Source organism: Erinaceus europaeus, chromosome 9 (assembly GCF_950295315.1).
Source record: "Erinaceus europaeus chromosome 9, mEriEur2.1, whole genome shotgun sequence".
NCBI classification, from domain to species: Eukaryota; Metazoa; Chordata; class Mammalia; order Eulipotyphla; family Erinaceidae; genus Erinaceus; species Erinaceus europaeus.
In genome coordinates, this window is record NC_080170.1 from 91,900,055 (window position 1) to 92,044,233 (window position 144,179).

The 144,179-nt window shown below is 37.7% G+C and overlaps 1 protein-coding gene across 1 annotated transcript; it reads left to right on the top strand.

Moving 5' to 3' along the window:
- Positions 1-12,714: 12,714 nt before the first annotated feature.
- LOC103107560 (uncharacterized) lies at positions 12,715-103,247 on the top strand. Its single transcript, XM_060197007.1, has 3 exons — positions 12,715-12,793; positions 100,955-101,638; positions 101,854-103,247. The coding sequence occupies exons 2-3, from the start codon at positions 101,306-101,308 to the stop codon at positions 102,154-102,156; spliced, it is 636 nt and encodes a 211-aa protein (XP_060052990.1). The 5' UTR covers positions 12,715-12,793; positions 100,955-101,305; the 3' UTR covers positions 102,157-103,247.
- The last annotated feature ends 40,932 nt before the right edge of the window (positions 103,248-144,179 follow it).

Here is a 144,179-nt window from a genome sequence, read left to right on the forward strand (position 1 = left end):
GGTGCAGTGGATAAAGTATTGGAGGATAAAGCACTGGACTCTCAAGCATGAGGTCCTGAGTTTGATCATCAGCAGCACATGTACCGGAGTGCTGTACATGTGCCCTTCCTACCTTTCTCATTAATGAATAAACAAAATCTTAAAAAAAAAAAAAAAGGAAGTCGGGTGGTAGCTCACATGGCTCGAAGCACAAGGATAGTAAGGATCCCTGTTCAACCCCCACCCCCATCTGCAGGGGAGTCACTTCACAAGTGGTGAAGCAGGTCTGCGGGTGTCTATCTCTCCCCCTCTCTGTCTTCCTCTCCTCTCTCCATTTCTCTCTGTCCTATGTAACAACGACGACATCAGTGACAACAACAATAACTACAACAACAATAAAAAACAACAAGGGCAACAAAAGGGAAAATAAATATTTTTAAAAAGTTTTTTTAAAAATATTTATTTTATTTTATTTATTCCCTTTTGTTGCCCTAGCTGTTTTTTTTTTATTGTTGTAGTTATTATTGTTGTTGTCATTATTGGATAGGACAGAGAGAAGTGGAGAGAGGAGGGGAAGACAGAGAGGAGGAAAGAAAGACACCTGCAGACCTGCTTCACAGCCTGTGAAGTGACTCCCCTGCAGGTGGGGAGCCGGGGCCCGAACCGGGATCCTTTTGCCGGTCCTTGTGCTTTGCGCCACCTGCGCTTAACCCGCTGCGCTACAGCCCGACTCCCTTAAAAAAAAGTTTTTTAAAAAAGGGAGTCAGGCGGTAGTGCAGTGGGTTAAGCACACATGGCGTGAAGCACAAGGACCAGTGTAAGGATACAGGTTCGAGGCCCCGGCTCCCCATCTGCAGGGGAGTTCTTCACAGGCGGTGACGCAGGCCTGCAGGTGTCTATCTTTCTCTCCCCCTTTCTGTCTTCCCCCCCTCTCTATTTCTCTCTGTCCTATCTAGCAACGACATCAATAACAACAACAATAATAACTACAACAACAATAAAAAACAACAAAGGCAATAAAAGGGAAAATAAATAAATATAAAAAATAAAATAAAATAAAAGAATTAAGATCCTATATTGTTTAACCTGTATTTACTTCTATATATTTTAGAGTTTCTGGTCTAATACCCAGGTCTTTGATCCATTTTTATTTGACTTTGTTGTATGATATAGTTTTATTTTTCTACATGTGGTTGTCTGGTTGTTCCAACACCATTTGCTGAAGAAACCTTTTTTTTCCCATTGAATGTTTTTGACTTTTTGTCATATATTAGGTGATTTTATATGTGTAGGCTGATTTCTAGGTCGTCAGTTCTTTTCCATTGATCCTGGTGTCCATTTTTATTCCAGTCTCATGCTATTTTAATTACTATCTCTTTGTAATATAAATTGAAATTGGGGAGTGTTTTTTTTTCTCAAAAGTGCTTCATGGTCTTTTGTGGTCCCACACAATTTTTTTTGACAAGTTCTTCAGTTTCATTGAAAAATGATCTTTATAGAAACTACATTAAAACTGTAGATTGCTTTTGGTAGGATCACCACATTAATAATGCTTATTCTGGGAGTCTGGCTGTAGCGCAGCGGGTTAAGCGCAGGTGGAACAAAGCGCAAGGACCTGTGTAAGGATCCCGGTTCAAGCCCCCAGCTCCCCACCTGTAGGGGAGTCGCTTCACAAGCGGTGAAGCAGGTCTGCAGGTGTCTGTCTTTCTCTCCCTCTCTCTGTCTTCCCCTCCCCTTTCCATTTCTCTCTGTCCTATCCAACAACAACGACATCAATGATGACTACAACAATAAAACAGCAAGGGCAACAAAAGGGAATAAATAAATAAATAATAAAAAAATAAAAAAATAAAAAATAATAATGCTTATTCTTCCAGTCCAACAACATGGAATACTCTTCAATTTCTTTGTGTCTTTTTAAGAATATTCTTATATTTATTGGATAGAGACACCCAGAAACTGAGAGGGGAGGGGGTGATAGGGACAGAGACAGAGAAATAACTTCAACACTGCTTTACGACCTACAAAGCTTCCCCCTGCAGGTGGCTTGAACCCAGGTCCTTGTACACTGTAACATGTGCACTCAACCAGGTGCATCACCACCCAGCCCCTCTTTGTGTCCTTTTCTATTTGTTTTAATAGTAGTCTATGATTTTAACAGGAAATATCTTTACCTCGTTTGTGAGGTTCACTTTGAGGTATTTTATTTTGTGGGGTTTTCTTGTAATTAGGATTAAGGTCTTCAATTCCCTTTCTTCTTACTCATCATTCATATATAGAAATGCCACAAAATTATGAGTGTTAATTTTGTATCTTGCTACTTTACTGAATTTATTATTTCCAGTATTTTTTTTTTTTACCATTTTTTTTGGGGGATTCTCTGGGTATATCATCATGTCAGTGAACAGCAATAACTTGATGTCTTCCTTTCTAATATATATATATTAGAAAAGAAGATATTAAAAGTAAAAGATATTGAAGATAAATAAAAGATATTAAAGTAAAAGATATTGAATATATACATATATATATATATATTCAGTATCTTTTACTTGGCTATGTGCAGTGGTGAGGACCTCTAGGACCATATTTTTAAAATTATTTTTATTTATTTATTGGATAAATAGGTCCATTTCTACCAAAAAGTCTCCAAATTGCTTTCTACAGTGGTTGGACCATTTTGCACTCCCACCAACAATGAAGTGTCCCTTTCTCTCCACATCTTCTCCAACATTTGTCATTTCTACCCTTTCTGATGTATGATACTCTTACAGGTATAAAGTGGTATCTCACTGTTGTCTTTATTTGCAGAAGCCCCCCAGTGAAACCTGGATGGGGTGTGTGGTGGCTCTAGTTGTGAGTGTGGACATGGGGTTCTTCCCTGGGTGTCCTGGCTTCCTGGCTGGCTGACTAGGGTGCATAAGAGTAGTGAGTGCAGTTATCTGGGTCCCTTTCTGTAGCTCAGGCCTTACGGTAGAAGCTAGTTACTGATAGTGGGTTCCTCTCCCAGTGTGGGCTGTGCAACATCTGGTGGGCTTTTGGAGGACAAAAGCCAAACAATGGACTGGGGGCCAGAGATACCAGACAGGGAATATTGTAAGTGTAAGACCACCTGGGTAGGTCTCTGGCAATGCTGTGTATCCTAGGTGGTGGTAAACCAGCATAACCTAGTAAGGTACTTTATTTGGGGGGTAGGCACAGGGGAGTAGGAAATAATCCTAGTGCAGCCTTGGTTGCATTAGTTATGTTTGGGTTTCAAATGGTTGTGGACACTATACCCTATACCTTTAGGTTATCTTCACCTCCACTCTGGTGTTCCTTGGGCTTCTCTTCCTCTGTTTTTGGGTTTTCTGTGATTTATGACTTATTCCAGCTACTGGTTCCTGTAGTTTCTATACATGCAGTTTATTTTTTAAATTAATGATTTCATACTGCTTGAAAAGATTGTGGTATAAGAAGGGTGCAATTGCCTCCAGGGTTGCTGCTGGGGCTCGGTGCCTGCACTACAAATCCACTGCTCCTGGAGGCTATTTTTTTCCCTTTGTTGCCCTTGTTGTTTATTGTTGTCATTATTGTTGTTGTTATTATTATTGTTGCTGTCATTGTTGTTGCAGCACTGCTTCACTGCTCATTGAAGCTTCCCCTATTGCAGGGGTGAACTTTATCATGGGTCCTAGGCATGATAACATGTATATTCTTCTGGGTCCTACAGATAACCTGATTGTATGTTATACAACTAAAATTATATATTGATGATATATTTTAATCATTTCTCTATTCAATAATACAAGAAACTATGTGATATGGTTCTAAATGCTTTGTCTAAAATACTTAACTATATATATATATATATATAGTTAAGGATATATATATATATATATATATATATATATATATATATATATATATCCTAAGAATGTAGGAACACTTATTCAAATAAAACAAGCTATTATAAAGGTTTGACATGCTTTGATGTCATATATATCTATGTCATATATATCTATGTATATAGATATATATGACTTTTTTTTTCACACAGAGGATAGGCATTTTTTCTCTTTTTGTTTTGTGTTTTAATGATGACTGACAAGGCCATAGGACAGAGGGGTACAATACCACACAATTCCCACCACCAGGCTTCCACATCCAATCCCCTCCATTAGAAGCTTCCCTACTCCTTATCCCTCTGGGAGTATGGACCCAGGATCATTATGGAGTGCAGAAGGTGGAAGGTCTGGCTTCTGTAATTGCTTCTCTGCTGGACATGGGCATTGGCAGGTCAATCCATACTCTCAGCCAGACACTTTCTAAATATAAAATAAAACAAGTGAAGCTTAGGTATTCAGGTAAAATATAAAGTACTATCTAAAATACAACATTGAAAGGAATATAGTAGGTTTTGCTCAAAGAAGTCCATCGAAATTTCTCTTCACCTAAATTCATCATGTTTAAGATAGCTCCTGTGTTTTATCCAGGAACCAGTAAGTCTTGACCCATTAAGTACTATTTCTGCTGTACAAGTTAACAATAGCCTCCATGTGTTATTTGCTTTTATTTATATGTATGGTGACTTTACTTGTAGTGACAAATTCAGAAGTGAAGCAATTTGCCTTGTCTTAAAGCCATTTGAAATAGTAGAGAAATTTTCATTTACATGTGTGTATGACTGAAGTCTGCAAGTGTCTCATTAAACACACTGGAGTGTCAGAACTCTGTGTTGTCATGTTGTTGACTGTTAATCTAGACACTTTCCTACTTTGGTTAAAAAGTATGAATCAGGGGGTCGGGCAGTAGTGCAGCAGGTTAAGCACACATGGCACAAAGCACAAGGACCAGCATAAGGATCCTGGTTTGAGCCCCAGGCTCCCCATATATAGGGGAACTGCTTCACAGGCGGTGAAGCAGGTCTGCAGGTGTCTATCTTTCTCTCCCCCTCTCTGTCTTCCCCTCCTCTCTCCATTTCTCTCTGTCCTATCCAACAACAACAACAACAACAATAATAATAACAACAAGGGCAACAAAAGGGGGGAAAGTATGAATCATAAACATTAGGACTTAAGTATTGTTACCACCTGTTTTAGAACAAAGTTATTTTATAAATCCTCCATCAACATTTCAATTTTCCTGTCTGTTAACATTTAATTGATAATCATTCCTTATGGGAAGGGATACAAATTTATTATAATAAAAGTAACATCTGGTATTGGTAAGATATTATACAACATTTATAATCAAGACAAATATCTTAAAATTCCTTTGATCTGGAAGCCGGGCAGTAGCACAGCGAGTTTAGCACACGTGGCGCAAAGCTCAAGAACTGGCATAAGGACCCGGGTTCGATTGCCCTCTCCCCACCTGCAGAGGAGTCACTTCACAGTGAGTGCAGGTGTCTTTCTCTCCCCCTGTCTGTCTTCCCCTCCTCTCTCCAGTTCTCTCTGTCCTATCCAACAACAACGACATCAACAATAACTACAACAACAATAAAAACGAGCAACAAAAAGAAAATAAATAAATATTAAAAAATAAAAGAGTTCCTTTGATCTGCTTGACGATATGTGTAATAATGAATCAAGAAATCAGGGTTTAAAATGCATTTTCCACAATTCCCAGTAAGTTGTTTTAAATGCTACCTAATTGTAACAGATTGTTCAGCCAAGATTAACATACGCCAATATACGCATTCATGAAAAATGCAGCCTGATTACTTTGAGAAACATTGACATATTTTAGATCAGAATGCCAGAAACCCTAATTTTCTTAATAATTAGTTTTTGAAATAACATCTTTTAGCTAAAAATTGTCCTTAAAGGTGACTCTATGCCCTAATGTTACATCTACTACATCAGCTATTAAGTTACACAAAGGAGCAAATATAAGAAAAGCAACTAATCTCAATAGTTACAGTTTATGATTTTTTTTTTATAGCTGACATATGAGACAAGTGACTTAAAGGCCATTAGGCACATGTTCTACTAACAGATCTCACAACTGTTATGATTTAACTTGGCAGGGTTGTAAAATATTAGAAAATTGTGATCAAAATTTTGAAAATTTCTGTAAAGTCCAAAATCTTTTAATTTTTTATTTTGATAGAACAGAGAGAAGTTGAGAGGGAGAAGGGGTTGTAGAGAAAGAGAGATACCTGTAACACTGATTTACTGCTCATGAAGCTTTCTCCCTTGCTTGTGGAGAGTTATGAACCTGGATCCTTAACATGTGTTTTCAGCCAGGTGCACCACTACCCGGTCCCCAAGTCTTAAATGTTTAAAACCTGAAGACATGACAGGATTTCTGTTCACATTTCTTTTTTGTAAAATCAAGCAACTGCAACTCCAAACACTTTTATATCCTTAAATGCAGATACCAGTATTTTTCTTTGGTCTAGAGAAACATCTCTAAATTTATATCAGATATAGGTTCTATGTATGTCATTTTTTTTTTAGACTTTTGAAGGATGGGAGGAAAAATTTTATAAATGCACCTATTGTCCTTAAATTTTTAATGTGGAAGGTAATGAAAAAAGAGATTTATTAGTCTGGATGAGTAAATTTTAATAAAATGGTTTTTTTTTTTTTAGTGATCATATTAGACAAGGATTAATTAAATTTACTATAATCATAAATGTCTGCATAGAATTTGAATTCCAATATTATAACAAATCAGTTAATGTATTTTTAGAAGTGCTGATAAGGAGATGGAATTTTAGGGATCAATGAAACAAACAGACTTCACCTCATCGGTGTCATCGGTATTTAGGAAGTGCTATTATATCAAAATTTGGTGTAATTTTTCAAACATTTAATAATTTAGTTTTCTGGGCCTGTTTTAGTCATCCCCTGCCATTCATTTTTCCCTCCTTCGGGCACATGCACACTTTTTAAAAGATAAGAGTGTGAAACAGAGAGAAAGGGAGAGACTGTGAAGTGCCACAGCATTGTTCTATTGTTTGAGAAACTTCCCCTTTGCATGGTGCTTTTGTGTGGTGACTGGTGATTCAAACCTGGGTCCTTGAAAGTAATGTAATGTGTGACCTACCTGGTGAGCTGTAATATATTCCATCCACCTCCACACCTCATTTTTAAAGAAATGCATTTATTAATTTATAGTAGAAAGAGTGAGAAAGAGAACCACAGTGTCACTCTAGCACATGGGATTTTGGAGATCAGACTCAAGATATCACACTGAGAGTTCAGCCAGTGTGCCACCCCCCAGGCCACACTCCTCCCAGACCCCCCCCCTTTAAACCTGATAATTGCTCAATTCTAGACATTTTTGGCACTAGGGATTAAACTTGGGACATTGCTCTGCAAATTCTGTATGCTGCATTTATGTTACCTCCCTGGCTCTCTAATCTCTTTTCTCTTTAAATACCCAGGGTCTGTTGATTTTATGATTTTATGATACTGAGGCCCCGAATCACTCAATCTTCATCTGAATAGCTATACTACTTCTTGTATGTACAAGTTACTTCTCCTGTTTCTGTAGCACAATGTAATTCTTAAGATTTTATGGCCAGGGGGCCAGGTGGTGGCACACTTTGTTGAGTGCACATATTACAGTGCACAAAGACCTGGGTTCAAGCCCCTGGTCCCCATCTTTTTTTTTCCTCACTTTCACTTCTATTTTATTTAATTTTTAATTTTTTAAATCTTTTTTTAAAAATTTCTTTATTGGGGAATTAGTGTTGTACATTCAACAGTAAGTACAATAGTTTGTGCATGCATAACATTTCCCAGTTTTCCATATAACAATACGACCCCCACTGGACCCTCTGTCATCCTTTTTGGACCTGTATTTCCCCCCCACCCCCACTCACCCCAGAGCTTTTTACTTTGGTGCAATACGCCAATTGCAGTTCAGTTTCTACTTGTGTTTTCTCTTCTGATCCTGTTTTTCAACTTCTGCCTGAGAGTGAGATCATCCCATATTCATCCTTCTGTTTCTGACTTATTTCACTTAACATGAATTTTCCTTTTTCTTTTTTTTAATATTTTTTAATATTTTTTAATATTTTTTAATATTTATTTTTTATTCCCTTTTGTTGCCCTTGTTTATTTGTTGTAGTTATGATTGATGTCATTGTTGTTGGATAGGACAGAGAGAAATGGAGAGAGAAGGAGAAGACAGGGAGGGGGAGAGAAAGATAGACACCTGCAGACCTGCTTCACTGCTTATGAAGCGACTTCCCTGCAGGTGGGGAGCTGGGGGCTCAAACCGGGATCCTTCCACTGGTCCTTGCATTTTGTACCACATGTGCTTAACCTGCTGCACTGCCGCCCGACTCCCAACATGAATTTTTCAAGGTCCATCCAAGATTGGCTGAAAACGGTAAAGTCACCTACCCTATGATCCTGCAATTCCTCTCCTGGGGATATATCCTAAGGAAACCAAGACACCCATCCAAAAAGATCTGTGTACACATATGTTCTTAGCAGCACAATTTGTAATAGCCAAAACCTGGAAGCAACCCAGGTGTCCAATAACAGATGAATGGCTGAGCAAGTTGTGGTATATATACACAATGGAATACTACTCAGCTATAAAAAATAGTGACCATTTTCAGCCGATCTTGGATGGACCTTGAAAAATTCATGTTAAGTGAAATAAGTCAGAAACAGAAGGATACAGGTTCAAGAAGGATGACAGAGGACCTAGTGGGGTTTGTATTATTATAGGGAAAACTAGGAAATGTTAAGCATGTACAAACTACTGTTTTTACTATCAAATGTAAAACATTAATTCATCAATAAAGAAATTTAAAAAAATTTTAAAATTCACTGAAGAAAACATAGGTTATAATGTAATTTTGGCTTCAGTGAATTTTTTATATATTTAAGTCTAGTGGCCAAGAAATGAAAAACAAAAAAGAAATGCTACTATAGCAAATTTAAAAGCATAGTAAAGAAAACTTATTAAAATGAAGACATTCCACTGAATGGAAGAAAAATACTAGCACATAGTGGATCTGGAAAGAGGGCTAATGTTCAGGATATATGAAGACTTCCCGAAACTGAATAACAACACCAACAAAAAAATAGGAATAGTTGAGTAGACATTGCACCAAAGAGGACATACAGGCATATGAAAAGATGGATACTCATTACTATTTATCTGAAAAAGGAAACTCAAAACCAAAATGAGATCTAATCCCACACTTGTGAACGTAGTTGAACTCAATACCCCCTCTCCTTACTCTCCACCCCTTGTAATAAATGTTGGCAAGGTTCTGAAGGAAAAAGAGCTGTGATATACTGTTGGCAGAAATATAAATTGATGCAGCCTCTATGGAAAATAGTATAGACATTTCACAAAATATATATAAAAAAGATTAATCATTTGAACCATCACTTTAATTCCTACCAATTTATTCAAAGAAGACAAAATACTCTTTGAATAGATATATTCATTCCTATGTTCATTAAAGTTTTCGATCCACAATAGCCAAGATATGTAAACAACTGAAGTGCTCAAGGACAGATGAAAGGAAGAAGGAGAGGTAGCTACACCATAGAATCCTACTCTACTGTAAGAGGAAAAGTTAAACTCTTGCTATTTGCAATGACATGAACAGATGCTAGAGGAGATCATGCTAAGTAAAATAAATGAGGAAAGAAATGAAAAATATTAGATGATTTTCCTTAAATGTGGGATATGAGAATCAGACTAAGGGAAGAGCCAAAATCAACTGAAAACAAACCTTGGATTCTAACTGAAGAATAGAAATTGCCAGAAGGTAAAGGAAAATGTGGTGGGAGTCATATAAATTGTGGCGGACATGTAGTGGTACCTTAGTGGTAGCGTGGTGACCTACATGGCAAAAGGTGCAAAGACTGTGCAGTTAAAACATAGTATTAGGGGGCCAGGTGATAGCACACCTGGTTAAGCACACATACTATAATGCTCAAGGACTGGGGTTCAAGCCTCTGGTCCCCACCTGAAGGGGGAAGCCATTATATGTGGCAAAACAGAGCTGCAGGTGCCTTTCTGTAGCTTTCTATCTCTTTATCTTCCTCTCCCCTCTCTCAATTTCTCTGTTTCTATTCAATAATAAATAAATAAAAATATTAAAAAACATATTGTATTGTAAAACAGTGTCATTTCATTAAAATTTATTTTTGAATATATATGGGGCCTGGGTCAAATCTGTGAGGCAAGCAGTATTTATATACTTTCTTCAACAATTTGGGAGCTACTCTGTCTTAATCCAGCCTTCTAGCCCTATTCTCAACTCTGACACCTTCTCCCCAGACGATATTTATAGTCCACCTACATGGTAGCTATCAAACTCAGGAAAATTAATAAAGCAATGGGCCCTGTGGGACTTAACTAAACTAGACTTCCTAGCTTCTTTCCACATGAAGACTCCTAATTTCATCTGCTCCATTCCTACTTTTTGGTTCCTGTTTACTAAACTATTTGTCCTGCTTTCTGTATTACTGCCTTTCAGCCACTATGTTGCAGACACTACTAAGATTCCAACCTTACTTCCTTGGACAGACGACCTTACCAATGTGTCTCAAAGTCTCACCTCTCTAGAGTCCTGCCCCTCTAAGGATAGATAGAAACAGTCTGGGGGTATGGACAACCCTTCCAATGCCTATGTCTAGAGGAGAAGCAATTACAGAAGTCAGAATTCCCACCTTTGGCACCCCATACTCCCAAGGGAGAAATAATAAATGAATAAATTTTAATGGAGGGGATAGGATATGGAACCCTGGTGGTGGGAACTGTATGGAATTATACCTCTGCTACCTTGCAATTTTGTAAATCATTATTAAATCACTAAAAAAAAATAAAGAAAATACATTTTAGAAGAATGAGAATATTTTCATCCCATTCTCTTTTTTAAAAAAATATTTATTTATTCCTTTTTTGTTGCCCTTGTTTTTATTGTTGTTGTTATTGATGTTGTCATTGTTGGATAGTACAGAGAGAAATGGAGAGAGTAGAGGAAGACAGAGGGGGAGAAGAAGATAGACACCTGCAGACCTGCTTCACCACTTGTGAAGAGACTCTCCTGCAGGTGGGGAGCCAGGGACTTGAACCGGGGTCCTTACTCTGGTCCTTGCGCTTTGCCACCTGTGCTTAACCTGCTACGCCACCACCCAACTCCCTTGTTCTCTTTCTACAGAGCTTTAAAAAATTTTGAGAACAGTACAATGTCACTTTCTAAGATGCGGGATCTGAAACTTTTACTTCAAACTCTCCTTTTTATGTAGTTACTGTAAGATGAAGGATTAATACAATTAAAGAATAAATGGCATCTGAAAACAGTTAATCAAACACCAGAGACAATTAAAAGCTACTTTTAGGATGATGGGAAAGACAAGTGCCAGGATGAGATGTAAGCAGCAAACACATTGCACTGGGATCCAGGTAGAAGCTGTGGCGAAAATTAGCAGTGGGAAGTAAGAAAACAATAGAAATTTTTAAAAAGTGAAAGTACTGGTAATGTCAGAGGAAAAGAGACTTTGTTAGGAACATATGATAGTTTGTGAACAGACAGAAATCATTAATGTAGGTACTAATTACTGATTTGATAAAATGTTTTATTTTTAATTCTGTAAAATGTAGTCATAAAGAAAGGCGAGTTGCTAATGTATTCAAATGTGAGGATGCTGAGAACTAAATTTTACCTCGACAAATCAAGATAAAACAAACTAAGTGTATTTTTCAGTATGATTTAAGAGCCAGAAAAGATGTCAGCGTGTTGAAATCAATGTCATTTAAAAACTTTTTTTTTCTTTTCCTTTTTATCTCTGTATTGGGGACTTAGTGGTTTACAGCACAGTTGTTGACGTATGGGTACAATTCTCATTTCTCTGTGAGAGGTAGCTGCAGAACACTCACACCCCCAACTTTTAGGTTCATTGAAATCAACGTCTTAGGTAGCAGGATAGGTTGAAATAGAGAGCTTGTGATCCCGGAGGTGACACAGTGGCTAAGGCACTGGACTCTTGAGCATGAGGTTCTGAGTTTAGTCCCCAGCAGCACATGTACCAGTGTGATGTCTGGTTCATTCTCTCTCTCTCTCTCATCTTTTTCATTAATAAATAAATATAGGGGCAGGGGTAGATTGCATAATAGTTATGCAAACAGACTGTCAAGCCTGAGGTCCCAGAGTCCCAGGTTCAATCCCCTGCACCACCATAAACTAGAGCTGATCTGTGCTCTGGTTTAAATAAATAAATAAATAAATAAAAATAAAAATAAATAAATACAGTCTTTATATAAAAAAATAAAATAGAGAGCTTGTTTGTTTATGTTATAAATCTTTAGGCTCTTCATACATCATTTTGATAAAGGAGGGAGAGGAAGAGAAGTAACTATTTGAATATTAGGATTTACTTTTCTTGCAGTGAGAAGGCACCATACTTTTGGCCTTAGTACAGAAATGCCTAACGGTCTCTGGTACCCTTTCACCTCAAAACTCCCCGCCCCATGTGCAGACTTTTGTAGTACTCGAATACTATAATCTCAAGTAGCAACTCACAGACCTCTATTTCCTACCAAATGTTCTTTAAAAGCAACATCCACACGATCACAGGGGGGCTGAGAACTGCGGTTGAGAGTACCGCTTATTTTCTGCTACTTTAGTTTGAGGCGGGTGGGGGAGGCTTTTATTCTGAACACTTCGGTTATTTTCTAAACCCCTCAATGGCTCCTCCCTCAGCACGAGGGAAAGACTACAGCTTATTGGTGGATTTGAGGCAGTGGAGGAAGTGGGTGCGCCTGGTTCTGCTCTTGCTCATTTAAGGAGTTCATCCCTCAGAAGGAACCCATTGAGGCCTGGTCCTTCTTGCTGTAGCAGCAGGTAGAGCTCACCCTACCCCAAAACTTTTTTTTAAATCTGCAATGGGAATATCCCCAGTGGGTAATATCCTGAATGAAGAAATCTGGCTGTTTACTCAGTGATGTAGCTAACTGTGTGAGGTCACTGCCTAGTGCTGCAGTTCACAGTTAGGAAGTCCACCGTTGCCCCAGACCGCTAACACACTTGGATAGTTTGGTCCCAACTTGCCTGTCGTCCTAGTAGTCATTTAGGTCGAGTTGAATCTATTTCAGCGTAAACACTGTGAGAGAGCCAGACGGTGACACTTTCAGTTTTCTAGTGAACTTGGTGGCGGTGTGCAAACATCTTTACAAATCCTAATTTAATGACCTTTTATGAAGTTCTCTGCTTGGGTAGCTTGCAACTAAAAGAAATATAATCAACTACTTAGTAAAAAGAAGAAAGATTAAATTAAATTTCTTTTAGTTGCATGCTACCCAAATCAAAAATGGAACTAAAAACTGTCAGTTGAGATTTATAGCACTTTAGGTTACCTCTTCTAGGAAGATTTGGAAGTTTGTAACATGAGAATTTAGGAGGATTTGATGAAAATCACACACATATACAAATTATATAAATTACATATATAAATTGTATTTCGAGAATTAGGAAAGGTCAACTCACATTAGGAAGCTGGTTTGTAAAAAAAAAAATGCCTTGTAACAAAATTACTGATTATCTCCTAAATGCTGGACAGTTTTAATGACACAAATATATTGGTGATCAAAAAAAAAAAAAAAGTAAAATCAACTATCTTTATGGACATTGATTTATTACTGCATTTCTTTTCCAGCTTTACTGAGGTATAATTGAGAAATGAGACTTATGGACAACAATTTATTTATAAATAAAATATCAGCTGTGTTAGAAGACTGAGTATTGTGGAGCAAAAATAATGTAGAGAGAGGTATTAGTATATAGTGTTAACTTTAGAGATGAGAGTTGCAGTTTTAAGATGGTGTATCGTTTGAGTTAAGTACCTGGAAGACACAAATATTATCATTATATTCCAAGTTGCTATTTATGTTACTTACTAAGGGAGTGGGTGAGCAAGGAAAAGGATCAAAGGACCACATACCACAACACTTATTGTTGTACATAAATTGAGGGAGATAAAGAAGAGTAGAATAATATGCTGAACATGTGGAAGGTCCATTGAGAGGTCCGTTGTTTGCTGGGTAGTGGGGAGTAGAGGTAGTTCAAGAACACTTAGAGAAGTGTTACCTAAACTTATCATTAAAGAATAAGCAATTTTCCTTCCTGCCCTCCTTTCCTTTCCTTTCCTTTCCTTTCCTTTCCTTTCCTTTCCTTTCCTTTCCTTTCCTTTCCTTTCCTTTCCTTTCCTTTCCTTTCCTTTCCTTTCCTTTCCTTTCCTTTCCTTCCTCCCTCCCTTTCTTCCTTTCTTCCTTTCTTCCTTCTTTCCTCTCTTGCTTATTTTTTAATAGGATATCCTTTCTTAAAAAAAAAAACTTTATTTATTTATTTTGGATAAAGACAGAGAGAAATTGAGTGGGGTGGCAGAGTTGCCGAGGGAGACAGAGAGATATTTGAAGCACTGTTTCACCACCTGTGACACTTCCCCCCCATAGGTAGGAACTGGGGGCTTGAACCCAGGTCCTTGCACATTTTAATGTGTGTACCCAACCAGGTACACCACCACTTGACTCCAGCAGCACTTATTTTTTAATGGATAATAAGTTGATGGGTATTAATGAGTATTATTTTAGGTGGGTAAAGTGAATGCAAAGATAGTAGCAGAGACAAGTGAAATTAAGTTAGATTTGGTGACTAGTAGGCATTTAATTATTCCAGAAAGGAAGTGTTGGTTGAGCAGGGGGTAGAAGAAAAGGTTGTTAGGGTGAGTTGGGAGAAGATGAAAATTGGCTTGAAAAGATGACTATCTCCCAAAAGTTGAGTGCATTAGAACTCTTACTAACCATTGTGTTAGCATTAGAAAGGAGGCAATAAAAAAACATCAAATCCAGAGTAGTAATAATTCCGTAAAACTGCATAGTTTTGAAGTGAGGTAGGAAAAACTAAGAGACTAATTCTTTTTTTATGTTTTATTTTTTATTAGTGATTTAAAAGATTGTAAGGGGTATAATTGTAATAGAGGTGTAGTTCCATACGGTTCTCACCACCAGAGTTCTGTGTCCACTCCCCTCCATTGGAAACTTCCTTATTATTTATCCCTCTGTGAGTATGGACCAAAATTCTTTTTGAGTTGCAGAAAGTGGGAGTTCTGATTTCTGTAATTGCTTCTCCTCTGGACATGGGCATTGGCAGGCAGATTCATACCCCCAGATGTTTTTTAATTTTTCCATGATGGGGTAGGGCTCTGGAGAGGTGAGGTTCCAGGAAGCATTAGTGATGTCATCTGCCCAGGGATGTCAGGTTGGAATCATAGTAGTATCTAGAACTTGATGGCTGAAATGCAGTAATATAGAAAACAGGACAAAATGTTTAATAAACAGGAACCATAAGATAGGACTAAAGCAGATGAAAGTAAGGGCCTTATGATAGAGGGGAGCTGGGAAGTCTATCTCAGGAATGTTCCTAGGAGCCTATGTCTTAATAATTTTAGCTTGAGCTTGATGGTTAACATGGGAGTAGACCAGAAATATTGTCTGGAAAATTGGTGTCAGTTGAGAGTAGAACTCAGAAGCAGGGTTAGGGCAGAGAGTTGATTGAAGAAGATATATAAATCCAATTAACTGTTTACCACAATTAACTGTTAGTGATCTAACCTGGGCCCATATTCATTCATATTTAGCACAGGAACCTGTACAACCTTTGAGTCCCTATCTAACTGAGCTCACAGTCCATAGTCACAGCTGGGAACATTTTAGGCTGCACTCATTTCAGAGTCTTCCTTGAGTAGCAGGTTAGGCTGACCCAGCCTCCCTTTGGAGAGTGGGGCAATCCCTACCATTGCTAATTAATAAGGCATGTCCTGAAGAAGCCTACAAAAGGACTTATAATGATGTTCCCAATGAGTGTGACCAATGATGGTAGAGAGACGGAATCTATCAGAGGTCTAGGCCCATATTATCTATAGAGAAATCCAAGGATTTTCTGTATAGGGTGATGGGGTAGCCTGGTAGTGCCCAAAAAAGGCCATCGTTAAGTGAGCCAGTCTTAAGAAATAGTTTCCATCTTTTTAATGGCTGTTAAGCCTGAGAATTGTGGTTGAGACTAACACTTGTTTCTGGCTCCTCTAACTTCCCTAGATTTTTAATGTCTTTTCTTTGATATTTAGAAGACTATTAAAGCCAGATAACTATTTTACTTATTTCATATCTCTTCCCCAAATGCTGTAGCTTGCTTGTGCTCAATTGTATTATTAATTTGTCATCAAAAGCAGAGACCTGATTACCAGAATGGTTTCATGGGCTGTACGTTCTATACCCAACAATGTTCAAAATCGTTTAAGTGTCCTCAGTCCACATTTATAGTTTCTCTACTATCATTCCCTGCCATTTTCATGTTCCAAAAGTTAGACCTTGACAAGCTAGGAAAGCATTCAGTCAGATGTGCCACTACACCACAGTCCAAACTGTTAATCTCTTTTCTTGACACCTGTATTACTCTGACTTTAGCTGTCTCAGATACTCAGAAATTCTTTTATTCTAGTAGTAATGTAGGTAAGCTATAACATCCATGTTATAAAATTAAACTTTCTATTTTTCCTCCAGAGAGCTGGCACTTTGTATATATATGATTTTACTGCTTTAAGGCCATTATATTTTTCATTTATTTGTATATGACATAGGTTATAAATATATATATATATATATGAAAAGAACTGTCTTACACAGTCCATTGGCCAGAAAAGTATTGCCTTAACAATAATGGTCTTCCAATTCATTACTGTGTGATTTAGTTTTCATTTAGGGTTCCTCTTATTTCTTCCAAAATTCAAGCAACATATATATATTTGGGGTACCAAACCCAGAGTATAGTACTTGTGAAGTGTATATTCTATTACCGAACCATACTCATGCACTTCTTTCAATATTCAATTATGGTTGTAAAGTACATGTATTTAATATATTTTATCAAATGTATTCCTAATTACTACTTTTTGTAATGCTATTGCCAATGAAAGTGTTTTCTGCTTTCATTTATGCTAGCATTTGTCTAATTTAATTTTAAGCTTGTGTTAAGTGTATAAACATTTTGGACTATTTTGTGTTTTTGAAGAATGAGTTATTTATACTTATTTAGTGTTTCTATTTTACTCTGATAATTTTTTTTTGGCATCATGTGTGCTGTTAATACAGGTACTGTATATCTTTTCTTTAGTGTTTGCTCAATATATGCTTATTGATCTTTTGTTATAATCTATGGTTTATATTCATATCTAAAATGAGTGTCTTGTAGATAGTATACAGTATGTTGAGCTTGCTTGTTCAGTATAAGAGAATTTTTTTTAATTTTTAATTTATAAAAAGGAAACGACAAAAACCATAGGATAAGAGGGGTACAACTTCGCACAATTCCCACAACCAGACCTCCTTATCCTATCCCCTCTCCTGATAGCTTTCCTATTTTTTAACCCTTTGAGAGTATGGACCCAAGGTCATTGTGGGATGCTGAAGGTTGAAGGTCTGGCTTCTGTAATTGCTTCCCCGCTGAATATGGTTGTTGACAGGTCAATCCATCCTCCCAGCCATAACAGATATTTTTAATTCATATATAAGATCTTACATTTTATGTAATCATTTAGGTGGCTGTCCTAAAATTTATCATTTTGTCTTTTGTTTTTATTAATTTATGCTTGTTTTTTTCACTTGGGGTCTTATTTTAAACTGAATGTTTTTATCACTTGCTTTTTAGCTAGTATTAGGCCATGACTTGTTCTATTTTCTTTAAAAAATTTACTGGTAGCCCAGCCATTTTTAGTGCTCATCTTTAAAGAGTTAGTCTGTGTTATAACACTTTGCATACAGTATCCGGACCATACAACATTATACTCACAACTTCTCACTCATACTATGGTGTTATTTTACTTTTGTTTTCTGCGTATTTTAAGATATATATATATATATATATATATATATATATATATATATATACTTTTTGTTTTATTTATCTATTTATTTTATTTTTTATTTAAAAAGGAAACAATAACAAAACCATAGGATAAGGGTACAACTTCACACAATCCCAACCATTGGAACTCCATATCTCATCCTCTCCCCCAATAGCTTTCCTATTCTTTATCCCTCTGGGAGTATGGACTCAGGGTCATTATGGGGTGCAGAAGGTGGAAGGTCTGGCTTCTGTAATTGCTTCCACATTGAACATGGGCATTGACAAGTCGATCCATACTCCCATCCTGTCTCTTTCTTTCCCTAGTGGGGCATTGGCATCTGGAACCTGGTGGCTGAAAAGAGAGTTAACATATAAAGCCAAACAAATTGTTGACTAATCATGAACCTAAAGGCTGGAGCAGTGCAGATGAAGAGTTGGAGCCGGGCTTTCTGTTTTGTTGCTAGCTAGTAGGCATATTTTAGTTATATTCCAAAGGGCCTGTGGCTATACTAGTGTTTTTTTTTTTTTTCTTTGTTTCCCTGAGCCTGAAATCTGATATGCAGGTGGATCCAAGTTATTGTCTGGAGAGATGATGTCATGCCTGCAAAAAAGACCAGAAAGCTGGATCAGGGAAGGCAGTAGCTCCCAAATATGGGAAAGGTATATAAATATTGTTGACTATAAACCCCATCGATTTGATGTGATCTGGGATCTATATTCAGTTTAGGAGCCTATGTGACCTCTGCATCCCTGTAGATCTGAGCTCACATTCTGTGACGATGAGTAGGAATGTTCCAAGCCCCAATTTAAAGAACTATCTTCCTCCTTGGGTGAAGCATAGAGTATGTTGTTCATCCTCCCTGCGGAGGATGGAACATTCTCTACTGTTGTTGATCCACGTTGAGGGCAAGGTCCTATGGGGGCTCACAAAGTGGTCTATTGTGTTGTTCCTAATAGAGATGACGGGTAATATTGGGGAGAAGGATTTATTCGAGGTCTAGGCCCATCTTGTCTGTTTGGGAATCTCAGGACTCCCTGACTAGGGCCCCAGCTGATGAGGTGGCCTGATAGTGACTAAAGAATCATCCTTTAAGTATGCCAGTCTCTTGTCCTTATTCAGCTTTTGCAGTCCTTGCTTTGATAAGGTTAGCTTTGGTGTGTGTGAGGGCAGTGTAATAAGTGAGGAGAGTATCTAAGTCTAAGAAGACACTATTTCATTATGAACATATACTGACTGCAGACTGTTGTGTACTTTTGCTTTCAGGTATATATTTTGCCCTAATTTATAGATACATGTGAACATATGTCCTATCTCATGGGACCTGATCTATATTTAGGTTTTGGGACTTTATTAGGAAGTGGACCACCTGGAATAGATTATAGAATACTATGAAAGGTAATGAGGGTGAAGGGTTGACAATTCATGCCTGATGGACACAGTTTGAAGTGAAGCATGCTGAGTACTCCTTGTGTTTGTACTCCTTGCGTTGGTTAGGTTGGGATTGATGGATGCAATATCATTTGGTATGAATTGAGAGAAGCATGCAGGAAAGTGAGCCCCACCCTAGAGATTCCAGGACCGGGGGAAATATAGGCTCTATAGAGGAAGCAGGAGGTTCCTGCTGTCTTAGGGTTTAAAAAGACAATAGATATTTTTTGCTATAATCACATTATTTGGCAATTGGGTTAGCTTTGAAAAATTCTTTTGTTAGGATTTGCTGTATCATACACAACATCACCATAATTTATGTCCTTTGACATTATTTTTATATAGCTGTGTCTTATAGAGTAACACCACTGTTTGTTTCTGTTATCTCTGGTCTAAGCCTTTAAGAGAATCAACATTTCAGTGACTTAGCCTATGGACTGTGCATTAAAAAGTTTGAGTCATTTAATCAATTTTTCCCCTCTCATATTAATTAAATAGTGATTTATATGACTAAAATTAATAGGGGTGTACATAAACACCATTCACACCACCAAAAGACTGTGTTTCATTCCATCTTCCCCACTCCCTCCCCCCTACCCCCAATGAAGCCAAACTTCTACCCTTGCCCTCAACCCAGAGATTTTTACTTCAGTGTCCTACTCCAAATTCAGTAAAATCCTGCTTTGAGTTTACCTTTCTGTTCTTCTTTGTCAACTTCTGTTTATGAGTGGGATCATCCCATGCTTGTCTTTGTCTTTCGTTTTTTTTTTTTTTTTCCTTCTCCAGGGTTATTGGCTCGGTGCCTGCACCATGAATCCACCGCTCCTGGAGGCCATTTTTTCCCCCCTTTTGTTGCCCTTGTTGTAGCTTCGTTGTGGTTATTATTATTGCCCTTGTTGACACAATTCGTTGTTGGATAGGACAGAGAGAAATGGAGAGAGGAGGGGAAGACAGAGAAGGGGGGAGAGAAAGATAGACACCTGCAGACCTGCTTCATCGCCTGTGAAGCGACTCCCCTGCAGGTGGGGAGCCGGGGGCTCGAACCGGGATCCTTACGCCGGTCCCTGTGCTTTGCGCCACATGCGCTTAACCCACTGCGCCACCGCCCGACCCCCGTCTTTGTCTTTCTGACTTAGATCACTTAACATAATTCCTTCTAGCTCCATCCAAGATGGGTCAGAGAATTAGGTTCATTTTTCTTCACAACTGCGTAGTATTCCATTGTTTATATATACCACAGCTTTCTCAGCCATTAATCAATCTGTTGTTGGGCACCTGGGTTGCTTCCATGCTTTAGCTATTACGAATTGTGTTGCTATGAATATAGGTGTACACATATCTTTTTGGTTAGGTGTTATGGAGTCTTTGGCGTCTATCTCTAGGAAAGGAATTATTGGGTATATGGAAGGTCCATGTCTAGCCTTGTGAGAATTCTCCAGACTGCTTTCCACAGAGGTTGGACCAATTTACATTCCCACCAGCAGTGTAAGAGTGTTCCTTTGTCCCTACAACCTCTCCAGCATTTGTTGCTGCTGTCTTTTTTGTTGTATGACATTCTCATAGGAGTGAGGTGATATCTCAATGCTGTCTTTATTTGCATTTCTCTGACATCAGTGACCTGGAACTATTTTTTCATTTGTTTGTTAGCCTTTTGGATCTCCTCTGTAGTGAATGTTCTGTTCATATCCTCTGCCCATTTTGGATGGGGTCATTTGCTTTTTTGTTGCTAAGTTTGCTGGGCTTTTTGTATATTTTGGTGATTAGTGTCTTGTCTGATGTATGGTATGTGAAGACCTCCCATTCTGTGAGGACTCTCTTTGTTTGTGTGATAGTTTTTGACTTCTTTGTATATTTTGGTGATTATTCTCTTGTCTGATGTATGGCATGTGAAGATCTTCTCCCATTCTGTGAGGGGTCTCTGTGTGATAGTTTCTTTGGCTGTGCAGAATCTTTTCAATTTGATGCAGTCCTATTGGTTTGTTTCTGTTTTAGTCTTCCTTGCAGTTAGGTTCGTATCATCAAAGATGTTTTTGACTTCTTTGTATATTTTGGTGATTATTCTCTTGTCTGATGTATGGCATGTGAAGATCTTCTCCCATTCTGTGAGGGGTCTCTGTGTGATAGTTTCTTTGGCTGTGCAGAATCTTTTCAATTTGATGCAGTCCTATTGGTTTGTTTCTGTTTTAGTCTTCCTTGCAGTTAGGTTCGTATCATCAAAGATGTCCTTGAGGTTTAGGTGGGAAAGTGTTCTACCAATGTTTACCTCTAAGTATTTGATAGTTTCTGTTCTAATATCCAGGTCCTTCATCCATTTGGAGTTAACTTTTGTTTCTGATGATATAAAGTAGTTTAGTTTCATTCTTCTGCATGTGTCAACTGAATTTTCCAAGCACCATTTGTTGAAGAGAGCCTCCTTTCTCCATTTAATACTTTGGGTCCCCTTAGAAAGATTAGATGTTCATAGGTGTGGGAGTTTAGTTCTGGGCTTTCAATTCTGTTCCACTGGTCTGTGTGTCTCTTTTTGTTCCATTACCAGGATGTTTTGATGATGATGGCCTTATTGAGATCTGGGAGTGTGATGCCTCGATTTCTGTATCTTTTCCTTAAGATTGTTTTAGCAAATCTGGGTGTCTTTTGGTTCCAGATAAATGATTGTAATTTTTGTTCTATTCTCTTAAAGAAGCTTGGTGGAACTTTGATGGGTATCACATTAAATTTGTATATGGCTCTGGGGAGGATATTCATTTTGATGATATTAATTCTTCCAATCCATGAGCATGGTATGTCTTTCCATTTCTTGGCATCAGTTTCTATTTACTTGAATAGTGACTCATAGTTTTCAGTATACAAGCCTTTCACTTCTTTGGTCAGCTTTATTCCTAGGTATTTTATTGATTTTACTGCATTAATGAATGGAGTGATTTCTGGATATCCTTCGGATTTAGTGTTTGCATAAAGAAATGCCTCTGACTTTTGTACATTGATTTCGTAGCCTGACACCTTGCTATATAGCCTAATAACTTCTAGTAGCTTTCTTCTGGATTCTTTAGGCTTTTCTATGTATACTATAATATCATCTGCAAATAGTGAGAGTTTGACTTCTTCCCTTCCAATCTGTAGTCCTTTGATTTCTTTTTCTTGTTCCTTATGCTAACTTTAATCCATTTTTCCTTGTGCTTCATTTCTTTTGATGTGTATTTATACTTACTCTATTCTCGTTAGATGAAGTGCATTACTGATTCCACCAAAGCTATTCACCTATGTTGTTATTAGTTTCATTTCCAGCTTTTTTATTTATTATTATTATTATTATTATTATTTTGCCTCCAGGGTTATAGCTGGGGCTCTGTGCCTCCACTAGGAATCCACTGCTCCTGGAGGCCATTTTTTCCCTTTTGTTGTCCTTATTGTTTATTATTGTTATTTTTATTTTTATTGTTATTGCTGTCATTGTTGCTGGATAGGACAGAGTGAAATGGAGAGAGGCAGGGAAGACAGAGGGGGAGAGAAAGATAGACACCTGTAGACCTGCCTCACTGCTTGCAAAGTGACCCCTCTGCAGGTGGGGAACCAAGATCCTTACACCAGTCCTTGTCCTGTATTACCACCTAGCCCCCATTTCCAGCTTTTCTCTTTGATTTCTTGGTGTGGTCTCTACTGAAGTTACCACCTGACTATTACTGTTGTTTACCTCTCCCCTTCCTTATACAGGTAGATCTCAATTAGTGACCAGGTTCCATTTCTGAAACTCATTTGATAATGAATTTGCCAGTAATTGAGGAGTGACCCCTTAACATTTCATGCTAAATGTTTGTGCGAGTAGTTTTTTTCAGTTATCTTTGGCTAGTTTAATATTTCCTCTGTATCATTTTTAACATTTAAAAATATGTGTTTATCAGTGTATTGTCTCTACTGTATTATAATAGAACTGGAGGAAATAAATTGCATCCTGGAGTGCACAACAATGTACAAAAATATAGGCAAAATACAGTAGGATAGTGTACTCTGACTCACAATGGGAATGGGACTGAGACTGTTAGAGGTGACTCGAGAGGAGATTCTTCTTATTATTATTATTTTAAAATTACTTTCTTTATTGGATAGAGACAGAGAGAAATACAGAGGGGAGGGGAGATAAGAGAGGGAGAGAGGAAGACAAGAAACACTTGTAACCCTGCTTCACCACTTGTAACACTTTCACCCTGCTAGTGGGGGCTGGGGGTTTGAACCTGGATTCTTGTGCATTGTAACGTGCACTTAGCCAGGTGCACCACTGCCTGGCCCCTTGAGATGAGATTCTTGAAGCCAAGCTGCTGTGCTGTCGTTTACCATTTATAGTGCTCTGGTACATCACCACAATAGTGACAATAGTGACTCAGAGAGTTGGTCATAACTTCAAGTATATAATAAACAAATAGGTCACTTAGTGAGGAGTAATTGTAGTTATTTTTAATTCCTAGTCTGTTACTTCCAACATCTGTTTTATATCTGAAACTGTGTATAGTTATTACTTTATTCCTTAATAATATATTGGTTTTTTATATAATTCATGAAATGCCTCTTATCTTTGGTTGGCATTTGGACATCTTGTATAGATAAATAGTTTTTATGCCCAAGGATGGCATAGAACCTTTTCTCTTCCTGATTATTATATGGGGATACTGGGTCATTGGGTGGCAAGTTTTATTAGCACTTTATTGTTGCTATGGTTACCTTCTGTTTAAAGTCATTTTCAAACCCTTCAGCATTGCCTTGTGATTTGGTTGGGGGTTGGTTTGCCAGAAGGTTTTTCTGATAACTGCTTCACCCTCTGCTCTAGATCTTCCTTTTAAAATGTGTCTCAGAGAGGGTCTGTCTCCATCATTTTGTTCTCTTCCACCGAGTAGACTGTTGTTCCTTGCTATTCAAATTTAGTTGATTGATGTGTTTGTATGTGGAGGGGACACATGCACGCGCGCGCGCACACACACACACACACACACACACACACACTCATGTGATAGTGGTATTGAGGTAGTTTTTGTTGTTATAATTAAATCTTAATTCTAGGCAGGCACATATATCCTTAGTCATGGTCGTGAGACCTTCTCATGCTGTTGTCATCACCCAACTGAATAAGTCTTTAATGGCCTGGGCCCAGCACTTGTTTTGTGCTTTCCTTGGAGTCCAGCCTTAATTCCTATTTAAGTCCTGTAGCTACACAAGGTTTCAATAATGTCTTAAGGAAACAGTATTTATTTTCTCTACTTCTACAATTCAAAATCTTTGATTTTAGGAGTGGAAGAAGAGTCCACAGGGGTTTTATTCTTCTATAGGAAAGGCTATTCCTTTCCCAGGACTATGTGCTTTTTTAAGAGCCAAGACCTAGCACACATATGATTTCACTGTCACTGAATTGCTTTTCATACAGAGAATCAGGAGAGATACCAGGACAGTGGAGTTTATTTCAATACCATAGTGTGTCTCATGAATTGGAACTTGGACCTGGACTTGAACCTGGGTCATTCATATGCCAAAGCCTGGTGAACCTCTGGCCTCCCTAGACTGCATATTATTATTATTATTATTGGTGGTAGTAGTAGTAGTAGTAGTAGTAGTAGTAGTAGTAGTAGTAGTAGTAATTTAATAATGGTTTACTCTTGCCACCCCAGTCACAGTAGTTCTCAGAAGTCTGGGAGACAGTTTGGTTACTTTATTTGTTTTTTGCAAGTTTGTATGCTTGAACTGGCTACCTTCCACACAGGAGTGAAACCATCTGGTAGTTTTCTTTAACCTCTTTGTTTCTTACTTGTTCCTCCAGTGTACTGTGAGTATTTGGTAAAGTCCAAGAAAAGTGGACCTTCAATTGGAAGCATTTCTGCAGCGCTCAGAAGGTTTATATTCTTTTAGGTAGCCCACACTGACATTTAGCAATTCTTTAAGTTTTTGACTTAATTATTAATGTATATGTTTAGCAGTGTCTAATATAGGTTAACAAGTTCTTGCTTTCTATCTGTCTTTGGGGTACATTTCCTTAAATGTCAGGTCTACTTCTTTTGCCCTCAGCCTTAATTGAATGATGAGTTGAAGTGTTACAGGTTTTCTATCATTTCATTGTTGTGTATTCAGCAGGAAGTAGCATGGAATTTAAATTTTAATGACTGCACATTAAGTAAAGGATTGAATTCATAAGGCCTCAGACAGACAGGATAGTCAGTCCATTCACTTGTTCATTTTATAACACTTCTCTATTGGATAAAGAGAAATAATACTTAACTTTTTTTTTTAGTAGGAAGATGCACCCATCTAAATTCTACAAATAAGAAGTTGCAGGAGCAATCATAATGTACTTAGCATTAATGATCATATAAAATAATTGGATTTTTGTAATAACCCTTGTTTTAAAGTATGCTTGATATATATATATATATATATATATATATATGTATATACATAGACATATCTATCTTCTATCCTTATCATCTATCTATCTATTATCTTAGTCATTAATGGTGTTTCACCTCTCCAGGATGAATTTATTAGATAAAGAGCAAGGGAGAGACAGAGAAAGAGACAGAGACTACAGCACAGAAGATTCCCCCAATGCTGTGTGTACAGGATCTAGAAGTGGGTTGTGCTCATGGCAAAGCAAGCATACTCCCAACTGAACTATCTTGCCAACTTGACATATTTTTAGCTTTTCTACTTATTATTATTGATATTAATTGCTTTAATAGTGATCAATAAGACCACAGGATAAGAGGGGTACAATTCCACACAATTCCCACCACCAGAGTTCCATATCCTAACTGCTCCATTGGAAGCTTTCCTGTGCTTTATCCCTCTGGGATATTTTTTAAGCAGAAGAAGAAAAAGAAAAGAAAAAAAAAAGTTGAGTTCAGAATAGTGCTGAAAAGTCCTGGGAAGGAGCCTGTTGGTCATTTCAACTATAATATCACAATATCCTTTTACTTAAGGACATTTGATCAATTCAATATTATTAAAAATGTAGTGAGATTAGTGATTTTTGGGGCTTGTACATGTATACCATCAGGTTACCCAAACTTGGAACTCTGTTACAGTCTGAGGATGGATGGTACAACGACTATTTATTGTAAAATTTAGCCAACTTATTATGAATGAATGAAACTCAAATTGTCAAAGTTTCTAGTACAATAAAAGCTTTATCTGCTTTCCTATCCTTCCAGCCAAATACACATAACACATTTCACTTTAAGGAAAGACTTAAAAACTCTCAAGTGAAAGCTATTCAAAGGTTTCTAGTTTCTATTGTAGGTAGGTGCAGATCACCCTGATCTTTAAGACACTAGGAAACAATTTAAATCTCTTGAACTATGTTTCTTTTGTACATTACCCCGGAATTACCAGGGAAGGGAAAGGAAAATCCCATAGTACATTGGAACCTTCAAGTTTAAATGTCTAATTCATTTTATATTCAGCTATTAAAAATAAAGGTCCTTAAATCCTAGTCTATAAAGTTTTCTTGATAGAATCATATTGCCTGTGAACACTGCCAATTACATGGCTTAAATTGTAGCCCTCTTTCTGTTTTACCAGCTCCCTCTTTTACTGTCATAGTCAGATCCTTCCTTTGTGCCTTTAAAATTCTATAAAATGCATCATTTTCATGCAGCTCTCACAGAGCGATGGCCTCAGGGCCTAGTCTCACAGCAACAGTACAACCCTCATGTCTGATTCTTTACACAGCTGAAACTAGCTGTGTGTTTTAGTATGTGTAATTATATATTTTATATTTATATTTATCCTGACAGTGATATACTTTTAGATAGAGAAAATACACCTACTCCCTTTACACCTCTCTGTACCATCTAGTATACTGCTCAGCTTTCAAGTGGTCCTTTGGTCTAAAACAGGAATTTGGAAGCACCTAGGTGACTTCAGAAATCCTGATGTCAGAGGCTAGAAGCCAGGTATAGGTAGTTTTTCAAGATCCTCAGATGATTTCAGATTGCAGCCAGTTTAGAAACCACGGATCTGAAATCTCGCTACTCAGTGTGGCACTAAGTGCTTATTAGAAATAGTCTTGAACTCTACCTCAGAGCCACTGAATTAAAAGCTGCATTAATAAGATCCCCAAATGATTTCTACTTGGTTAAGTAGCGCTGGACTAGAAAAGATTCCAACTCTAACTGTATATAGGAGCCCCCCCTGAGGAGCTTTTAAAATATCATCATATTCTGGCCTTACCCACTTTAATTCATTTGGTATAGGGTAAGACCTGGACAGTGGTATTTTATATGCTTCTCAGGTGATTCTCATGTGCAGTAATGATTGTGAAGTAGAGGTCAAAGCCATGTGCGAATGACTACATCAAAGAGAATTCTAGAGGCTATGTATGCTATAGCCCCATTTTGGTTGTTGCTAATTTTGTTAACTAGCAGGCAAGAGGTGATAATAAAAACGTTTTGACTTCAGTAAGTTTAAAAATTATTTTGAAATGTTTTAGAAATATTAATAAGTTTATAAAAGATGGACATTTGAGCTATTTAAAATGTAACTGCAGTGGCTTGGGAAGTGGCAGCATGGTAGAGCAGACTTGCAGACATAAGGCCCTGAGTTTGATCTCTGGCACTGCTTATATTAGAGTAATACTCTGGTGTTTTTACTCTCACAAATAAATAATTAATTAAAAAAAACTTTAAAACATAAACTACAGGAAACGTGACCCCAGAAAGCTGGGCAACTTAAAGCTAAAGCCTCTTGTTATCAATCACTCAGGTATAAAGCATATATGACAGGTCTTCCCTCCCCTCCCCTCCCCTCCCCTCCCCTCCCCTCCCCTTCCCTTCCCTTCCCTTCCCTTCCCTTCCCTTCCCTTCCCTTCCCTTCCCTTCCCTTCCCTTTTCATTTACCTCCAGGGTTATTTCTGGGGCTCAGTGCCAGCATTATGAATCCATGTCCCTGGCAGCCATTTCTCATTTTTTTGTTTGTTGTATAAGACAGAAAGAAATTAAGAGGGGAGGGGAGAGATAGAGGGAGAGAGACAGAGAGACACCTGCAGACCTGTTTCACCACTTGTGAAGCAATCTCCCTACAGGTGAGGAACCTGGGGCTGGAACCAAAATCCTTGAGTGGGTCCTTGAGCTTTGTACTGTGTGGACTTAACCCAGTGTACCACCACCTGGCCCCTGAAAGTTTTTTCTTTGACCAATAGTTGCTGCTTTAAGATGATTTAGTTTCCACTAGAGATCAGTATGTCATTCTTGTTTTTTTTTTTCTTTTTCTTTACTTCGTTTTTTTCTTTGTTCACTCATGTTATCTTCTTGAGTTTCATGCTGTCTTTCTAGCCTGGGGGTATATTCAAATTATTATTATTATTGGTCTGGTTAGTAAAGCATTAGAATTTGTCATCCTAACTTTCTGTCTTCAATTCTTTGTCACTGCCTCCAGACACTTGTAGGCAATGAACAAACTGCCAAGTGCATAGTTACTCACTTTAAAATAAAGAGACAGATAATGAAGACTATTGATTGTAGTTACAAGGGTGAAGGGAGGCAGAACTTTGATGGTGACTATGGGGTGCAAGTCACCCCTGTATCATTATAAAGCATTATTAAATAAGCAATACAAAATATATTAAATAAATCAATGAGACATAAACAAAAACAAAGCTAAGTGACAATCTCTCTGGAATAAAAAAGGTAGTTTGTCTATACCTACTACTTTTAAAGAGAACTAAACAAAGCTTTCCTTGAGGTATCCAGTTATTTTTGTTAAATTTGAGTCCACTTTCCCATTTATTGTGATTATATTTTGTGCCTAAGGCATTTAAAACAAACATATATCTATACACATACACACACACACACATATATACACACACAAATATGATAGTATATAAGAGTTTAGGTTACTCACAAGCTGATTTTCTAGGCAGGATATATTTTACTTTGTTTCATTTAACCATTTTTATCTTCCTAGAAGAAGGAACAAGAAGTAGGAGTTATAAAATACATTGTGTTTAATGTGTTGACATGTTTCACAATTTTTTGGGCTCCATCATAGAACAGGGCTTTTTTGGAGTTTTTGCTCTATCACAGAAATAGTTGTATAGGAAGCTGGAACATGATCAAGAACTAAAAAATGACCAAGTCTGAATAAAGATGAGTGTTCAGGAGTTCAGATATAAGAAGGCAAGTGTTAATATAACACCCTCTCCCCATTACGTAGTAGAATTTACCCTGTCCAAAATTAAGAAGAACATGGTTTTAAGTATGAATACAATCTTTCTGGGGGAGATAACAACGGTGGTATCATATCAGACTTGAAGTCCTGAGACTGGAGTTCCCAGATTTAATCCTTTACACCTCCTTATGCCAGTGGTGCTCTGTTCTCTATTTCTTTCATAAAGAGAAATTAATCTTATAAAAAAAAACACACACAGCTCATATGTGTTCCATATCTTTTCCAACTTAGCAGAGTAGATTTTTTTCTTTTTTAAATTAACATGATACAAAATAACTAAAATTAATTTTCCTTTTTAAAAAGAATGAGTAAAACATCTTGAGTGTTAGCTAGATCATTATATAACTGGAATAGTAGAGTCTAAGGTTTAGTACTGAGATTACCTCCCATAACATCTGAATTGCCACATAGAGAAGGGATACTAAAAACTAGAATCTTCAAAAGATTAACAGGAAGAAGAAATTCAGCATATCCAATATGATCTCAGAAGTCCAAAGCATAGGCATGATGCTTATGGTAAGGACTATGTTAACCAAAGGGTAAATCATATTCTGTTTGTTTTGTTTTGTTTTGTTTTGAAGAGGGAGGGAATATAATCTATCTCAGTGATTTTTTCAAGAAAATGACTACATTGTTTTGTAGTGGAATTTGAAGGGTTACGCTTTTGTGAGTTAATCACTTAGTTTAAAGACATCCTCCAATCGCCCTGGGACATCACTTTGTATAACTAAAGTGTCATGCTAGAAATATTTGTTCCTTTCTTAGTTGCCAAATAGTCTACTACTTCTTTATATATTCTGTAGCTTGTATCTGTCTTCTTAACTTCATGTTCATATCATCAATGCAGGTTAGTTAGTTTAGCATTATGTTTAATTTGGTTACTTATTAAAGTATGTTGGCATGAGCTACTATTCACGTGAGTTCACTTTCCTTTCCCCACACATTTTTCAATCCCTGACCAAAATAATTTGATCAGTACGTTTCCCTACCTTTTTCTGTAGTCTCTCTGCTCTGTTTCTCATCCTTTATATTGAAACTAACACCTAGGCAATTTGTTTCTTGGTTATTATCATTGCTCACCTCCAATTTTGGTTCTTCAAATTATACTACACTCTTCTCTCAACACATATGCAACTAATTCAACCTCTTGACATGTTTACTTCTCACACTTATACAAAACATTTTTAAACTTTCACTTTTCACTTGCATCTGTATTTTATCCTCTTTTTAAAAAAAATCACAGGAGGTTTTTTTTAAAAATCTGCCAGAGCTCCAGGCTGCTGCCGTCTCTTCCTCCTCCTTCTTTTTCCTCCATTTCAGTGTGATTCTTTCTTTTCTTTCTTTGTCTCTTAATAATGATATAAACTCTACCATAATTACTTATACCTGACTCTTATGATCTCAAACAAAGTAACAGTAGTAACAGTGTCTCCATAATAAATTTATGCCTATGAATATATTGGGATGTCATATTTCTATACATATGTGCATTTCACATGGATGGATGCACAGGGTCACATACCTATTTGTAACAGGGAGAGAAGATTGGCAGCTCAACTGTCAGTTTCCATCAGACAGGAAGCAAACCAGTCTTCTCTTTAGCATAAAACCACTAGAGATAGTGCTGTCTTGCAAGTGCTCTCAAATGACTGATCAATCGTCCCTTTATTTCCATTTGTACTGATGAAATTTCTACTATGGCCCAGAAATACTCCAGTCAGTTTCCCCCTTTCAGTTCTTTAAGATTCTTACCTAGATTGTAGTTTTTTTTTTTTAAGCACTGAAGATTTTTTTTTTTAACGTATTCACATAATTTCTCAGTCTCTACTTCAGGATTTGCTCAGACATATTTAAATAACTGCAAATGATGCTGCAAGCTGTATAAGGATAAGATGACAGACTGGTTTGGTAACTAAGCAACAGACCCAGAAGCAATGATTTCTAATTTTCATTGCTTTATGACCCTTAGACCCATTTTGCCTAGTTTCATTTTTAGTAGGATAGGGATAGTGGACTGGTTGTTGAGTATTAAAGTGACATATTAGATAATAGACAAAAATGCTTTGTACTCCTTAGATCATAGAATCCTACTTTACTCTTTGATGAAACTCTTTCTGATAGTCAGGATTTTATGTTCAAGGCTACTTTTGTATCTCAAGGTTATCTAAAAATGACTCTCCATGTCATTGTTTTTTCCCCCTCAGATGTAGGATTATTTATTGATTCCATCTGCTACTAACCTCATTGTATATGACCTTGGGGTATTAACCTGTCCCTCACTCCATTAGGCCACTACAGCTCCTGTATAATAAGACATTCTATTTAGTCTCTCTCTCAATCTCTCAATTTCCATTCATTTGTCTTTTAAAACACCCCATTTTCTCTTTTTCTAGCCCTATACTTAGAGCCCAGGTAACATGTTGATGAGAAGCTTTAAGTCCTACTCTTCATAAAATGAAAACTTTGGTAAATAGTTTGCATGTTCATTTCCACAGTACCATGTGTGAACAAGCAGTACTTTAGCCTGTCTGTCTGTCTGTCTATCTATCTATCTATCTATCTATCTATCTAATCTCTATCTCTCATAAAATAATTTTATAAAAAGAGAAAAAGATAAAAGCAAAGAGGGACTAGGGGAACATTGGAAGGCTATTTGAATCAGATCACAGAATTTCTATACAGTTTTCTACTAACTTTGTTAAGGGAATGATACATTTTGTTGTTGTTTCTTCTTTTTTTATATATCAGATGCTCAATATGAAAATAAAGAAGGATGTCATGCCAAAAAAAAAAAGAAAAATGAAAACTTTGTTTTACTTGCTCCATATAACCTATTAGTAGGAATCTGTATTGTAAGTACTTATAGACTGCGCTGTCTTAGCTTAGAAGAACAGTTTAGAGGTACAGGCAACTAGTAAACATTAATTTTAGTGAGGGATTTTTAAGCATATCACTACAATATCATTAATAGAGCTAAGCAACACCACCTTAACTAGAAGGGATTAACCTTTCTCCAGTAGTACTTGCTATACTTCTCTCCTCAGGAAGTTCTGGGACTGTAGCTCACAGTGTCTGTCAAACATGTTAACGTGTCTGTAAATTTCAGTTGACAGAAAACACATCAGTTAATCAGCAGCCTCAGAAAGTAAACATAGCAGAGCCACAGAGAGTGGTTGCTGGGTAGTTCTGAAAGGTGGTGTTAGGAAAAACATATCAAGACTGGAAAGAACACCAATTGTAATTCTTATCCAGGATGGAGGACTGTTCTCCAGTCTTTTCCAGAATGGTGTGACATCAAATATTTGTTTGGCTCTCTTGACGCGTACTTGGTAGAACATGTCTCTTGGTGCTTTAAGCTCTGTCAGGAAAAATTCTTTGTTTTCTTTTTCTTCGTTCTCTGTTTTGAAACTCTAAACACAAAAGAAACCTCTCATATACCAGAAAATTACAGAAAATGATATAACTAATACCTAGGTACCCAGCTGGAATTTTAAATTGAGGCCATTTCTGCATTTTGCTTTTAACTTAAAAAATAGATATTTGATTTTTCTTCACCTATCCAGTTCTATTCTTCCTACTTGCCTCACAGAGGGAGATGTTTTATGAACTTGACATGATCTTTCCAGCTTGCCTTAAGTTACTTTTAAATGTATCCCTGAAGTAATATGTAATTGTGTCTGTATGTGTAAAATTAGTTTCTTATCCTTTACGTTGAACAATTATTTTCTTACTCTCCACCTTTATTATGCTTTTGTTATCCTGTATTTTCTTTCAGTTTCTTTTTTACATAAAATTTTCGTTCTGTTCACTTATATCTGTCTCATTCCATACCCTTCACTTTGTATCTCATATTTTGACTTTTTTCTTCATCTTTTGACCTGTTTTCTTATTCCTAACTCTCTCTCTCTCTCTTAAAACCATACACAGGTAGAAACTCTATAGTAAGCCTTGCTGGTGGACCATCCAATAATACCTCATAGTGATGTGATTTTTCCCTAACACAAGAAGAACAGTAAATCCACACCAACAGAGGAGGAAAAATAGAGCAACATCAAGTCTCCCATCTCTTGACTGATTTGTGTGTCTAGTAATCCTCTCATGGATAATGATCTGCATATAAGCCTTGTGAGAATTGAATACTTAATTAAAATTAATGTGACTTCCTGGTTTTAATAGACCTTTTTCTTGTATGGCATCTGGTAAAAATTCTAACTACAACTTATATTTATGGGATTTGACATTTTAAACAAGCTTATGACCCACACTACCTTTCTTTATCCCACTCCCAGAATTTTATAACTGGGTTTTAGAATTTCCCTAGAGGATGATAAAATTATTGTCTTTGCTATATATACTTCCTATGTCAAATTTCTGGTCCACTTACTGAACTCCCACTCAGATCAGAGGGCTGAATATTGTGACTCACTAAATTCCTGACCAACTCTTGCCCTTTCCTAGGTTTACAGGATACTTTTGCAAGGTGACATCTTTACCAGCTACTCTTACCATCAGTCAAATGCTGACCTCCACTTGTGTTCCCTTGTGCACTTTTGATTTATATCCTCCTCTTGAAAGAGAACATTCATATGTCAAACACATCCTGAGGACCTTGAGTCATTATGGACATCCTGATTTTCATGCTCACAATACTTCACATAAGTGATACTAAAGAGAGGAGGCAGAGAATTGAGGTGCATTTCTCCCACTGATTTGGTGATTTTATTTATTATTATTTTTTACCAGAGCACTGCTCAGCTCTGGCTTCTGGTGGTGCAAGGGGTTCAACCTGGGATTCTGGAGACTCAGGCATGAGAATCTCTTTGCATAACCATTATACTATTTCCCCCTACCCTTGATTTGATTAAAAAAATTTTTTTATTTTCCCTTTTTGTTGCCCTTGTTGTTTTTCATTGTTGTTGTAGTTATTATTGTTGTTGTTGTTGATGTCGTCGTTGTTAGATAGAACAGAGAGAAATGGAGAGAGGAGGGGAAGACAGAGAGGGGGAGAGAAAGATAGACACCTGCAGACCTGCTTCACCACCTGTGAAGCGATTCCCCTACAGGTGGGGAGCCGGGGCTCGAACCGGGATCCTTACACGGGTCCTTGCGCTTTGTGCCACGTGCGCTTAACCCACTGCGCTACTGCCCAACTCCCTTAAAAAAATTTTTTTTATGTAGCTAAAATATGACTGCTTCATAAATTAGTTTTGTTTTCCTGAATGAATTCAGTCTCTTTGATGGTAAGACTCTCACCCTTAAATTATGTCCATCATTATGTACCTGGACCTGAGAACCATCCGCCTCTTCATTGGCCTCCTTCCCCAGAGTCCCTTGCTTTGGTGCAGTACACCAAACAAATTCAAGTATTACTTTATGTTTCCCCTTTTTGTTCTTGTTTCTTAAGTGTTATGCATGGATGAGACTGTCCCATATTTACTCTTCTCTTTATGGTTTATTTTAACATGATTCCTTTAAGCTCCACAAAAAATCAAATGAAAAAGGTGATTTCATCATTCTTAATAGTTGAGTAGTATTCCATTATGTATATATACCACAACTTTGTTGGACACTGGGGTTGCTTTCAAGTTTAGGCTATTACAAATTGTGCTGTTGTAAACACAGATCTCTTTGGATGAGCATGTTTGTTTCCTCAGGATAAATTCCCAGAAGAGGAATTGCCTAGTCGTAGAGTAGGTATATTTCTAGCATTCTGAGAGTTCTCCAGAGTGGACTGTTTTCCACAGAAGTTGGGTCAATTTACATTCCCACCAGCAATGTAATTTACCTCTACAACTTCTCCAACATTCTGATGCATGAAATTCTTATAGGAGTGAAGTGGTATCTCATTGTTGTCTTTATTTACATTTCTCTGATAATCAGTGGCTCTGAGCATTTTTCATGTTTGTTGGCCTGGTGGATCTCTCCTTTGGTGAATATTCAGCCCATATCCACTCCCTAGTTTTTGATTTTTGATTTTTTTCCCCTGAGTTTAGTGGGTTCTTTGTATATTTTGATTATTAACCTTTTGTCTGATGTATCTGATAGAAGGACCTTCTGTTTCATAAGGAGTCTCTATTTGGGTGGTGGTTTCGGTTTACTTTTATTTTCCCTGCAGATGGATTTGAGTTATTGAAGACACCTGTAAGATTTATTTAGAAAAGAGTTATGCCAATGTTTTCCTCTAAACCTTTGATGGTTTATGGCTTAACATTCAAATCTTTGATCCATTTTGAGTTCAGGTTTTTTTTTTTTTGTATTTTGAAGATTCAATTTTTAAAAAATTCTTTATTGGGGGATAAATGTTTTACAGTGGAGTTTAGTTTTTATGCAGTGAGATGAAATGGTTCAGTTTCATTATTCTGTATGTTTCAACTCAATTGTCACAAAATCATTTGTTGCAGAAACTCTTCTTTCTCCATTCAGTAGTTTGGGCCACATTGTCAAACATTCTATGTCCATAGATATGGAGGCTTATTTCTTGGTTCTCAGTTCCATTCCACTGGTTACTGTGTCTAATTTTGTTCCAGTACTAGGCAGTTTTGATTATAATAACTTTATAATAAACTTTGAGATTTGGGAGTTTGATGCTTTCAGTCTTATACTTTTCTCTCAAGATTGCTTTAGTAATTCTAAGTATTTATTTATTTTTATTCCAGATAAACATTTGTAGTTTTTGTTATATTCTCTCTAAAAGATTGGACCTGATGGGGATTATATTAAATTTGTATATGTCTCTAGGTAGAACATTCATTTTTAAAAAAAAATTTTAAAAATATTTATTTTCCCTTTTGTTGTCCTTGTTTTATTGTTGTAGTTATTATTGTTGTTATTGATGTCGTTGTAGTTGGATAGGACAGAGAGAAATGGAGAGTGGATGGGAAGCCAGGGGGGGGAGAGAAAGATACCTGCAGACCTGCTTCACGGCTTGTGAAGCAACTCCCACGCAGGTGGGAGCTGGAGGCTCCAGCTGGTCCTTGAGCTTTGCGCCGGGTGCACATATCCCGTGGCGCTACCACCTAGCTCCTCTCTTTTTCTTTCTTTCCTTCTCTTTTGTTATATTTGATAGGACAGAGAGAAATTGAGAGGAGAGAGAGAGGTAGATAGGGAGAGAGAAAGCTGCTTCATAGCTCCTGAAGCATTTGTTCTACAGGTGGAACCTGGGGGCTCCAACCTAGGTACTTCCACATGGCACTGTGTGTGCCACTATTTTTGAAACTTTGACCCCTAAACTTATAGTCAAACAGAACAACGTATAGACTGAGCCAGAAAAATAGCTCACTTGCGTAGTGCACTGATTTGCTATGTGCGTGACCCAGTTTCAAGCCTGGCAACTACTGCATTGAAGGAAGCTTCAGTCCTGTGGTCTCTTTTACTCTGTGTCTCTCTGCCTTTTTTTCTCTATCTAAAAATAAATACACAATCAGGCACCGAGCCCCAGCAATAACCCTGGAAGCAAAAAAAAAAAAGAAGAAAGAATACAAATCATTATTGAACTATATTTCAAATGATTATTGTTGAGACCTCATTCTTTCTAGTCTAGTAATGATAGTCCTAAAGGGAGAAGCAGAGTATACTAGAATGTTTCTCCAAATAATATAGAATATAAAATATTCTAACCATTATTGGCTGCTGCTTACAAACCACAAAATAGTGAGCATTTGATGGTATTTACTGGGATATTTATGTATGATGGGACAGAGATCCTTTGGATGTACTGGGGTAGATTAGGAGTATTTGATGGGACATAGGTCCTGGATATGGTTAACTGTATGTTAGTTTTTGGATTAAGTAATAAATGCACAAAGTATAAGTTTTGAAAGAAACAGGGTTTACAGTGAATGTGGATTCTGTCTCCTTTCTGCCTGCCACAGTCTCCTTTCTTTTTTTTTTTTAAATATTTTATTTTATTTATTTATTCCCTTTTGTTGCCCTTGTTGTTTTATTGTTGTAGTTGTCGTTGTTGGATAGGACAGAGAGAAATGGAGAGAGGAGGGGAAGACAGAGAGGAGGAGAGAAAGATAGACACCTGCAGACCTGCTTCACCGCCTGTGAAGCGACTTCCCTGCAGGTGGGGAGCCGGGGTTCGAACGGGGATCCTTATGCCTATGCCGGTCCTTGTGCTTTGCCACCTGCGCTTAACCCGCTGCACTACAGCCCGACTCCCCCATAGTCTCCTTTCTTAGAGACAGTTACTGTAACCACCTTCATTCGTAGATACTTAGACATTTTAGAGACAGTACAAACTCTTTTTCTCCTCCATAGGTAATGTACTATACATTATATTACTATACATCTTCAATTTGCTTTCTAAAAAATTATTATCTTTATTTATTGTATAGAAAGTCAGAAATTGAGAGAGAAGGAGGAGATAGAGAGACAGAGAGACACCTACAGCACTGCTTCATCACTTGCAGATGGGGACCAGGGACTTGAATCTGAGTTCCTGTGCATTATAACACTTGTGTGACACCACCAGGCCCCCACACTTTGCTTTATTACTCTAACATAATAGTTGATACCTGAATAAAGTTTTTTGGGACTAAAATATATCTAACAAAACTATACTACCAAAGTGCCCCTAGTGTATTTTTACTAACCTATAATCTCAATAGCAATATCCTCACATCTTTTACAGGGATCGGTAAAAACACTTCATAATAATTTTTCTTTTACTCATGAAAAAAGTAAACTATTGTTATGCATGTACAAACTGTTGTATTTACTGTTGAATGTAAAACATTAATCACCCAATAATACAAAAAAGAAAAAAGTAAACTATTTTTTCACATAAAAAAAATAAATACACAAATAATTAAAATAAATATCTTCCCACCCTGTCCTATATAGTCCTTTGTAAGGTGAAGCTAAAACAAATAAAGCAATAACTCCTGTTAAGCAAGTAAAGAAAACATGGCCCTGGAATATACAAAACAGCCGTGTACTGACTCATCACATTTACACTTTCTTACGTTAAAGCTTATTTCAATACAAATTCAAGCTGCTAAAAATTACTCCCACAAGCAGCTGTGTAAAGTCACTTTTTCACACATTTTATTGTAATAACTGAAGTCTTAAAAATAATACCTTTAAATAGTTACAGAATAGAAAATAAAGATTAAATGTAAATTTCCAAATTAAGACTTTTTTTTTTTGTCGGCATGATGACTGTTTACTGAATTGGGGCCTTTGGGAGCCAAGGTTCATCCTGTTCTATAGACCCTTGGCCTCGTAGGTGCTGACATCTTGGCTGCTGCCAGTACAACATCCTCACTATAAGTAGTAGCTATCGTGGGAGAGATTGGCACAAAAGAAGGTTTGGATTTAGGGAGTCATTGTTCACATAATCTCTTCGCTATCTCCTAACTGTATTTGTCACTTAATATTCCCAGACTTGCTGCGAGGGCTGCATCAGATAATGTGTGCAAATACCTAGTGCTCTCACTAGTGTGTGGAAATTGTTCATTAAATACTTGTTCCTTTCTCTAGCCTCTATTTGTGCTTTTAACATTCTCTTTTCCTCTTGAGTTATTATTTTGTATCTTCTCATCTTCAAAGAGCTGCACTTGTAACACTGAAAATGATTTCAGTCCAACACTGTTTGGCATCTGTTTTAAGATGCTCTTAGTTGTTTCACTAGTTTATTATTGCATTTTTCTTTTTAAGATGATTTTTTAGACTAATTTATTTGGCAGAGAGATTGAGAAGGAAGGTGGATAGGGGGAGAGAGAAAGTCACCTGCAATTTTGCTTCATTACTTGTGAAGCCTCTGCAGGTGGGAACCAGGGGCTTGAACTTGGGCCCTTGTGGATGGTAACATGTGCACACAACCAGATGCACCATCCAACCCATTATTGCATTTTTATAGTCAAGTATATCTTCAATATTAAACAAAAAATGTTTGCAGATTTGTGGGGGTTTGCATTTATGTTGCTGTCCTAGTAATTAACATTGTGGATAGGTAATCCAGTGTCTCCAAACAAGATAATTGACTATTATTATCTAGGCCCAGACAGATTATATATAAGATGTTAAAAAGGCTAGTCTCTAAAAAAAGCAAGCACAGTGGTTTACACTCTTTGAAAATCTTACACTGTGTTAGTTAAATAACAAACAATCCTTTTATTCTCTCAGCTGTTTTTTTGGAAGCACTGGGATTCTGGACATACAAAATTCCCTGTTTCCAGGCCAACTTTTTCAGATTTTTGAGTTTTTTTTTTTTTGGGGGGGGGAAGTGGGGGTTGGCTGGGGGTTCTGGGACAGAAAGAGAGGAAGAGGCCCAAAGGACTAATATAATATTTGTAGAATTTCCCCCTGGTAATTTGGTCCATATGTGATATTAAGACTTGAACCTGGGGAATCGGGCTGTAGCGCAGCGGGTTAAATGCAGGTGGCGCAAAGCACAAGGACCGGCATAAGGATCCCGGTTCGAACCCCGGCTCCCCACCTGCAGGGGAGTCGCTTCACAGGCGTGAAGCAGGTCTGCAGGTGTCTATCTTTCTCTCCTCCTCTCTGTCTTCCCCTCCTCTCTCCATTTCTCTCTGTCCTATCTAACGACAACAACAATAATAACTACAACAATAAAACAACAAGGGCAACAAAAGGGAATAAATAAATAAAATAAATATTAAAAAAAAGGTTGAAAAAAAAAAAGACTTGAACCTGGTGTTTTGTACAAGGGCCATCTTCTAACTGCTTATGCTATTTCCTGGCCTTATGAACCGACCTCATTTAGAAAAACTATCAAGTGGTTGAGGTTTATTTTTTTTAATTAAAATTTTTTTTTATTAATTTTACTTTTGAGATAGATGCATAAAGAGAGAGAGAAACACCAGAGCACTGCAGGGGACTGAACTTGGGACTTGGGAGCCACAGGCATGAGAGTCTCTTTGCATAATCATTATGCTATCTCCCCTGTCCAGTGGTTGAGGTTTACAATTCCCTTTTTCCCCCCTAAAAACAAAAAAGATAAAACCAAAATTTCTCTATTACTGCATTTGAATTTGAGTGACTGTGGATAGCTAGACAGTTATTATATAGTCACATGCAAGGGCTTACACACATATGATTTCACCTTTCTGTAGTCAATTTTTTTATTCGGACAGAGAGAGAAAGAGGAGAGACATCACATCACTAGAACTTTCCCAGGTGCCACTTCAGTACTCCCGTGTGGTTCTGAGATTTTAACCTGGGTCATGTGTGTATGTCCATTTACATTAGTCTTAAGGATATAAGTAGTGGTTTTATTTTTAACGACATAAGACACAAATTTCAGTGTGGATAAGTAGTCATGTTTCTCTCAACTGTGGTCAAATATATTGAGGAGAAACAACAGACACATTATTTTGGGAGTTGCTAATAACATAAATTGAAAGACTAAGCTTTTAAAATTTTTTAAATATATTTATTTCCCTTTTGTTGCCCTTTTTTTTTTTATTCTTGTTGTAGTTATTATTGTCGTTGTTGTTGGATCAGAGAGAAATGGAGAGAGGAGGGGAAGACAGAGATGGTGAGAGAAAGACAGACACCTGCAGACCTGCTTCACTGCTTATGAAGCGGCTTCCACTCCTGCAGGTGGGGAGCCGGGGCTCGACTGGGGGCTCGAACCTGGATCCTTACTCCAGTCCTTGCGCTTTGCACCATGTGCGCTTAACCCACTGCACTACCGCCCGCCTCCCGAGATTAAGCTTTAAATATAGCCAGATCTATTTATAAAAAAATGAAAAAACTCATAGCAAAAGAATTTGTAAAATATTAAACTGAAACGCCACAATACTTAAAACTTCTTTTTAAAAAAAATATTTACTTATTTCCTTTTGTTGCCCTTGTTTTTTTTATTGTTGTCACCATTGTTGGATAGGACAGAGAGAAATGGAGAGAGTAGGGGAAGACAGAGAGGGAGAGAGAAAGATAGACACCTGCAGTCCTGCTTCACTACCTGTGAAGCGACCCCCTTGCAGCTGGGGAGCCCAGAACTTGAACCAGGATCCTTACACTGGTCCTTGCGCTTTGTGCCACGTGTGATTAACCCAGTGTGCTACTGCCCGACTCCCGCTTGCAATTTTTTTTAATAGGTTGTGTGTTGCTAGTTTAGAAAGCATATGTCAGATCTTTGTAGCTGTAACTGTAAATAAGTATTGATTCAGTCTTAATGTATCCAGAACCCTATGTTCTGTTTACGGTATTTTTCCAGGTCGGACAATTTTTTCATCTGACACATCTATCTGTCTTGATTTATAGATGGTTCAACAGATACATATATAGATAGAAAAATCATGTAATATATATATGACTTTTCTATCTATATATATGGATGTACCCTTTCTGAGGCTGTCATAACATTTGTGATTGACTGTAGTCTATAGGAGTAGAATCCACATGTTTTTCTTAGCTGCTATTAGGATTTTAGGGAAAACATTCAAGGCCTGATGGTGCTAATGGCAGAGACACTAGGAAGGGGGTGGATTCTACTGAAACCCTGCTGTGCAATAAGGCCTGAGCCTTGGGCCATCTGCACCTCCAGCTGAGGCCAATTGAATCCAGACAAGAGCTGCCAGCAGGAATGGTCTGGATCTGGATGGGGGCCATCTTAGTTGGAGGAAGTAGGCTGGCCCTGGAGCTGAGGAAAAGGGATGCTTGGCTTAGGTGAAAGGACTCGGAAGACATGTTCTCATAGAGATCACAGTAGGGACAGACATGTTATAATTATTAACACTGACTGAAGGCCAGCAAGATGATGAGTACTGTTGAGAACATAGAGGCATTCTTGATTTCTTTCCAGGGAATCATGTACTCTTGTAAAGAGGTCAACATTTTTGGTATTTTTGTCCTTTATTTATTTTTTTTAACTCTGCAGAGGAGTTGTTTTATTTGAACCAAAGAGATTTTTATCAATACCATATTACTCTTGTGTTTCTATTGAGAATTTCTTTGGGTAATGCTGTTCTCATTACTTAATTCTCCATTACTTTGGCATCAACTCCAGGAGAAATAAAACATCCATAGCTTTCTTTCATAGGAAGTATTTTTATAACAGAATATTTTTAATGATGCAATTTAGCAGATTTCTAGCTGCACTTTTATATATTAGTTACTAAATTTGTATAAGCACCCCTGTTTCTAGAGTAGGCAAAGTGAAACACTGAATTAACTCTTATATCTACTGTAGTTTATTCATTTGGCATTAAAATAAGCTCTGGGAAAAATTTTGTTTAAGTGTGTGATTTTTCTTAGTCTAGTTCAGATGAAAGGTGATTACTATGTTTATTTATTTATTATTTATTTTTTAAATTTCATTATTGGTGGATTACTGTTTTACAGTTGACCATAAATACCATTTCCCAGTTTCCTCCATAACAATACAACCCCCACTGCACCAAAGTAAGACTCTATATACTATATTTATTGATTGATGATATATTTCTTTTCTTTTTTTTTGCACTCAGTTCGTAGCCCCATCGATGAGCTTCCCTCCACCTTGATTGATGATATTTTTAGAGATTGAGTCTATGATCTTAGGTATTCCTCTGCATGTCAATATATATGTATAGGAGCCATGGTTGCCCAAGAACCATGAGAAAGGATCTAAGGAGAAAAAAATTGCCAATGAATTATTGTTCTTTTCCTATCTTAAACCATTCTATTACTTTTCCCACCAAATTAGTTTATAGCTTGAATTTAATTAAATTATATTTGTCATCAGAAATTTGTACAAGAGCTACTTGGAGATCTTTAATTTACTTACTTATTTATTGCTTAGAGCAATACAGTGAAAAAGGAGTTGGGGGAGAGAGAGATACCTGCAGCTTCACTGCAGGTTAGGACTGGAGTCTTGAAAAAGGGTCCTTTTTTTTTTTTTGCCTCCAGGGTTATTGCTGGAACTCGGTGCCTGCACTACGAATCCACTGCCCCTGGAGGCTATTTTTCCCTTTTGTTGCCCTTGTTGTTTACAGTTTTTGTTGTTGTTATTATTGTTGTTGTTGTTGCTGTTATTGTTGGATAGGACAGTGAGAAATCTAGAGGGGAAGGAAGACAGAGAGGGGGAGAGAAAGATAGACACCTGCTTCACCACTTGTGAAGCGATCCCCCTGCAGGTGGGGAACCAGGGAGGGGAGCTCTAATCAGGATGCTTATGCTGGTCCTTGGTCTTTGCGTGGTAACATGCACTTTTTTTTTTTTTTTGCCTTCAGGGTTATTGCTGGGACTTGGTGCCTGCACCACGAATCCACTGCTCCAGGAGTCCCTTTTCCCCCCATTTTGTTGCCCTTGTTGTTTTATTGTTGTTGTGGTTATTATTGTTGTTGTTATAGTCGTTGCTGTTGGATAGGACAGAGAGAAATGGAGACAGGAGGGGAAGACAGAGAGGGAGAAAGATAGACACTTGCAGACCTGCTTCACCACTTGTGAAGTGAACCTCCTGCAGGTGGGGAGCCAGAGGCTGGAACTGGGATCCTTATGCTGGTCCTTGCCTTGTGTGCTTTAACCCGCTGTGCTTCCGCCCAACCCCCAACACGCACTCTTTATTACGTGTACCACCACCTGACCATGAGATTTTGATTTTTAAAACAAGACTTGTGTCTGGAACACTTCAGGAGCTTTGGATTCACTTAATTCACTTACTGAGACAGGAGGCACATTTATGTGTAATTTTGCAAAACCATTTCAGGTGAGCCTGGTAGGTAATACCAGGAGTAGGAACCATTGGGTTACAAAAGCCTAGTTTTTATCTTTCTTCCCTTCTCAAAATGTTGTGCTTATATTCATTACATGTTGACACGTTGCTCAATCATCTTCCCATTGAATTCTGTATACCGGCAGTCAATCTTTTCCATAGCTATGAACACAAAAGACTTTTATTAATTTAAGAGTTTTAAACCTTGCTCTCAATTTGATCTGTTGACATTAAGCAAGGTGAACTATTACATTTGATCTTTATTTCCCTTTCTTAGTGGATGCTGTATAGGAAAGGGGCCAAGGGAGAGTTCAATAGCTAGCAAGAGCTAGCAAGAGTCCTCATCACTCAGATAATTAGTCATTGGGCAAGCATCTCCAGGGTATAGGAAAGCAGACTAAGAAAGGCTGAGACAAAAGTAGCAAAGTAAAAAAGTGAGGTAACTTACACAGTTTGCAGCAACTAAAGACAAAACCAGATAAAATAGCAACAAAGGATTAACAAAATAAAAGAAGGTTAAATAGTATTGTAATATAATATATTTCATTTGAGACAGTTTCTTCTGGAACATAACACAAGCCTAAATTGGAAATAAAGGCTATTAAGTTTCAGTCAACCCATGAAATTATTACTGCAAACATTCATTATTTTTCTTAGCTGCCTATTGACAGCCTCTTGCCTGAAGAAAGAATTATATCCCCAAGTCACAGTAGAATGCCATCACTGAGTTTCAGATTATAAATTCATCACTATGCTCAGAAACCCGTGCTATTGTTTCAAGTTTTATTTAGGTGAACTATATGTGTCCTTTGTTCTCTTATTTTTTACATTTTTGGTGAAATATACTACCTGATGTGAGTCACAATGCTGAGAGTCAAAATATGCCAAATTGTACAGAAATCAAAATTAGAATATCTTTGTAGATATAAGAGAAGGAATAATTAAAGGTGCAATTTTGGACATACGTACAAAATCACCTTCATATGAATATTTATGAAGTTAACATTTATTATAAAAAAATTCTCTCCAAACAAAAATCTAGTACTAGAATGGTTTTACCAAACCTTCAGGGAGGATCTATTACCTATAGTTTTCTATTACCTGTAAAAGATACAGGAATACTCCCTAGCACTTTCTATGAAGCCTGTATTACCATGATACCAAAAACTAACAGAAACAAACAAAAAGCAAACAAACAAAAAACAACTGCAGCCTTAAATCCTAATGAATGCTAAGATAATGAACAAAATCTTTGTGAAGATTTCTATGTGCAAAAAGTCAGGTTAAAGCTCCTAGTTGCCACCTGCAGGAGGAAGCTTCAGGAGCAGTAAAGCAATGTTGCAGGTCTCTTTCTTTTTTCTTCTCTTCTATCTCCCCCTTCTCTTTTATTTCTGTCTCTATTAGAAGAAAGAAAGAAAGAAAGGAAGAAAGAAAGAGAAAAACAAGTTTCTGAGAAGATTGGATTCCTCATACAGGAACTGAACCCCAGTGATAACCTTGGTGGCAATAAAAAAATAAAAACATTTTAAAAAAAGAAAAATAAATAATACAGAATCAATGGGTGCTGGTTAGGATATGAAAAGAAAGGATCATATTTACACTACTAATGAGACTGGTAGTTTAATAAACAAATTAATGGTAAATTTGTCAAGTCTGTGGTAAATAGTTTAGAGAGTCCTTAAAACATTAAAATTAACTATTACAGCATCTTGCAATTCCTTTTCTAGGCATCTACCCAAAGAAAACATAAACACTTGTCCAAAGAATTCTGTGCATTGCTATGTTTATGGTAGTGCCATTTCTGACAGCTAAAATTTTGAAACAACCCAAGGGTCTTAACAATGGATAAGTAGTTATAGAAGCTCTGCTATATACACACAATGGCATATCATACAACTATAAGAAATAATGAAATCTTTTCTTTTGCTACAACATTGATTGAACTGGAGGAAATCACATTGAGTGAAATAAGCCAGAAAGAGAAGAACAAATATCACATAATCTCACTCACAGATGGGATCCAAGAAATAAATCAAAGAATAATACTGGGAGAAACTTCAATAAACTGTATTCTTACAGAAAATTTGGAGACTATGGAGGAAGAGTGGAGCTCTTAGAGAAGGTTGGGGATTTAAGTCCCTACAGTAGAACAGGATGATGGTTTGGTGAAGGACTGATAAGTATCTTGGAAATAGGAAAATCTACCCTTGTCAAGATAACAATTCTGTTAATCAACATTTCTTTAATAAAGTTATGCTGAAATTGAAAAACAATATTCTCAAGGAGAAATTGGGTACATATACAGGGTAAGATATCAATATGGAATTAGGAGACTTGAGATTTATTTATTGGCCCATCCATCCATCCATCCATCCACCCACTTACTGACCCATCCATCCATCCATCCACCCATCCAATATTATCATTCTATTACTTTGTGCTAGGTCTTGTGTATATATATATATCTTTGTATCTCTTTATATTTTTAAATATATTTTTATTAGTGACTCAATAGTGATTCATAAGATTATAAGATAATAGAGTATAATTCCATACCACTACTACCCTAAAATTCTGTGCCTCATCACCCTCCAATGGTAATTATCACAGTTGAGTATATGTCCTATGTTAGGACTTTTCAAACATTTATTTTTAACTAGGGGGTTAATGCTTTACAGTACAATCATTGACATATGCATACAATTTCGTTATGTACCAGCCCCCCAAAGTTTAGTCCACGTTTAACTTTGTGCTCTCTCTCTCTGTATCTCTATTTTACTAAGTCCTGCTAATAAGTGAGACTATTTGGTATTCATTCTTCTCTTTTTTGGTTATCTCACTTAACATGATGTTCTTGAGTTTCACCCAAGAGGATGCAAAGGAGACAACCTCATCATTTTTAACAGCTGAGTAATATCCCATTGTATATATATATATATATATATATACACTTTCACACCTGTTTCACCGCCTGTGAAGCGATTCCCCTGCAAGTAGGGAGCTGGGGGCTCGAACCGGGATCCTTACCGGTCCTTGCACTTTGCGCCATTTGCACTTAACCTGCTGTGCTACCACCCAACTCCCTGTTCTCTTAAGATTGTCTGGGAAATCCTAGGCAGAATGGTCATTTCTGCCTAGAGCCATATAGATTTAATGCCATCTCCATCAAAATACCACTGAACTTCTTTAAGAAAAGATTCAAAAATTTATTTGAAACACACACAAAAAAACCAGGATTTCCCAGACAATCTTAGTGGGGCAGGGATCTGGAGAGGTGGGGTTCCAGGACACATTGGTGGGGTCATCTTCCCAGGGAAGTCAGGCTGGCATCATGGTAGCATCTGGAACCTAGTGGCTGAAAAGTGTTAAGATATAAAGCAAAATAAATTATTGACTAATCATGAACCTAAAGGCAAGAATATTGTAGATGAAGACTTGGGGTCTCTATTTTGGAAAAAGTTGGTAGGTCTATTTTAAGTATATTCCAAGGGGCTCATGACTTTATTAGATTTTGCCTGAGCCTGACATCTACTATGCAGGTAATGGAATCACCTTTGATTCCATTCATTTTGTCCTGAAGAACACATATCATCTTTTTAAGTCTCTGAGTACTATTCCATTGAGCATATGTCCCATAACTTCTTTACACTGTCATCTCTTGATGGATATTTATGTCACATCCATATTTTGGCTATTGTGAATAATGCAGTTATGAACATGGGGGTACATATGTTACTTCAAGTAAGTGTTTTCATAGATTCTGGATAAATGCCTAAGAATGGTACTGCTGGATCACAAGATATTTCCATTGTTATTTGTTTAAAGATTCTCCATACTGTTTTCCATAATGGCTGTAGCAGTTTGTATTCCCACCACAATCTAACAGTTCCTCTTTCTTCACATCCATGCCAACAGTTATCAATTCCTGATCTAGGTCATTCTCACAGATATGATGTGGAATCTCAATGTGGTTTTAATTTATATTGAGACAAAGTTATTCTGAAAAGGTGTTAAGTGAAAATTTATATTCTAATACCCCGGTAAATCTTGTGTTAGGTTTCAGACTTGATAGAGTTGCAGATCTTAGAGTTTAAAGACCCACAGTGCTTTGGAATTATCTTTTTTGTTATAATCTGCCTACAAAGAGGTTTATCAGCTTCATAAGATTAAAAGGTTCTGCTTCCCCCCCCCCCCCTTAGTTCATTCTCGGTTTGGTAGACTACCATATGCTGCAATGCAGATAAACTGGGGGAATGGATGGTTCTCCACTGTAACAAGGACATTGTTAAGTGATCTGATACACCAGGTCTGATTAGAACAAAGTAGACTTCAGTTCAAGTTGAGCTATCCACTTACACAAGTCCCCTGTTTTTCAAAGCAAGACAAAAACTTTTTTCACAGACCAGTGTACTTTCTGACCAACATCTGATACATTTTCAGCATAGTGTTAAGAAACTTTTGATTCCTCTTTTACCTTATCTGGGTTGATCGAAACCCAGTACATTTCTGTATGTCCCTCAATTTGTCAGGGAAACACAGACGACACTTTTGTTTGTTATTTTGTAAAGATAATGAAGTATATAAATAAAAACATACAACAACAAGGGCAACAAAAGGGGAAAAAATGCTCTCCAGGAGCAGTGGATTAATAGTGTAGGCACCAAGCCACAGCGAGGCAAAATTAAAAAAAAAAAAAAAAAGAGATTCTGGAAGTAGTTAAGTAATACTAAGGGAAAACATATTCATGTTTAATTCTTTGCCAGAAATGTTGTCCTTGAAAGAGAAAAAAATTGAATATTCGCCTAGTTAAATTGACTATCAAGTATAAAAATGATTTTATCATACAACACTGCTATGATTGAATACAGTGATCACATTATACTATGTATACATCTTGTAAACTGCATATTTGTCATGATCATAACCTGAAAATAAATTAAATTATGAGACAAAGTATTTTTACAAGTATAAGAAATTGACTTTATTGAAGTGTCCATACGCAGTTCAGTTTCCAGTAGTAGCCAAGGAGATGGAGAGTCATGTTTCTGATATTTTTCTCTACAAACTATGTGCACTAAATGCTCCCCCCATTTCCTAAAGCTTTGCAAAAAAAAAAAAAAAGCTCTATCACACGTGCCAGTGATAGAATTTCAAGTGCTTTCAGAACTGTACAAGTACATGGAGGATTTAGGATAATCTGTGGATTTAATGTTTCTAGGCTATATTTTCTCACTTTTTTTTGCCTCCAGGGTTATTTCTGGGGCACGGGGTGCCTGTACTACAAATCCACTGCTCCTGGAGGCCATTTTTCCCATTTTGCTACCCTTGCTGTTGTCCTTATTATTATTGTTGTCATTGCTGTTGTTGGATAGGACAGAGAAATCGAGAGAGGAGGGGAGACAGAGAGGGAGAGAGAAAGACACCTACAGACCTGCTTCATTGCCCATGAAGCGACCCCCACCCAGGAGGTGGGGAGGCGGGGGCTCGAACCGGGATCCTTACGCCATCTTTTTGCTTTGCGCCATGTGTGCTTAACCTGCTGTGCTATGGCCTGCCTTTCTCCACTTTAATTTTCTCTCTCCCTTTCACTACTTTTATTTTCTCCGTCCTTTCTCTATCATCAAGTCATACAAGTCAGACATTAAAACCTTCTACATCTCCCCACCTGCAACAGGGACACTTCATAAGCTGTGAAGCAGGTCTGCAGGTGTCTCTTTTTCTCTCCCTCTCTTTCCCTTCCCTCTCAGTTTCTCTCTGTCCTATTGAATAAAAAAAAAATGGGGGGGAGGGGAAATAAAAAACCTTCTACATCTGGTGATGTGAAAATATTCCTCACTTCATCTCTCATCTGACTGCTAAAACAGCTAGTTTAAGTTATCTGTGAGTACTGAGTATCTAATACATATGCTTCCAATTTATTAATTTTTTTCTTAGATTTGAACTTTATCTCCATTATCATGTAAAGTTGTTGCCAAGATTATCCTCTTGCTCCACCCATGTTTTTGGCTTGATTTCACCTTATTTGATTTTTTGAAACTCACTAAGTCTGTAATATACTGCCACTTCCTGTGCCTTTATTCACTGTTGCCATATCAGTCTTCCTTTATTAAAACCTTTTAGGTTCTGATTGATCAGTTCTATGTTTATTCCTTAGGTATGTTAGAAGGATGTGGTAGACAGAAAAAGATCTGGACACAGACTCTATCTGGCTTGCTATCTTGGGAAAGTATTAATTCCTATGTTTACTTTAATAAGTCACTTGACAACCCTTTGAGGGAGGACAGTATTTTGTCTAGTACATATTATAACTATAGTGGCATGTAATCATTTACTAAGATATGGGTTCCGTGATTACTCCTCTTCCTCCATCACCGATTTTTCTATACTTGAGGTATTTTCTGGGATGTGATACTCTCAACTATATATGGCACTAATGTTGTAACAAACAGCAGCATAATCTCTGCTCAATTCCCCTACTTGCTGCTTTATTCATTTGTTCATATTTATGATCAGAGGACTGATTCATTTCTGATTCAACTTAATAGTTTGTTATGATATGACAGAATGCTTTTGTTTCTGGTTAATGTTTCTATCCATGACTGCCTACAGGTAGATCTAAATTGGGTACAGTATTAGGGCAATGAGGAGATAAAAAAAGCATGACAAAATTTGTTCATGTGCCCTGTTTTTGGGTTGTGTGTGTGTAGGGGGGGTATATGTAATACTGCACAACAGTACAAATCTTTTTTCTCACTTTATTTCTGTTGGTCCTAACGTGCAAGGCATGAGAAAAGGTGTGGGTGATATCTCTCTCTCTCTGTGTGTGTGTGTGTGTGTGTGTGTGTGTGTGTGTGTGTGTATGTGTGTGGTGACAGAGAGAGGGAGAGGGAGAGGGAGAGGGAGAGGGAGAGGGAGAGAGAGAAATGAGAACACACAAACAGGGTGACTGAGAGAACATTTGGCATGCTTCTACATCTGCTGGAAAGATCCAGCCAAGCCACCTGTTGTATTTCAATACTATATTCCTTAGGGATTTGATTGCTTACAGCAAAAGGTTTAAGATAGCAGAAATTCACTAGAATAAAGAAGTTAAAGGTCACCCAGTTCTTTACTCTGGGGATCCCCAACAGACCATTCTTTACCATGTGCTCTTTAACACTGAACATTTCTAAAACAGTGAGCTTCTTGTCTGGTGTAGGTTAAACTTTTTAAGTGACAAAGGTTTCACTCTTTTCTAAAGGAGACGAGAATCCTCAAATCTTATTGTTTACAAGGTCGAGATATGTGCACCTGGTTGTCAGCCAACACAGTTGCTTTCAGAACTTCCTAGTATTCTTCACCTCACTCCTTTTGTACACTGGGTTTAAAATGAAGAATTCTCTGACTTTTCATAGTCTTGCAGAGATATCTTGCAGGATGTTTTAACACAGTGAGTAAAGGCCTAACCTATTTCTGTTCAAAATCTCGAGAAAATCTCTCACCTTTCTTCAGGAGCTGTGAAGCCAGAGATGCATTCTTTCTGTTACTTTCCTTTTCTGTTATCTGTTCTACCTTTCTTACAGTTATTGTACCCCCCCAAATCCTGATTCCACTGGCTTATTTAGAATTATCTTTATGCCCCTCTCTTTAGAAAAGTCATGGTAAGTGGTCCGGGATGTGGCGCAGTGAATAAAGTGTTGGACTCTCAAGCATGAGGTCCTAAGTTCAGTCCCCAGCAGTACATGTACCAGAGTGATGTCTGGTTCTTTCTCTCTCCTCCTATCCCTTTCATAAATAAATAAATAAATAAAATATTAAAAAAAGAAAAGTCATGGTAAATGTTTGTAGTAGAGTGTGAAAGTTGCTTTCTTAGACAGAGTCTTAGTCTTGCAAAGTTTAACCCCAGAATATAATAGTAATGAGCCTTCCATACCTGAGAGTAAGTTACCTTCTTGCTGTCGACACCGTACCTGCATCAAGGAGATAAGAAGTCTTCATGTGTCTAAACCTCTGTAAGAACTTGCTATGGCATCTCTGAGGTGGAATGGCAGTAGCATATGAGTGCCAAGAATCCTGCATCTGGGGAATTAGGAAAAGATTTTCATGCCTGATGCTTAGGTCCCTGGTTCAATCCCTAGCACCTCAATAAACTAGAATTGAGTAGTACTCTGATTAAAAAAAAAAATCTTGTAACAGCCTTATGTTGTCTGGCTGGATGTCAGGCTGCAGCTGTGGAATGCCCATTTACTAGGTGATTTTGAGTTCTTAGCTCATTTTATTAGTTGTAGTGGATTTTCAGTGAACATCAAGCAACTGTTTCAATTATTTCCTTTATTGGGACATGGACTTCATGTTTAGTTTTGTAACAAGTCCTTCTTAGCTCCTATATCAGAAGCAAGTAGTCCATATAACTTAGTGGCTATCCACCAGGCTCTGGAACCTCATAGCCTGGGTTTGACCAATTACTTGATCTCTTTAAGACTCATGTTTCTCATGTGTAAAATAAAGAAAATACTAGTTCTTGCCTCATTGGATTGAATTGATGATCAAATAAACTAGCAAGTAATACACACTGGTGTATTCAAAGCACTTGGTAAACATTAGGTATTTTTTCTTACTCAAAGGCACCCTAAGTAGAATCTCTCTGAGAATTCTGCTTTAATTCACTGTCTGCCCCCAGTCATTGCTGGAGTCTGCATTTAAAGAATTTTACTGCCTTTAATCTAGTCTATGAGAAGGTGAGGTTGTTTCTCATATAGATCATTACTTACCATGAAGTTTTTGCAGGGATCTCTCGTGCGTTTCACTGCATTGCTGTTTCTGGATATTGGTACTATTCCTGATTGCTCTTGCATTGTGACGTGCTGTTGTCACTGAAACTGGGGGCGGGGAGCAAAGAAGGAGGGGAATATTCTGTAGTGAAATAAGTACCTCTTTACTATTTTTTGGTCATTCTTTCTTAGAAATTCTAATCTAGTTGTAATTTATACTACATTGTTTTTACTTAAAGCTTCTGTCTCCTTATGACCCACATCTGAATCCTCGTGAGGCCAGAATGGCAAAAGTCAAGCTGGTGCTATCAGCTGAGACTCCCTCTATTCTTAGAAAGAATTATCATCAGTAGATGCCACTGTCCCTTGTGCAAATAGACTTTACTAACTAGGTCTATCATTTGTAAGATGTTCCTAGGAATGTTTGAATGCTTAATGCTTATTTAACCCAAAGTGGCAGAATTCATACCAATCATATGTATCTGAATAAAGTTAAGGAAGATGCTAACTTATATAAGAGGAGAGAAGGAAGGCACAGTATGTTGTGATCTGCCACAATCTGAGTCACAGTTAAAACTTCTCCTAGTCATTAAAACCTGCTACACAGAAAAGCTACTAGACATAGAATTTTTTTTTTTTTTAGAAAATCTTAACAGCAAATTCCTATATATGTCTCAGAATGGCTAATTTAAAAATATGGTCTGCCTAAGGCATGTCACATTTAAATGAATGGTATTGGTTCTCTCTCCTCTTTTTTTTTCTTCAACTTTCAGTTTCACTTAAAGCTGCCACTGACTAATGGGCTAGGTGTGGGAGATGCCATTATCTGGATAACAGGGAAGTGATTTGTCAGCTTAAGGGATGTCACTGGTCATCAAAGAGTCTTTTTTTCTTTTGTATGAGCTGTAAAATCCATCTGACTCACAAAGCCAGACAGGTGACACTTGGTACATTGACAGAAACTGAACATTTATGCCAATTACAGACTCTGTATATAGGAAAAAGCAGAACTGCCTCAGTCACTTAGACAGGTAACTCACCTTGGAACCCTGAATAAAAGAGCTCACTGTGAAGTAACAACCAAAATAGAAGCTAAGTTTGACCTCACTAGTTGCTGTCTGCCATGTTCACTTTAATTTCTTTTTCTTTTTAGGGTTTATGGAGACAAATGCTCACAAAAGTATAGATTTCCCAAAATAAGTTAATTGGAATTTTGTGAAGCATATTTATATACAATAAAAACTTATAAGTGTGAATACATATGAGACAGATGCCAGAAGGATTAAAAACACATATTTGTAGTTCCTGATTTAAAGTTTCTGTAGTGTAGTTCAAATAAAGATATATCCGTGGAATGAGAGCAAGAAATCCAATGCCAAATAAGTAGAATAAATATCTGAAACTTAGAATGCACTATGTTTCTTTGGGATGATCAGGGGAGTGTCCTTAGGAAATAGTATGATCTATACTATGAATAACTTTGGAAGATGAGAAAATTCAGTGTAATTGATAGTGATAGAAAAATATTGGGAGTCAGGTGGTAGCACAGCGGTTAAACGCAGGTGGCGCAAAGCGCAAGGACTGGTCAGTATCCCGGTTCAAGCCCCTGGCTCTCCACCTGCAGCGAAGTTGCTTCACAGGCGGTGAAGCAGGTCTGCAGGTATCTCTTTGTCTCTCTTCCTCTCTATCTCCCCCTTCTCTCTCAATTTCTCTCTGTCTCTATCCAATAACAAATAAATAAAAAAAGAAAAAAATCTTTTTGTTAGAGAAGCTAAGAAAAAAAATCTAAGGAACGAAGTTATAAGATGTTTTGGGGGACTGCTAGAAGACTGTTCGGTCTGGGACAGAGAGGTAAGTTGAGGCGAACAACAATGGAAGGGAAGCTAAAAATATAGTTTGAGACTCTGCTGTATAAGGCTGTGCTCTCTTGGATATAAAGCTAAACTGTAATGTATTCTTGGGCAGTCCAAAAAAGCACAACTGAAACTGGTGAACATAAAGTAATTTTTGGGGAGGTAATCTTGGAATTTTACAGGATGGATCAGGAAGGTGAAACTAAAAAACATGCCAGCAAAGAGGCATGGAATGTTGTGTGAAATGATCTTTGCTAATTTATTTATTTATAGATTTTTACAAAATATTACCAAGCAGTAATTAGTAGGGTCATAGATCTATGGTGGAAGGGATAAGGCTCTCTAGGGGTGGGTGAGGTATGGTAACATATTCCGAATATTGAATGTATCCCTAAAGAACAATCTTGTAAACACAATATTACCTCAAAAAGCAAAACACAAAATGAATAACACAAACTTTGAAGGATCAATAAATAGATAATAAAAAAAGATCATGTAGTCAGCTCCATAAGTGAATTTTAACTAATTCTTTTTATCTGTTCTTTTTTTTAATTAGCATCTTTCTGTTGAGTGTTTTTTTTTTTTTTTTTTTTAACTTCAGTATCATTTTCTTGAAATGTTGATTTAGGATTGTTGTTGTCATGAGGCTAACATTTCCACACTAATTATTTCTTTAATAAGATATCCTTATAATAATATTTGAAATTTGAGATTGATAATTCTATCTGAAATTTTCTGTACTAGTAAACTATTATTGTTAGTTGAGGCTGTCAGTCTGAATCCTGACTCTCCATTTAATAATGGTGTTTGTTTTTTTTCTATCAATGTATGTCTTTGTGAACAAGACATGTTGAAGAGTGAGTATGTTAATACATGTGAAGTTCTTTCCAAAAGTGTCTGATTTAAAACTTTGTTAAGGGTCGATCATGCATGCTTGAATAGACTCAAGAGAAACTCTAAATACCATAACAATAATAACAAAAAAGATTATATTTCTTTAAATTTTTTGTTTAGTATTACTTGGAGCAGCCATTTTGACATTATAAGAATATCTTTGTTCTGGAAGAGCCCAGAAACTCAGTATATTTCAGATCCCATGATTAGTTAGAATTGTAATCAAATACCATCAAAAAGAAATCAGTTTTCTGCCTCAGTCCTCAAAAGCTTCTGACTTCACTAGGTAGGTATTAGTGATCCTCTGTCCAGTCCTCACTAAAGTTCATCTGGGTGCATGCACACAGAAGAGGAAATCTCCAAAGTCACCCAAATCATACCTTGTGCCATCAAGCAGTTGGACTTTCAATGTCACACAACTCTTAGTTTTGTGTACACACACACTCAAACATATACATTCATATATAATTTTCCCTCATGGCAAATCTTGTGTGTTGGGGTATTTTCCACAGAATTGGTATATGCCTAAGGTAAATCACACCTACTATGAAATCTTGCTCTTGTCTCTGTCTGCCCAGACCAATATGAAAGGAAGAGCTTTGAGGAGATTCTCTCTCTCTTCTACTTTCCCTCTTGGCCCTAATTTAAAATTCCTGAAAATCAAGGCTTCCTGAGGCAGGGCTACAGAGTAGAATCAGCTGTGTCTTTCTTCTCTCCTGGTCAACTAAGAATAACAACGATCACCTGAGAACACAACAAGACAAGACTCAGAATACTTTCAGAACCCACCAAGTCATGGGTGAGTGCAAACACATGTGGTTCGTGGGCAGAGAGGGGCCTAAAGAGAGATTCCTGGGGCTGAAAGCCTGTACCTACTTGGGAGCAACTGGTAACAGTTCTGCAGTTTGCCAGTTGAGGCACCACCTCGGCTCTGAGTTTTATTAATAAATAAGCTGCTGACAAAAGGAGAGGATCCCCTAAGGCTCACCAAATGCAACCAATTGTGAGTCTCCATTCTTACTGTCCCTGGAGGCTGGAGCAGCAGCAGGGAGGCCCTGTGCTGACATCAGGGGCAGAGACCTGATCAGGCAATTAAGGAGAAGACATACACTCCAGTGGTCTGGAAGTGAGGCTGTATAGTGACAGCCTTTCCACATTGTTCTTCTAAGGAATTTGGAGACATGTTGAATAATTGTCTCAGAACCCATGGAGGGCAAACAGGATTTGTTTAGAAACTCGCAGGGCCAAGGACTGGTGCCCTTTCTGGCTCTGACTGCTATCAGAGAAGCTGAATTGGGTCTGGGGATATAGAGCCTTGGGACATGAGAGTCTCTTTGCATAAGCCCTGTGCTATCTCTCCCCCAACCTGTTTTATCTCTTGGTTAGGAGTGAGTAATTAAGCTAAAAAATCTACTTATAGGTAAAAAGACCACTGGCTCCCATAGCCTACAGGGAAGAAAAATTATAAAAGAAAGCTTTAACAACCACTGTGCTTCACCTCAAGGATTTAGACAACCTTGAAACAACTGTTAGTTTGCATAATTGTGAAATCTTTAAGTCCCATACTTGAACATAAGTCAATCCATGCAAGTATTATTAGTGGATTGAATAGTACTGAGAGAGGGACCTCATAACACAACATATACAATGGTTAAACTGAGAAGAAATATTGGAGAAATGAACCAGGATAAAAGCCCAGATAACCACCCCCCAAAGGTAGAAGCACATAAGAATGAAGTCAAGACCCAAACACTAATTGAGATATTAGTCACAGGAATGAGGAAAGAGTTTAAAAGGAATGTCATCAGAAATGGGGAAGCAACAAATGAGACTCCAAAAGAAAACACTATCTGGAGGTGATTAAATTGCTGAAAGCTGAAATAGCTGAGCACAACTAGCTGAACAAGCTAATACAGTATCAGAACAGGGTAACAAAATAGCTGAGCTACAGAAAACAACAGAGGTTAGAGAGAATAGAATAAGTGAGGCAGAAAACAGAATTAGCAAGATGGAGAATAAATTAGAGAAAACTAAGAAGTAAGAGATCTCAAAAGAGATTAAGAAATACTGAAAACAACAACAGAGACATATGGGATGACTTCAAAAGAAGCAATATATACATTATTGGCTTACCAGAGGAAGAAAGAGACGGAGGGGAAGAAAGGATTCTACAGGACATAATAACTGAGAACTTCTCTACTCTAGACAACATAAAAGACATGAAGGTTCAGGAAGCCCAGAGGGTCCCAAACAGAATTAACCCAGACTTAAGGACACCAAGACACACCATATTTTGAAAAAAGAAATAAGAATAGGGAAAGGATCTTGAAAGCTGCAATAGAAAAACAGAGCCACCTACAGGGGAATACCCATAAGTTAAGCAGCAGACTTCTCCACACAAACACTACAGGCCAGAAGAGAATGGGAAGATATATATATATATATATATATATATATATATATATATATGTGTGTGTGTGTGTGTGTGTGTGTATAGACATATATGTATATATATAGATAGATAGATATAGATATATACATATATATATCGAGTTCTCAGTGAGAAAGGCTTTCAATTATATCCTGCTAGACTCATTCAAACTAGGAGGAGGCATAAAAACCTTCTCAGATATGCAACAGTTGAAGGAATCAACTATCACCAAGCCTGCCCTGAAAGAAGTTCGGAAAGGTCTCCTATAAATAATCACATCAACATAAACATGCCATATATGAGAACATTTTAAAATTTAGAATGATGACATTAAAATATCTTTATTCTATAATATCAATAAATGTCAATGGCCTGAATTCACCTATTAAAAGACAGAATAGGAAGATGGATCAGAAAACACAACCCAACCATATGTTGTCTGTAGGAATCCCACCTAACTCAACAAGACAAACACACACAGACTTAAAATGAAAGGATGGAAAACTACCCTACAAGTCAGTGGGCCACAGAAAAGGGCAGGAACAGCTATTCTCAGTCTGACATGATAGACCTTAAAAATGAATAAATTTAAAAAAGATAGTGGTGAACATTGCTTAATCCTCAGAGGTCAGTCAATCAAGTGGATTTAATGGTTATTAACATCTATACACCCAAAAAAGAGGCAATCTAAATATATCAAACATCTACTGAAAGAGCTACAGCAATAATAGCAACACAGTAGGGGATTTCAAAACCCTTTGGATGTTAGACCAGAAACTATCAAATACTTAGAGGGAAATACTGGCAGAACTCTTTTCCATCTAAAATTTAAAGGAATCTTCAATGAAACAAATCCAGTTACACACACACAAAAAATAGTTGATAAGTAAACACAAAGCAGAACTTGGTCTGGGTCTGGTGTATTGCACTAAAGTAAAGTACTCTGGGGTAGTTGGGCAGAGGGAGGGTTCAGGTCCTGGAACATGATGGCAGAGGAGGTCCTAGAGGGGAGTTGAATTGTTATGTGGAAAACTGAGAAATATGAACAGGATAGAAAGCATAATGGTTCTTCTTCTTCTTCTAGCGTTTGCCCTTCTTAGGTAGCCAGTCAACAGTGTCAGGTTGAGCCTGATGTAAAGTTTCGAGACCTCCTTTGAATCTGGAGAGGTGGCAGTCGTTGATTATGTGGGTCATAGTCTGTCTGTAGCCTCAGGGGCAGTTCGGATCGTCTCTGGCTCCCTAGCGGTGGAACATAGCGGCACACCGGCCATGGCCTGTTCGATAGCGACTGAGGAGGGCCCAATCATAACGTGCTAGGTCAAAGCCGGGTTGATGCTTGCAGGGGTCTGTGATGAGGTGTTTGTTCTTTACCTCAGCTGACTTGCAAAGAGACTCTTATTCCTGAGGCTCCAAAGTCTCAGGTTCATTGTGAATTCACCTCCTTTACCCCATCTTGGATGGAGCGTGAAGATATCATGTTAAGTAAGGTAAGTCAGATAAAAGGATGCTTATGGGATGATCTCAGTCATAGGCAGAAGTTGAAAAAATCAGAAAGGAAAACTCTAAACAGAACTTGGACTGGAGTTAGTGTATTTCACCAATGTAAAAGGCTCTGGGGTGGGGGAGGAGGGTTCAGGTCTTGAAACATGATGGCAGAGGATGGGCTAGTGGGGGTTGTATTGTTATGTGGAAATGTTATGCATGTACAAACTATTGTATTTTACTGTTGACTGTAAATCATTAATCCCCAAATAAAAAAATTAAAAAAAATTCTTCCTCTTTAGTCCAGTATCAGCTTCTTATAGTGAGTTTCCATTGTAGCTAGTAAGATCCCAAACTTCCACCTAACCACAGTCATGTTCGTCTTAGACATGTTTGAGTAACCTGCCCTTTCAAAAGGGATAGGTAAATTTTACCATATTTACCCCCCTAGAAATCAATTTAAATATTGGACTGTTCACCCCAGCATCCTTTGAGCTCTCTGTTTCAGAGAGAGAGAATAAAATAGTTTTAGTTACTTAAAAATAAAGAGAAGCCTGTTATACCTTTGTCCAATAACAATGGATGCCTATTTGTTTCATGCTACTTAATTAAAAATGATTTTCTCACAGTTAATTGTTGCCTCCACTAGTAGAAGCTGAAGGGATTGGCAGTTTCTAAAATGCATATTCTCTCATTAAAAAACATGTAGTTCTGCCTCAGCAGTCATCCTTCTCCACTATTATTTTTATTCTTCTTATTGTTATCATTTCAGAATTGAGGAGTTAAAAATAAGTCCCTTGAGAAGACAAGTTGAGAGACAGGCAAATTTGATTGTTGTAAAATCCTGTACTCAGATCAATTACCACTGTAGCCCTTATCTGTCACTTAATAAAAGACATCCTAGTTTTCTAACAAGCTTTTCTCATCTAAAATATTGAATTTTAAGCTAATTTTAGATGGCCATATTTATATTTTTCTTCAGTTAAAAATATCTCAACAGTTTATCCCTTTAAAAATCTTTATAAAGTTATCATCTCTCATGTAAAAACCAGATAAAACCTTTTATCTGTGGCTTTAATAAAAGGAGAGAAAAGTCCTAACATTACAGTGTGATTTTGAAGCTTGACATCCCTATAGAAGAAAACAGTTCTCCAAACAAGACTGTCCTTAAAGCCAAAGACAGACTTGTCAGTAACTCAGAGCTAGAAAAACTTGATTTTCAGAACTTTGATCAAACTGTCAGGGCAATGTTTATTCTATGGGAACCAAGACAAGCCCACCTGTCTGTTTTTTTTTTTCTTTCCCCCAGACATAACTAAAAACCCCAAAGTTGAGCCAACAAGCTGAGTGAAAGACATCAAACAGTTGCATCATTATTTCCCTTGAGGGATTTAGTCCTTAATACTAAGAAAACTCTTAAATTAGCTCTAATTAAATGCTACGAATCTACTTTTCTACTAGTGAGACAATGAACTGCCTTATTGTGCATGTATGTTTTAATGTTCCAAAGTAGTAGTCTTGATATTAAAAAAAAAAAAAAAGATTAAGAGAGTGGATAGACAAAAGAAGCTCAGGAGGGAAAACTAAGGGGAAAAAATAAGGACAAGCCTGGAAACTGGAATACACATTGCTACACATTTTATTGGAATACTTATTTCACACTTTAGGAAGGATCCTGAGTTAAATGTTTTATGGTTAACTGTGACTGTCCATACATGTAAAAATAAGTCAAGAAATGGGGATAAATATGCAATTATTTTAGCAGTCCTCCAGTTCTTGTGTTCATTTTCTAACACTGTCAGAAGTACCATTTCTTCCAAAGACAGTAATATGAAGTAGGGCATCTTTCTACTTATTTTTTTATTAGTGATTTAATAATGATTAACAAGATTGCAAGATAACAGTGGTGCAATTTCATACAGTTTCCACTCACCAGAGTTCCATGTCCCATTCCTTTCATTGGAAACCTCCCTACTCTTTATCCCTTTCAGAGAGGATGGACCAAAATTCTTTTTATTTTAATTAATTAATTTATTTAAAAAAGGAGACATTAACAAAACCGTAACATATGAGGGATACAACTCCACACAGTTCCCACCACCAGATCTCTATATCCCATCCCCTCCCCTGATAGCTTTCCCATTCTTTAACCCTCTGGGAGCATGGACCAAGGTCATCGTGGGTTGCAGAAGGTGGAAGGTCTGGCTTCTGTAATTGCTTCCCAGCTGAACATGGGCGTTGACTGGTTGGTCCATACTCCTAGTCTGCCTCTCTCTTTCCCTATTAGGGTGGAACTAAAATTCTTTATGGCATGCAGAAGGTGGAAGTTCTGGCTTCTGTAATTGCTTCTCCACTGGATATGGATATTGGCAGGTTGCTCCATACCTGGAGCCTGTTTTTAAAATTTTTATTTATAAAATGAAATATTGACAAGACCATAACACTTCTCAGTTTTCCACATAACAGTTTAACCCCCTCAGTCATTTTCTTATTTATTTATTTATTTATTTATTTATTTATTTATAAAATGGTAATATTAACAAGACCATAGGATAAGAGGGGTACAATTTCATACAATTCCCACCATCAGAACTCCATATCCAATTCCCTTCCTTGAAAGCTTTCCTAATCTTTATCCCTCTGGGAGTATGGAGCCAAAATTACCATGGGGTGCAGAAGATGGAAGGTCTGGCTTCTGTAGTTGCTTCTCCTCTGAACTTGGGTGTTGGCAGGTCAATCCATACTCTCAGCCATACTCTCAGGTCTCTCTCTCCCTAGTGGGGCGGGATCTGGGGAGGCGGAGCTCTAGGACAAGTAGGTGGGATCCTCTGCCCAGGGAAGTCAGGCTGGCATCATGGTATCATTTGGAACTTAGGGGCTGAAAGGGAGTTAACTTACAAAGCAGAACAAATTGCTGACTAATTATGAACCTAAAGGCAAGAATATTGCAGATGAAGATTTGGGGGTCTCCATTTTGGAAAAAGCTAGTAGGTCTGTTTTAGGTATATTCCAAGGGGCCCATGACTTGCTAGTTTTTGCCTGAGTCTGACACCTAAAATGCAGGTGGTCCCAAGCTATTATCTGGGAAGATGGTGCTATAGTTGGAAAAAGAACTAGAAACCTGGATCAGGGAGTAGCTCCCAAATATGGGAAATTTTTGTTAAATATTGTTAACTGTAAACCCCAATGATTCGATCTGGAGCCCATATTCAGCACAGGCGCTTGTATAACCTCTGCATCCCTGTAGGGATCATTCATCAGTGTCACCTGCAAACTTGTTTAGAAATCTTAGATACTCAGATCTGTGGCTGGGGGTTCAGCACTGCCTGTTTAATGTGCTCTTCAAAGTGATTCTGACATCCACTAAGGTTGTTTCCTGCTATATTACACTGTCTAACTCTCTCTGCTTCTTGCTTTACATCCCAAAGGTCAATCTGGTAGGGTGCAGTCATGATTTAGCACAAACTATAGCTCATAGTCTCACAGTCTTTAAACCTCTAGGCTTTGTAATTTAGTTAGCATAGTGCTCCAAACAATTGAGTTAAACACATAGACAAAAGAGATCTCTATGTGTAATTCCTCCCACCATCTCTATTTTAGGAGGAAGGATGGTATTTAAAGACAGGTAATTAAAGGTCACATTTTAAGTTTAGATGTGCCTTAGTTGTGGAGATTTAAACAAGATATTGAATTCCTCTAGCCTTTGTCTCTTTCACTGGTAAGTCTTTCTTTCTTTCTTTCTTTCTTTCTTTCTTTCTTTCTTTCTGTCTGTCTGTCTGTCTTTCTTTTTTTCTTTCTTTCTTTCTTTCTTTTCTTTTTCCTCCTCCTCCTCCTTCTTCTTTCTTTTTTGCCATCAGAGTTATCTCTGAGTCTTGGTGCCTCCAGTGGTCCTGGTGCCCCCCCCCCCCCATTTTAAAGTTATATAAGACCAAGAGAAATTGAGAGGGACAGGAAGCTAGAAAAGGAGAACATGACAACTTCAGCATTGCTTCACTGCTTCCACCTGAAGGCTTGGACTGGGGCCTTATATATGGTAATCTGTGCACTCAACTGGATGTGCCGCTTTCTAACTCCCTAGCCTACATATGTTTTATAGAGTTGCTTTTAGTTTAAAAAGAGGTATGGCTGTGAACTGGTGGGTGGCACAGTGAGTCGGGTAGAGTGATGGACGAGCAAGCACTAAAGTCCTAAGTTCAGTCCCTGGCGACACATGTACCAGCATAGTACTCTGGTTCCTTCACTTTTTAAATAAGTTTATAAATCTTTAAAAAATAAGATCTGGCTAACACTAGCACATACAGTCCTCCTTTTGGGAGAGGGGAATTAGTGAGGGATATTGATTTGTTAGGGTTCACTTGCTGATGTGTCTTGTTAGGCCTGGAAGAGAGAACCTGGGTTGTATTGCATTCCAGACTTCAATTTACTCACTGGGACATCCATGTCTAGTCCAGGGATAGAGAATTTATAAAGCCCATGAAATAATTTTGTCTGGTTCTGCCAAGGCAACCACAGACAAGATTCACAATTCAGTAGTTCTAGGAGATTTTTTTCCCCCATAACATCATTAAGTGATGATTTTTAAAAATATTTGTTTCCTATTGTTGCCCTTGTTGTTTTATTGTTGTAGTTATTATTGTTGTTGTCATCATTGTTGAAAAGGACAGAGAGAAATGGAGACAGGAGGGGAAGACAGAGAGGGGGAGAGAAAGATAGACACCTGCAGACCTGCTTCACCGCTTGTGAAGCGACTCCCCTGCAGGTAGGGAGCCGGAGGCTTGAACCGGGATCCTTATGCTGATCCTTGTGCTTAGCACCATGTGTGCTTAACTCGCTGCGCTACCGCCTGACTCCCTAAATGATGATTTTTAAGTCAATAATTTTGTATACTTTAAGTAATGTTATCAATCTACAAGTGCTCCTAGACAAAAAAGGCTCCACTCCTGGCCCATGGCATAAATATACCTAGAGTTCTTTTTTTTAATTTTTAATTTTATTTTGCTTATTAATTTTGCCTCCAGCGTTATCATTGGGCCTCATTGGTACCTGTACCATGAGTCCATGGTTCCTGATGGCCATCCTTTCTATTTTTATTGGATAGGACATGGAAAAGCTGAGAGAGGAGGGAGGAGGTAGAGAGGGGAAGAGAAACAGAGACATCTTTAGACCTGCTCCACCATTTGTGAGGTGACCCCACTGCAGGTGGAGGCTTGAACCAGGATCCTGTGTATGTCTTTGTGTTTCGGACTATATGCACTTAACCTGGTATGCCACTGCCGGGTCCCTGATACTTAGAATTCTTGATGAAATGATGAATGTAATGCAACTGACATAACCATTGCTTTTCATTCAGTATATTACAGGGACAAAACTTAGAACATATAGATATTTTCTTAGCTGTATTTATCACGTTCATGGAGAGAATTGCACTTGGTAATCAATTGTTCCCAATAAAGATATTTAAAATGCCTAAAAAAGTTGAAAGGGAATAATCTTATATCTCCATGCTGTGATTTATAGACCAAAGTAGCAGGTTAATTGTACACATTTAATTTTACACTTAGTGAAGTATAGGCAAATCATCAATGGGTTATTCAAAGTGAGATCTGGAAAGAAAATGGGTTTCAAATTTGCTTCTGGGGCATCACCATGACTTATTTCCTCACTGAGGAAATAATTTAAATGAGGGACTAAAAGTCTAAAGTAAGTAAATAAATAAATAAATAAATAAATCTTAGGTATATGTGAAATGTAGAGCAAATAGTCCCTGAATCTATGCCATCTAGGTAGTAAAGACAGGCTTTAAGTCCTTTTATGAGCAAAGGTCAAAACCGAGAAAAGCCTGGACTTCTACAGGAAGAAGGCTAAAGAGGGAGACAGAGAAGTGGAAGAGTTAGTTCTTCGTTTGGATCTCAGGCTTAATTAGGTTTCACACTTTCCTGGATTTCTGTATTTAAGAACTTGAGTGCTTTCACTTTGGGATATGTAATTTACCACCATCTTTTGCTGCCTTAGATTGGTATTCACTTTTACCATGGCTTGTTATTTAGTTATTACCAATGCCCTGGTAAATGAAGTGGGATCTTCTCTAACACTCCTCCCTACATATTAAATTGAAATGATGGAGCAATGTGCTAACTTTAAAACCAATGAATTCCCTACATCTACACTAAATCCTGTCTATCTCTGTATTACTAGACTCCAGTACAGCTACCTTAATTAAATGTTATACAAGGGAATGTAACAAGATGTTATGTGAACAAAGTAAAAACAAACAAACAAACAAACAAACAAAACCCACTAACCTAAATAGCATGGTTAAAACATACACAGGAAATAAAATTGGAAATCACTATTAGAACGCTGTACAAGATGTCAGAATCATGCATAATGCAAGAGTGGAACTGCTTATAGAGGCTTTACACAAGAGAATTGAAACTTGCTTCTATGGACGTGAGGAATTGCTCTTTGAAGCACGGGCTTTGATGAGATGCTGCCCGGCTCTAAAGACAGTCCAAGGGAATGTTCTTTTTCCATCAGCTGCATATTTATTTGCAGGGGGCTGAATGAAGGAACATTCACATTACATGTCAGATTTCACCTCCCCCCATATTCTTTGCTATCACTGTTTCTTTGACATCTCCATTATCACTTTATTACATTGAAAAATATTTATTTTTATGAAAGAGGAAGAATAAGAGATCCATTGCCTTATTACTGAAGTTTATATTTTCAGCCTTCTATGTGAATAAACCTATAGTCACAAAAATACCCATTGATCAGTGTCAGCAAACACATTCCTGCAAACATAACCTTTAACTCCTTTTCTTCCTGAAACCTCATTCCATTTCATCTCTTGGCAAAGGCCTGAAAAAACAGATGATTCTCCCAAGGTCAACACATCTAGACTTCACTAGGTTTACAAGGCTTAACATAAAGCCCATCTCAATGAAAATACTTTTCTTTTGCTGCTTAGATTTAAGTCAAAGGTCTTCTTTTGTACTCTGACAACATTCCCCTCTATTATGTGTTAAAGACTGTCCTCTATTTAGTGTTAATGACTGTAAATTATATGTTGGTGTTTGTTGTCACATACAGAGAAATCACCATCTCTGAATACATGTGTACCAAATACAAACATATTTATCCACATACTAACCTCTCTAATTTGGGCATAATTAGAGAAAGGGCTATTTAATTAGTGAAAAGTCTTAAATTATAGATGGCTGATTACTTTTGAGTACATAAGGTAATAGCAGGAAATGACTAACAAAGTGTTGCCAAGTACAGGACCTGCCAGGCCTGTTTTAATGAATACTTAAAGATCACTGAAATTAGCACATTAATTGTACGCATGTAAATTGCCTCCACTAAGTGCATTAAAATGTTCCCTTTGTAATCATGTGAAAGTTATTTATTTGCTTAGTATACCCTGTTCACAATTATTCATAGAAGCCAAAAATATTGAACTTCAACAGTCTTGTCTAAGTTGGAATACTACCTTTACATTTTACTGTGCATTTAAAGGACTCATAATTTGTTGTTGTTGCTTTTTTAAATTCAAAGTGCACATCTAATACAATTATTCTACTGACCTCCTTGCTTTATGTCAATGTTCAGATCAGATTCCACGAGTACATATTACCACTCTGCCATTGCATAGCTGTGTGACTCTGGGCACATTGCTAAATAACTCTAAACCTTTCATTCCTCACCTGCCCTCCGGATTGTTGTGAGAATTAAATGGATAAAGTTATGTTTTGAAAAATGCTTCTCAAATCTCCATGATGATGAAAATCACCTAGAGGTACTAGTTAAAACCAAGTTTCCCAGGCTTGTCCTATGTGCTCAGTGATTTCAGCAGGGGGTCCACCAAAACACCCTAGCAGATTCTTATCACTTGGGAAACACAGTTTGGAAGCACCTGGCTCATAATAGTTTCTCTTCTGTCACATACTTTGCTTAGTATGTTGCATTATGGAGTCAAGAAAAACAAAGGAAAGATAGTTTGAAGAGACAAGAGCTAAACAAGTCTTCACAGCATCCCTGACAGCTTTTCTTCAATGCCTCACGTGTAGAAGAGGCCATCATTGTCCAGATAGAAAGTTTTTACCACAGTTAGTTTCATTTTAAGTATATATCATTATATATATATATATATATATTTTTTTTTTTCTCTTTTGTTGCCCTTAATTTTTTTAATTGTTGTTATTGATGTTGTCATTGTTAGATAGGACAGAGACAAATGGAGAGAGGAGGGGATGGAGACAGAGAGGGGGAGAGAAAGATAGACACCCACAGACCTGCTTCACCGCCTGTGAAGCGACTCCCCTGCAGGTGGGGAGCCAGGGGCTCGAACCGGGGTCTTTAAGCTGGTTGTTGCCGTTCGCACTACATGCGGTTAACCAGCTGCACTTCCACCCTACTCCCATATATATCATTTTTAATTGATTGATTGGTTTATAGTACTACAAAATGTTAGGAGCATAGTCTTATACACACATAAGTATGTGTGTATAAACGACTTATCTCATCCACTGCTAAAGTTCTAGTGGCTCCACACAGACATCCTACCCCTTTCTCCTGTCTCTTTCTGTCCTCTCAGATAACCTTCATCTTTTTCACAGAGTATGAGTAATTTCATTATTATTAATTTTTTCAAGTTAGTTGTAGCTATTTATAATCCACATATAAGTGAAACCCTCCAATCATTGTCTTTCATGTCATATTTATTTCACTTCGTATAATCAACTTGACCTCTACCTATGTGGTCCTGAAAGGCACAATTTCACCTTTTGAATGGCATCATAGTAGTTCATTAAGTATATATTCTAAACACAAGGACCGGCATAAGGATCCCGGTTTGAGCCCCCGGCTCCCCACCTGCAGGGGAGTCGCTTCACAAGCGGTGAAGCAAGTGTGCAGGTGTCTATCTTTCTCTTCCCCTCCTCTCTCCATTTCTCTCTGTCCTATCCAACAACAACGGCATCAACAGCAATGACTACAACAATAAAAAACAACAAGGGCAACAAAAGGGAATAAAAAATTTTTTTTAAGTATATATTCTATAACTATCTGTTGGTGAGCATCTATTTAGATTGATTATATGTTTTGGTTATTGTTAAATGTTATAATGAAGTATTTTTTAATTTTTTAATTGTTTTTTAATTGCCACCAGGGTTATCACTGAGGCTGGGGCAGGTACTACTTACACTGCTCCTGGTGGCCATAGTTTTCCTTTTTTCACTCTTTTTTTTCTCATTTTTATTAGTATAGAGAGAAATTGTGAGAGGAGGGGGAGAGAGAGAGAGAGAAAGACACTTGCAGACCTGCTTCACCACTTTTGAAGTGTGCCCCTGCAGGTGGAGAGTGGGCGCTGTAGCCCGGGTCCTTATGCTTGGTAATATCTGCAGTTAATTTGGTGAGTCACCACCCTATACTGCAATTATTAACATGGGGTGTAGATGTCCTTTTGAATCAGTGCTAGCATATGTTTCAAGTAATTGCCTGGGAGTGATAGTTGGAGGTATTTTTAAACATTAAAAGAACATTCTTCTCTAGGTCTTTCCACACGAACTTTACCAACTTCCTCATCTATTAGGGATCACAGAATATGGTTTTGGTAGTATTAATAATCTCTAAACCTAACCTGAGACCCCAGTTTTTTTTCTTGGTATACATTTGTGAGAGAATTAGGAATAACTGCACATTTATGATAAGGATAGAAGGTATATATATACATATCTGTGTATATATGTATATATACATATATATATACAAACACACACACACACACACATACACGCACATATATATATATATATATATATAGTAATAAAAATGCTCGAAACAGAATATCTGAAAAGAATGCTGTAATTAACTTCAAAGAACTCTAGTTCTTTGACTTAGATGAATCATTTAACATTCCCAGACTCTGGATGATATGATGTCTGAAGCTGACATACAAATAATCCTCTTCGGGGGAGTCGGGCTATAGCGCAGCGTGTTAAGCGCAGGTGGCGCTAAGCACAAGGACCCGCATAAGGATGCTGGTTCAAGCCCTGGCTCCCCGCCTGCAGGGGAGTCGCTTCACAAGCGGTGAAACAGGTCTGCAGGTGTCTGTCTTTCTCTCCCTCTCTCTGTCTTCCCCCTCCCCTCTCCATTTCTCTCTGTCCTATCCAACAATAATAACTACAACAATAAAACAACAAGGGCAACAAAAGGGAATAAATAAATAAAAATAAAAATTAAAAAAAAAGAAATAATTCTCTTCGGAAGTCGGGCTGTAGCACAGTGGGTTAAGCGCACGTGGCACAAAGCTCAAGGACCGACATAAGGATTCCGGTTCCAGCCCCCGGCTCCCCACCTGCAAGGGAGTCGCTGCACAAGTGGTGAAGCAGGTCTGCAGGTGTCTATCTTTCTCTCCCCCTCTCTGTCTTCCCCTCATCTCTCCATTTCTCTCTGCCGTATGCAACAACAACAACATCAATAACAACAATAATAACAACAACGATAAACAACAAGAGCAACAAAAAAGAATAAATAAATATTAAAAAAAAGAAATAATCCTCTTCTTGCTTACTTACCATGTAGGATAGTCCAGAGAATAAAATATAAAAGAAAATGGTTTGAATGATTATGTGCTATTTTATGGCCGAGTAAATGGAGTTAGGAAGTTATGTTCATAATAATGGTTACTTAAAAAATAATATTTACAATTTTTAATTGAAATTAACAAGAAGAAAGCTGATTTGTCTCCTGTAGTTTCAGTATCAAATAAAAGTTACAGGGCTTTTACAAATTTTTTTTGCTTGGTTGTTATTAAAATATCTATCACACATGGTTTCTTACCAAGCTCATGTCAATTTAATATAAATCTCTGAATCTTAGACGTCTATAAATACAGATTGTTGCTAAGTCAAGTTACCCATTTGCTAAATGGAATCATAAACTTTGCATTTTAAAATAATTTAGGAATAATTGAGGAAATGTTCTTTTTACAAGACTGTTGTCACAGGGGTACAATTTCTTATCTCCCCCAAATTTGTGTGAGCACACCTCATCCTCCATCAAAGTGATCCATCGTGATGAACTTCTCATTTTTCAGAAATGGCTTTTGTAGTAGTAGGATGAAGATGCACAGTTTATTGTACAGTCTTAAAGGACTTTCCTGTAAGGTCTGCAGGAGAACTGGAAGCCACATTTACCTCTTTAAGTTTGCTAAAATCCACTTCAGAAGGGAAAGTGTAATTTGCAGAAATATTCTACCTGCCAATTTGTTTCAGTTCTTTCTTTCTTTCTTTCTTTTTTCTTCTTTTGTTTTGGGGGGTGTGTGACCTCAAGCTCAAGTTTCGAGTAAATGAAAAGTAGATCTCTTAAAAGATTAATAGGAGAAATAACATCATTAGAGGAATAGAACTTTAACCTTGTTGATGTTTTCAAATAACATTTAGTCGTGAAAGACATGTTTCTTGTTTAGTGTTGAGAGTAAACAGGAGATACAAAATTGCAATGCATGTGGCATGATCAGAATTATTCAAAATGTATGTGCATAGAAATATAAAGCACTGGAAGGAAATGAAATATTGATAATAAACATGATTATTCCTAATTAGTGAGATTATAGGTGGCTTATTTCCCCATATATTTTCTAAAACAAGCATGTAGTGCCTTTATAATTAAACATTAAAATAAATAGAATTTTGTGCCAAGTGAAAAGTTAATGTTTTCATTAGAGAATGTGTATTTTAGTATTGCCAACTCCAGAAGGTGAAGCAAAGACTTTGATTTTTCTCCCATTTCATTTCTGTTATGTAGGAATCTCTTTTAATGGCACATTTCAATGAGGCAAAGGCACCTGGGGCAATAATCAAGGGAGATTGCATTACACTGTGACTAAATCTTTAGAATCGCTTTTCTGTTTGGGCCATCAAACAAAACTACAACAGGTGTAAATCCCTTTTCCTTTTTAAAGTAATTTCCAAGTAGAGTTATTCATTCATGGAGATGCATATACATTGTTTTCTTTTTAAAAAAAATTTTAATTATCTTTATTTTCTTTGATAGAAACAGCCTGAAATCAAGAGAGAACGGGGTGATAGGGAAGGAGAGAGGCAGAGAGACACCTGCACTACCTCACCACTTGCAAAGTTTTCCCCCTGCTGGTGGGGACCAGAGACTTGAACCCTAATTATGGACACAAAATGTGAGCTCAGATCTACAGGGATGCAGAGGTCACATAGGCTCCTAAGATGAATATGGGCCCCAGACCACATATTTGAAAGCTTCATGAAAGTAGGATCAAATATAACAAATATATATATATATATATATTTAATATTTTATTTTATTCCCTTTTGTTGCCTTTGGCTTTTTTTATTATTGTTGTTATAATTATTATTGTTGTTGTTATTGATGTCATCGTTAGGACAGAGAGAAATCGAGAGAGGAGGGGAAGACAGAGAGGAGAAAAGAAAGACAAACATTTGCAGATCTGTTTCATGGCCTATGAAGTGACTCTCCTGCCAGTGGGGAGCCAGGGGCTAAAACTGGGATCCTTACCCAGGTACTTGGGCTTAGTACCATCTGCACTTAACCTGCTGAGCTACCGCCCAACCCCTATATATATATATATATATATATATATATATATATATATATATATATATATTTAAATTCATCTCTATATCTTTGAAAACCAGACCTAAAAGCTGACATTTAATAAATTTCAGCAGAAAGACAGAAGCAAGCCCTTAAACTTGCTCACCAGGGTACAGAGTATAACTCTTTTCTTTTATCCCCTTTTCCTGTAGACATCAGTGTTTTATTAAGCATAGAGGAAACTTGTGAGATCTGGGCAGAAAGGGATGGCCTAGACACTGCTGAAATGTAGGAAAATTAGACAGGAGCAGCTAGAAGGAGGGACAAGGAACACAAATATTGATAGAATCTCCTCCACAGGTACTAAACAGTGAGTGGAAGCTTTTTATTTTGGGTAATTAATAGCATAGACAACTATGAAAAAATTCATTTGTTGGCTTTGTAGGGGGTGGGATGGATTACAGAGAGCTGTAAATTAACCCTGAAATACTTGAGTGACTAGGGAAAAGTCTGTCATGACAAAGTGACAAGTATCAAAGTCAGACCCTGCATCTTCTAAAGTAGATACAGGATTCTGGCATATACTTTGAGTTATTAGGACAGCTGGACAAAGCAAGAATGGGTCAGGTCTTGGGAACAGAAAGTTTGACCTGACTTGAGAAAGATCCCCCTCATACATGGCTTAAGCTCGCTCTATAAGCTTAAAGATGGGCAGTTGAGAATGGCCTTTGAGTTTGGAGTGTGGAAAGGGGTTAATGGGAATTAATTACCTAAATAAGTTGGAAATTGAAGTGGGGAAGCTAAAGGCAGCATGGCGTGGAGTTCAATGTTCAGAGGTCTTGACTAACTGACCCGAAACAGCAAAGCAAGAAAAGAATACTTTGAAGGGAAGCTAGGAAAGATAATAATAACCACAATCTTGCAATCTGCTGACTTGCTGTTGACAGATTCCTCTCCATAAAGGTCTAGGAGGTAGTGCCGCGGTTAAGTCTTTTGACTTGAAAGTTGGAGTTCCTTAGTTAGATTGCATTGCATGTTGTCAGAGTGAACTAACACACTCTCTCCCCCACCTTTCTTTGGTCCCCTCTGTTTCACTAATAAATAAAATCTTTAAAACATTTTTCTTTATGTAGTTAAACCACAGAGATTATTGTGTTTTAATTTATTAGCTGGTTATGTGTGAGGACCCAAATGACTCATTACAAAAGAGTACATTAAGGAAAGCTGAGTTCCTACAGCTGAAAAGCCACTTTGGTGGGGAGCCAGAGGCTAACAGAATGGCGGTAACAGAATGTCCACAACATTAATAGACTTTAGAGAGTGAGCGCCTCAACCCAGGTCAAATACTGGGAAATTCAAGTACTGTGAGGAACTGGAGAGAAAGAAATATAGAGGTTTCTGAGAGAAGACAATCTATATAGCTCCATATTAAGATTGGATGCATTCTTTTCCTTTCTTCTTCTCTTTCTCCTCCTTCCCTACCTCCCCCTCCCCCTCCCCCTCCTCCTCCTCCTCCTCCTCCTCCTTCTCCTTCTCTTCCTCCTCTTCCCTCTCTTCCCCTTGCCCCCTCCTCCTTTTTTGCCTCCAGGGTTATCATAGGGTCTTGGTGCCTGCACTATGCATCCATTGCTCCTGGTAGTCATTTTTTCCCATTTTATTGCATAGAACAGAGAGAAATTGAGAAAAGGGGGGGATAGAGAAGGACAGAGAAAGATAGACACCTGCAGACCTGCTTTGCTGCTTCTGAAGCTCCCCCCTGCAGGTGGGTAGTGGGGGTTCAAACATGTATCCTTGTGCTGGTTCTTACACTTAGTACTATGTGTGCTTAACTGGGTGTACCACTGACCACCCACCTCCATTTTTTTTTTTTACCATCCCTGACATGATTCAACCAGAGCATTGCTAAGTTAGCCTTACTCAGGGTTCCATTTTGTGCATCAGGAGTCTTTTTGAGGTAGAGTCACCACTAGCCAATTTGCTAGTCAAATCAGTTTTCTGAAATCCGTGTCCTCTGACCTGGACCATTATTCTTTCTGGGGCCTGTTGTAAATCTTAACTTGCATGTAGTTGATTTCTATGTACTGTCTCTAGATTATCTTTCTAAAATCTCTACTCCAATCCTGTTTTCTTCCTGTGCAATAAAGTTGGTAATTTCCCATGGAGCTTTTGGGTCTCAAAATGTATTTCTTAAACCAGCAGTATCAGCATTACCTAGAAATTTCTTGAAAAAGGTAGATTTGAAGGCCCTGTCTCAGACTTACCAATTTAGAAACTTTGTAGTGGGGTCCACTCATCTGTTTTAGCAAATTCTGAAACATGATTGAGTTTGAGAATCACTGCTATAGGGCCTTTGAAACAAGTGTTCAGAGAACTAAGTATTCCACAGTCTTTTAACAGTTGCCTCTTTTTTTTTTTTTCTTTCTGAGCTCAGACAAGATCAGGCGTGTTCAGGGTGATATGGCTGTAGACACAGTTGTCTTTTTTTTTTTTTTTTAACTGCCACCAGGGCTTTCACTGGGGCTTGGTGCCTGCACCACAGATTTGCTTCCAGAGGCTTGCTCTCTCTTTCTTTCTCTTGCTTTCCCTTTCTTTCTTTCTTTCTTTCTTTCTTTCTTTCTTTCTTTCTTTCTCTCTTTTCACTTTTTTTCCTTCTTTCTAATTGATAGTACAGAGAGAAATTGATAGGCAAAGGGAAATAGAGAAGGAGAGAGAGAGAGACCTACAGCCTTGTTTTACCAATCATGAAGTGTCCCCCCTGCAGGTGGGGAGCAGGTACTTGAAGCTGGCTCCTCGTACATGACTGTATCTGCACTCAGTTGTGTGCACCACCACCTGACCTTTCACAGTTATCTTTTGTATGTGGCATTTATTAATCCCATCTAATATTATAGCTTTTTAAAAATTGTTGGGGCTCATTGACTATACAACTCTACTACCATTTTCTCGTGGCCATTTTATCTTTTTGACAAAGATAGGAGAGAGACAAAGAGAAGGAAAGACACCTGCAGCACTGCTTCACTTCTCTTGAAGCTTCCACCAATCCACATAGGGACTGGGGTTTGACCTGGGTCTTTGTGCCTGGCTGAGTGTGCTCTACTGGCTGTGTCATCACACACACACTCCTAGTCATTTTTAAATCTATAATTTGATCTCGCCTTCAGAATTGTAAACCCCTAAAGAGTCTAGTCTGTGTGCTTTCTAGAGTTGCTTATTTGTAAAACCACAAACCTGAAAAAAAACTAGGTAAATCTCTTCATTTTGCAAACCTTTGAACAGTGCCACCTGGTTAATGGCCATTCAATTAACCATTGTTGAGTGAAGTAACATGCCCATAGAGGCCAGGAGGTGAATTAAGACCTGTGTCATTGCTTTAATTTAGATTGTCCCTTCTGGCAACCCTCTAAGGGTTTATGAATGCCTGGGGAAAACCTTGGATGCTTTTGCCAGCTTTCCCCCTGTGACTCTCTTGACGGGTTTCAGAACTGTCTTGCGGAACACAAGACAGTGCCAGTTTGAGATACAAATGGCAGCACAGTTGAATTAAGGAGAAACTACAACACTGACAATTTTTTCTTATTGTTGCTTTCTTATTGTTTCTTACTGTTGCTTTGAAACTGAGCATGACAAATGAACCTATTACACAAGGCATAATAACTTGCCTGAATATCTAAGCATAAATAAAAATTAATTGTAGTCCACAGCTGCTCACTATCAGGCTTTGGAGCATTCCAGGAGCAGTTCCTAATAATACCTGTTCAGGTCCTTTGCTCCATAGAACATACTGACACTGGCAAAGAAGGTGCTAACCGTTGTTGATTGGTTGCATCTGCCTCGTAGCTACCAGTGGTCACTGCATTTGTAAGGGCAAGGCTGCCACCAAGGCAAAAATGGGACTTGTTTGGCTTTATGCAACATCTCTTTCTCCATCTCATGAATGTTCACACCCAAAGGAGGAGGTCCTTGATTTTCAAGGATGGCCTTCTGGTGATTCTTATTTGAAATGCACTGGGCCCTGTGACACTTGTGTGTGTGTATTACTTTTTGGTAAGTGGTAACTTGTATTGGTGTGCTAAATATGTAAACATCTTTTATACTGCAGTTTCATTACTAGAGTTCAATACTCTAGGGCTCTATTAGAAGTTGTTTATCTCAGAAAAGTAGCAAAGACTTGAAAAATAACTTTTGTTTTCTTTACAACAAGGATGAGTATAAAAATTTGTTTCTCAAAGATGAGAAGATATTCTAAGGTAGTTTGCTCTCATAGGTTAAGTTCACATGCCTGTGAGAAGGAAGGAAATAGGAAAAGGGCTGCTTTTTAAGTGCTGTGTACAGGGTAGCAGAAAAAATATTCAGTTTTATCGTAGGTAAGATTCATTAAAGCCAACTCATATAACTATTCCTGGTTATTTCTCCCCCCCACCATGTATGTGTGTGTGTGTGTGTATGAGTTTGTGCTACACTGAGTTTTTGTTTAAATAAAAATGCCGCTACTTTAGAAAACTTAAGGCCTGCAAAGGACTACAGTGCACTTGGATAGTATACTGCTTTGTCATGTGTGTGTGATTCAGGTTTAAGCCATGGTTATAGCACATTGGAGCAAGCTTTGGTGCCATGATCTCTCTCTCTCTCTCAAAGTCAGACCCCACATGGGGAAAGAGAGAAAGAGAGAGAGAGAGAAAGAGAGAGAGAGAGGGAGAAGAGAAAGACTGTATCAAGCCTCGTTTTCCTAACGTGCCTAGTATCTGCCGTCCTATTCTCACTATTACTGCAATTTGTTCACTGAGCTTTCAGAGCTCTTTGTGGCGAGACTTGACCCTGGAGCAGAGATATTTAGAGAATTCTAACCCATACCATTTTTCTTCCTCAGCATCAAGTTAGTTTTCCTTCTAGTCTGCCTTGAACTTGTGCCATGCTTTGGAATCACATATGCCTATTTTATCTTGGATTCAATATCTAGCATACTGTTTTACTCTTAGACCAGTAGTTCTGTTGCACCACTGAGGATTCAGTTCCTATCTTAAGAACTTGCCAGATTTGCTCAGTTTCTCAGGGCCATATAAGATCCAAGCTCAAAGTCATAAGGATTCAGCTTCAGAGGTTGACTGAAGCTTTACTATTTTATGCTGCCTTCTTGCACTTTGCAAATATTGTTTGCATCTGAATTCCTTGGCACTATGCTGCTATTTCACATTGAGTGAACTTCTGCTATTGCCTGTCTGCCTCTAGATGCCACTTCCCTGTCTACTCTTATGTATGCAGTACTGCCATATTCTTTGTTATCGTCAAGAGGGTTCTGGGGCTACTGCACAATGAACCCACTGCTCCTGGTGGCCATTTTTTTCCCACTTCCTTTATGTGATAGGACAGTCAAACTGAGAGGGGGGAGAAGAAGGTAGAAAGGGAGAGAGAGAGAAATAGACACAGCTGCTATGCTTGTTTCACCACTTGAGAAGTCCTTGTGCATGGTAATGTGTGCATTTAAAAAGGTGTGCCACCATCCAACCCCCTGTTCTTCAGTTTTCTCCAGATATTTTGTTCTGTCAGTCAGAAGGAACATTGTCCTAGCACCTGGAGCTGGCCTTCTTCTCTGGTGAGCAGGTCTAATTTCATGTTTCACCTTTTTCCATTATCACCTGATCAGACACAGCTTAACAATTTTAGTAAGTGCAGAGTATACCCTTCAGGCTGTTCATATTCCACATAATGTAGTTTAATCATTTTTATTTCAATTAAGTTGCATCATGTTTAGGTAATTATTCCCATGCTTTATAAGTCTGTGTGTATTGTGAAAATAAAAAGGCTGTTATTTTCATTGGTAGGAATTTTAAATACTAGAATACAAATAGACATTGTTTTTAATGGAAATTCTCAACATAATTCTCTAAGAAGGACTTTATATTTAAGGTTGATATAATTTTTAAATAATTTTTTAAAATTTTAATTAATTTGTTTATGAATAAGATATGCAGAGAGAGAAATAATCATTCATCCCTCTGGTACCTGTGCTGCTGGGGATTGAACTCAGGACCTCATGCTTGAAAGCCCAATGCTTTATTTATTTATTTATTTATTTATTTAATAAAGAAGACATTAACAAAATCATAGGATGGGGAAGGTACGACTCCACGCAATTCCCACCACCCAATCTCCATATCCCATCCCCTCCCCAATAGCTTTCCCATTCTCTATCCCTCTGGGAGCATGGACCCAGGGTCGTTGTGGGTTGCAGAAGGTGGGAGGTCTGGCTTCTGTAATTGCTTCCCCGCTCAACATGGACGTTGACTGGTCGGTCCATACTCCCAGTCTGCCTCTCTCTTTCCCTAGTAGGGTGAGTCTATGGGGAAGCGGAGCTCCAGGATGCATTGGTGGGGTCTTCAGTCCAGGGAAGCCTGGACGGCATCCTGATGGCATCTGGAACCTGGTGGCTGAAAAGAGAGTTAACATACAAAGCCAAACAAATTGTTGAAGAATCATGGACCCAAAGGTTGGAATAGTGGAGATGAAGTGTTAGGAGGGTACTCACTGCAAACTCTAGTGTACTACTGCTTTCAGGTATATATTTGCCCTGGTTTATGGATACGTGTGAACATGCTCTTATCTCCTGGAACCTGGTCTATATCTAGGTTTTGGGACTTTGTTAGGAAGTGAATCACCTGGGATGGAATTAGAGAATACTATGAAAGGAAAGGTCTCACCCGAGTGATGAAGCTGAAGGGTTGTCGTTCCACACTTGAAGTCTCTGGACACAGGTTGAAGTGAAACATGCTGGGGTGGCAATCGTTGTGTTGATTAGGTTGTAATCAGCGGATGCAATTTTATTTGATAAGAATTGGGAGAAGCCAATACGGAAAGCCCAATGCTTTATTATCCACTGTGCCATCTCCCAGATCACAAGGGGAGATATAATCTAAAGAAACTTTACCTTTTTTTTTTCCCCTGATGTTCATGGCAGTCATTCTTGTCCTAGTTACTGTGCTGTTTACTGCTCTTAACCTTTTTTTTAGAAACAAAGAGCTGAGAAATAGACAAAAAAAAATGTATGTGGAAGAACAAATTTGTATGTGTATGGTCATATTACTCTAGAACAGTGAAACATAGGGATGGGGGAAATCATCCCTGTCCATTTGACAAATGTAACAGATATCTCTGTTACTATAATAGTTATCAGTGATGCAAACACTGATGGTTCTTCAGTTAATGTGTTAAGTATATGGGTTTTCTCATTGACACTCTTAAGTAGGCATTAATTTTGTTTCCACTTCACATGATAGAAAAGTAAGGTTTAGGGAGGCAATTAGCTTACGTGAGTCCACACAGAAAATAGTTACCAGATTAGAGAGATGAATTCCTTCACTGTGACTACAAGTGTTTATCCTTCAGATTATACAACTTGACTCTCCTGTTCTTCATTATGATGTTTCAATAAAAATATTACTGGTGATCTAACATTGGGTTGCAATTTTTTATCTTTATAGATTTATTTATTTTAAAAATATTTTATTGGGAAATTGTTTACAGTAGATACAGTTGTTGGTTGGTGTGTAAAATCTCTGTTTTCTACAAAACACTCTCATCCCCAGCTTAGGTCCTCCTCCACCATCATAAACCAAGACCTGAAAGCCTCCCCTCACCACAGAGTCCTTTACTTTGGTGCAATACACCAAACATAGTCCAAGTTCTACTTTGTGTTTCCCTTTCTCTTCTTAACATGATTCCTTCAAGCTCCATCCAAGGTGAGGTGAAGAAGTGAATTTATCATTCTTAATCGCTAAGTAATTTTTAGTGTATTATTTATGAGCAATACTCAGAAGATAAGGTAAGTGGCACTAATATAAAGAATGTAAAACAGAAACATTAAAAGATTCCATTGTGGGAGTTGGGTGGTAGCACAGCAGGTTAAGCACAGGTGGTGCAAAGCGCAACAACCCCAGTTCAAGCCCCCAGCTCCCCACCTGCAGGGGAGTCGCTTCACAGGCGGTGAAGCAGGTCTGCAGGTGTCTATCTTTCTCTTCCCTTCTCTGTCTTCCCCTCCTCTCTCCATTTCTCTCTGTCATATCCAACAACAACAACATCAATAATAACTACAACAATAAAACAACAAGGACAACAAAAGGGAATAAATAAATATAAAAAAATAAATAGATTCCATTGTGTTGTGGGTAGATATATTTTACTTATTGTTGTTTACTACTTCATTGTGAAAAATTCATATTATTTTGGCAATGGACATTTGGATTATTTTGTGTTATAAATTGTGCCTTTTTGAACACTAACATGCATAGATCTCTTGAGTGCACATTTGCCATACCTTTTCATATATATGAGTATATATGTTTTTAATATTTATTTATTGGATGGAGACAGAGAGAAATTGAGAGGGAAGGAGGATATAGAAAGGGAGAGAGATAAAAAATACACCTGTAGCACTGTCTTGCCACTCAGGAATCTTTCTCCCTGCGGGTGGAAACTGACGTTTGAACCAGAGTCTTTGTGCATGGTAGCAATCATCCTCATAGGGTGTGCTATTGCCTAGCCTCAAGATTTATGCTAAGATGAACATTTAATGCAATAAATAAAAAATAAATATGCATAGAGGAATTATGGAATTTATTGTACATCAATGATTTTTCTTAAAACTGTGAACCTGTGTAAAAGTTTTGTATAGCTAGTACCTTACACCTCTATCCCTGCAAATAATTCCCAAGTTTGGTGACTTCTCTAGGCTAACAGTGGTTTATCTGGGACTCAATCTATGTTTTATAATTAAAGACAATTTTTAGACCAGTCTCACTTAAGTACATGACCACTACTCACTTCGTTCTATTTGGGTGGCCTGACAACTACAACCTTCACAGTTTTAGAGGAGAGATTATATACACCAAATGAGTTACAAGTCTGTTTTTACCAGAGAGATTTGGTTTTGAATAATTACTCGAGTGTTTATATTTCCTCACCCATGGGCCTGTGTGCCGCTAAGCTTGAAATGAAAAGAATGGCTTTATGGTTTAGTTTGAAACGGGAACTAAGGCTTTTGAGCTATGTTCTGTTGTGCATAACATGGGAGCATAACAGTGTAATGCCTAGCAAATTTTGTCTTTTGCTGTTTCTCTTCACCAGACTTATCTCAAATAATTATATGAGAAATTATAGATTAAGAATTTACAAGAGGTTTTTTCGTTTTTGTGTGCAACTTATGGTTTTAAGATAGGTAGTACTAAAGTTTCCTGAAATGCTCCAAAGTTGTCCTTAGAGAAGAGCGCCAAGAATTGTTGACTCTTTGACTAGGAACCCTGTCAGGATTAGGTCTGACTAAATGATCCAATGATTTGGAATGATATCTGTTTGCGTTGAATGGCTATATTCCTTTTCCAAGGACTCTTTTTATTGGAGTATACAGAAAAGTTAGCATGTGTGGATTCCCAGAATCTTTAATAAAAGTGATATTGTGTTGGTCATACTAATGCAGCCTCATAATGTACCCTCTTTCTGTTTGTCACTCTTTAATTGGAGCTTTAAAGGACCATAATGGTGTGAGCCAGCTGAGGCTCTAAACTACCCAGATATAAATGGATATTCTAAATTATATTTGGGAGAAACTCTGTTTGAAGTACTTATATTACTAAATAAAGATGCCACACTAATATGGGCTATTTTAAGACTAAATGTGTAATGCCGGGCTAGCTTTGCTGAAGAGAGAGACGAGGAACTTGTGGTGGCATTGTAATACTATTCTTTATTGATGTGGATGCCCCAAGTCGGATGTGAGCACAGCGGGTTTAGGCCATGTAGAGCTAGCAAAATGGCCGCCTCCTGCTATGCATGCCAGCTCTTCTACAGGTCAGGATGCAGAAGAGAAAGAAAGAGAAACCAGGAACAGCAGTGGGCTTTATAGGGTACAAATGGAAGTGCAAGTTGGGAGTGGGATTGGCTAGGAAAGGGTGTGGAGAAAACAAGTCACTCTGGGAAGGCAGAAGGCTGGCGGGATAATGTACTCTGCAGGCATGGGTAGGGATCTTTCAGGCAAAACAATGATTATGTAAATTGGCCATAGTATCAAGCAATACAGGGGAGTTGGTGTAATGCCCAACAGTGTAATAATTTAAGACCTAGGTAATTTGTATGCTTTTTGAAAGATGGTCATAGAATTTTTAGTTGAATTGCTACAAAACATTCAGCACAATTTTTTCCCCCTCCAGGGTTATTGCTGGAGCTTGGTGCCTGGACTACAAATTCACTGCTCCTGAAGGCCATTTTTTTCCATTTTGTTGCCCTTGTTGTTGTTAATGTTATTATTACCATTGCTGTCATTGGATAAGACAGAGAGAAATCAAGAGAGGAGAGGAACACAAAGAGTGGGAGAGCAAGATAGATACCTGCAGACCTGCTTCACCACTTGTGAAGTGAACTCCCTGCAGGTGGGGAGCTGGGGGCTCGAACCGGGATATTTACACCAGTCCTTGTGCTTTGCTCCATGTGCGCTAACCTGCTGTGCTACCGCCCAGCCTCCAGCACAACTTTTATCAGATTTACTTACTCACTGTGCATATTATTTGAAACTGTTTTATTAGTCTAAACCAAAGGTTATAGTATCTCTATTATGTGCATTTATTTTCAGCCTAGGGCTGTAAAGTTTTAAAATTAGATGATGAAATTTTAGAAAAGAACAAGAACTTAATAAAGGGATGATACTCAAATGTTTTCTCTAGAAAAATTAAACGATTTTATGACTTTTTACGTGCATTTCTAGCTTTTTAATAAGGAGCTTCTTTGACATTCACATTCTGAAGCTTTTAACTCATCTGAGGTGGAGACTGGAAGGTGTGTTTTGGGAAGAAAGAGGTAGGCTCATGATGAAAAGACCCTGGGAGGTCCATTGCTAGTAAATGGTTCCCATATTTCAAACATACTACTTTCTGAACATATCTTTCTAAAAGCTCCCAGTGCAGATGGGGGGGTAGCATGATTGGAGAATTCAAGTTAGCACATGATGATTTCAAACTTTACAACCTCATTTAGTCATAAGTGACTAGGAATGTCCCACTTTTAGCCTATTTCTAGTTAGTGGCTCTCCTCTTACAAATAAGATAATTTAATTCAGTGATTCTCAAAGTGCAGTCTACAGACCAAAAACATCACTTAGGAACTTATTAGACATGTTATTTTCAGAGCTGGTTGGTGGTCCTCCCAGTTGAGTGCACATGCCACAATGAACAAGGACAGGAGTTTGAGCCCCTGGTCCCCACCTGCAGGGGGCAAGCATTGCAAGTGGTGAAGCAGGTCTACATGTGTCTTTCTTTCTCTCCCTCTCTATCTTCCCCTTCCCTCTAGATTTCTGGCTATCTATATTTCATAAATAAATAAAGATAACATTTTTTTAAAAAGATATATTTTTTCACTTGCTCACCCAAATATTTAGAATCAGAAAAAGTAAAGATAAGAAACTACAATTTGTTTTATAAGTCCTTCATGTAATTCTAATAATTGCTAAAGTTAAAGAACAACTGATCTAAATTTTGTTGATTAACAACCATATCAAAGGATAGCTTTCCCAATGTCTGGTTTATAGTAGGCTTTAATGATGTTATCCTGAAAATAGTTATATACTAAATTTGTAGTTTACTGTCCTATGTCATCCTTTCTCCACCCCTTTCCTCTCTCTCTTTCTGTCTCTCTCTTTTAAATGTATACTCAAGAAGGAGTACTTACCCTTCCAGATTATTCATTTTCTTTACCTTTGAGACTACCTCTTCAGCTTTTCATTCAGTATGAAAGGTCATCTTCTAAAAAATTGCTATCTGAAGCATCAGTTATTTAATTCTCTAGAGAGTTACCAAGAAGCAAAGTTGGTTCATGTCAGTCATTTCTATTCCATTTTTAAAGAAGTGTAGTCACTTCACTGTCAATAATAATTAATGAAATTTCTCTCGAGTTTCTTCCTTAGGATTAGTCAGTTTATAGTTGTAAGACTGCAAAGTTGGATTTGAGTTCCTTAAGAAGGAAATTTATTCAAGGCTTTAATATTTACAACCTTATTTTAGATAACATGTAAAAATGAGGGAAAATCAATAACAAAGGTTGCTGAAATGCAACAGGTTTATGAAGACAAATGGGCTCAGATATGTACTATATCCAGTGATTTCTGATGTGTGGAATACAGGGGAATCAAGGGATCTAGATTGGTGGTACAGATCTCTTTTGCATTTTGTCTTTTAAATGACTTCTGCAAATGAAAAAGCAGTCCAGCATCTGAGCACATCTAGTTATGATTTGTACTGGATATGTGTTCCAGAACAGGGATGAATGGAATAGATGACTCTGGGTAAAATCTACCATTCTGTTGTCATTGAGATTTACTGAATTTTCCTCTTGTACCAGGGTGGTAAGTTAGGGATAGGTGAGGGTCTGCTAGGAAGACAGAGAACTGTGGTTGTGTCAAGAGGTAGGTGCACCTGTCTGAATAATTATAAGACCCTACTAACTAGCCTTCCTTATCATCCTAAAGTATAGGATTGTGCTGAGTATTGCTAATCAGTTCCTGATAGCTTTCTTTTCTTTTTATTTATTTATATATTTTTAAAAATAATTTCTTTATTGGGAATGTTTTACATTCAACAGTAAATACAAAAGTCTGTACACATAACATTTCTCAGTTTTCCATGTAACAATACAACCCCCACTAGGACCTCTGTCATCCTTCTTGGACCTGTATTCTCCCCCCCACCCACCCCAGAGTCTTTTAATAGCTTTCTTTTTTAACTGAAACCACAACAGACTCGGAATTGGCTGCTGGATTTATAACTTGGTGTCCTGCTGTTATTTATCCTCTAAACTCTAATATGCAGGCTAAGTCAGGAAGGGAGGGAAATCAGTGTTTACACTCAGGCTTGGGAGGCAACGTTTGCTACTTATAAAGACCTGCATTTTCATATTAATAACCATTGAAGAAATATCTTCCTTGGAGAGACTTTGGATCAAATGATGAGCACAGTTTCCGCTTTCAGAGTCAGAGACATAGCTCACTTATAGGGCACATCTTGCCATTTATAAGGCTCAGCTTAGAACACTGGTACCATATGCAGATAATATTACTGTGGAAGCTCTACTGCTACAGTGTGTCCACCTTTATCTTTAAATTAATGAAAATATGACATGGGAGCAAAGAACTGTACATGAGTGAGGAACCTGCTACACACACACACACACACACACACACTTCTGTCTTCAGGGAGCCTGGAGCTAGTCAAGGAGACAGATATCTTAATAGCTTTTTATTTATAGGAACCTGAATCAGATAAATTTTTTTTCTTCTTGATATCTGCTAACTCTTTGTAGAAGTGGTGATACTAGGTAGACTAGGCAGTGAAGGGAAGAAAGGGTATTACATACAAAAGGAAGAGTGCTTAAAGAAATCTAGTGCTTTCAGGTATGTCAACTGATTTGGTTTTCCAACATAATAAAACATAGGAGAATGAGTGGTGAACAGATAGGATTCAGAAGAACCTTAATTAAATAGGAGAGTGATAGCATTTTCTTTTACAAAAATCTGTCCATTTCCTTTGTGGAGTGTGGCTTAGAGGGTGCTGACCCTTGTCAGAATACAATTGAATTATGAAAAGTTTATGAAAATTATGATTCAGGTCCATTGCCAAAATAGAAAATCCAGGCTGACTTTTATTAAGAGACTTACAAACATACAAAAGATCAATGAAGCTAACTGTTGGTTCTTCAGAAGGATAAACAAAGTTGACAAACCTTTAGCCATACTCACAAAAAAAAAAAAGAAAGAAAGAGAGAAAGAAAAGAAAATAAAATAAAAGAAAAAGAAGAAAAAAAGAACACTGAAAGAAATAGGATTGTAAATGAAAGAGGAGGTATCACATCAGACACTACAGAAAACCGAAGTCTATGCCAACAAGCTAGAGAATTTGGAAGAAATAGAAAAGTTGCTAGAAACATATAACCTTTTAAAACTGAACCAAAAGGAACTAAAAAACATGAACAGACCAATCACAGCCAAAGAAACTGAAGCAGTTTTCCAACAATGAAAGTCCAGGATCAGATGGTTTTACAAATGAATTCTACAAAACCTTCAAGGAAGAGTTAATACCTATATACTTTAAGCTCTCCTACAATTATGAAAACACAGGAATAGTCCCTTCTACCTTCAATGACACCAACATCAGCCTGATACCAAAAGCAACAGCAGAAAGGAAAACTACAGATCTCTCTCTCTCTTTTTTTTAGTGAGTCTGAATAGGGGTTTGTCAATTTTGTTTAATTTTCCAAAGAGCCAAAATTTGGCTTCATTGATCTTTTGTATGGTTCTCCTATTTTCGATGTTGTTTGTTTCTGCTCTAATTTTAGTGATTTCTGTCCATCTCGTTGCTTTAGATTTCCTTTGTGCCTCTTCCTCTAAGTCCTTAAGGAATGCAGTAAAGTGGTTTATTTCAGATTTTTCTTGTTTTCTAATATGTGATTGTATGGCTATGAGTTTTCCTCTCAGTACTGCTTTAGCTGTATCCCAAATATTTTGATAGCTTGTATCTTCATTTTTGTTTGTTTCCAGGAATATTTGGATTTCTTGCTTGAGTGCCTCTCTGACCCCAGTGGTTTTAAAGCAGCATGTTGTTCATTTCCCAAGTTTTGTGACTTTTAGTAATTTTATGTTTGCTGTTGAATGTTAGCTTTACTCCACTGTGGTCTGAGAAGATACTTGGGATGCCTTCAATACTCTTGAAATTCTTGATGCTGTCTTTGTAGCCTAATATGTGATGTATACTTGAGGATGTGTTGTGTGGATTTGAAAAGAATGTGTATTCCAGTTTTTGGGGGTGAACTCTGAAAATGTCCAGGATGTCTAGTCTATCCATCTCTTCATTTAATTTTCTTGTTTCTTTGTTGATTCTCTGCTTCATTGATCTGACTAAGTCTGAGAGTGGGGTTTTGAAGTTTCCCACTATTATTATATTACTATTGATATATTTTTGTAGTTCTTTAAGTAGATGTATTTAGATGGGCCCTTATTGGGTGCATAGATGTTAATAAATGTTAAGCCTTCTTGGTTGATTGATCCTCTAATCATTATGTAATGGTCTTGCCTATCTTTTATCACTTTATTTAACGTAAAGTCTATGGTGTCAGAGATGAGATTGGCTGTTCCTGCCTTAATTGTGGTCCATTAGCCTGTAGGATAGTTTTCCATTCTTTCACTTTAAGTCTGTGTTTTTTTGTTGTTGTTGTTTGGTTGGATTGTGTTTTCTGATCCATTCTCCCATCTGTGCCTTTTAATGGGTGAGTTTAAGCCACTGACATTTATTAATATTATGTATTTAAGGTATTGCATGCCATTATTCAACAATTTTGTGTTTACTCTGATATATGGCAAGTATTATGGTCATGTTCTTGTTTAGAAGAGGTCTTTTAGAACCTCTTTCAGGGCAGGCTTAGTGATGGTTGCCTCCTTTAACTGTTGCCTGTCTGAGAAGGTTTTGATTCCTACATCTAGTTTGAATGAAAGTCTAGCAGGATATATTATCCTTTGTTGAAACCCTTTTTCATTCAGGGCTCCATAGATATCTTGCCATTCTCTTCTGGGTTTTAGAGTTTGAGTGGAGAAGTATGCTGATAATCTTATGGGATTTCCCCTGTATGTGACTTTTTGTTTTCCTCTTGCAGCCTTTAGGATCCTTTCTTTATTCTTATTTCTTTTCATTGTAACTATGATGTGTCTTGGTGTCTTCAGGTCTGGGTTGATTCTGTTTAGGACTCTCTGAGCCTCTTGAATCTTAATGTCCTTTCCATTGTTTAGGTCTGGGAAGTTTTCTTCTATTATTTCCTCTAGAATGTTTACTTCCCCTTCCTCTCTTTATTCCTATGGTAGGCCAATTATATGAATGTTACTTCTTTTGAGATCATCCCATGTGTCTCTGTTGTTGGTTTCAGTGTCTCTCAATTTTTTTTTCTTAGTTTTCTCTAGCTCATCCTCTGTCTGGCTAATTCTGTTTTCTGCTTATTTTAATCTGCTTTCCCTTCCCTCAGCTTTATCTTAAATTCAGTTACAGTATTAGCTTGTTCTGCTAATTAGCCTTTTAGCTCCTCTTTTTCAGCTTTCTGTTCTCTAATTAACTCGAGGTAGCTTTTATTTTCCTTGAGGGTCTCATCTGTTGTTTCCATAACTCTGATAGCCTTTTCTTCCACAGTTATCTTAATTTCTGTGATTATTAGGTTTACTATTGCTTGCATACTTTTCTTATCTATGGTTACTTCTGACTGATTTTGGAGTTTATTCTGGCCTTCTGTCCTAATTCATTGTGGTAGCAATTTTATTTGCTCTTGATTTTTAAAAAAGGAATTTATTTATTTATTTATTTATTTATTTATTTATTTATTTATTCATGAGAGAGATAGGAGGAGAGAAAGAACCAGACATCACTCTGGTACATGTGCATCCAGGGATCGAACTCGGGACCTCATGGTTGAGATGCCAGTCCTTTATCCATTGTACCACCTCCCAGACCATAATTTGCTCTTGATTAACCATTTTGTTAAATTGATGTGGTTTGTATTTTTCTGTTCTGTTATTATTCAGCTGTTGTGTTTTGAGTACTAGCCACACTATAGTAAAGTCTTTTCACAAATGCAGTCACAAACCTCAGAAATTAAAAAGTAGTACCTGGAGCAAGGATTGATGAAGTTCAACCAATACCAGTTAGTCAAACATCTCCAGTCCAAGAAAAACAAACAAAGCCAAAAGAAAAAGGAGAGAAAGGAAAAAGGCAGAGGAAGAATAGACAATTATGCAAATCTACTGTCCACTGTAAATTCTTTTTTTTTTTTTAATTTTTTATTTAAGAAAGAATTAATGAACAAAAACATAAGGTAGGAGGGGTACAACTCCACACAATTCCCACCACCCAATCTCCATATCCCACCCCCTCCCATGATAGCTTTCCCATTCTCTAGCCCTCTGGGAGCATGGACCCAGGGTCATTGAGGGTTGCAGAAGGTAGAAGGTGTGGCTTCTGTAATTGCTTCCCCACTGAACATGGGTGTTGACTGGTCGGTCCATACTCCCAGTCAGCCTCTCTCTTTCCCTAGTAGGGTGTGTCTCTGGGGAAGCTGAGCTCCAGGACACATTGGTGGGGTCTTCAATCCAGGGAAGCCTAGTGAGCATCCTGGTGGCATCTGGAACCTGGTGATTGAAAAGAGAGTTAACATACGAAGCCTAACTATTTGTTGAGCAATCATGGATCCCAAGCTTGGAATAGTGGAGAAGAAGTGTTAGGGGGATACTCACTGCAAACTCTAGTGTACTTCTGCTTTCAGGTATATATTTTGCAGTAGTTTATGGATACGTGTGAACATAAGCTCTCTCTCACAGAAACTGGTGTATATCTAGGTTGTGGGACTTTGTTAGAAAGTGAACTACCTGAGATGAAATTAGAGTGTACTATAAAAGGAAAGGTCTCACCTGAGTAATGAAGCTGAAGGGTTGTCATTCCACACGTGAAGTCTCTGGACACATCTGAGGTGAAGCATATTGAGGTGGCAATTGTTGCGTTGGTTTGGTTGTGATCGGCAGATGCAATATTATTTGGTTTGGATTGGGAGATGTATACGGGAAAGTGGGCCCTATCCAAGGGTTCCAGGACTGGGGGAAGTAGGGGCTCTATAGTGGAGATGTGAGGTTTCTGCTGTCTTAGGGTTCAAAAAGACAATCGATAGTTAATGTTTTATCATCACATTATTTGTTAATTGGGTTAACTTTGAAAAGTCCTTTTGTTAGGGTTTGCTGCACAGTATCCAGTATCTTGTATATAGCTGTGCTATTGGATACTTCTAATCTACTTGGTCTAGGCTTTTGAGAGAGTCCGCATATTAAATACACAGCCTATATATTAAAAAGATTCAGTTTGTGTTTTGAAAAACTTTGAGACATACAATTGATTTTCCCCCTCTCATATTAATTAACTACTGATTTATATGTTTACATTTTGCTAGGAGTGTACATAAACACCATTCCCACCACCAAAGGACTGTGACCCATCCCTCCCGCCCACTCCCACCCCCCACTGACCCAGGAAACTGCATGTCTACCCCTCACCACTGGGTTTTTACTTTGGTGCCCTACTTACAATTTGATCAGGTCCTGCTTTTAGTTTCCCTTTCAGATCTTCTTAGTCAACTTCTGTTGATGAGTGGGATCATCCCATACTCAACTTTATCTTTCTGACTTAGTTCACTTAACATAATTCCTTCTAGCTCTGTCAAAGATGGGTCAGAGAAGGTGGGTTAATTGTTCTTGATAGCTGCGTAGTATTCCATTGTGTATATATACCAGAGCTTTCTCAGCCACTCATCTGTTGTTGGGCACCTGGGTTGCTTCCAGGTTTTAGCTATTATGAATTGTGCTGCTATGAGCATAGGAGTACACACCTCTTTTTGGTTGGGTGTTATGGAGTCCTTGGGGTATAAGCCCAGGAGAGGAATTACTGGATCATATGGAAGGTCCATGTCTAGCCTTCTGAGAGTTTTCCAGACTGATCTCCACAGAGGCTGTACCAATTTACATTCCCACCAGCAATGTAAAAGGGTTCCTCTGTCCCCACAAGCTCTCCAGCATTTGTTGCTGCTGTCCTTTTTGATGTATGCCATTCTTACAGGAGTGAGGTGCTATCTTAGTGTTGTCTTAATTTGCATTTCTCGGACAATCAGTGACCTAGAGCAGTTTTTCATATGTTTGTTAGCTTTTTGGATCTCCTCTGAGGTGAATGTTTTGTTCATATCCTCTGCCCATTTTTGGATGGGGTCATTTGCTTTTTTGGTGCTAAGTTTGCTGAGCTCTTTATATATTTTGGTGATTAGTTTCTTGTCTGATGTCTGGCATGTGAAGATCTTCTCCCATTCTGTGAGGGGTCTCTCTGTTTGTTTAATAGTTTCTTTGGATGTGCAGAAGCTTTTCAATTTGATGTAGTCCCATTGGTTTGTTTCTGCTTTAGTCTTCCTTGCAATTGGGTTTGATTCATCAAAGATGTCCTTAAAGTGTATGTGGAAAAGTGTTTTACCAATGTTTTCCCCTAAGTATTTTATTGTTTCTGGTCTGATATCTAGGTCTTTGATCCATTTGGAGTTGATTTTTGTTTCTGGTGAGATAAAGTGGTTCAATTTCATTCTTCTGCATGTTTCAACCCAGTTTTCCCAGCACCATTTATTGAAGAGAGCCTCCTTTTTCCATTTAATCCTTTGGGCCCCATTATCAAAGATTAGATGCCCATAGGTGTTGGGATTTACTTCTGGGCTTTCAATTCTGTTCCACTGGTCTGTATGCCTATTTTTGTTCCAGTACCATGCTGTTTTGATGATGATGGCTTTATAATATAGTTTAAGGTCTGGGAGTGTGATCTCTCCATTTCTGTTTCTTTTCCTTAAGATGGTTTTGGCAATTCTAGGTGTTTTCATGTTCCAGATAAATGATTGTAGTGTTTGTTCTATTCTCTTAAAGAAGCTTGGTGGAACTTTGATGGGTATTGCATTAAATTTGTATATGGCTCTGTGGAGAATATTCATTTTGATTATACTTATTCTTCCAATCCATGAGCATGGGATATTCCATTTCTTGGTATCAGTTTCTATTTCCTTGAGTAGCGACTCATAGTTTTCAGCATACAAGTCTTTCACTACTTTGGTCAACTTTATTCCTAGGTATTTGATTGATTTTGTTGAAACAGTAAATGGGAGTGATTTCTGGATGTCTTCTTCTTCAGATTTAGTGTTTACATAAAGAAATGCCACTGATTTTTGTACATTGATTTTGTAGCCTGATACCTTGCTATATTGCCTAATAACTTCCAGTAATTTTCTACTGGATTCTTTAGGTCTTTCTATGTATGCTATCATATCATCTGCAAATAGTGAGAGCTTGACTTCTTCCCTTCCAATCTGTATTCCTTTGATTTCTTTCTCTTGCCTGATTGCTATGGCAAGAACTTCCAATACTATGTTGAAGAGTAATGGTGACAATGGACAGCCCTGTCTACTCCCCGATCTGAGGGGGAATGCTTTCAGCTTCTGTCCATTGAGTATGATGTTGGCTGTAGGTTTGCTATATATAGACTCCACTGTCTTGAGTAATTTCCCATCTATTCCCATTTTTTGTAGAGTTTTGAGCATGAATGGGTGTCGGATTTTGTCAAAGGCTTTTTCTGCATCTATTGAGATAATCATGTGGTTTTTAGCTTTGCTTTTATTGATGTGGTGAATGACATTGATTGAATTACGGATGTTGATCCAGCCTTGCATTCCTGGGATGAATCCCACTTGGTCATGATGAACAATTTTTTGATGTGTTGCTGTATCCGTTTGGCCAAGATCTTGTTTAATATTTTGGCATCTATGTTCATCAGAGATATTGGTCTGTAGTTTTCCTTTTTTTGTTCTGTCCTTATCAGCTTTTGGTATCAGGGTGATGTTGGCTTCATAAAAGGTGGAAGGGAGTATTCCTGTTTCTTCAGTCTTATGGAATAGCTTAAGAAGTATGGGTATTAACTGTTTCCTGAAAGTTTTGTAGAATTCATTTGTGAAGCCATCTGGTCCAGGACTTTTGTTGTTGGGGAGATTCTTAATAACGGTTTCAACTTCTTTGTCTGTGATTGGTGCATTTAGATTTTGTAGTTCTTCTTGGTTCAGTTTTGGAAGGGCGTAGGTTTCTAGGAATTGTTCCATTTCTTCCAGATTCTCTAGCTTGGTGGCATATAGTTCTTTATAGAAGTTTCGCAGGATTCTCTGGATTTCTGTGGTGTCAGTTGTGATATCTCCTCCATCGTTTACAATTCTATTAATTTGAGTCTTCTCTCTTTTTTGTTTGGTTAGTCTGGCTAGGGATTTGTCAATTCTGTTTAATCTTTCAAAGAACCAACATTTGGCTTCATTGATCTTTTGTATGGTTCTTTTATTTTTGATGTTGTTTATTTCTGCTCTAACTTTAGTGATTTCTGTCCTTCTGGTTGCTCTAGGGTTACTTTGTTCCTCTTCCTCTAAGTCCTTGAGGTGTGCAGTAGAGTCGTTCATTTGAGCTTCTTCTTGGTGTTTAATATGTGATTGTATGGCTATAAGTTTCCCTCTCAGTACTGTTTTAGCTGTGTCCCAAATATTTTGATAGGTTGTGTCTTCATTTTCATTAGTTTCCAGGAACATTTGAATTTCCTGTTTGAGTGAGTCTCTGACCCAGTGGTTCTTAAGGAGCATGTTGTTTAGTTTCCAAATTCTGTGTCTTTTAATAATTTTCCGTTTGTTGTTAAATGTTAGTTTTACTCCACTGTGGTCTGAGAAGATACTTGGGATGATTTCAATGCTCTTGAATTTATTGATGCTGTCTTTGTGGCCTAACATGTGGTCTATCCTTGAGTATGTGTTATGTGGATTTGAAAAGAAGGTGTATTCCAGTTTTTTGGGGTGGAGGAGTCTGAAAATGTCCAAGAGGACTAGTCTGTCAATCTCTTCATTCAATTCTCTTGTATCTTTATTGGTTCTCTGCTTTGTTGATCTGTCTAAGTGTGATAGTGGGGTATTGAAGTCTCCCACTATTATTGTGTTACTATTGATGTATTTTTGAAATTCTTTCAGTAGATGCTTAATGTATTTAGATGGTCCCTCGTTGGGTGCATAGATGTTAATAATTGTTAAGTCTTCTTGGCTGATTGATCCTCTAATCATTATGTAATGTCCTTGCCTATCTTTTATTACTTTATTTAATTTAAAATCTATCGTGTCTGAGATGAGAATGGCTGTTCCTGCCCTTTTTTGTGGTCCGTTAGCCTGTATGATAGTTTTCCATCCTTTCACTTTAAGTCTGTGTTTATCTTGTTGTGACAGATGGGATTTTTGCAAGCAGCATATGGTTGGGTTATGTTTTCTGATCCATCCCCCCACCCTGTGCCTTTTGATGGGTGAGTTTAAGCCGTTGACATTTATTGATATTATGGATTTAATGTATTGTAGTGCCATTGTTCTAAAAAAAAATTTTTGTTTGCTCCTAAATATTGCAAGTATTATAGTGATGTTCTTGTTTATAAGAGGTCTTTTAGTACCTATTTCAGGGCCGGCTTGGTGATGGTTGCCTCCTTTAACTGTTGTTTATCTAAGAAGGTTTTGATCCCTCCATCTAGTTTGAAAGTCTAGCAGGATATATTATCCTTGGTTGAAACCCTTTTTCATTCGGGGCTCGATAGATATCTTGCCACTCCCTTCTCACTTTTAGAGTTTGAGTGGAGAAGTCTGTAGATAATCTTATGGGTCTTCCCTTGTGTGTGACTTTGTTTTTCTCTTGCAGCCTTTAGGATCCTTTCTTTATCCTTACTTCTTCTCATTGTGACTATGATGTGTTGGTGTCTTCAGGTCTGGGTTGATTCTATTTGGTACTCTCTGGGCCTCTTGAACCTTGATATCCTTTCTGTTATTCAGGTCTGGGAAGTTTTCTTGTATTATTTCTTCTAGAATGTTTGCTTCCCCTTCCTCTCTTTCTTCCTCTGGCATGCCAATTATACGAATGTTACTTCTTTTGAGATCATCCCATATGTCTCTGTTGTTGTTTTCAGTGTCTCTCAATCTCTTTTTAAGCTCTTTCACCTCTTTCTTTGTTTTCTCTAACTCATCCTCTGTCTGACTAATTCTGTTTTCTTTTTCTGTTAGTCTGCTTTCCCTTGCCTCAGCTTCTTTCTTCATTACAGCTATTTCAGCTTTCAGTTCTCTAATTGCCTCAAGATAATCAGTATTTTCCTTGGGGGTCTCAACTGTTGTTTCCCTAATACTGCCATTCCTTTCCTCCAATGTTATTTTCATTTCTGTGATTAATAAGTTTATTATTGCTTGCATACTTTTCTTATCTATGGTTACTTCTGGTTGATTTGTAGTTTCTTCTGGGCTCTTCATTCATTGGAGTAGCATTTTTATTTGTTTTTGATCTACCCATTTTTTTATTTATGTGTTTCTTTTTTTTTTTATTCTCTGTTGTTCCTCAGTTGTTGTGTCTTGAGTAAAAGCAACACCGTGCTAAATACCTTTATGACAATTGCACTCACCAACCTCAGGAATTACAGTAACAACTGAAGCAAGTATTGAAGCAGTTTAATCGTTACCAGTTAGCCAAGCAATTTCTCCAGTCCGTGAAAAAATAGTAACCAAATCCCAGTGAAGAAAGAGAAAAGAAAGAGAGGATAGCAAGAATAGACAGTTATGCAAATCTATTATCCACTGTATATTCTAGGGGTAACAAGAGGGGAAAGGGAACTACAGCAGAGATACACACATAGAGAGTCCACTCTGAGTCAGATTTCTTCCCCAAAATAATTCACAAATTCAGAAAGGCAAAGAAGAAGGAAGAAGTGTATGACAAGATTAAAAAAAAAAAGAGAGAGAGACAAGAGAGAGAAAAGGGAGAAGATAGGAAAAAGAGTTGTAATTAAAGAGCAGTGCAAGGAAATTCCCAAATGTTTATCAGTGAATTCAAAAAAGCACCCTGTTTGGTGGTATGGGGTATCCTGCTAGGAGCTGGTCCCCAGGGACTGCTTATGGGGGGGGAGGAGGTATGCTTAAAAATTAAAAGGAAGAAAAAAGAATTTTTTTCCCCTACTCTAATTCTTAACCCAAATTAAGTTATAGTCACCTCCTTGGTGTAACCGCTATGACCCCTTATTGGCTGGCCTGCTAAAGGCAGAAAATCCTACTGTTTGCAGGAGATGTGTTCGGAGCTCAGCGTCTAGCAGCTTCTCAGTCCGCCATCTTCTGGGAAACTCCCCCCCCCAGACGTTTTTTAAAGGATTTCTCGAAAATGAAAACTAGCTCCAAGTCCTTTGATCTAATGAGAGCTATACTTAAGAAGTCTTTGGATCTGCTCTCAGGGTCGCAGTTGTCCCTGGAGACTCCCAAGAGAAAGCCCCCGAGCTATAGTGCTCCCTCCGGGTCCTCTGCCGGCCGCCCCGCAGCACTCTGCAACCGGCGCAGGAGCCGCCTTCCCGGGCAGAGGACAATGCCCGGCGCACCCGCCTTGCCCGGCACCGCCTGGGAAGTCTGGAGTAGCCTGCCCGCTAGTCCGTGCCACCTTTACTCTAATTCTTAACCCAAATTAAATTATAGTCACCTCTTTGGTGTCACCACTAGGACCCCTTATTGACTGGCCTGCTAAAGGCAGAAAATCCTGCTGTTTCCAGAAGATGTGATCAGAGCACACGCTGCTAGCAGCTTCTCAGTCTGCCATCTTCCTGGAACCTCTCTGTCCACTGTAAATTCTAAGGATAGCAAGAGGAGAAAGGAAAGTAGAATAGAAGAACAAAGAGATATACTCCAAGAAAGAGAGAGAGAAAGAATGAAAGAGAGATCACTCTGAGTCAGATTTATTCCACAAAATAATTTACAGACTAGTGTCAGTGACTTGAGAAAGCAAAAGAAGAAGAAAAAAGAAAAACAGTGAATGGAAAGAGTTGCTTTCTTTTTTTTTTAAATTAGCTAGGAGGAGAGAAAAAGAAGGGTGGAGGGAAAAGGAAAAGGCTGGCCCAGGGAGGCTGATTCTGTGGTGGGGAGTAAGGGTGAGTCCATAAGTAGTCAGGCCAAATGTTTTCCTTTCTTTGTTCTTTTGGCCTCTGTTTGCCAGCCCAAGAGTGGGTTATAGAACTCTTTTGGTGTCACCCTGACCACCCCTTATTCACCCTTTATGTGGATGGCCCAGATATCCTACCTTCTCCAGAGAATCCCAGATTGTAAGCTTCTTCTTTTTGGAGCTTATACCAGGTGTTGTCTCTAGGTCACCATCAGAACAATATCTCTGGCGAATATGATGTTAAGATAGTGAAAGAAATTCTAGCTAATCAGATACAGCAGTATATTAAAAAAAAAAAAGGTGCAATATGTCTAAGTGGAATTTATCCCAGAAACACAAGGCTGGTTCAATATACATAAATCAATAAATGTGATTTACTACATTAATAAGAGAAACACCAATAAAACACATGATTATCTCAATAGAGTCAAGGAAAGCCTTTGACAAAATTAAACTTCACTTCATATTCAAACATGACAAAATATGGAAATAGATAGAAAATTCCTTAATCTAGACAGGGTTACTGTTCAACACAGTGCTGAAAGTTCTTGCCAGAGCAATCGGGCAGGAGCAGGGAACTAAAGGACTACAGATTGGAAGAGAAGTCAAACTGTCACTATTTGAAGATGATATGATAGTAAACATAGAAAAACCTAAAGACTCCACCTTCAGGCTTATGGAATGATCAGGTAATATAATATTTTACCAACTACAAAATTAATATAAAAAAATCAGTGGCATTCTTTTATGCAAAAACTAAGTCAGAAGAAGTTCAAAAATCAGTCCTTTCAATGCAGCACCAAACACTGAGAAATTTTACACATGTACAAACAACAGTATTTACTGTTGCTTGTAGACCAGTAATCTCCCAATACAAAATTAAAACAAAAAATATCTGTGAATAAACCTAAAAAAAGAAGTGAGAGACTTGTATGTTGAAAAGTATGAGTCAATATTCAACAAAATATAAAAAGATGCAAAGAAATGGAAAGATAATTCCATGTTCACGGGTTAGAAGACTTAACATAATCAAAATGTATATTCTATCCATACACAAATTAATGGAATCCTCATGGAGTCCATACCATTTTTTTAAAAAAGAGAATAGAACAGAAGATACAAAAATTTTCCTGGAGCTAGAAAAAATATCTAGAATTGCAAAAGTAATCTTGAGAGAAAAGAACAGAATTGGAGGCAGTACGCTTTCAGATCTCAAATTGTATTATAGGTCTGTTGTAGTAAAAATTTCATGGTACTGTAATAAAAATTGACACACTGACCAGTGGTATAGAATTGAGACTCAAGGAATAAGACCTCTCACATATGGACATGTAAGTTTTGTCAAGGGGGCCCAAACTATTAAGTGGAGAAAGGAGAGTCTCTTCAGCAAATGGTGTTGGGAAAATTGGGTTGGAATGTGCAGAAGAATTAAACTGAACCACTACATTTCACCACACACAAGAGTAAACTCCAAGTGGATCAAGGACGTGAATGTTATAGAAGAAACTATCAAATACTTAAAGGAAGATATTGGAAGAGCTCTATTCCATCTAAATTATATAGGCATCTCCAGTGACACAAATCCAATTGCAAGGAAGACAAAACCACAAATAAACCAAAGGAAATACATCAAATTGAAAAGCATCTGCACAGCAAAAGAAACCATCAGCCAAACAAAGAGACTCCTAAAGAGCTCACCAAACTCAGCAACAGAAACCAAGCGTCCCCTTCCATAAGTGGGGAGGGGATATGAAGAGAATAATCACCAGAGAAGAGATTCAAAAGGTCAACAGATTTATGAAAAAATGCTCCAAGTCATTTATTGTCAGAGAAATACAAATAAAGACAATGAGATACCACTTTACTCCTGTGAAAATGTCATACATCAGAAAGGAAAGTAACAACAATGCTGGAGAAGTCATGGGGGAAGGGATCTCTCCTGCACTGCTAGTGGGAATGTAAATCAGTCCAAGCCCTGTTGACAGCCATTTAGAGACCTCTCAGAAGGCTACCCTATGTCCTGGCAATTCCTGTTCTGGGAGGATATATTCTAAGTATCAAAACACCCATCCAAAAAGACCAGTGTATAACTATGTTCACATCAGCACAATTTGTAATGGTAAAATCCTGGAAGCAACCTAGGTGTAGAACAACAGATGAATGACTGAGAAAGTTGTGGTATATATAGACACAGGAATACTACTCAGGTATTAAGAATGACAGATTCACTTCTCCACCTCACTTTGGATGGAGCTTGAAGGAATCATGTTAATTGAGATAAGCTAGAAATAAGGAGATGAGTATTTGTTGATCTTACTCATAGACAGAAGTTGAGAAATGAGAACAGAAAGGGAAACACAAGGTAGAACTTGGACTGTGTTTGGTGTATTGCACCAAAGTGAAGGACTCTGGGGTGAACGGAGGCTTCCAGGTCCTGGTTCATAATGGTGGAGGAGGACCTAAGCTGGGAGTGGGAGTGTTTTGCAGAAAACTGAGAGATTTTACATATCAACCAACAGTTATACCTACTATAAACTAAGAACTCCCCATAATAAAATTGAAAAATAAATATATAATCATTTATTATCCCACTTCTCAACTTATGGATCTCTGAAAAATTTTCCAGATTCAGAATCATCTAATTGGTTACTATTTATTTATTTTTAATTCATATTTATTTATTGGATAGAGATAGCCAGAAATTGAGAGGAAGGGGAAGATAGAGAGGGAAAAAGAGAGACACCTGTAGCACTGTATCACCAGGTGGGGACTGACAGATTGAACATGGCTCCTTGTGCATCGTAACATGTGAGCTCAACCAGGTGGGTCATAACCCAGCCCCTTAACTAGTTATTTATGTAAATGACAAAGGGTCATGGAGAACATCTTAGAAATGCTTATAGTATATAACTACACATATTTTGGTATCTTTCTTCTTCATTGCCCCTTCTTTAACTAAAAAAGATTTTTTATGTGGTTGTTCTCTCTTCTTCCCTCCCACCTCCTCCCCCTTCTTTCCTCTGCTACTGCTTCCTCTTTTCCCTCCCTCCTCCTTTCCGTTGTTCTTTCCTCTTGCCTCCTTCCCACAGAGCATTTGATAAGTGTTAGGTAATTTGATTATTTTTTTAAGCTCATATCTTCTGCTAACTAGTTGAGTGACTTTACAAAAGGGTTTTGCAAATACAACCTTATAACCAGAGACCACCTACCATCTGTATTTGTAAATAAAATTATATTAGAATGCAGCCATGCTTATTTACTTGTGTATGAATACTCTGTGGTACAATGCAGAGATGAATATTTGTGACAGAACTGTGTGACACAGATCCTAAAATATTTACTATCTACATCTCTTCAGAAATAAAGCTAAGCCACAGCTTGATCCTCTTATCTTACCCTCCTTATCTTACTTGATCCTCAACTTCCCCATCTGTAAACTTAGGGAGTTATGTTAGATTATCCTCAGAACCCATATCCATAAATTTATATTATTTTATAACTCTGCCTTCATATCTTTCTTATCTCATATTCATCATTGTACACTGTGGCATCAAACTCTCTACATTTTAATGTACTTAATCAATTTATTAGTACCTAGTACTGATAAGCCACCATGAAGTAGCCCTTAATAAGCTTTCCTCTTCAGAAGCTTGTAACATTGGCTAAAAGACATAGTTACAAGGTTTAGAATATATATGTATATAGTATCATACTAAATTAAGGGATGATGATTAAGGAATTCAAAGGAAAGAGATAACTGCGGACTGAGATGACTAGGGGGATCCTACAGAGAAAGTTGAGATGATTTTTAAGAACAGTTGTGCATGACTCTACAGAATACTATATCTATGGTCTCTTTAAAACAATTGTTTTCTAATTTTAGAGTGCATGAAAATCACCAAGGTTGATAGGAAGAAAATTTATGGAGCCCATACTTAGAGATTCTGATATAGATCTGGGGTACAGCTCAGAAATATATATTTTTCCACGAAGAGTGCCGCAGGTGATTCTGACAGACCTAGAAAAGTTTCTTGCTTTCAGAAATAGTACTCTTTTATTTATAATTTGCTAAGTAATGTTTTATTTTGGGAATTTACACTAGGTTTAGCTGAGTCTTATTAAACCATGATTTTTTTTTTTTGGTGACTATGAGGAATTTCATTGTTTATGGGACAATTAGTTCAATGACTTTTCCCTCTCCTTTTAGGAAATCTGAGCTTTCCCAGGTCAAGAACAGCCAAGGACTCTATTTCTAAAGGCCATTGAACTTCTTTAGATAAGTCCAGAGGAGGAACTTGAGATCAATACAGCTGTTGTGTCTGATAGCTGAATATAAATCACTAGAAAGACTGAGAACACTAACTGCTTTTTCTGGCATTCGACTCAGCCTTTTTGTTGTGAGGTCCTTCTTTCTGCAAAGCTGGCTGGGATCAGCACAGTGGATCAAAAGAAAACTCATAATAAGACAGCTTGGGCTTCACCAGTCTCTATCCCAAAAGATATCAGTGATGACTTAAACATATCACAAGACAGTCAAGATGGAGAAGATGGACTCCACATGTGGGAGGATGACCCACTGAAGAGAAGTTTGGAATCATCAGCAGAGCCACTGGAGGAGACACTTAAGATTCATGACATTTCACAAGATCAGGTCAAACCTCCAGTTCAAGAGAAAAAGATACATCCGCTCCCAAAAAAGCATAGGCATGTTAGGAGGACAACAAGGGGGAAAAGGGTGAGAAAGAGCAAGAGGAAGGAGCGAGTAGAAACCCACTGTCCCCCTGTTCATCTAATACCTTTGGCACCACCACAAAGTGAAGAAGATGAAGTGGTCGATGTACAGCCATCACTGCACAGTGCACAGGAAGGTGATTCTGAGTTTCCTAATAAGGTACGAATGGTGGGGAAATTATGGGTTTACCACATTGGATAGGGATAGGGAAAATAATGTCAACTCTTTAGCTAGAGTAGGAGAAGTTGGAGATTATGCACTGGAAGAAATAGGATTCTCGGGTTTAGAGTCAACAAACTGATATAAAGGGTTATGTTCTTTTTGTATATGTGTGTTGTCAATAGGAGTTTTCAATTTCTTTCTTCTACTTGTAGGTCAAAGTACAGCGTCCGAATGAGGGTGCCTGTGTGGTATATCAGGAATGTCAGATACAGCCCTATGAGTTCTCCTCATCCCCAGAGCCTGGACCCTCTTCTCCTGGAATGACATCCTTAGCATCACCATCACTCTGCTTTGGCAGTTTCTTAAGCTGTGTTTGTCAGACCTTCTCAAGGTCTAAGAAGTCTACCAGAAGTGAGGGCAAGAAGGTTGAGGCAGAATGTGATCCCAAGGCTCTGAGATCTGCCATATTGAAGGGTGTGGGCAAAAACAAAGTGGAACCTAACCAAAGTCTGTAGCAAGTTGAAATAGATACAGGTTTTCTTTGTGTTTAGTTTTATAGTTTTCTCCATATTTTTGTTCCTGTTATTTGAATTCTTGTCTGTTAGAGAAGGGCTACTTTTGTACTGAGATCTTCAGATCTAAAGAGGTAGTAAAAGGCTAAGTGACTTAGAGGAGCTTAACGTTATACCGAACAGTGGATTTTTCCTACTCCTACTTCTATTTACTTAGGTGAGATTCACTCTGGTACAGTAGTCTCCTAAATTCATGCATATTTCACTCATCTATTCAGCTGGCTTAATTTTAACTAACACCTCTGAGGATGGAAACAATACATTTTCATCATTTTAAATAACATCTCTTGATATCTATGATCAAGTTAGAGACTCCTCCTTTCTGTTCTTCTCACTTTCTTTTTACTGTTGGTTAGAGACATATCTTACATTTTCATTTTCAGCATATTATTTAAATTCTGTCACTTTCTGTTTGATTTGGATATGCTCTAGGGGTGGTGATTGTTCTTGGGTAGGATATATCATTTTTCACATTTCTTAAACACCTTTGGGTTTTCTTTTTGTCACTTATTAGTAGGATATCTGGCTCTTCTTTTCTGAAGAGCACTCTGGTTTAAATTAATTTAATGACTTCCTTAGAGTGAATAGATTTACGATCTGAGTTTCCCTGTAGCTTTAATTACCTGCTGTTATATCCTGTTTTTTTGTCTTGTGTCCCACTTCATTTAAGAATAGTAAATAAAAAATAAATGTATGAAGTATCTGTATTTGAAGAGAGGTGTGTATTTTCTTCTTTCTTTTTTTTAATTTTTTTTTATTTTCTTCTTTCTTTAAGACTAATCTGGATAGTTACTACACCAAAACTGGAGAAGATAGCCAGTACATTTGTTCTTTTCTTGTCTAGATCAGGTCTTTTTACTGTTGGAAGAATATAATTGGGAAGGGAATGGAAAAGACTTGTAAGAGAAGTGGATTTACTTGGATTGACCATAAAGAAGTCTTCTGATGTGTTCAAGATCTCAAATTAGAATTATAAATTTTGCAAAATGTAGTATTTAATGCTTATAATAAAATGGAACACCTTTCTAAAGTGAGTTGTGATTCGATACCTCTAGCTTCTTAAAAAATTGTCAGTTTCTTGCATAAGACATTATGGTGTTTTAGTGGAACTCACTGACCATATAAATGGGTCCAGCCTATTATATAGCATTATAAATAGTCTAAACAATATTTTTGTTTGTATTTTCTAAGTTTAATATAAGAAGCACAGTTTCAGGCAAGACATAATGTATGTGTTATCCTGAATCATAGAGCTTATTATTAAGAAGTTCAAAGGAAGATACATATAAGCAATGTTAGTCAACATTTTATTACTGTTACTCCTTATTATAAGATGTTTCAGGATGAACTGTACTATTATAGAAAATATATTAGAATCAGCTTAGTTAGTCATATCCTTGGTGCCATGTACATGACTGATTTTCACATACAGTTCATTTATTCTAAATTTAGAGTGAACATTTCACATAAGGAAAATCTATTCAAAAGTTTAGTTTTGAAATTCTTATCAGTCACATATAGGAGAAAATGTGTCAGTGTCTCTTCTGATACATTTATTTGTAAACAAAGAAACAAATGTTCTTAGATTTAAAATTCTGTGTTGTTATCTTTGTGGTTAGAGTTATTAAACATGGTTTATGACTTAATAAAATTGTTTTCTTTCTTTCTTTTTTTTTGCTCTGGGGGTCAAACCCAGAGTTTCATAATACATATGACATGTGTGGTTTGCTGTTAAACTGTATCCCTGACCAATAAAATTGTTTTTGAAAAAATATAATTAGAAAAATAGTACAACTATCAAAGTAAAAACAAATTGAAAACATATAAAACTTACTACTGCTGATGAGAGACAAAATGTGGGGAGTATTTGCTTCTTATTGTTCTTACTTGGGCTTTATCACTCTGGGTTGACATGTTCAAGCAGAAAGAGAGAAATAGAGCAAGACAGAGAGAGAGAGAGGGAAAGAGACCACAGCCCTCTGCTTTCCCCCACAGTGTGGTAGTGGTGGTGGGGCTTGTTGCATGCATAGCAAAGCAGGTACCTGCCCAGATGAGCTACCTTTATGACCTGATAGGAGTTATTTTACAAATACTGTTTATCCTATAAAGCAGAAAAATTAATATTGTGAATGTGGTACAAAGACTGAAAAGTATAAAGGTGCTCAGATTTAACGTGGTTATTTCCTTTTTTCTTCCCATTGGGACTCAGAAAGCTAGATAAACATCAAGTGTATTTATTGTCACAGGTTGATTAAACTAAAACTTAACAAGTTAACTACATTTTCCAATGATTCTTCTTAGATCACTCATTATACCTGATAGCAAATCAGGTACTTAACTACTAATTTATATGTTTATTATCTACATATAATTGTTTTTGCTAGAATTCTTGCCCAGCATTCCATACTGGAGTACTTCCTGCTAACTATTTTGTTTTTGTTACCTAACCCTTACATTATTGTCTGAATTCTTTTTTCAAAATATATATATTTATTTATTTTCCCTTTTGTTGCCCTTGTTTTTTGTTGTTGTATTAGTTATTATTATTGATGTCATTGTTGTTAGATAGGACAGAGAGAAATGTAGAGAGGAGGGGAAGACAGAGAGGGAGAGAAAGGTAGACACCTGCAGACCTGCTTCACCGCCTGTGAAGTGACACCCCCCCCCCCCCGGAATTGGGGAGCTGGGGGCTCGAACCGGTATCCTTATGCCAGTCCTTGCACTTTGTGCTACCTGTGCTTAACCTGCTGCGCTACCCTATTGTCTGAATTCTAAGGAACATCAAGTTTCCTTGGTAAAAAAACTGGCTAATTTAAAATCATATAGTCAGTAGGGAGGGTTTTATTATTAACTAGGTTTTTCATAGAACATTGACAGACATTATCTAGTCTTGCCATCTTCTTTTGTTAAGGAACTTAAAGAAATGAAGCAAGGGGTAAACTTCAGTAGGGGGGAACTAATGCTGCAGGTGTAGGTGTCTCCCTGTCTCTCTCCTTGTCTATCCCCCTTTCTTTTCTATTTATCTCTGTCTATAAAAATAAAAACAAAATAATGATACACATTCTTGAGTTGACATAGCTGTTTACTTAATTACAAATCTATAATGAATACTGGCTGATACTAGACTAAATATTGTGTCTTCTGTGCATTATTTATAATCTTTAAAAAGCAGTTTTGCATAGGATCTGTGTAATGCTTTTTTAATTTTAAATTTCTTTATTGGGGAATTATTGCTTTACATTCAACAGTAAATACAATAGTTTCCCAGTTTTCATAACATTTCCCAGTTTTCCAAATGCTTTTTTTAATTTACAGATAAGATAATTATTTAAGTGTTTTTAGGGCGGGGGTAGATAGCATAATGGTTATGCAAAGACTCTCATGCTTGAGGCGCCAAAGTCCCAGGTTCAATCCCCGGCACCAGAGTAAGACAAAGTTGTGTAGTACTCTGGTGTTTCTCTCTGTGTCTTTCTCTCTGCATCTCTCTCAAAATAAAATAAATAGAATACTTTTAAAAAAAAGGCAGTACTTTTTTAAATATTTATTTTATTTATTTATTCCCTTTTGTTGCCCTTGTTGTTTTATTGTTGTAGTTATTATTGTTGTTGTCGTTGTTGGATAGGACAGAGAGAAATGGAGAGAGGAGGGGAAGACAGAGAGGAGGAGAGAAAGATAGACACCTGCAGACCTGCTTCACCACCTGTGAAGCGACTCCCCTGCAGGTGGGGAACCGGGGTTCGAACCGGGATCATTATGCCGGTCCTTGTGCTTTGCGCCACCTGCGCTTAACCCGCTGCGCTACAGCCCGACTCCCGGCAGTACTTCTTTTTAAAAAAAGAATTTTTAAAAGAAAGTTTTAAAGACTGTTAAGCCATGATATAGAATCCAGAGCAGGGCTCTTGTCTCCAAAGCTTGTACTCACTACATCTGGGGTCTCAGTGTTATTTTATAAAATATCTTTTCTTTTTTTTAAATAGCCTCCAGGATTGTCACTGGGGCTTGATGCCTGCCTGAGAAATCCACTGCTCCTGGTGGCCATTTGTTTTTAATTTCCTTTTTTTGCCCCTTTCCTTATAGGATAGAGAGAAATTGAGGGAGGGGAAGGGAGAGATGGAGAAATACCTACAGCACTTGCTTCACCACTTGTGAAGCTTTTCCCTTGCAGGTGGGGGGGGGGGTTATAAAATATTTTTGTTTCAAATCTAACTTTGTAATGCCAAGGATAGACAATATTTGTCTAATTTAGATTTTAAACCTATTGCATGTACAATAAAATCAAGCCAGGAAGAAAAATCACTGATTGGAAGATTCTTTCTTCCAGATAAAATGTTTGGGTTGGTCGGCAAATAATAAAATAATTAAGCTAAGAGTCATTGACTAACATGTAGTATAAAGAGTTTTAATCATTCCAACCAGTTAAACCAAGATAATTATTGAAAAGTGATTAAGTTTCTAAAAACATAAGTATAGCACATAATCAAAACAGGGCTTTCTGTCTGACAGGGTCACAAGAAAAAAACACAGCAAAGGTAAATGAGGTTCCATAGAAAGCTAGTAGGCTTAAGAGTGTTTCTAAACTGTTTTCAGGTGAGTGATTAGGGACTTAGGCAGCAGCAAGACAGACTCTTCGGGGTAATCAGTATACTCCTATTAATAAATAAACTCCAGGCTCTAAATAGGAAATATATACCTGAAAGCAAAAGTACACAATAGTCTGCAGTGAGTCAGTATAAAGTTCATAATGAAATAGTATCTTATTAGACTTGGATACCCTTCTCACCTACTTCCTATTACAGTTCTCTCACTCACACCAAAGCTAACCTTAGCAAAGCAAGAACTGCAAAAGCTGAATAAGGGCAAGAAACTGGCATATTTTAATGATGACTCTTTAGTCACTATCAGGCCACCCCATCAGCTGGGGACCTAGTTGGGGAGTCCTGAGATTCCCAAACAGACATGATGGGCCTAGACCTCAAATAAATCTCTCTCTCCATTGTTACTGGTCATTCCTATCAGGAACAACACAATAGACCCCTTTGTGGGCCCCCCATAGGACCTTGCCCTCAACTTGGATCAACAACGGTAGAGAATGTTCCATCCTCTGAAGGGAGGCTGGACAACATACTCTATGCTACACCTGAGGAAGGTGGGTCCATATTGAGGCAGCTTGGAACATTCCTACTCATGACCACAGAATGTGAGTTCAGATCTACAGGGATGCAGAGGTCACATAGGCTCCTAAGTTGAATAAGGGCCCCAGAACAAATCAAATCAATGGGGTTTACAGTCAACAATATTTATACCCCTTCCCCATATAAGGGAGCTACTCTCTTCCCTGATCCAGCTTTCTGGTCCTTTTCCCAGCCATGACATCATCTCCCCAGATAGTAACTTGGATCCACCTGCATATCAGATTTCAGGCTCAGGGGAAAAAAAAAAAACCCTAGTAAAGCCACAGGGCCTTTGGAATATAACTAAAATAGGCCTACCAGCTGTCTACAAAATGGAGACCCCTCCCCAACTCTTCATCTGCACTATTCCAGTCTTTAGGTTCATGATTGTTCAACAATTTGTTTGGCTTTGTATGTTAACTCTCTTTTCAGCCACCAGGTTCCAGATGCCGACCAGACTTCCCTGGAGAGAGGACCCCACCAATGTGTCCTGAAGCTTCGCTTCCCCAGAGCCCCACCCTACTAAGGAAAGAGAGAGACAGGCTGGAAGTATGGATCAACCAGTCAACGCCCATGTCCAGCAGGGAAGCAATTACAGAAGTCAGACCTTCAACCTTCTGCATCCCAGAATGACCTTGGTTCCATATTCCTAGAGGGTTGAAGAATAGGAAAGGGATAAGATATGGAGCTCTGGTGGTGGGACTTGTGTGGAGTTGTACCCCTCTTATCCTATGGTTTTGTCAATGCTACCTTTTTATAAATAAATAATAATAACAATAAAAAAAGGTATGGAAGCTACTCTTTTCCCTGATCGAGCTTTCTGTTCTTTTTCCAGCCATGACATCATCCACCCAGACAATAACTTGGATCCACCTGCATATCAGATTTCAGGCTCAGGGAAAAAAACAAACAAAAAAACCAAAAAAAACTAGTATAGCTACAGGCTTCAAAACATTCTTTTCATTCTGATTTGACAAGCTCTCTCTCAAGACAAAAAAGAAAAAACAACAGAACTGAAAGATTCAGACTACTAATCGGTGCAGTATAGAAATGCTCTTCATTTTTTTTTTTTTAAGTAAAAGGTGTACAGACAGTTGCTGTACGGGGGGAGCCAAGTGGTACAGATTTTTTGAATTATGTTCTGTCAACTGAAAAGAATCACAGGCAGGGAAATAGCTCAGTGTTAGAGCATAGGACTTGTATGCCCGAGGTTCCAGAGGCCCCAAAGTTCCCAGATTCAATCCCTGGAACCACCATATGTCAAAACTAAGGAGTGCTCTGGTTTTTCTAGCTAAAATAAACCATATGTATATGTATATGTATATGTATATTTAAATGCAACACTGTATAATGTTCAACATTATAGAACATTTGTGATTCACTGCCTTAGATGCATGGTTGTCATAATTTTATTCACAGTATCAGAGAACATCTTTGACTAGGATCTATCTATCTAAATTATTTTTTAATGTTTATTTATTTATTCCCTTTGTTGCCCTTTTTTATTGTTGTGGTTATTATTGTTGTTGTTATTGATGTCATTGTTGTTGGATAGGACAGAGTGAAATGGAGAGAGGGGGGAAGACAGAGAGGGAGAGAGAGAAAGATAGACACCTGCAGACCTGCTTCATCTAATCTTTGACAAAGGGGCCCAGACTACTAAATGGGGAAAGCAGAGTCTCTTCAACAAATGGTGTTGGAAACAATGGGTTGAAACACGCAGAAGAATGAAAATGAACTACTGTATTTCTCCAAATACAAAAGTAAATTCCAAATGGATCAAAGACTTGGATGTTAGACCAGAAACTATCAGATACTTAGAGGAAAATATTGGCAGAACTCTTTTCTGTATAAATTTTAAAGACATCTTCATTGAAACGAATCCATTTACGAAGGAGCATAAACCTATGGGACTACATCAAATTAAAAAGCTTCTTCACAGCAAAAGAAACCACTACCCAAACCACGGGACCTCTCACAGAATGGGAGAAGATCTTTACATGCCATACATCAGACAAGAGGCTAATAACCAGAATATATAAAGAGCTTGCCAAACTCAACCACAAGGGAACAAATAACCCCATCCAAAAATGAGGGGAGGACATGGAAAGAATATTCACCACAGAAGAGATCCAAAAGGCAGAGAAACACCTGAAAAAATGCTCCAAGTCTCTGATTGTCGGAGAAATGCAAATCAAGACAACAATCTTCTTCTTCTAGCGTTTGCCCTTCTTCCGTAGCCAGTCAACAGCGTCAGGTTGAGCCTGATGTCTGCTTGTTGCTGGCTTTGAAAGTGACTGGGATCCATGTGGATTCAGTCGGCTAGGAAGGATCGTCAGTTTCCCCAATAAATGGGTACTCACGGGATGCACCATGAGAAGGTCGATCCAATGCATCCCAAGACAACAATGAGATATCACTTCACTCCTGTGAGAATTTCATACATCAGAAAAGGTAATAGCAGCAAATGCTGGCGAGGGTGTGGGGTCAATGGAACCACCTGAGATGAAATTAGAGTATACTATGAAAGGAAAGGTCTCACTCGAGTAATGAAGCTGAAGGGTTGTCATTCCACACGTGAAGTCTCTGGACACAGTCTGAGCTGAAGCATGTTGAGGTGGCAATCGTTGCGTTGGTTAGGTTGCAATCGGCAGATGCGATATTATTTGATATGGATTGGGAGAGGCATACAGGAAAGTGGGCCCTATCCAAAGGTTCCAGAACTGGGGGAAGTAGAGGCTCTCTATAGTGGAGATGTGAGGTTCTTGCTGTCTTAGGGTTCAAAAAGACAATCGATAGTTAATGTTATCATCACATTATGTGGTAATTGGGTTAACTTTGAAAAGTCCTTTTGTTATGGTTTGCTGTACAATTTAGCCCATATTCAGGCACATTGTTACAGTCTGTGAAGTCAATAGTAGTTGAGTCTTTTAAAAAATTTATTACTATCTTTATTTATTGGATAGAGATAACCAGAAATAGAGAGGAGGGGAGATATAGAGACAGAGAGACACCTGTAGCCCTGCTTCACCACTTGCAAAGCTCGCCCTGCCCCCCCCCCCACCTCCAGGGGACAGCAGGGACTTGAACCTGGGCCTTGCGCACTGTTACATGTGCGCTCAACCAGGTACGCCACCATGCAGCCCCTTAGTTGAGTTTTTATTCTTTCCTTAACAATTTATGTAAAAAAAACTTATTAAAGTAACACTGCTTATAACTTAAGTTTCAGGACTGTATCATTATAAACCAGTTGACCCATGTACCTGATCTGCCCAACACACTTCCTTTTTCCTTCCTATAACCTCTAATCTTTTTTTTTCCCCATTTTGTTGTTGTTACTGTTATTGTTGTTGTCATTGCTGTAATTATTATTGTTGTTGTTGCTGGATAGGGCAGAGAGAAATCCAGAGAGGAAGGGAAGACAGAAGAGAAAGATACTGAGTATTGGCAGGTGGATCCATACTCCCAGCCTGTTTCTTTCCTTAGTGGGGCAGGGCTCTAGAGAGGTGAGGTTCCAGGCTACATTGGTGAGGTTGTCTGCCCAAGGAAGTTAGGCTGGCATCATCTGCAACTTGGTGGCTGTGAAGTGACCCCCCCCTGAAGATGGGGAGCCGGGTGCTCTAACAGAGATCCTTATGTGAGTTCTTGTGCTTAGTGCCACGTGCGCCACCACTCTGCCCCATAACCTCTGATTTCATCTTATCACTGAATAGTTTATTAAGTTCATATGTATTATTTCTGTATGCACAAAATATAGATGAATTCATGTGGTATGTTTTTCTCTCTTATTTCACTGAGCATATTACCTTCTATGTCCATATATATTGTTGCTAATGGCAGAATCATATTCACAGGTGTTCAGTGGCATCTTATTGTTTTGATTTCTGTTTCCCTAATCATAAGAGATAATGGACACATTTTCATGTGCCAGTTTGCCACCTGTACATCTTTTTAGAAAAGTACTGATTCAGCTCTTATTCTCATCTTCTGCTGGAATTTATTATTATTATTTTGATTATTGAGTTTTATGAAGTATTTATATTTTGACTAAGAAACCCATTTATTGGATATTTGCTTTGTAAATATCTTTTTCCATTCCATAAAATGTTTTATGTTTTGATATTTTCTCTCTATCTGTGAAGCTTTTTAGTTAGATGTAGTGCCAATTGTTTATTTTTGCTTTACTTTCCCTTGCTGTTAGAACTGAGTTTTCAAAGTTACCTCTGCAAATGCAATGAACTTAAACGATAAATAGGTAAGATAGACTTAATTACTATTTACAGAAGATACCTTCCATAATACAACAGACACACTTTTTTCAAGTTCTCATGGGACTGTGTCAAGGCTACACCACATGTTAGTGTTCAAAATATGTCTCAACAAATTTATGAAGATTGAAATCATTCAAGAGACTTTTTGGACACAGTGGTATGAAGCTAGATATAAAGCAAGAGAAAAAAGAGAAGAAAGAACAAATAAGTAGAAATTTTAAACTCTGAATAACTACAGGGTTAAGAAGTAAATAAAGGAGGCATAAATGATAACTGGAGACAGACTAAAGATAGGAGTTATCAGAACCTGTGTAAAACAACTAGAGCAGTACTAGAGGGAAGCTGTAGACTATAAACCTACTGAAAGAACAAGGAAAAAAAAAAAGAAGATAAGTTTATACCTAAGCGTACCAGAAAATAAAACAAAACGTGGGGGTGGGAGCCAGGGAATGAAACCAAAAAATGGGTAGAAAGAAGGCAACATTGAAAATTAGAAAGAAATAAAATGTAAATTTAAAAGTTAAATGAAACTAAACTCTTGTTCTTTGAAAAATGAAGTAGACATTTAACCATACTCATGAAGACAACTCATATAGGATCAGAAGAGAAGAATTACTATGTTGTAACAAACACTATAGAAATAAAAGAACAGGGAGTCAGGCAGTAACGCAGGGGGTTAAGCGCACGTGGGGTTAAGCGCACGTGGCGCAAAGCCCAAGGACTGGCATAGGACCAGCACAAAGATCCCGGTTACAGCCCCCTCCTCCCCACCTGCAGGGGAGTCGCTTCACAGGTGGTGAAGCAGGTCTGCAGGTATCTATCTTTCTCTCCCATTCTAAGTTTCTCCTCCTTTCTCCATTTCTCTCTGTCCTATCTAACAACGACGACATCAGTGATAACTACAACAATAAAAAGACAAGTACAACAAAAGGGAAAATAAATAAATAAAATTAAAAAAAAGAAATAAAAGAACAGTATGATATTGTCATAAACACATGGCAGCAAACTGCACACTTTAGGATAAATTCTTAGAAATATACAACATTCAACGGATGAATTGGGAAGAAATATAAAATGTGGGGCCGGGTGGTGGCGCACCTGGTTGAGTGCACATGTTATAGTGCGCAAGGACCCGGATTTAAGCCCCCAGGCCCCACCTGCAGGGGGAAAGCTTCACAAGGGGTGAAGCAGTGTTGCAGGCATCTCTCTGTCGCCTCTCTCTATCTCTCCCTTCCTCTCAATTTCTGGGTGCCTTTATCAGATAAATAAAGATTTAAAAATTTAAAAAAAAATGTGAACAATCTGATCATGAGTAAGAATCTCCCCTTACCCACCCCCCCAAAAAGTCTGAGACTAGATGCCATCACTTGAGAACTCTTCTAAATTTTCCAAGAAGAGTTAGTATCTATCCTCCTTCTCCAATTTCTTTACTTTTGTACAGACATTTATTAGTGCTACATTACCACCATCTAATGTAGTACATTCTTTGTAAGCCATTACATTTTCTATGAAATCTTCATTATAAAGACAGTCTATTCAAGGATAATAATAGAGTATTGGTTCCTTAATTTTCCTCTTTCACCCCTTCTGGATGACAGAAAGCATTCTATCAATAAAATTCACAATGACAGTAATTATTAATGAAAATGATAGTGTTACCTTTCAGACATATTAGAAATTTGGAGAAATTATTAAGATAATTCTTTTTAATACATGCATTTTTTTACTCCCTTATTATTTCTTCCATCTTTCTGCTGAACATTGTGAAAAAACTGATTAATATAAAGTGTTGTTAATTTATAGTATTTAGTGATCTGGAAATTTATCTTGTTTTACTCATCAAGTATATGTAGAACACTTATGCCAAAATGGTGGTTATTTTATTTCAAAGTAAAATAAATGAAGTAGACAAAAAAGTATATCCCATCTGTGCTGTCAAATAATTTGCAGACGTTCTAAGAAAATAAACAAGTGCAAGGACCTAGTGGTGCCACACCTGGTTAAGTGCTCACATTTCAGTGCTCAAAGACCGGGGTTCAAGCCCCTGGTTCCCACCTTTAGAGGAAAAACTTTGTGAGTGGTGAAGCAGGGCTGAAGGTGTTTCTCTCTCTCGCTCCTCTACATCTTCTTCTCCCCTCTCAATTTCTGTCTCTATCCAATAAAAATAAATTAAAAATTAAAAAAAGAAAATAAACAAATGCATACAATAAATAATATCCAAATAAACTCAGTAGATTCTTAGATAATGTGAGAATATGTAAGTATGAATGAATGCCTTATATAGGAGGAATTTTAAAGAATATGTTTATTTCATGTGAGAAAAATTAAATAGATAAATAGGCATTGATAAGCATAGTACTACTACAGTTTATGTAACGCTAGATCAAACCTGACTCATACATGTCCTGTGCTGTACTCACTGAGCCTCCTACCTGGTTGCTAAAGGAAGGATCTTGTATCAGAAATGTCTTCTCTGAGCTGGTAAATTTTGAACTGGAATTGAAAAAAAAAAAACTATAGTAGTCAATACCATGACCAAATATGTTACTATTTCTTTAATTGAGAGAGTCTTGCAGACTAGATGGAATCAGAGCACAAGTGTAGGTGGAGCCAAGAGAAAACTGGGATAAATAGAGATCCATTATGAATGAGCCTTTATGTCCAAAGATAAGGAAATGTGAAATAGATCCAGAACAGAGGATAGAGTTAGAAAGTTAGATGCTATGTGATCTGGGAAGTGACACAGTGGATAAAGCATTGGATTCTCAATCATGAGGTCCTGAGTTCGATCTTCAGCAGCACATATACCAGAGTGATGTCTGGTTCTTTCTCTCCTCCTGTCTTTCTCATGAATAAATAAATAAATTCTAAAAAAAAGAAAAGAAAGTTTGATGCTATGTAAGAGGTCTCCAGAAATCAATTACAAAGGAAAGAGTCAATAGAGGGCACAGTACATTTAATTGAACAATAGAAAGATCTGTGAGGTGTTAGCCATTAAGAATTCTTTTTTTTTTTTTTTCTTTTGGAAAATCTCCCACCAAGAAAGGAAAACAGGATGGAAGAACGTGAAAGTAGATCACATGAAAATATGAAAAAAGACAGTGTTGTGACACTATTAGGGTATATGTCGGAGAGAAGGGGTAATAAAAATAAGATGAGGCCAGTTGAACTCCATACACATCTTCCATATTTGGTTTTGATTCATAGTTAAAAGGAAGCCATTACAAAAATTCTTGCTAAGTAGACAAAATTACCCAAGTTAGTGAGCCCAGGAAGAACAGAGGTGTGCAATGACATTGATTTAGATTCAGTAATGACTTCTACGGGTGTGTTTCTTGCTTGTCTGCCTGAGATGATTGCCCCTTTTTCATCAGTTGCTTGCAAATAATATATTACTAAGGAATGGTGAATGAAAGTTAAAAGTGAAATTACAAAAGGATCCTGATGCGTAAACACACTGTGTTTCGTATTATAAAGATGTACAAGACAGTGATCTAATCTTCAGTTTTATATTCTACTTTACTAAACAATTAAGCATAGTAAATTTGCTGAAACTTGTAAATGCTTATTGTTCACACAGTAACAAAGTAGTATAGACTGGTATTTGAAAATACCTCTATAGATAGTACTTAGTTTCTATTTCTGGTTCTATTACTTAGTAACTTTGTACTTCAGATGAATAACTTTTTTCCTAGAATAATTATACCTCTCTTATAGGATCTTGGTAAGAATTAAATGAGGTGATAACACTTTTTCCCCTAATAACTCTTTTAAAAAACTTAATAAATTACATACATACAGATTATTATCACAACATATATGTGTTATCATTAGATAGTAAAAATACTTTTTTGAAATGCTCATCTGTGTAGAAAGGATAAAAGATCTCAGAGGAGAATACTGTATGACAAACATGGGAGTTTGACCCTAAATATGTAGTCTGTTCATTATAAATATTCTGATCAAAACTCAGAAACAGTAGCTCATCATCTTAAAGAGATTCTATATGGTAATATGGAGGATATATCTGTAGCCAGAACCCCAGTTTTTATACCACTATAGAGCATACTTCTTTATGTGAAGAGACCTAATCCATCTTTTGCCTCTAGTTCTTAGCATATGAAAATAAAATAAGGACATACAACTTTCTCAGTAAATGCCAAATAAATGAATAAATGCTTCAGTGAATAAATAATTACATTATGTGTAAAATTAAATGCACTATTCATGGAGACATTTCATTTCATTCTCAGATTTTACAGTGGTTTGACTATTTCAGTTGACTGAAGACAACTCGAAGGTCGTGGCTCATGGGACAGACAACCCAATGAAGCTCATGTATGAAGTTTTCGTTAGTTAAAATGGGATAAGGCCAATGATCAACATTAAGCTCATATAAGAAACTAGATTCAGAAGTGCTGTATTCCATTATTAAGAAGAACGAATTTCCTGTTTCCATGGTGGGGTCTTCTGCTCAAGGAAGTCAGGTTGGCATCATGGTATCATGTGGAACCTGATGACTGAAAAAGAGTTAAGATATAATGCAGGACAAACTGTTTACTAATCATGAACCTAAAGGCATGAATATTGTAGATATTGGGGTCTCCATTTTGGAAAAAGCTAGTAGGTCTCTTTTAGGAATATTCCAAGGGGCCTATGACTTTACTAGTTTTTGCCTGAACCTGGCATCTAATATGTTATTGTCTGGGGAGATGTTGTCATAACTGGAAAAAGGATTAGAAAGCTGGATCAGGGAAGAGAGTAGCTCCCAAATATTGGGAAAGTATATATAAATATTGTTAACTGTAAACCCCACTGGTTTGATCAAGGGCCCATATTCAGCATAGGACCCTATGTAACCTCTGCATCCCTATAGGTCTGGGTTCACATTCTTTGGTCATGGCTAGGAACATTCCAGGCTGCACTAATTTCAGGACCCATTTTCCTCTGGTAGTAGGTAAGAGTATGTTGTATAACCTCCCTTCAGAGAGTGGATATTGATCCACATTGAGGGCAAGGCTTTATAGGAGCTCAAAATAGGATCCAGTATGTTGTTCCTGATAGAGATGACCAGTGAGAGTGGCGAGAGGGATCTGTTAGAGGTCTAGGTCCATCATGTCTGTGTGGGAACCCCAGGGTTCCTTGATTAGGGCCCCAGTTGATGAGATGGCCTAGTAGTAACCAAAAGAGTCATCATTAAAGTATGCCAGTCTCTTGCCCCTATTCAGCTTTTGTAGTCCTTACTTTGTCTGACATGGTTAGCTTTGGAGGGACTGGGGGACATCTAGGAGGTAGTGAGGAAGATATCTATGTCTAAGTAGAAATTATTTCATTGGATACTTTAAGGTGTCTTTTTAGTTCTTTCTACATCCTTGATTCACTTTTTGATTCACTGCAAATTATTGTGCACTTTTCTTTAAGGTGTATATTTTCCCCTAATTTATGGATACATGTGTACATATGCCCTATCTCATGGACGCTGGTCTATATCTATGTTTTGAGGTTTTGTTAAGAAGTTTGCCACTCGAAATGGAATTAAGGAGTCCTGTGAGCTAGGAATGGTCTCAAACAGAAGCTGAAGAGTTGACATTCCATGCCTGACATCTCTGGACACAGACCAAAGTGAAGCATGCTGAGGTGGTACTGGTTGCATTGAATAGGTTGGGATCAGCAGATGCAGTATCAGTTGGTATGAATTGTGAGAAGCATGCAGGAAAGTGAGCCTCACCCCAGAGGTTCTAGGATTGGGAGAAACATGGGCTAAATAGAGAAAGGGGAAGATTCCTGCTGTCTTAGGGCTTAAAAAGGCAATAAGTAGTTATGGCTATAACCAAATAATTTGTCAATTGGGTTAACTTTGAAAATCCTATTGTTAGGATTTGCTGTATCATACAAGGCTGCACCATAATTTATGACATTTTATGCTATTTATATATAGCTTTATCTTATAAAGTAATCCCACTAGTTGCTTCTGTTCTCCCTGGTCTAAGCCTTTTGGAGTCTAGCTCCAAAGACTGACTAGTCTGGCAAAAGTAATCTGATCTGGCAGAGGTTATTTTTTCAGAGGATAATCATGACTGGTTCCTTACTTTACTAACCTCTGATAAGTGGTCTATGATTTCTTTTCTATAATTACTTTGAAACATGCTATTTTTTTTTCTGTTTAAAAATTTAGCTTTCAGATGAAGAATCAGGGGGTAATAAATGATGATGTACTTGTGATGTGGTAACTATCCATATCTTAAGACTGACCACTGTTTGTCACAATAAGGAATTTTGGGTAGTTCGACTAGATGGAAAGTACTAGACCTTAAGAATTGGGAGGACCTACCCGAGGAAGATGGGTCCTAAAATCGGGGTAGCTTGGAATGTTCCTACTCATGACCACAAAATGTGAGCTCAGATCTGCGGAGATGCAGAGGTCACATAGGCTCCTAAGCTGAATATGGGTCCCAGATCACATCAAATCAACAATATTTATACACCTTTCCCATATTAGGGAACTACTCTCTTCCCTGATCCAGCTATCTGGTCCTTTTCCCAACCATGACACCATCTCCCCAGATAATACTTTGGATCCACCTGCATATCAGATTTCAGGCTCAGGGAAAAAACAAACAAACAAAAAACCTAGCATAGCCACAGGCCCAATAGAATATAACTAAAATAGGCCTGCTAGCTATCTACAAAACAGAGACCTCTTCATCTGTACTATTCCAGCCTTTAGGTTCATGATTAGTCAACAATTTGTTTGGCTTTATATGTTAGCTCTCTTTTCAGCCACCAGGTTCCAGATGCTATCATGATGCCAACCAGGTTTCCCTGGACAGACAACCCCACCACTGTGTCCTAGAGCCCTGCTTCCCTATAAACCAGCCCCACTAGGCAAAGACAGTGACAGGTTGGGAGTGTGAATCAATCTGTCAATGCCCATGTTCAGCGGGGAAGCAATTACAGAAGCCAGACCTTCTACCTTCTGCATCCCATAATGACCCTGGATAAAGAATAGGAAAACTATCAGGAGAGGGGATGAGATGCAGAGTTCTGATGGTGGGAATAATGTGGAGTTGTAACCCTCTTATCCTATGGTTTTGTCAGTGTTTCCTTTTTATAAATAAAAAATAATAAAATAAAATAAAAAGAATTGGGAGCACACAATGAAAGGATTTTTATCTTCTTCCTTGGACACTTCTAAGTGTAGAACTGTAGGTTCTTGTACCTGAAAGAGCTGAAGTTCTAGAATACCATTACTATCAAATTCAGGTAAACTTTCTGCCATTTTACCATATATATATATATATATTTTTTTTTTACCAAAGTTCTATTTAACTCTGGTTTATGTTGGTGCTGGGGATTGAGCCTGACCTTGGAGCCTCAGGTATAAAAATATTTTCATAACACTATGCTATTTCCCTGATACCACCATTTACTGATTATTTTCTGATATTATAGTCTATCAGATGAATTTATGTTCACATCTGAAGTCTTGATCATAGCACCAAAACTCTAGTACTCCTTTTTTTCAGTTTTTAAAATTACTTTAAACTATTAATTAAAAAAATTTAAGGAGTCTGAGCAGTGGCACATCTAAGTGCACATAGTAGCAAGCTCAAGGATCTGGGTTTGAGCACCTTTCTCCCCACCTGCAGGGGGGGGGTAGTTCACAAGCCATGAAGCAGGTGTGAAGGTGTCTATCTTTCTCCCTCTCTATCCCCCCCTTCCTCTCTCAATTTCTCTCTGTCCTATACAATACAATGGAAAAAATGACTGCTGAGGCAGTGGTTTGTAGTGCTGGCTCTGAGTCGGAATCATACCCTGAAGCCAAAAAAAAAAAGTTAATAATGGTTTACAAGACTATAAGATTACAGGGTTATAGTTCCACACTTCACACACCACCAGTTTCGTGCTTCTCACCTACCCTCATTCTGTTCCCCCCAGTTTTCACTAAGTTCTAGCAACAGTTTGGTTCTTTTTTTGTTCCCCTGAAAGTTCATGTGGCTTAATTCTTCATATTGTATATATGAGAAAAACTATCCAATAGTTGTCTTTCAGAGAAATGCAGGTCATTTGGTAATGATAAGAGTCCTTGAACACAAAGAACTGAAGGATAAAACTCCTTGACTTTATTTATGTTCTTATCTACTCATGTATTGTTATTAGCTATTTAATATTGATTTACAAAATTACAGGTCAACAGGGGTCTAATTCCACACCATTCCCACCATCAGAGTTCTGAATCTCCCATCCCTCTATTATAAGCTACAGTAGTTCTTGTAAGGTTGCATATATAGGTTAACTACCATTTCTACAACTACCTGTCTATATTTGTATATAACTGTCTCTCTTGCCCTCTTTCTCTTTCTCTCTTTTTAAATTTCTTTATTGGGGAACTAATGTTTTATATTCCAAAGTAAATACAATTGTTTGTACATGCATAACATTTCTTAGTTTTCCATATAACAATACAACCCCCATCTCTCTCTCTCTCTTTTTTTAAGATCCCATCCAAATGTCCTGCTCCCCCCACCCTTCTCTTTCTGGGTCTTGATGGAGTTAAACTCCTTGACTTTACCTCTCCTTACACTCCTTACAGTTCCCACAGCCGCCCTTTCTCTTTCAACCAGGGCATAAAAATCATGTAACGGCTTTTGAAGTTGAGGTTACTTCACCTGATATTAAACAGGGAAAACAAATTTGTGGTATTTAATTTCGTTTCCTTGTAGCAATGACAGTGCTGGAACTTTTTAAAAATTGTGCAATTTGGGGTGTTTCATAAGATCTGTAACTCCTGACTTGTAAATGATCGACTGTATGTAACATTGCATTTGGAAATATGTTATAAAAGGAACTACTGTGAAGATTGACATTTTTGTGTGTCTTCTTCAAGGTTAATTTTTTTTTACATTCAAATTCTTTTCTGCTTATGGATAAATAATACTGCTTTCAGAAATTTAGTTGTAAAATGTCTTGAATTACTAACTTGGCACAGACTATACAGTTTACTTTCGCCTTGTGTATGTTCTTCTTCTTGAAGCAATGGTAAGCGAGCCTGCTATATTTTACTTTAAGGAGCTAAGCTTAGAAAAACCATTCAAACAGTGTGACTTCTTTAGACAGGTGGTAATTTATTGTTAGGCATTCTGAAATGGTTCGTCTAGTGGAAATAAACTTACAACACCATTACCCAAAAAAAGCATTCAGGTGAATGTTTTGATTCAACAAATGACAAGAAAATTTAAATTTGAATATATTTGAAGTGTATAGAAGCTTTAACAATTGAGGAGATACGAAGACAAATCAAATAGAAAATAGTTTTGATTTTAATGTAAAACATGTTCAGTTATGCAGAATACTAATGATGTAAGTAAGACTAACAAGCAAGTAGAAATTATGATTAAGTAACTAAGAAAATCAAGAATACATGGTGATAGATAGGTGTTAATAGAGCTATTAGAGATTTTTTTTGAAGCAAATGCACTTGAAATATTCAAGCACTTCTCCAAAAATTTCAACACATTCCTTTTGTGTTTTGGTTAAGACAGTAGATGATGTGCAAAAGTCAGGTTCCATGGTAATTAATGTTTTATTTATTTATTTATTTATTTTAATTTATTTATTGGGGAATTAATGTTTAACATTTGACAGTAAATACAATAGTTTGTACATGCATAACATTTCCCAGTTTTCCATATAACAGTACAACCCCAACTAGGTCCTCTGTCATCCATTTTGGACCTATATTCTCCCCTCCATCCATCTTAGAGTCTTTTACTTCGGTGCAGTACGCCAATTCCATTTCAGGTTCTACTTATATTTTCTATTCTGATCCTGTTTTTCAACTTCTGCCTAACGGTGAGATAATTTCATATTCATCCTTCTGTTTCTGACTTATTTCACTTAACATGAATTTTTCAAGATCCAGCCAAGATTGGCTAAAAATGGTAAAGTCACCATTTTTTTATAGCTGAGTAGTATTCTATTGTGTATGTATTACAAAACTTGCTCAGCCACTTATCTGTTGTTGGACACCTGGGTTGCTTCCAGGTTTTGGCTATTACAAATTGTGCTGCCAAGAACATATGTATACACAGATCTTTTTGGATGGGTGTGCTGGGTCCCTTAGGATATATCCCCAGGAGAGGAATTTCAGGATCATAGGGTAGGTCCATTTCTAGCCTTCTGAGAGTTCTCCAGACTGTTCTCCACAGAGGTTGAACCAGTTAACATTCCCACCAGCAGTACAGGAGGGTTTCTTTGACCCTACTACAGCATTTGCTGCTGTTACCTTTTCTGATGTATGACATTCTCACAGGAGTGAAGTGGCATCTCATTTTTGTCTTTATTTTCATTTCTCTGACAATCAAAGACTTGGAGCATTTTTTCATGTGTTTCTCGGCCTTTTGGATCTCTTCTGTGGTGAATATTCTGTCCATACCCTCTCCCCATTTTTGGATGGTGTTATTATTTTTTTTCTTGTGGTTGAGTTTGGCAAGCTCTTTATATATTCTGGTTATTAGCCTCTTGTCTGAGGCATGGCATATAAAGAACTTCTCCAATTCTATGAAGGGTCTCTTGGTTTGGGTAGTGGTTTCTTTTGTTGTGCAGAAGCTTTTTAATTTGATGTAGTCCCATAGGTTTACATTTGCCTTAGTCTCCTTTGTAAATGGATTCTTTTCATTGAAGATGTCTTTAAAATTTATGCAGAAAAGAGTTCTGCCAATATTTTCCTCTAAGTATCTGATAGTTTCTGGTCTAACATCCAAGTTCTTGATCCACTTGGAATTTACTTTTATATTTGGTGAAATATAGTGGTTCAGTTTCATTCTTCTGCATGTTTCAACCATTTATTCCAACACTGTTGAAGAGACTCTGTTTTCCCCACTTATTAGTCTGGGCACCTTTGTCAAAGATTAGATGTCCTTAGGTGTGGGAGCTTACTTCTGGGCTCTCAATTCTATTCCACTGGTCAGTGTGTCTATTTATGTTCCAGTACCAAGCATATTTGATGACAGTGGCTCTATAATACAATTTGATAATTGGGAGTGTGATGCCTCTAGTTCTGTTCTTTCTTCCCAAGATTGTTTTGGCAATTCCAGGTCTTTTCTGGTTCCAGATAAACATTTTTAACATTTGTTCTATTCTTCTAAAAAATGTGATTGGGATCTTGATGGGGACAGCATTAAATTTGTAGATGGTTCTGGGTAATATATTCATTTTGATGATGTTAATTCTTCCAACCCATGAGGATGGAATATCTTTCCACTTTTTTGTGTCTTTTTCTATTTCCTTGAGTTCTGACTCATAATTTTCAGTATACAAGTCTTTCACTTCTTTAGTTAGGTTTATTCCTAGATATTTTATTGTTTTTGTGTCTATAGTAAAAGGAATTGCTTTCCAGATTTCAACTTCTTCTTAGTGTTTGCATAGAGGAAAGCCACTGACTTTTGAATGTTAATTTTGTAGCCTGACACTTTACTGTATTGCCTGATGATTTCCAAAAGATAATAGCTGGATTCCTTAGGTTTTTCTGTGTATATTCCCATCTGCATATAGGGAGAGCTTGACTTCTTCTCTTCCAATCTGTATACCTTTAATTCCTTGCTCCTGTCTGATGGCTAGGGCAAGAACTTCCAACACTATGTTGAATAGTAATGTTGATAATGAGCAGTACCTGATCTAGTACCTGATCTGAGGGGGAAATGCTTCCAGTTTTTCACCATTGAGTATGATGTTGGCTGTAGGTTTGCTATATGTAGACTTCATTATCTTCAGGAATTTTCCATCGTGTTTTGATCATAAAGCATTGCTATATTTTGTCAAAGGCTTTCTCTGCATCTATTGATATAACCATGTGGTTTTTGTTCTTGCTTTTATTGATGTGGTGTGTCACATTGATTGATTTACATATATTAAGCCAAACTTGCATCCCTGGGATAAACCCCACATAGTCATGATGAACAATCTTTTAATATACTACTGTATCTAGTTGGCTAGAATTTTGTTCAATATTTTAGCTTCTATGTTCATCAGAGATATTGATCTGTACTTTTCTTTTTTGGTTGTGTCCCTGTCTGCTTTTTGTATCAAAGTGATGATGGCTTCATAGAAGCTGGATGGGAGTATTCCAGTGTCTTCAATCTTCTGGAAGACTTTTAAAAGTAGAGGTATTAGTTCTTCTTTCAAGGTTTTGTAGAATTGATTTGTAAAACCAAATGGTCCAGGACTTTTATTTTTGGGAAGGTTTTTGATAACTGTTTCAATTTCTTTTTTTTTTTTTTTTTTTCTGTAGCTCATAGTGATAATAATTCTAGTTACTGAACAGTGAATGTTGTATGTACATTACTTATCTTTTCTGTAAGCATGCATTTGAAAACTTGGGTTCTCCCCCTGGTTTATTTTATTTTACTTTATTTTAATAAAAAGATTCCAGAGGCCCATGTATGAACAAACTAATACAAGGTCACAGAGTTAATAAGTGACAGGCTGAGTAAGAACCCATGTGTGTGCAGACCCAGAACCCACCTGGATTCTTTTTTTATTTTATTTTATTTTATTTTATTTTTTAATTTTCTTTTTTTTTCTTTTTTTTATTTAAGAAAGGATTAATTAACAAAACCATAGGGTAGGAGGGGTACAACTCCACACAATTCCCACCACCCAATCTCCATATCCCACCCCCTCCCCCGATAGCTTTCCCATTCTCTATCCCTCTGGGAGCATGGACCCAGGGTCATTGAGGGTTGCAGAAGGTAGAAGGTCTGGCTTCTGTAATTGCTTCCTCGCTGAACATGGGCGTTGACTGGTTGGTCCACACTCCCAGTCTGCCTCTCTCTTTCCCTAGTAGGATGGGTCTCTGGGGAAGCTGAGCTCCAGGACACATTGGTGGTGTCTTCAATCCAGGGTTGTATTGCTAAATGGGAATCTGGGGAATGTTATGCATGTAAAAAAAAAAAAAAGGAAGAAGAAGTAGAAACGCAAAGCAGAAATTGACTGAGTTTGGAGTATGACACCAAAGTAAGAAAGCAGAAGTATACTAGAGTTTGCAGTGAGTACCTCCCTAATACTTCCTCTCCACTTTTCCAAGCTTTGGGTCCATGATTGCTCAACAATTTGTTTGGCTTTGTATGTTAACTCTCTTTTCAGTCACCAGGTTCCAGGTGTCATCAGGATGCCAGCCAGACTTCCCTGGATTGAACTGTTTCAATTTCATTATCTGTGATGGGCCTGTTTATGTTATCTAGTTCCTCTTTACTTAGTTTTGGAAGTTGGTAGGTATCTAGGAAATTTTCCATTTTTTCCAGGTTTTCTAGCTTGGTGGCATAGAGTTATTCACAGAAGCCTCACATTATATGTTGAATTTCTGTGGTGTCTGTTGTGATATCTCCTCTTTCATTTACTATATGATTTATTTGGGTCTCTCCCTTTTTTTTGTGAGTCTGGCTAAAGGTTTGTCATTTTTGTTCACCCTTTCAAAGAACCAACATTTACTTTCGTTTATATTTTGTATGGTTTTCTTATTTTCAATGTTATTGATTTCTGCCCTATCTTTAGTGATTTCTGTCCTTCTGGTTGCTTTAGGGTTCCTTTGTTCTTCTTCTATATCTGTAAGTTGTGCAATCAGGCTGATTATTTGTGTTTTTCTTGTTTCCTAATGTGTGCTTGTATGGCTTTGAACTTCCCTCTCAGTACTGCCTTAGCTGTGTCCCAAATATTTTGATAGCTTGTGTCTTCATTTTCATTGAATTATCAAAACATTTTGATTTCTTCCTTTATTTTCTCTTTGACCCAGTAGTTGTTAAGTAGTGTACTGTTGAGCTTCTAAATTTTGGGACTCTTACGAATCTTTTGTTGATTGTTAAGTGTTAGTTTAATTCCACTGAGGTCTATTGAGGTCTATGAAGATGTTTGGGGTGATTTCAGTGCTCTTGAATTTGCTGATGCTGTCTTTGTGGCCTAACATATGGTCTAACCTTGAGAATAACCCATGTATACTTGAGTAAAGTGTGTATTATAGTTTCTTCGGTTGAATGACTCTGAAAATGTCCAGGTTTAAAATGTTCTAGTTTATCTGTCTCCTCATTTAGCTCCCTCATGTCTATATTGATTTTCTGTCTGGATGATCTGTCAAGTTGAGAGAGTGGGGTTGAAGTCTCCTACTGTGACGGTGTTGCTGTTAATATATTGCTGTAGCTCTTTCAGTAGATGTTTGATGTATTTAGATGGCTTCTCATTGGGTGCATAGATGTTGATAATTGTTAAGTCCTCTTGATTGACAGATCCACTGAGCATTAAGTAGTGTTCATCCCTATCTTTTAAAATTTTATTTATTTTAAAGTCTATCATGTCAGATATAAGACTAGCTGTTCCTGCTCTTCTGTGTGGGCCATTGGCCTGCATGATAGTTTTCCACCCTTTCACTTTGAGTCTGTGTTTGTCTTGTTGATTTAGGTGGGTTTCCTGTGAACAACGTATTGTTTGGTTTTGTTTTCTGATCCATCTTCCTACTCTGTGCCTTTTAATAGGTGAATTCAGGCCACTGACCTTTATTGATATCAAAGATTGAAGATATTTTAATGCCATTCTTGTAGATTTTTAGAGTGTTCTGATAGATGGCATATTTATGGTGGTCTGACAGTTTATAGGGAACTTTCAGAACTTCTTTCAAGGAAGGCTTGGTGATAGTTGATTCCTTCAACTGTTGCTTGTCTGAGAAGGTTTTTATGCCTTCATCTAGTCTGAATAACAGTCTTGCAGGATACAGTAGTCTTGGTTGAAAGCTTTTCTCATTGTGCACTTGATAGATATCTTGCCATCTCCTCTGGCCTGTAGTGTTTGTGTGGAGAAGTTTTCTGCTAATCTTATGTGTTTTCCTCTGTAAGTGACTCTTTGTTTTCCTCTTGCAGCCTTCAGGATCCTTTCTTTATCCTTATTTATTTCCATTTTAAATATGATGTGTCTTCATGTCTTTAAGTCTGGGTTAATTCTTTTTTAGACCCTCTAGGCTTCTTGAACCTTTATGTGTTTGATGTTGTCTAGACTAGAGAAGTTCTCGGCTATTAATGTCCTGACGAGTTCTTCCTTTCCCTCTCTTCCTTCCTCTGGTAAGCTAATAATGTGTATATTATTTCTTTTGAATTCATCTCATAGGATGAAAACTATCATACAAGCCAATGGTCCACACAAAAGAGCAGGAACAGCTATTCTCATATCTGACATGATAGACTTTAAAATAAATAAAATTTAAAAAGATAGGGATGAACACTACTTAATGCTCAGTGGATCAGTCAATCAAGAGGACTTAACAACTGTTGTTGTTTTCAGTATCTCTTAATCTCTTTTTGAGATCTCTTACTTCTTTTTCAGTTGTCTCTAATTTGTCCTTGGTTTTGCTAATTCTGTCTTTAGCCTCATTGATTCTATTCTCTCTGTGCTCTACTATTTTCTGGAGTTCATCTCTTTTGTTACCCTGTTTTGATACTGTTTAAGCTTCTTTATCTAGTTGTGTTCTTAGCTCAGCTATTTTAGCTTTCAGCTCTCTAATAACCTTGAGATAATTAGTGTTTTCTTCCAGGGTCTCATTTGTTGTTTCTGCATTTCTGATGACAATTCTTTCAAACTCTTTCCTTACTCTTGTGATTATTTCCTTAGCTAGTGTTTGTATGTTTATCTCATTATTTTGTGCTTCACCTTTTGGGTTTCTTATAGCTGGACTCTTGTCATGGTTCATTTCTCCAATATTTCTTTTTGTTGGTTTAACCATTTAATATAATATGTTATGAGGTCACTCTCTCAGTACTTTTCAAATTATTGATAACTCTTGCCTGGATTGACTTGTGTCTAAGTAAGGTAATTAAAGGGCTCACAGTTGTGGAAATTTATAGTTGTTTCAATCATATTTTAATCCCTGAGTTGGAGCTCAGTGGCTTAAAAGCCTATATTGTTCTTTTCCTTCCCTGTAGGCTATGGGAGCCTGAGTGCTTTTAAACTATAAGTAGGCTTCTTAGCTTAATCACTGACTCCTGACCAAGAGATAAAGCAGGGTGGGCCAGAGATAATCCAATGGTTATGGAGAGAGACTCTCACAGCTCCACTGCTAGGCTTCTGATTTATAGATGCTCCCTTTAGTTTTCTGGTTAGTTCTCTGTTCCCTGGTGTCAGCACAGGGCCTCCCTGCTGTTGCTCCAGATTCTGAGGGCATTAACAATGGAGACTCACAGTTGCATTTGGTAAGTCTCAGGGGAGTCCTCTCCTTCTTTCAGCTGCCTTTTTTGATGGTGAAACAGGTGGTGTCTCAACTCGTAAACTGCCGGACTGTTACCAGCCACTTAATCTCTCCCTGTCCATGAGCAAAAGTGTTTGCACTCACCAGTGATTTGGTGGGTTTCTAAAGTAGTTTTAGTCCTGTCTGGTTGTGGTACCAGGTGATCTCCTTTGATATTCCTAGTTGACCCAGGTGAGGAGAGAAATACAGCTGCTGTTACTCTGTAGCCCCGCCCCCGGACGTTTAGGTAATTAATGTTTTTAATTGCCTAACTTACATTCTTTTAAAATGAATTATGTATGTGAACATATATACATACATATAGAGAAAATAAAGTAAATCATGCTTGAATTATGACATATATTCTTAAACAGAGTAGAGTATATTTACTAATATTAGAATCAAATTCTAGTAAAAGTCATATTTATGTTTTTATATGCAATTTTGTTTTACAAAGGAATGTGAGAATACATTTTTATTATTTATATATTTTTAATAAGTGGTTTAAAAGATTATGATAGAGGTATAGTTACACACCAAAGTCATGATCTTACCACCAAAGTTATGTGCTCCCAGAAAAAACATTTTTCAAAATAACTTTACTTAGATAACGTTGGTTATGGCACAATATATTCTGGGTGTACAGAATTACAATTGGAAATCTATAGGATACACTATAACATGATTAGCAGCAAAATATAGTTATTGTCTAGCAACATACATGTGACCCTTTTTACTAACTCTCTAAACCCCATTCACTCTTAATAGCTGTCAATCTGTTCTCTGTACCTAAGAGGTTTTTTTAAATTTTTATTTGTCTTTATTTTTTTATTTTTTGTTTATTTATTTATTCCCTTTTGTTGCCCTTTTTTATTGTTGAAGTTATTATTGTTGTTGTCGTTGTTGGATAGGACAGAGAGAAATGGAGAGAGGAGGGGAAGACAGAGAGGAAGAGAGAAAGATAGACACCTGCAGACCTGCTTCACTGCCTGTGAAGCAACTCCCCTGCAGGTAGGGAGCCAGGGTTCGAATCGGGATCCATATGTCGGTCCTTGTGCTTTGCGCCACCTGCGCTTAACCCGCTGCGCTACAGCCCGACTCCCTTTATTTGTCTTTCATAAGCAAGGTCAAACAGTATTTGTCTTACCCTCTATGTTTATTTATGTCACTGCAAACAGATTTTTTTATACTGGAAAACCAGTACTACTTTTCTCCAGATATATTTATCATAAACAATATTAAGTATACTAACAAAAAAGTCAACATAAATATGTATTCAATGTTGGAATAGAGTTGTTATAAAAGTTAATTGATACTTCCTTAGAAAATTTATATTCTTTAATCTTTTCACCTTACAATTAAAATATGTATCTATATTTTTCAAATTTTGTTGAAGTCAGAAGAATCTTCGGAAAGCATCATAAAATATGGAGCTTGGGTTTCATCTTCAAATGCTTTTGAGATTAGACTTCCTTTTCACATCATTTTTCACTCTACCCCAGTATAAATGTAATATGTCTAAAATGAGAGAATTACTGGAGTATATAATATTCAGTGTAACAGGAGACCATAGTACAGGAGTGGTTTAACATTTACACCATTAACAATTACAAAGCTTATTGAAAGACTATGGTCCACATGAAATAGTTTAAAACCAATTTGCCTTCTCTGTTGAGTGTTTAACATCTTACCCTTTGCATAACTATTTTAGAAAATAGTAAAAATTGATTTTGACCACACATATACATTAATTTATGAAATACCCAACTGATTAGGGATGTGAATTCTAATAATGGCTTTATTTTAAACTGTTATTCATTCCTTTTGACTTTGATGACAGAAAATAAGATCACAGCTTGCTATTGTTCTTAAATTATCACAGTAGAAGCACGTTGTACTTACACAATGAAATTGAGAAAGGGTATTGAAATGTGTAAGGTATATTTAAAAGCTATGACTTCTCACTACTGGAAATCAACAATAAATTTAGTAAAGTAGCCGGTTAAAAAAATCAATACCCACAAATCTGTGGCATTTCTATATGTAAAAATGGGCCAGAAGAAACCAAACTGAAGGAAGTAATCCAATTTCAATTTAATCCAAAAAGATAAAATACTTGGGAGTAAATCTAACAAAGGATGTGATAGTTCTTTTCAAGGAAAACTATTCTTCTTCTTCTTCTAGCATTTGCCCTTCTTCCGTAGCCAGTTAACAGCGTCAGGTTGAGCCTGATGTAAAGTTTCGAGACCTCCTTTGAATCTGGAGAGGTGGCAGTCGTTGACTATGTGGGTCATAGTCTGTCTGTAGCTGCAGGGGCAGTTCGGGTCGTCTCTGGCTCCCCAGCGATGGAACATAGCGGCGTACCGGCCATGGCCTGTTCGATAGCGATTGAGGAGGGCCCAATCATAATGGAAAACTATAAGACATATAAAACTATAAGACATATAGTTTTCCTTATATAAGATATAAGGAAAACTATAAGACACTGTTAAAAGAAATATAGGATGACACAAAGAAAGGGAAGAACATCCCCTGTTCATGGGTCAGCTATTCTCTCTACAACTTTCTGTTGTATTTGTACATAATTGCTCCATTTTTCTTCCTGATCCAATCCTCTCTTCCCCTCTGAGCCACTCATGACAACATTACTACCTCCATATGTTATTTTCCTTTTTCTCCTCTCTCTTTAGGTGCTGATAAAGGTGGAGTCCAGAACTCTAATCCTCTTCCTCCTATTACTTCTCCCCAGCTAGGAATATGAATCAAGGTAGTTTTTGGGGTGCAGAAGGTAGGAGTTCTGGCTTCTGTAATTACCTCTCTGCTGGATTTGGACATTGGCAGGTTAATCCATACCCCCAGCCTGTTCCTGTCCTTCCCCAGTGGGCCAGAGCTCTGGAGAGGTGGGTTTCCAGGACACACTGGTGAGGTCATCTGCCCAGAGAAGTCAGGATAGTATCATGGTAGCATCTGCAAACTGGTGTCTGGAATGTGGCAGGACATAAATTGAGACAAAATGGTTAATAAATAGGAACCAAAAATTGGAATAGAGGAGATGAGATTAAGGATTTTAGGGTAGAAGAAAGCTAGAAAGTCCATCTTAGGCATGTTCCTGAGTATACAATTATAAGAGTTTTGCTTGAGTTTGATAACCAGCTTGAAGTTGGATATAAATATTGTGTGAGAAAATGGTTAGAGTAGTGAAAAGAGCTAGAAAGTTGGATTAGGGCAGTGAGTAGCTCCCATTCTTGAAAAATAATCTATGAATACAATTAACTGTTTACTACCATCCACCTAACCCAGTGCATATATAGCACTAGAGCCTGTGTAACCTCGAAGTCCCTATTGGTCAGAGCTTGTAGCTTATGGTCACAACTGGGAACATCGCAGGCTGCACTGATTTCAGGATCAGTCTCCCTGAGTGGCAGGGCAGGATACCCCAATCTTCCTTTGGACAGTGGGGCTATCTCTACTGTTGCTGCTTTATGGTGAGGGTAAGGTTCTGGGAGAGAACACAAGAGGGCTTATGATGATGTTCCTGATGTAAGTGACCAGTAGTGGTGGAAAGAGGGATCCACAGGAGGTCTAGGGCCACTGAATTTGTGTGGGAGTCCAAGGATTCCCTAACTAGGGCTCCAGATGAAGAGGTGGTGTGTTATTGACCAAAAGGATCATTATTAAGTGGGCCACTCTCTTGCCCTTCCCTTATCCAACTTTTGTAGTCCTCTCGTTATCTGATGACCTCAGACTTTCTCCCTCCCTATTGTGCCAAACATATTCTCTTACGCTTTCATGTATTCTCTTCACCCTACATATGCCTATGAGATAGGTTTCCTTTTTCCTCTATTATTTACATTTGCTCTTAAATACAACTTTTGATTTTAGACATGTGTTGTTAAAATTCGGAGGCTCCAGCTGGCTGGGCTAGCTTCACGGGTGGGTAACAGAGACTACCAGAGACATACGGCTGGGCAGGGAAGCTGTATTTCTGTATTCAGGAACAACGATTCATAAACTAAACCAAACTAATCACCAAACAGAACTCTGCTGCCTCTTTTCCCCGTGGCGGCACCAAGCACTCTCGAACTCTGGAACTCTGGAACTCTGTCGGGGTTCCTTGGGGCGGGGACAAGCGGGCCCATGAAACTAGCAGGACTGAACCAATTTTCTTAGCAGGGGGAGAGCTAGAACAACCCAATGTAAAGCATACAACAATTCCCCCTTTTCTTTTTAACTAAATGACCACAGTATCAGGGGTGTGGGGTGAACAGAAACCTCTATCATACAGGCATTTTTAAAAAAGAAACTGGCACAAACATGGAGAAACATGTAAGCAAGTAACAAGAACCAGTGTGCTGCCAAGGGAAGGCCTGAGGGGGGCATTTTTTTTGCCTCTGTGGGCAAAACTTTATCAGCTTAAAAAAAACATTTCTTGCCTCTGGGGGGGGGCGTACTTGCCTCAACAGGCATTTGCATGGGGGTGGGGAACGGCCTAGAGTCCCAAAGGCAGCTGGCTGCAATTTACTTACTATGAAACAAAACTCGTTATTAGCATAACCACAGCACAATCTAAAATTTCTAATAGAGAAGGAATTTGAGACTTTTACATATCAACAATGTCTTTTTAACCTTTTGTTACACCCATTCAAGATGGAGACACACCTAGGTGTGCGCAGGAAAGGAAACCTCAGGCATGAGAATAATTAGCATAGCCATTGTGTAATCTACCATTTCTAATAGAGAAGGTAATGGAGAGTTTTACATATCAACAAGTCTATTTAACCTTTTGTTATACCCATTCAAGATGGAGACACACCCTAGGTGTGCGCAGGTCTTTAGACCAACTTAGTTAAAATATATTGATTGTTAACTAATTTTTACCTCAGACTTTAAATGTAAGTTAATTTTATCTTTGTGAGAATTACGTTGAAAATCTTTTTCATTTAACTTTGTCTAGTAAGAATTTAGCCTTAAAGTTACTGTTTACCAAACTTTAAACACACACATAAACATGGTCATTAATACACAAGGAGAGAAACCTTTGTTAGGAAGACATGTCATTTTAAACACGAATTTAAATCTGTACTGTCTTAGTTGTTGGGGGGGTGCGTTGTCCAGTGGTGGTCTCTTGGGCAGCTTCACTTCAAGGAATTGCAGGTTGTGATCTCTGCACGAATCTCTGCACACTCCAGCTTGTCTGCCTTCAGACCGGACCGGCAGCTGGAGATCTCCGCCAGTGTGTTCAGTTTGGCCAGTGTGTCCAGTTTCGGCAGGGAGCCTGGGGGTCCGGGAGGTCCAGGATCATTCCAGAATTCACAGCACGAGGGCAGGCGGGCCAGCCTTGTAGAATCTGCGGGCCGAGGTGCCCAGAGGTGGCAGCCATGATAAGCTGCCATGGCCCTGCCCCATGGCCCTGCCATGTCTGCTGCCCTGTTCTCAGTGGCCAAGCAGTGTGGAGGGATCACGCATCCAGTGCCCTGTGCCACGTGGTGGAGAGCTGGCTCCTGTGGGCTGGCCTGCATGCTGGCGTCAGCCTCCTGCGGGCTGCGGGGCTGCGGGGCTGCGGGCGAGGTGCCAGGGGTTGTCTGGGCGCAGCCAGCTGGCTAGCTGTTTAACCAGGTGGAAACAGCAGCTCCGCGCCTCGCCTCCCACCCGCTGGCTCCTCCCGCTGGCTGTTTTGAGTGCGCACAAGCGAGTGGAAACCACAGAGTGGTCAAGAGATAAATGTTCCAGAAACAGCAAAACAGTCTCGTGAAGAAAGAGCAGAGGTCTTTGGAGATCTCTTCACAAGCAGAAGAGAAGGCCGTAGTACATAGGTAGCCAAATTGTCTTTACTTATCTGAGAGATGTGCAGGTCAGGTCCACGTGGGCGCCATTTGTTGTTAAAATTCAGAGGCTCCAGCTGGCCAGGCTAGCTTCACGGGCGGGTAACAGAGACGACCAGAGACATACGGCTGGGCAGGGAAGCTGTATTTCTTTATTCAGGAACAACGATTCATAAACTAAACCAAACTAATCACCAAACAGAACTCTGCTGCCTCTTTTCCCCGTGGCGGCACCAAGCACTCTCGAACTCTGGAACTCTGGAACTCTGTCGGGGTTCCTTGGGGTGGGGACAAGCGGGCCTGTGAAACTAGCAGGACTGAACCAATTTTCTTAGCAGGGGGAGAGCTAGAACAACCCAATGTAAAGCATACAACAGACATGACTGAGTAAAGATACTCCAACATTTCTCTTCCTTTACAACTCAGTCATAAAATAAGTAGGATAAAATAATGCAACTAATAAAAGGTTGAAAGATAGATAAATTCAGGATGACTAGAATCAACTGGCAATGGATCTCTTGTTTACTCCTTATTTTTCTATCCTCTTACTACTCACCAACATATTTTGCAAACTCCGAGGAGAGGAATTCTCCTCACCCCATATCAAGTGAGTGACAACAAAGAAATGAGTGTCCTTTACCTTCTCAATAGAATGTAGCAGTAGCAAACATCATGGGACTAAGTCTTACAAAATTTTCTGTCCTTATCACCCTCAGAGTACCAGTAATAAGATGGAAATTCTCCCCTTTTTCACAGGTGTAGCAGACATAGAACTTAAGTAGGGATAGCACTCTTGATTTCTGTGTGGAAGGATAATTTGCAATCATTTCAACAAGGACATTAGGAAGACAGAACCCTAGGAATCAATGTGAGGGAAAAGATAATGGTGAGAACTTAGCTGTGGGAAGTCACCATTTAATCTTATACAAAAGTTCTGGACTAACCTGTTAGCTCTTCACCCATGAAAGTAAATGGAATCAGGTAGGAAAAGCCTTTGGACATTGATTCAATGAAGCTCAGGTATCAGTCTGACGTATGCGTGGCTCACAAAATCACAACAAATTCTTTGAAGATCAAATTGGCAGGGTGTCTGGTGGTAGTGCAGCGGGTTAAGCACAGGTGGTGCAAAGCACAAGGACCAGCAGAAGGATCCTGGTTCGAGCTCCCGGCTCCCCACCTGCAGGGGAGTTACTTCACAAGCATTGAAGCAGGTCTGCAGGAGTCTGTCTTTCTCTCCCCCTCTCTGTCTTTTCCTCCTCTTTTCATTTCTCTCTGTCCTATCTAACAACAATGACATCAATAATAACAACAATAGCAACTACACCAATAAAACAATAAGAACAACAAAAGGGAATAAATAAATAAATAAAAAGAAAGAAAATCGAATTGGCATTACGAAGCCCTCAGAAAGTGGAGCAGGATATTGTTGGCTGCCTGACAAATAGAATAAAGCAATGTGAAAATCAACATTCTATAAAAGATTTAAATAGGACTCAAGAGTTAATAAAATCGTCCAGGATATAACCCTCGACTGCTCAAAATACAACAATCCAGGGAAATCGAGCAACTATTAATGGAAAAGGAAAACAGAAACTGCAAGATGACCCACATATTAGAATTATCAGAGAAAAAAATATCTCTGAAGATTTTATGACTATTCTCCAAGGACTCTTGAAATGCTGGAAAGATAGACGTTCTCATCAAAGAAACACAACTATATCAAATAGATCAGAAGGAAATTTTCAAGCAAGATATTACATTAATGGGATTTAAAAAAAAGTCACTGGAGGGGCTAAATAGCAGAATGCAGATGAGAAGGAAGAAGTCAGTGAAATGAGTTAAACTGCAGATGAAATAGTAGAAATCATCTAGTTCTAAATAATGAGAGAGAATGGGGATGGGGGCTATGTAGTAGCGGGAAGAAAGAAAGCCCTGGAAGTCGTGGAATAATATCAACCATTATACTACTTAGATCATAGACGATGAGAAATTGTGTGAAAAAAGCAAACAAAAAATAAATACATAGAAGACTTGAACAATACCATTAACCAGGTTTTTCTAATTGATATTTATTGAACACTCCCTCATAATAAGAGACCACACAGTTTTTTTCCAACCACTGATGGAACATTCATAAAGCTGTATTGTCAGTCACACACACACACACACACACACACACAAATCTCATTAAGTTTAAGAGAACTGAACTTATTGAAAGCTTAGATGCTAATATAACAGAATTAAACTAGAAAAACAGCAGTAGAATCATCTATGAATTCTCCAGATAGTATAAAGTTAAATTGTTGGCGAAATAATAAAATGGGTCAAATAAATCTCAGAGGAAAATAGGTACTATTTTGTTTTATCTTAATTATTCATTTAATTTGATTTTTCATGTTGCCTTATATATGTGTGACAGTTCCAGACTACTTTTTTCATTCAGAGAGAGAAACACCCCCCCACACACACACCAGAATACCAAATCATCTTCTAATAGTATAGTGCTTTCCATTCTCCCATGAGGTGCCAGAGTTAGAATGTGGCAACATAAATGGCATTTTAGGCACCCTGCCAAAAGGACCTCTCTTTTTTTAATGTTTCATTTTTATTAGTGATTTAATATTGATGTACAAGATTGTAAGGGGTATAATGGTAATTGTTGTATGCTTCACAATGGTTTGGTATTGCTCTCCCACCGCCAGGAGAATTGGTTTGGCCCTTGCTAGTTTCATGCCTCTCTTTCTTCCCGCCCCCTATGCTATGTAGTTCTAGAGTTCTGGTGTGGCCACGGGAAAAGAAGGAGGCAGGACAGATCTGTGTGGTGATTAGTTTGGTTTAGTTTATGAATCGTTGTTCGTGAATAAAGAAATACAGCTTCCTGGCCCAGCTGTGTGTCCTCGAGTCTCTCTCTACAGTTGCAAAGCTAGCCCGGCCTGCTGGAGCTTCTGAAACTTTAACAACAGGTATTAAAGATGTAATTACAAACAGTTCCTACCACCATAGTTCTGTGCTCCATCCCCTCAATTAAAAACTTCCCTAATCTTCATGAACCCAATTTTTTAGGGGGTGCAGAAGGTGTGTTCTGACTTCTGAAGTTGCTTTTCTGCTGGACATGGTCATTGTAAGGTCTATTGATACCCCCAGCCTGTTTCTATCTTTCACTAGTGGAACAGGGCTCTAGAACTGTAAGAATTTAGGACATTTTGGTGAGGTCCTCTGTTCAGGGAATTCAGGATGGAATTATGATAGCATCAGCAACTTGGTGGCTGAAACACAGTAAGATATAAAGCAAGTCAAAATGTTTAATCAGGAACTATAAAGTAGGACTAGGAAGTCTAAAGGATGTTCTTAGGAGCTTATGTCTTAATCATCTTTGCTTGAACTTGATAGCTAACATGAGGATGGACAAGAAATATTATCTGGAAAGGTGGTGTCAGAGTTGAGAGTAGAACTGGGAAGCAAGATTAAGGCAGACAGTTGTTTACAAACTTGAAGAAGATATATGAATGCAACTAACTGTTTACCACAATAATGTAACCTGGGGTCTATATCCACTGATATTTAGCATAGTAGTCTGTATAGCCTCTGAGTTCTTGTCAGACAGCTCACAGTCTATAGTCACAGTTGGAAACATGCTGGGTTGTGCTCATTTCAGAGCTAGTCTTCCTCGAGTGGCAGAGTAGGGTGACACAGCCTCCATTCAGAGGATATCTCTCTGACCCTAGAAATAATTTTAAGTGGAATGATAATGAAAATTTATCTGATAAAGCTAAAACCTTGTTTTTAGGGAAAGTTACAGCATTGAAATATATACATGGAGAGAAGAAAGATATCAAATCAACAACTACACATCTACCACTAAAGAAATAAAAAAGGAGTAAATTATATGTAGCAGAAATAAAAAATTAGATGTCATTAAAATTTAAAACAGAAAGATAGATATCAACAAAAATATGCTTCTTTACAAAACAAATAATAAGATTTATAAATCATTAACGTTTGTTTAAGAAAATAAAACACAAAGAATCAACAACAGAAAACAGAGGGAATACTGTTAAAGACCCAATAAGCATTAAAAGGATGTTAATAAAATAGCATAAATAATTTTATGTACATAAATTTATAGATTAGAGGAAATAAGTGTTTGTAAGCAAAATCTAGTCTAAAGGGATAGCATTATTTACCCTTTAATTATTGAAAAAATCAAAATCATGGGTACATACCTTAAAAACATATTTCTAAACTTGTGTGGTTTTACTGGAAAACTCTATAAAGTACCTAAGTAGGAAAGAACTTCATTTAAAAAAAAATTTTAACTTTATTAGTGATTTTGGACTTATAAAATTATAGTATAATAGGTATATTTCTGCACCATCCCCTCCACCAGAATTCTGTATATCCAGTACCTCCATTGGATGCTACAGTAGTTTTTCTAAGGTCAAAGATATGTGTTAACTATTATTTCTGTATGTATCTGTTTATAATTACATATATTTGCCCCCGTCTTTTGTTTCCCTTCATGGTCCTGCCTTCTCTTCCTTTCTAAGTCACACCTACACTTATTATTCTTTCCAAATGTCCTTTCTTTTTTTTACTCTTCTCTTCCTGGGTCTTGATGGAGTTGGAATTAAGAACCCTCTGTTCATTTCCCCCCTATTATTTCTCTCCTACTGGAATATGGACCAAAATTATTTTTGGGGTGAAAATGGTGGAAGCTCTGGCTTTTGTAATAGCTTCTCAACTGAACGTGGACATTGGCGGGTCGAATCAGAATCCTGATCTGTTTCTATCTTTCTCTAGTGGTGAAGGCTCTGGAGAGATGAGGTTTTGGGACACACTAGTGAGGTCATCTGCCCAGGGAAGTCTGAATGGAATCATGATAGCATCTGCAACTTGCATATAAAGCAGGTCATAAAGATTAATGAATAGGAACCAAAAAGTAGGAGTAGAGCAGTTGAGAATAGAGATCTTGGGGGAAAAGAAGTGAGAAAGTCCACTTTATGTATGTTCCTAGGGCCTTATGATTTTTGTAGTTTTTGAGTTTGATAGCTAACATGGTGTTAGACAAAAAATTATTGTCTGAGAAGATGGTGTCAGAGTTGAGAATGATCTCAAACCCCTGAGTCCCTGTTGTTTTGAGCTTGTAGGTCATGGTCACAGATAAGAACATTCCTGGGTACACTCTTTTCAGGACCAGTATTCTTTGAATGAAAAGATTAGATGACCTAGCCTCCCTTCAGAGAATGGGGCAATTCCTATCATTGATACTTCATAGTGAGGACAAGTTCCTGGAGTGACCCATGAGAGTGTTTATGCTGATAGAACATCAACTTTTCATAATCTCTCAATGAGTTAGAAATGGAAGGAATGTTTTCCAACTGATTTTATAAGCCTTATAATACCATGACATCAAAATTAGAAGAAGGTAGTACAAGAAGTGGAAATTATAGGTCAATATTACTAGTGAGATAGGTGAATATTAAAACAAAATATTAACATGCAAAGTCCAGTAATGTAAGAACAGAATAATAAATAGGTGAGGTTTATGTTGGGTAAGTCTCCAAATATTATAAATGCTTATTCAGTGTAAGGATAAATCAATACCCAGAGCCACTTTAACACTGACAGAGCACATAATCCTATCAATAGATTAAGAAAAAATATTTACATTTTATAAAAAAGGCTCTCAGTATATTTGAAATAGAAGGAAACATCTGACATTACTAAATACTACTCAGCTGTTAAAAAATGGTGAGGTTGTCTCCTACGAATCATTTTGGATGGAATTAAAAGACATCATGCTAAGTGAGGTAAGCAAAAAATGAGAAGAACAAATACCAAATAATCTCACTTATAAGTAAGGAGTAATAAGTAGGTACAGGAAGGGATAACATGAAACATGGGCTGGACATGGTATATTGCATCAAAGCAAAGGACTCAGGGCAAGGAGGGCAAGGAAGGATGGAAGAGAACTATAGAGTCTTAGTACTTACTGAAACTTTATTCATGTATCAACTACTGCCCTATAAGCATTAACCCTTCAATTAAAAACAAAAAGAAAAACAAAAGGAAAGACCTGTAATCTGATAAGAATCATTTATGAGGAAGTCGGGCGGTAGTGCAGTGGGTTAAGCACAGGTGGAGCAAAGCACAAGAACCGGTGTAAGGATCCTGGTTAGAGCCCCTGGCTTCCCAACATGGGGGGCATAGGAGGTGGGATTTCTAACTTCTGTAATTACTTCTCTGCTGGATATGGGCATTGGTAGGTTAATCCATACCGCCAGACTTTTTCTCTTTCCATAGAAGGGTAGGGTTCTGGAGAGATAAGGATCCAGGTCACATTAGTGAGGACATCTGCCCAGGGAGTTCAGAATGGAATTATGGTAGCATCTGCAACCTGGTGTCAAACGGCAGTTAAGATATGAATCATGCTAAAATGTTTAATAAGCAGGAATTGGAAAGTAGGAATAGAGCAGATGAGAATAGGGGTTTTAGTATGGTAAGAAGCTAGGAAGTTTATTTTTAGGTATATTCCTAGGGGCCCATGATTTTGGTAATTTTTGCTTGACCTTGATAGTTAACATGAAGAGGACTAAGTAGCTTATCTGGGAAGATATAGTCAGAGTTAAGAATAGGTCTAGAAATCTGGATTAGGGCAGAGAGTAGCTCCCAAACTTGAAGTGAATATATAAATACAATTAAGTATTTGCCACACCAATCTGAACCAGGGCCCATATATATTCATATTTAGCACAGGAGCTTGTGCAACTGAAGGAGTACATAAGTCACTGAGCTTTTGATTTATATTTGGTTCCCACAGTATATATAACCTTTTCTATTCTAGTACAATGCACTGTGTCCTACTCATGGCTGCACCTGTCTGAGAATTTAGCTTAGTTTGTGTGATCAATGAAAGTTTTCTTAGTTAAATATTTTTCAAGTAATATAGTTGAAGCCCAAGTTCAAGACAATATGTCTTGGATATGGATAAGCTAGATTTTGTTGCTTAGACTGCTAAGGACCAAGTTCTTGTCACTGCTAGATGGTAGCACTGCTTGACATATTTGAATAATTATTCTTGCCTAGGTGATTGGTCCAAGAGTTCAGGTTGTCACAGGTTCTAATCTGGCATGCCACAGTCTAAAAGATCAATAGCTTTACTGTTTATGACATTTTTATTTAGGAAAAATCGGGATAAAATCATGACAATATATTAATCTTAGTTTCAAAATCAAAATGCAAATGACTTCACATGCTGCTTTACCTTTCAGGGTCTAAAAAACTCAAAATTTTAAACATTTTCTTTTTTAAAAAATATTTATTTGTTCCCTTTTGTTACACTTTCTTTATTGTTATAGCTATTATTGATGTCATCATTGTTGGATAGGACAGAGAGAAATGGAAAGAGGAGGGGAAGACAGACGGGGAGAGAAAGATAGACACCTGCTTCACTGCCTGTGAGGCGATGCCCCTGTAGGTGGGTAGCCCAGGGGCTTAAACCAGGATTCTCATGCCAGTCCTTGCGCTTTGTGCCACATGAGCTTAACCTGCTGCGCTATTGCCCGACTACCAACATTTTCTTTAGTTATTCATTTTATTTCCTTTTTTAAATATTTATTTGTATTTATTTTTCCCTTTTGTTGCCCTTGTTGTTTTAGTTATTATTGTTGTTGTAGTTGATGTCGTTGTTAGATAGGACAGAGAGAAATGGAGAGAGGAGGGGAAGACAGGGAGGGGGAGAGAAAGATACCTGCAGACCTGCTTCACCACCTGTGAAGGGATGCCTCTGCAGGTGGGGAGCCGGGGGCTCAAACCGGGATACTTATGATGGTCCTTGCTTCGTGCCACATGCGCTGCCGTCCGACTCCCTTTATTTCCTTTTTTATTTGATATGACAGAGAGAAGTTGAGATGGGGAAGGAAGATAGAGATGGAGAAAGATACTTATAGCACTGCTTCATGAAGCTTTCCCCTTGTAGGTGGGAACTGTGGGGGCTTGAACTTGGGTCCTTGGGCATGCTAACATGTATTCAACCAGGTGAGCCACCACCCAGACCCTAATAGCAAACCAACAAGAAAATTGAATTGATTCTGATTCATTTTGCCCCTTTTTTATCTACACTAATTTGGGCAAATTTTGAGTACTCAGTTCTTTTATATGTAAAACAAGATTTTGATTCTGATTACTCATGTGAACAAGGGAATACATTGAATGCTATGTGGAATTGCACAAATTGAAATTTTATTTTATGACAATACACTAAATTTGATTAACACAGAAAACAGAAGAAGGTAATTCAGTCTGTAAAGTGAATTTTATTATAAATTCAGCTGTCTGTTTCCATTATATAAATAAGGAGATTAACCATCTCTATGTAAGAAGTTAGTAATCTGTAGTCTAGCTGTGGATTCTAAATGGACTAATCTATACTTTACATGGATTATGCACAATCAGTGTTTAAACACATGAAAGTGATTAATCTGTTAAGTTCATGCTCTGATAAACCACCAAATGTTCAGAAAACACGATCCAGATTCTTACAAAGAAAAAATATTTAAAGGTATTAATTTGGTATGAATTTAAAAGTTAATACAACACTTTTTGGTATGGCAAATTAATTTTTGAAAAATATAATTTGTAGTTTACTATTGAAAACAATAAATCAGTTCCTATTGACTGAACTAACAAGATTTTGTATCTATTACTATTATTGCTGTTATTTTGCTGTGTTAGGGTCCTACTCATGTAATATTGCATTCCTCTGGAGCCAACTTTTTCATTCTGTTTATTTCAGATTGAGCGACATGCGGGGGAGGATAGCACAGCAACAGAGCTTCTTCTTGTGCTATGGTACTTCCATGTGTTGTTAGGATTCAAAACTGGGCTGTCAGTGTGACAAAACACACGTCATGCTCAATGAAGTATCTTCCAGTCCCACAAAATATTTTAATGATTAAGCTCATTGTCATTTTAATTGCACCGTCAAAATTTTTGCTGCGCATGAGAAAGTTCTGGAGGAAGGAATGACATTACTTTTTTCTCTACCATTTTAAGCTCATTGGCTCTGGTCTTGGTTGAAAATTAAAAAAAAAATTAACTAGAGGAAAACAAATAGAACGTCAGCAACATATGCATGTACATGTGAGAGCACTAGTGTTGAGTGAAGGAGTGATTTAAACTTGAGTATACATAGCAGAACAATAATTTTGTAGAAAAGTGGGACTACAAAGGGGAAGGACTTTCAGCTTCTAGAGGCAAACATTTTGCAAAGGCAAATATATGAGAAAACTAATGGTAAATAAAGTCTAGTTTTAGCAAGGTTGGTTATATAGTCTCTGCAGAGCTGATAGGGTTCTAGAATTGTCTCCAAAGATTAACTTCAACTCTTCTGGGTAGAGAAGGGGGTGGGGAACCTTTACAAGTTCATGCCTTACTTTTAAGTAAATAGCAGGAGGGTAGAGAGCTTTTCTCACACCTGCTTCTGTTTAGTTGTCTTTAGCTCAACATAATCAATATAACAAAGAAGCAAATTTTGCTAGCCTTCAGTTCCCTGTGCTAGTTTGTGGATGGGTTGGTTATTTCACCCAGGTTTAGAATCTACAATTATAATTGTGTCCTCTTTTCTTTGTTGCTATCAATAACTAAATTATACACAGGAAGGTAGGCTAAGACAATATATATATATATATTTTGTAGGGGTCACTGACAATGCTTTTTTGAAGGACATTCAAGATGGATACTTAATTAAGTACAAAAATAAACCATCAGTTGATTTTGTGATCTTTAATTGAAAAATATGAATTTAACATGCCTATTTTCCATCCTGACTGGCACATGCCACATGTCACTCTGCACTGTCACCACCTTTCTCTTGCAGCTTTCGTTCCCTTCATTAAAATGACATAAGGGTCTCTCACAGATGGAGCTGTGTTGGTGCACTGAGAGTTAATGCAATTGAGACAGCATAACTGAATAATAGAAAAATGTTTGCTGCATATGGAAGGGAAAATGGCATTTGAGAACTCATTTATTAGATTGATGAACTGAGACATCTATTTAATGCAGTGTTTTTCTGACATGCTTGGCTGGTGGGGTGCTCTTTAGCCTCAGAATTTGTTGATAGACTATTTGACTTCATTAAGGCAGAATTAAAGCTTAATGCATCTGGAGAATTTTGTAGGATATTTTCTTGTTGTTGTTGATTTTTTTGGGGGGGGGCGGGAAGGGACTGAGGGTTGTTTTAAGTTCAGTGGAAAGAATGTGACATGTTTGTAAGATTTCTTTCTTTCTTTCTTCTTCTTTTTTTAACCCAGGTCTCATGCAGGTGAGGCAAACTTTATTAGAATCTATTCTGGGAGCAGTGGTCTTTGGGCAGGGAGAATCAAGCCATATATGGTCAAAAGAATGGGAGACAGGGAAGTGGTGAGGGGGCTTCTAGTAA

Bases quoted from the DNA above. Each gene is read 5' to 3' on its own strand.
- LOC103107560 (XM_060197007.1), top strand. From the start codon at position 101,306: ATGTGGGAGGATGACCCACTGAAGAGAAGTTTGGAATCATCAGCAGAG. The intron at 101,639-101,853 runs GTACGAATGGTG...TTCTACTTGTAG, and splicing joins ATTCTGAGTTTCCTAATAAG to GTCAAAGTACAGCGTCCGAA.